Source organism: Myotis nattereri (assembly GCF_964212035.1).
Source record: "Myotis nattereri genome assembly, chromosome: X".
In the NCBI taxonomy this organism is placed as follows: domain Eukaryota; kingdom Metazoa; phylum Chordata; class Mammalia; order Chiroptera; family Vespertilionidae; genus Myotis; species Myotis nattereri.
In genome coordinates this window covers 140,803,438-140,943,531 of record NC_138078.1, presented here as the reverse complement: position 1 = coordinate 140,943,531, position 140,094 = coordinate 140,803,438, and the positions used below count along the sequence as shown (strand labels likewise).

At 53.5% G+C, this 140,094-nt stretch overlaps 5 protein-coding genes across 5 annotated transcripts; 3 read left to right on the top strand and 2 right to left on the bottom strand.

Moving 5' to 3' along the window:
- Window positions 1–2,022: 2,022 nt before the first annotated feature.
- On the bottom strand, window positions 2,023–7,251 carry BGN (biglycan). The gene is made up of 7 exons (XM_081115130.1): window positions 7,005–7,251; window positions 6,613–6,725; window positions 5,605–5,818; window positions 4,991–5,101; window positions 4,730–4,823; window positions 4,507–4,645; window positions 2,023–3,265 (listed from the first exon to the last, which is right to left on the bottom strand). The coding sequence occupies exons 1-7, from the start codon at window positions 7,240–7,242 to the stop codon at window positions 3,068–3,070; spliced, it is 1,107 nt and encodes a 368-aa protein (XP_080971256.1). The 5' UTR covers window positions 7,243–7,251; the 3' UTR covers window positions 2,023–3,067.
- A 37,263-nt stretch (window positions 7,252–44,514) lies between these two features.
- HAUS7 (HAUS augmin like complex subunit 7) lies at window positions 44,515–68,164 on the top strand. Its single transcript, XM_081080903.1, has 10 exons — window positions 44,515–44,769; window positions 46,053–46,168; window positions 50,764–50,831; window positions 53,574–53,635; window positions 58,527–58,618; window positions 59,031–59,168; window positions 59,258–59,342; window positions 59,846–60,058; window positions 61,146–61,257; window positions 67,864–68,164. Exons 1-10 carry the CDS (start codon window positions 44,602–44,604, stop codon window positions 67,959–67,961), a joined length of 1,152 nt encoding a protein of 383 aa, XP_080937029.1. The 5' UTR covers window positions 44,515–44,601; the 3' UTR covers window positions 67,962–68,164.
- A 2,122-nt stretch (window positions 68,165–70,286) lies between these two features.
- TREX2 (three prime repair exonuclease 2) lies at window positions 70,287–71,726 on the top strand. Its single transcript, XM_081081869.1, has one exon. It carries the CDS (start codon window positions 70,729–70,731, stop codon window positions 71,437–71,439), a length of 711 nt encoding a protein of 236 aa, XP_080937995.1. The 5' UTR covers window positions 70,287–70,728; the 3' UTR covers window positions 71,440–71,726.
- Window positions 71,727–88,893: 17,167 nt separating this feature from the next.
- On the bottom strand, window positions 88,894–99,764 carry ZFP92 (ZFP92 zinc finger protein; the record flags this gene model as incomplete). Its single annotated transcript, XM_081081741.1, has 5 exons — window positions 99,586–99,764; window positions 92,228–92,278; window positions 91,874–92,000; window positions 90,498–90,599; window positions 88,894–90,167 (listed from the first exon to the last, which is right to left on the bottom strand). Exons 2-5 carry the CDS (start codon window positions 92,258–92,260, stop codon window positions 88,894–88,896), a joined length of 1,536 nt encoding a protein of 511 aa, XP_080937867.1. The 5' UTR covers window positions 92,261–92,278; window positions 99,586–99,764.
- A 7,585-nt stretch (window positions 99,765–107,349) lies between these two features.
- LOC308511905 (paraneoplastic antigen Ma6F-like) lies at window positions 107,350–113,524 on the top strand (the record flags this gene model as incomplete). The annotated part of the gene is made up of 2 exons (XM_081081740.1): window positions 107,350–110,834; window positions 111,531–113,524. The coding sequence occupies exons 1-2, from the start codon at window positions 110,333–110,335 to the stop codon at window positions 113,522–113,524; spliced, it is 2,496 nt and encodes an 831-aa protein (XP_080937866.1). The 5' UTR covers window positions 107,350–110,332.
- Between the last annotated feature and the right edge of the window lie 26,570 nt (window positions 113,525–140,094).

The following is a 140,094-nucleotide window of genomic DNA, read 5'->3' as shown; positions in this document are numbered from 1 at the left end:
AACCTACATGGCAGCTGTTGGCCAGCCAGGGTAGTAAACTCGATGTTGCCATGGGTGTTGTTTTTTTTTTTTTGGTTTTTTTTAAGTCCAATCAGTTTCAACATTTGCATTCATATTCCCCTTGTTCTTCCTATTATTATTCATCATCTGATAGTTTGCAACACACTTGATATCAGAGCGAGGCTAAGTAATTCGTCTTTGACCAATTGCTGTGGGTGGGGAGCTCTCCCTTCTAACCAGGACCTACAAGCCCTTTGGGGCGGGCCCTATCCATCTCCCTGGGACTCTGCCACAGGGCCCAAGCATTCTCCTGGGTGCCTCACAGGCTCTGGTCTGGGCACAATGCGGGTCCTGCCTGCAGGGCACTGTTCCCTATGGGGAGGGGTGACCCACCAAGCCTACAGGCCCCTTCCCTGGGGTCCAGCCACAGGGGTCTCCTCTGCACCTAATAGCCTTATCACTCTTGTCTCACTAGCTTGTTGTGGCACCTGCGTCCCCAGTGAGAGGGAGGCAGAGAGGAAAGAAATTGCAGGAAGGCTGGGAGAGAGGGAGGGAGGGGGGGAGAGAGGGAGGGAGGGTGAGAAGACAGAGACCCACAGGGGGGAGGGGCTGTGTTGGACCCGCATAACAGGTCAGGCGCCAAGACCAGCACACAGAGAAAGGGCCTGAGGGCTCGAGGTTTCTGGCTCCACCAGGCCCCGGTGCCCGACTGCCCCTCCTCCCAGCCAGCGAGGGGACTTGACCGAGGCCCTGACTCCTGGCCCCTGGCCAGTGCCCTTGCCCTGAGCCTGCCCAGCTCAGCAGAGATTGCTGGGCTGTGGAGCACATGGCCCAGAATAGTGCTATGATGCCGACGGGTGACATTCTATCGCTGGGCCGCCACTGTGAGGAGTGCCTCCCATCCCCAAAAGGAGAAACCTGGGAACACCGGGTGTCCCGGTGCCAGGCCAGGTGGAAGGGCAGGTGGCGGTGTGTGGGAGGCGGGGTGCTGAGTCTCCGGGCTCCTCTCCTGGGCTGCCACTCCCAGTGGGCCCTGCCTGCTCTATTTTCGTGAGTGGCCTGTGGCTGCCCGGGGAAGCCCCAGGGCTCCACCACTAGAGACAGAGCCCCCTCATGTAGCACGAAGACAGAGCAGCCAGGATCTAGCCCACTGCCACCTCAGCCCTCTGGGCAGGCCGAGAGGGCATTGCTCTGGGGACTGTCCCCCCACCCGTGTCCAGTGGGCAGGATTTCCCGGCTGCGCTCTGGATCTTCTCTTGGGACTGGTGCCAGCACACTGCAGCCTGGGCGTGGCTCAGCTGGCACGCACTGTGCCTTATGGGGTGGAGGTTGTGCTGGGAACCCGGGCCAGGCCAGCACAGGTGGGCACACGTAAAACACAGCGTGCCGCCCTGCCCCGGAGTGAGCCTCCTGGTGCTGACACAGGAACCCATCAAGAGGGACAATCAGGCACCAGGCCGGTGTGGCTCAGTGGTTGAGCGTCGACCTATGAAACAGGAGGTCACAGTTCGATTCCCGGTCGGGGCACATGTCTGGGTGGCGGGCTCGATCCCCAGTGTGGGGTGTGCAGGAGGCAGCCGATCAGTGATTCTCTCCCATCAATGATGTTTCTATCTCTCTCTCCCTCTTCCTTCCTCTCTCTAAAATCAATAAAAATATATTTTTTTAAAAAGAGGGGCAATCAGGGGGCCCCTAGGACTTACTGGCTCCCCTGAAAGGGGTCTAGCCTGGTGCCCTGCAGCCTGAACTCTGAAAGGGCACCGGGGTGGGCTGCTCCAGGAGCCCAGTCTAAGGACAGCTGGGGCAGCAGAAGTGCCTAGAAGGGAGGGGAAGGGGCCAGGCCGTGGCCTCCCACCTCGTCACCAGGGCCTGTTGTACAGCCTCACACCTGGAGGTGCCCAGGACCTTCAGAGAAAGCAGCAAGATAAAGCCCCAGGCTTGGAGGGGGCACAGAGAGGCAGAGCCCAGCAGCTGGCCAGAGGCGGCCCCCAGTGTCACCCCGAGAACAATGACACACAGAGCCATATTGCACAGTGTTTCTTTAATTGAAAGACAGCATCCGACCTCAGAAGCAGCCCTTCCTCAAGCTGGGTGTGATTGCTCGAAACCCCACACCTAGGGCCGGGAGCGAGGTGGGGGTTGGGGGTGGGGAGACCTAGCCATCATGGAGGACGGGGGGGGGGGGGGGGGCGGGGATGAAAAGCGTGCTTGGGACTCCAGTGGGATGCTGGGCCCCTCCCGGGGGCCTGACTTCCAGGGTCTGGCTGAGCCCAGTGCTTCCCCCCGTGACTAGAGCGTGGGCGGGCACAGCACCTCCATCTGCCGCCTGCAGACCCAGGCTTAGGGGAGAGACCTGGGCAGGGCAGACTGGTGTGTGTGGGGGGGTGTAGCTGCACCCCACCCACTGGCTTGCCTGGGTAGGGACTGGGCAGAGGCCTATTGTGACAGAGACCAGATCTAGCCCAAGGATGTAAGAGAGGAGAGGGAGACTGAGAGAGAGAAAGAGAGAGAGGGAGAGAGAGGACTGGTCTAAGAGTCAGTAGAGCAAGGAGGCTCCGATGGATGGGCCATGAACTTGCATAAAGGTGGGAGCCCATTTGAGGCCAAGGGTGGCAGACCAGGCCAATGAGGGCTGGAAGCTGCAAGTTCATGTGAAGGAGGAATGTGCCCCAGGCAGGTGCGGTGGGCTCAGAGGGGTCTGCTCATCCCCTTCTGTCCCCCAGACCCAGGGACTGGTTTCCCTGGATTGGAGCTTCAGACAATTTGGTTTTAGGGTGAAATGGAAGAAAATTTGGTGGGAGCCCCTCTGAATGGCTATGATGGGGGGAGGGGCAGCTCTGAAGCCAAGGGGACATGTGATGGGGTCTGGGCCTCGTGCCCCGCCTGCATGCTTGGGAACCAGGGTGAAGGTGTCAGGGGGCAGCGAGTGGGGGGTTGGGGATCGGAGTGGGGCTGGACTGGGTGCAGCTGGGCACTGGCTTGGCTCCCTCGCTCTGCCTCCCCCTTCAGGACATTCGCTGTGCTCCCCAGAGACCCAGCTCAGGCCACCGCAAGGCTGCTGCTGCCTCTACTTCTTGTAGTTGCCAAACTGGATGGCCAAGCGGTCGGTGACACAGCGGAAGGTGGCTGGCTGCACCTCCCAGTAGGGCACAGGGTTGTTGAAGAGGCTGATGCCGTTGTAGTAGGCTCGCTTGACCCCAAAGCCCATGGGGCAGAAGTCGTTGACGCCCACCTTGGTGATGTTGTTGCTGTGCAGGTAGACCACCTGGGGCAGAGGGGCGTGGCCTAGGTTCAGCGCCAGTGGCCCCAGCGCCCCAACCACCTTTCCCGAATCTGGCCACCTGGGCATCACATCATTGCATTGCATCCAGCGGGAGGAGCAAACCAAGGCTGGAGTATGGTGGTCAGACATGTGTGTGACCAGGGGCTGGGATGAGGGGTTCAGGTGGGTTCATGGTGGGTGGGAGGTGAGGGGCACATGGAGGTGGGGGCAGGGGATGGGGGGTGTCCATGCAAGAAAGATGGCACGTTGGGATCCCAGAGGGTCCCTGGCCTTCCCTCTGAGTTCAATGAACTCCCTCCCGGCCTGCCCCTCTCAGCCTCTCATTCCAGGGACTCCGGGGCATGACAGGAGAAAGAACCTTCAGGGTAATTTCCTTTTCCTTCCGGTCCTCAGGGGCACTTGCCCTCTATCAGCCTTCCCCAACCCCCTGAAGCCCCTCCCTAGGGGAGGGCTGAGCATACAGGAGTGTGGGTGGTAAGACGTCCAATGACCAGAGGAGGCGCTCATGTGCAACAAGCACCCCCTAGAAGCGGAGAGGAACTGGCCACTAGAGGGCGCGCTCAGTCCAGCACTCCCTGCACAGCTGCTGCTGCAGCTGGGCTGCTGTGAGCACTCAGGGCTCTGGCTGGACAACCATGGGAATGGGGCTGAGGAAAAGAATCGAGCAGCTAGGGGCTCAAGCAGGACTGGGCAAGACCAAGCTCACCCGTGTGACTGGAAACCAAGCCAGGGGAGGGAACCCCAGGCAAGGCCCTGCACCACCACCCCATCAGCCCACTTCCTGCCCTGGGCTATCCCTGTCTTGGCACGTATTTGTTCATCCCCAGGCCCTTCCTGTTCCCCGACCTCCCAGGCCCTGCCGTCTTGGGAGACCTTCAGCTCCAGTATCTACCAGGCCACCTCCTGCTTATCTGTCACAACCTCTCTCCAGCTCATCCCACCCCCCTTGCTGCCCTGCCGTCCTCCCCCTCTTCCTCAGCACAGACTCGTGACTGCTCCTTTCCAGATGAGGAGGCAGAGGCGGAAGGAGAAGGAGTAAGTGGCCAGACCATGCAGCTGCCACTTGTACAGCAAGTCCCTGTTCCACTCTGTACTTGGGGCCTGAATCAGGAGGGGCAGGGGGGCCAAGGAACTGGCCTGGGGACATGGGCTGATTCCTCCCCCAGTCTTAGAGGACTTGGTACTGGGTTCCCCCTCCTCCCCCCTCTCCCCCCAGCTCTCACCTGGAGTAGCTTGAGATCCGGAAGGCCAGCAGGCACCTTGGACAGCTTGTTATTGTCCAAGTGCAGCTCCCTCAGGGTGGGCAAAAAGCTCAGGCTTCCGTTCTCAATCATGCGGATCTGGTTGTGGCCCAGGCCCAGCCTGCAAACGGAAGGAGGAGATGTACTGAGAAGCCAGAGGAAAAGAGGGCTGAGGGGTGAGCCACCCGCCTGGGCCCCAGCCCACCTGTACAGCTTGGAGTAGCGGAGCAGATCCTCCAGCTCAATAGCCTGGATTTGGTTGTGGTCCAGGTGGAGTTCATTCAGGGTCTCGGGGAGGTCTGCCGGGACAATGAATGAGATGAATGCAGGAGGGTGTGGTTGCTGCTGTGTGTGTGTGAAGTGGGGGAGGCCTGCTGAAGCCCTCCCTATAAGGAGACCAGGTGGGTCTAGAAGGCTCTAGATCCCCAGCTCTGCCCAGCATGGGAAGAAAGGGCTGTCTTCCTACCTTTGGGGATGCCGGTGAGCTTGGCCTCGGAGATGCGCAGGTAGTTGAGCTTCAGGCCATCGAAGGCTCCAGGTTCAAAGCCGCTGTTTTCCAGGGGGTTCCCGCCCATCTCTAAGAGAGAGGCCCCCTCAGCCCCAGAGCCAGAGCGGACGGAGCTCAAGCTGCAGCCCGTACACCCCGGGGCCTGCTGGCCTCCTGGCTTGGGGTTGGCCTGATGAACCCTGCCAATTGCCTGCTCCCCTATCTCCCCCTGAAAGCAGCCACTGATTTATGGGGCAAATTACAAAGTCCTGGCTGTTCAAGATCACTAGCCCCCAAGGGCACTGGCCCTGCATCCGGCTCAGGAGGCAGGAGGAGCAGGAGAAAAGGGGGAGCCCATGGCAGGCTCCGGTTGGCTGTCTAGTGGCATTGGCCCTTTCTCTTGCCTCTCTCTACAGTCCCCTGTCCCCTGGTTTCTCTTCACCTTGCTTTGGCCGCTCTGGGGCATGTCCCTAGACAAGGCCCCAGAACATTCTGTGAGACCCATTCTGATTGGAAGAGGTCCTGGTCCCTGTCCCTGACCGTTCCTGACAGCCACCGGGACGGGGACTGTCCTGGGCCAGGGCCACACTCACCAATGCAGTTCATGTTGCGCAGCCCGCTGAACACGCCCTTGGGCACCTTGCGGATTCGGTTGTCATGGATGCGGAGCTCCACCAGGGAGCTGGGCAGGTTGGGAGGGATCTCCACCAGGTGGTTCTTGGAGATGTAGAGCTTCTGCAGCTTCCGCAGGGGACTGAAGGCCTTCTCGTGTATCTTAGAGATTTTGTTGTTCACCAGGACGAGAGCCTGAAGGTGGCAGGGGGCGGGGCGGGGAAAGTGGGCATTGGAGGTGAAGGCCCAGCTCCCCGGCCCACCCAGCCCTCTCCTCTCTCTCCCTCCGCTGCCACCTGGAGGCAGAGGCGGAGAGAGCAGGAGTAAGTGGCCCTTACTTCACAGGTGTCTGAGGCCCAGCTGGGTGGGCAGAGCGCAGAGCCCGGAGCCAGGCGATGCCACTACTGCCTAGCATGGCCCAACGCTCCTATGAGCCTCAGTTTCCCCACTTGTACCCTGGATACAATGAAATATGTTCTTGCGAAAAATCAATAAAGTTTCCAGCCAAAAAGACGATTAAGCTGAGTGATCCCATTATGCCCTGTGGTTGCTGACACCCATGCATGTGACCCTGACCCCGGGCACTCCCTTCACGCCCATCTCCAGACTCCTCTCAGGACCCCATAGGTCCCAGGTCCCTCTTGCACTCCACAAGTACGAGAACACACACCCATCTGGAGCCACTCCTAGTTGAAGACCACCCACCTCCCCAAGACCCTTCGAAAGGGCAGGGTGGACCCGGCCGGCTTGGCTCAGTGGTTGAGCATCGACCTATGAACCAGGAGATCATGGTTTGATTCCTGGTCAGGGCACATGCCTGGGTTGTGGGCTCGATCCCCAGTGTGGGGCGTGCAGGAGGCAGCCGATCAGTGCCTCTCTCTCATCATTGATGTTTGTTTTTTCCCTCTCTCTCTCTCTCTCCCTCTCCCTTTCTCTCTCTGAGATCAATAAAAATATATGTTTTTTAAAAAAGGGCTGGGCAGGCTTACATAGAGGTGCGGCATGCCTTTGAAATCGTCCCTCCGAAGCTCGTTGATTTCGTTGTTCTGCAGGTCCAGCAGTGTGGTGTCGGGCGAGATCTCCTTGGGCACAGTGATCAGATCTGGGGACCAGCACCGCTGTCACCCATGTGAGCCCAGGCCACGTCCCCAAGAGGCTCAGAGCACGGGGACACTCACACACACAGACACACACCCAGGGGCCCCGCCACCGCCACCCACCCACACTGAAATCAGGATCCCAGGGCCTGCCTGGGGTCACCCATCTGCGCTCCCATCCTCCCACGCCCATCCCACAGGACAGATGTGTGTCCCTTTGCTAGGGGCACTCGGGCTGTGCCCGCGCCTCCACACACCCCTCCCGCCACAGCCCTGAGACTGACCTAGGTCGGAGCACTGAACCACCCGCAGGTGGCAGTGGCAGCCGAAAGGACACATGTTGCTGAAGTTGGGCGTGAGGGAGTCTATGTCCGGGTCGCCCGAGGTGTCGGTACCCGAAGCCTCCTCATCATTCATCATGGGCAGCCCGTCGTCCAGGGTGAAGTCCCAGAAGCCCTTTTGCTCGAAGGGCAGGGCCTGGCTCAGGGCCAGCAGGGACGTGAGGAGCCAGAGGGGCCACATGATGGACGTGCCTGCAGGCCAGGGCAAGGAGGGGCCGTCAGGAGGGCCCAGCCGGCACCACACCCATCCTCTCGGCCCTTTCCCCAGCCAGGGGCTGGGGTTCTCTGTGTGTTGGCACTGTGTTCCCCATCCACCACTGGGGCCTGAGTGGCAGAGAGAACGGCTGTGGGCAGCCAGGAGGCACTTGGCAGAATTGGGGCACCTCCTTCCGCTCCCCTCTGCTCCCAGGCAAGACCTGGTTTTAGTGGGAATTGCAGTGTCTTCCCAGTTAGGGAGTCTGTGGCCCTCCCCCCGACCCCCCAACACACACCACTGAGTCAGCGAGCAGCTGCCTGGGGGGTCAGTGAGGCGAGTGGAGGAGGCGGAGAGAGAAACCCAATCATTTGCCCCCCACACGCTTTGAAGATACCACTGTGGCCCCGGGCCAATCCCACAAGCTCAAGGCAATGTGGGCGCAGTCGGGGTTGAGTTAAGGGATTATGAGTTGCTTCCTTTCCTGCCTGAGCCCCCCACCTTGCAGCGCACCCACATCTTTTTTACGGAAGTCAAGAGGCCAAGGCACCAGGCTGGGCACGCTGCGCCAAGACCTGGGCTCATTCCAGAGGCAGGAGGAGAAAGAGAGGGGCATTCCCTAGGGCACAGCCCCCCATCCGCTTCCCCACTGTCCCCCGGGGTCTCGGCTGCCTCGCCTGGCCCACAAGCCTTCCCCTGGCTGGGCTCACAGAGCCCTGGGGCTCTCACATCCTTCCATCTGCCCAGGGTCCAGGCCCCTGAAGCCACCTCCCTTCCCCCGCCCCCGGGGGAGAAGACTGCCAGCAGGGTGGTGAGCAGGGTCAGGCTTGTCTGGAGGCCCCCAGGCTGGGCAGCGAGGTGGGGTGGGGGTGCTTCCCTGCCTGAGCCTGCCTCTGGCACCCACATGGGCCTGCCTCCTTCCTGCTCTGCCCAAAGGCTCTGTACAGGCAGGAGCCAGGGCCCGTGCCTCTCCCATCTCCCCCCCCGCCCCCCCAAGGACTTCCCGGAAAAGTCCCAGCCTCATTTTCCCTATCTGTTCAACAGGAATAAGAGTGCCCTCCCCCCTGCTTGCCTCACAGGTTCCGGGTGGGGGGCCGGGGGTGGAAGGCTGCCCTGGGTGCATCTGTGGGCAAAGAGCCAAGCGACGGCCTGCGCCTCCTGCAGACCCAAACTGGCCCCACCCAGGGAGGCCCTCACTTGGTGCCCATCTTGGCCAGGAGAGGGGCTATTTGGAGGATCAGTGGGGCTGGGGAGCCCCCTGAGCCTGGATGCTGGCTGCGGAAGTGGAAGGGAGGCCTGGGGGTGGAGGGCACTGCCCGCTCTAGGCCAGCATCTTCGGAGCAGCTTGGACCTGCCTACCGCTCTCCTGGGCAGGCCCATTGGACTGGGGTTGGGTTGGCTACCAGTTGGTACCTGGGACCAGCTCCAGGCCTGGGCACACAGCTGTGACCCTCAGATTCTCAACCATCCCTGTCTTGCTGTCCCCTCCAGTACTCCTGCAGCCCCAGGTCACATGGCTCGCCTTGGTTCCCATGGTCCCTGAGGATACAGCTACGGAGGGATGGCAGGAGGAGCCCAGGCCATGGTTCTGTTGACTAAGCCGCAGAGCCAGCCTCAGAGGGCCCCAGCCAGACACCTACCACCCTCCTGAGTGCATGGCCCCCGGTGGCAGGCTCAGAGAAGCTGCCTGCCTACCCCAGGTCACACAGCAAAGTGAGGGTCCCACACACTGGGGCAGCATCCAGCCTCCCTGGCTTCCACTAGGTTCTGCCAGCCCCAGGGGACTCAGGGGATGCAGGACTCAGGGGACCCCCAGAAGTCCTTGGCTCGGGGTAGGGAGAAGGCCTGGGGCTTGCCTACCTGGACAGCGGGTCCCTCCTTCTTCCCCCGAGTTTGCAACTCTCAGGACAGAGTGGCGTGGGTCTAGGCCTCCCGTGCCTGTTACTACTGCTCAGGGCCCTTGCCCAGGTGCCACTGGCTGCCCGGGGCTGGGAGGAGGAGGAGCAGTGGGAGAGAACAGGAAGGGGAGGACGAAGGCAGGAGAGAAGATGGAAGGGGAGAGAGGGAGGAGACTGCTCCCCCCTTTGTCTGGCACCCCTGCCAAAGCTGCTCCCTCACAGCAAGGATGAGTCAGGGCTGGAATGCCCAGCAAGAGCCTTGGAATTCTCTGGGATCCACAGCCCACCTGGATAGGTGGGGGTGGGGGTGGGGGTGGGGTGGGGTGGGGTGGGGGTCTGGGTGGGGAGAGGTGGGTGCAGATAGACGCCGTGCAGCCTGGAGCTGGAGACAGCTGGGACCTCCACAGGGCACATCTGCCCTGGTGTCTGGCCCCTCCACGGGGACAGAGGATGGATGGGTACTGGGAAGGCCAACCAAGGGGTCACACGGGACCTGCCCTGCAGGCCGGGGGCTCTGGAGGAGCTGAGCCAGCTCAAAGCCCCCCTGCCTGACGTCACTGCATCTTCGGGCCAGCCCGGCTCCAGCGCAGACACACTCCGAGGGGAAGGGAGGCTGAGGGCTTGGAGGCCCTACATCAGGGCCCCGTGACAGAGGCAGAGGACAAGGTTTGGCTGGTTCTCCCCGGTTCCTGGCTGGGCCCAGGCAGTGGGCAGGCTGGCGGGTGGAGGCTGGGCGGGCTTCCCGGCACAGCCCTCATTTCCCCTCGAGGGACTGGCACAGGACTCCGCCAGAACTATGCAGAGGGGAGGGGGCCGGCTGGACAGCAAGCCTGCAGGGGGCGGCCAGAGACCCCCACAGAGTCAGAAGGAGCCAGGAAGGGGCCTCCGGGGGTGCCCAGGGGGAAGGCTTCCGTGTGTCCAGCGCAATGAGTACCTCCATTTTATGGGAGAGAAAGCTGAGGCCTAGAAAGGGGAACAGATTCCAACACCCCCCCAACCCGCACCCCGAGTCACTCAGCATGAGACCGAGACTCCAGCTCGGGTGACTCCAGGCCCTGAGCTTCCAGGCCTCAGCCTCGCCTCTCAGCACCGCGTGAAGGACGGGGGGTCTCTGGATGGCTGGCTTGGCCCAGCGTGGGCAGTGCAGAGCCTGGGGGCGGAATTCCCGGCGAGGCTGGTGATGATCGGGGTGATGGGGTGGGGAATTGCGGGGAGGTAGATGGGCCCAGCTGCCCCAGTTTAAGTGTGCCCCTGCCTCCTACCCATCACCTCACACTGCCTCCCCCCCTTTCAGGAACACACACACACACACACACACACACACACACACGTAGGAGGCAGGAAGGCCAAAGCCCAGGAAGTGGGAGCCCCCCATGGACAGATAGTGTGAGAATCACAGCAAGTCCCCCCAATGCCACCTCCGCACACCACCTGGGCCTTTGGGCCTCAGTTTCCCTTCATCGGCCTTCCCAGGCATGTCCCCAGGACTTCAGGGAGGGCCTCCAGCCCCATCAAAGCAGGCTCTGAGCTCTCTGGACCCCACCTCCTCAGAGCAAAGGAAAGAAGTGGTAATGGCCATGAGGCCTCAGGCCTGGCGCCCACAGGTGTGAGCGAGGGAGGAGGCCGGGCTTCCTGGAGCGCGCGCCTCCGACCCCATAGGGCCCTTCTTGTCTGGCCTTCTGGACGTCGGAACAGTCCTCCGAGCAGGATTGCTCCAGGTCGCAGCCAAACAAGACACATTGGCAGCCTCTGAGAACATGGACGGGCCGTGCCAGGCATTCAGGCCAGGCCAAGGGCGGCGGGAGCAGGACTTGAGGTCTGGCATGCCCTGGGAGCTCGCCGGCCGAGGTGTGGGCCACAGTTGCCAAGTCCTAGACGCTGGGCACTAGCCCTAGGCCCCAACCCGACGTGTCTGGCCCCACTGAGCCACCCGACCGGAATTCTGACACACGTGCCACCTTCCACTCAGCCCTGTCAGGTCCCTGGGACTGCATGGGTGAGGTGTGGTGAGAGAGAGGGAGATTGGGGGGAAGGGTGGTGATTCAGGGTGCCCATCCTCCCTTACTCAATCCTGTTCACCAACCCCCCTGGGCCCAGCTTCAACCAGCAGGCAAGAGGAAGGGTTGCTACCCAGGCTGACCCTGGGGTGCTCACTATGGCCCCCGGACTCCCAACAGCTCTAATTTGCACTTGGGGTCAGACAGAGAGCGGGCACATGTGCCACCCATGGGTCTGCTGAAGCCCACATGTGTATGCTGTGGGGATGACTGCATAAAGGGCCGGTGGCTGGAGTGGGGAGGGGCTGGTCCCTGAGCCCCACCCTGTCTGCGTCTGTACCCCAGCCACCCTGAACCCACCGTCATTGTCTCAGCGTGCCCTCAGGTGACAAGGGGAGCAGATGCCCAAGTGTGGCTCACCAGGTCAGCTCCTTCCTATTGTGGCCCTGGTGCTGCTGGGTGACTGGACAGAGCTGGGTCTTCAAGGACAAACTCCACCTGGACATGGTGTCAGAGGCTGCAGGAAGCCAGCCATTGGCTGCAAAGGGCTGCCACCGGGAAGGGGTGAGGCAGCTGGTGCTGGCCAAACCAGACTCCCCTCCCCTCATGTCAAGGAGAGCCATCCCCCACCTACCCCCACCCTTCCAGGAGGGAAGCAAGAGGGTCAACCTGCGGGCTTTCTGCCACGCTAGGAGTCAGGTCACAGATGGCCTACATCAGCCGGGGGTCCTGAGTTCCCTGGTCCTTCTATACCTAAGCTGTGTGCCCTTCCTCCTCCTCCCACTGATGAAGAAATCCTAAGCTCCTCATCATGTTCTAGAATCTTTGAGGAGCCCAGCCAGTGTGGCTCAGTGGTTGAACATCGGCCTATGAACCAGGAGGTCATGGTTCGATTCCCCATCAGGGCACATGCCTAAGTTTTGGATTCCATCCCCAGTGTGGGGCGTGCAGGAGGCAGCCGATCAATGATTCTCTCTCATCATTCATGTAACTCTCTCTCCCTCTCCTTTCCTCTCTGAAGTCAATAAAAATATATTTAAAAAGTAGAATCTTTGAGGAAGAGGGAGGATGCTATCACCACCTCCCAGGGCGGGGCAGGAAACTCAAATGATTTCCCAATGACCATAGAAGGAAGCCCTGCTTTTTACTACTTGCTGAATGGGTAAGATGAGGCTCAGAGTTTGCCCAAGGCCACCCAGCGAGGAAATGGTGGAGCTAGGACTTTGCTGTCTGTCTGTCTACCACCCATGTGTCTTGCCCCACCCTCTGCCATCAGTTGCAGACTTTGCTGCAGGCTCCAAAGCCGCAAGATCCCACGCTCTCTGGGCTGCGTAGGGGCTGGGCCAGCCCCTGGGGTCCCTGGAGAAGACTCATTGGCAGCTCCCTTGCCCCAGCTGGGACATGAGGTAGTTGGAAAGCACAGCCCCGCGCCCCCTTGCTTGCATCAGAAATCCTTTAGAAACATAGCACCTCTTTCTGGCTGCCACCATCAATAGCTCCCCACTGCCCGAGGGGCCTACCCCCTTCGTTGATGGATCAGGTGGCACTGCTTTGGCCCAAGTATATGCACAAGGCCAGCTCTGCTTCAGTCTGCAAGGAAGTTGCCTGCAAAAGCCATCACCCTGGCAGGCCAGGGAAGTTCCCCTGAGCATTTTAGGTCCCAGCAGGCGCCAGACCCCCCAGGCGATGCTTTCTGCCTGCCTACCAGAGCCTGGGTCCCTGCCTGCCTCATTTCCTCCTTAAGCCAGGCCAGGGCAAGAGAGCTTGGCCTGGCTCCCAGGCCAGGAGAGCTGCCAGGCACCCTGGAGGGAGGCCTGTAGCCCCTTCCCTTCCTGGGCCCAGGGTTCCCCACAGCCCTTCCCTGCACAGGGTCCCAGCTCTCTCCCAGGGACTCCGGCTGTGACGGGACCCAGCCCTTGGCAGCCAGGACCTGTTCACCTTCAGCCACGCACAGGGTTCCCTGTTTCAGGTCTCTTTGTAGCTGGGCGGCCTCTAAGGCCCAGGGGACCATAATGAAGGTTGAGCTGGGACTCAGACTTCTGAGAGGATCAAAGTCACACTCTCCTCTGCCTCGGGACTTCCCTTGTCTCCAAGGTCAGAGCTGCCAGAGCCAGCCTCTGCCCTCTGCCCCTGTCCTTCAAGCCCTGCTTCTATTCCCCCAATACCCAATCCTGTGGCCACATGGGCCTCTGACTGCTGTGTCCCCGTGGGCCATCTGACCTTCCAGAGGCAGCTGGTAGGGGAGAAGCCGGGGTGAGGTCACAGTCACACAGAGTCTGGGACCTCCCCCAGCGCCCTGCCCCCTAAACCTAAGAGATGTGTCACCACAGGGAGGGGGCAGATGGGAGTCATCTGAGTCCCCGAACCTTCGCTGGTGCTACTGGTGCTGCTCTGTAGGCCGTGCGGGAGCTGAGCAGCATCTGAAAAAGCTGAGGCTGCTGGGCTCTGGGCAAGAAGGTGCCCTCCACGGCCACTCCAGGAGCTACCCCTACCCAGAGCAGAGAGGGTGGGGAAGAGGCTCATGTGGGGCTGGGGTGGCTTCCAGTAGCCTGGAGTCGCAGTGGGGGTGAAGGATGCCCTGGGACACTTCGGCTGTGTGTTCCTATATGGAAGGTTGGAGCTGGTCTGGAAGGCTGGAGAAGGACCTGGCAATGGGGCTGGGGCTGGGACAGGCCTGAGCAGACCCCGTCCCATCCCCCCAGCACAGCCCCCTCTGCTCACCTCCCACTGGCTTCCCCTAAGACCGGATGTACAGAAAGGGTTCTGTGGGTGGCCCAGGGTGGGAGCCGAAGAGGACAGGAGGGAGGGGAGGGAGGGGCAGAGCTGGCAGGGCCCGGATCTGCTTGCCTTCAAGGGGAGCAGACGCTCATTCCCACTCCATGGCTCACAGCAGGGCTCTCTGGAGAGCCACTGTCACCTCCTAGCCCCTCAATTTGAGGCAAGTCTTGGGCTAGTGTGGCTCACCCCCAGCAGCAGGGCAGACAGGCGTGGGGTGGAGCAGCTCCAAACAGGGCCCAAGCTCTCCGGCTCTGGGTACCTAACCAAGGGGAGCAAGATAAAGTCTTGGTGGGCCTGGGAAGACCTTGTTAACAATCAGGATGGACAAGGATGGTGAGGGGCCCCGGATCTGCCACCTGCAAGACAGCAGCCCAGTGCCCAGTGGGTGGGGCTTCAGAGGCCAGGGTGTGGGTGGGAGGAGGCAGCCCTCTCAGAAGGCCCTGCTTGCAGACCCTCGCTTTCGGGCTCATGACAACTCCCTCCTCTGGGGACTTGACGCTGGCACTGGAAGAGACACTCTGTGGCCTTCAGTGACTGCAGAATCTTCCTGAAGGAGACTCTTGTCTTACAAAGGCCCCCTTTCCACGCCCCTCCAATGGGCCAGGGCCATGGTGGGAAGAAATTTGGGTTGATGGTCGCAAGTCACCACACACACAGATCAGAGGGTCGCCTCCCCCCCCCCGCCCCAACTCTCTGGGCCCTTAAAATGGACTGACTCAGAACTGCCACCGGATCCACTGGCAAAGGGGTGGGGCCTCAGACTCCCCATCTACTACACGGGGACCCCGGCCTCTTCTCCAGGGCAGGCAGAGCACAAAAGCAGCGGGACGTTCATATCCACTGGAACCTGGGTCCTTGGGGCTTGAAGGTGGCCCAGTGGGTAGCTGGACCGGGCGGCTGGCTTGCCATCGGAGCCCTCTCTGCTCCCGGCTCCCAGCCTGGCCCTTACAGTTTGGAGGCAGCTCTGCACCTTCCTTTCAATGCACCACACAGCCCAGTCCTCAGAGGTTCCCCCAGGAGGCCCACGGTAGCTAGCCATGGGCAAGCGCCACACGAAGGTGCCTCTGCCCTTGCAGGTCTCCCAGGTGCAGATGGCAGGAGCACTCGCGTGCACGTCTGTAGTCTCGTGCACGCGTTCTCACTCTGCATGAACGCGCTCCTGGACACAGACCCCCAGGAACCTTCTTCTCTGGCGCTGAGGGAGGCCCGAGCATCTCTAGCCTGTCCCGGCCCCAGGCAGGCCCTAAGAGCGGTGAGCTGGCAGGCCAGGGCGGGGTGAGGGCACAGAGGCAGGAGCCTCCTGAGGACAGATGGCATTGACCGCAGCCGCAACCTGAGCGGCTCTTCTGAAGATTGTTCCTGAACAATCTCTCTGGCTTAAGTGAGGTCTGCCCCACCCGATGCCACCCACTGCTCCGCCCTGGAGGATCATGGACTTTCTGCACTCAGCAGCCCTCAGTAACCAGTGCCCAGGCCCCACACCAGCCCATGACGCAGGGAGGGGGGGAGGTGGCCAGGGCACTCAGGGGCACACCCAGAGAGCTCTGTTCTACCTTCCTCCTCTCCTGGGTCTCTTGACAGGCCCTCTACGTGCCAGCCATCTTGGCAGCTTGCGGGACAGGGGCCAGTGATCTTGCTACCCCCACCCGATTGTCTCACAGTATGACCACAGGCTATTGTCATCAATAGTCAAGTGATTCTGACAAGTCCCTGGGTCAATACAGCCACAGTTTGTCAGTCAGAAGCCCTGGGTCCTGACCTCAGCTCTGCCCTTGAACCGTGAGCAGGTTCCTGCCCCTCTCTGGGCCTCAGTAGCCCCCTCTGTACAATGGATGGGATGGGGGTGGGACCCGCAGGAGCCATTCCTCTCCTCCCAAAGGGCCCTAGAGGCAACCTGCCAGCTACACTTTGCTCAGACCAGGGGCTCTCTCTCTTCATTTGAAAGATGCCCCCTCGCCCCACACCAGTGGCTGGGTTGCCTTTTGGGGACAGGGCTGCTTGCTGGTCAGGGAACCCTTGAAGTCCACCCATCCCTAAAGGCCTGGGATGATGAGATGATAGGGTCCCAGCTTGGAAGTGGGTCTGCAGTCAAACATTTACCCAGTGTCCCCCTAACCTTAAGGGCCCCAAGCCAGGCCTGGCCCAGGGTAACATGGCCTAGTTGCCAGAGTTTCTCTCTGCCTCAGCCCAGTTCTGAGTCTCAATCCAACGGTGCTCTGGGGAGATGGGGTTGAGCCCCACCTAGGCAGCCCCACCCCGGGCCCTGGAGGCCAGGGCTTGGTGGACCCACACCTCTCCCAGGAGGAGGTAGAGGCAGGGCATTCGCCTGTGGGTAAGTGAGGAACATCTGGGCAGGGTGCCTGGGGAGTGCCTGGAGAACCAAGTCTCTGAGTTCCTGCCAAGGCCTGGGCCCGGGCAGTGGGGACTGCTCCCTGGCCCAGGCTCCCGCGGAGGCCCTCGGGCCTCCGACCTGGGCCAGGAGAAACTCTGAGCAAGTAGGTTTGCCTGCTGAGCAGGAGGAGCAGAGCACAGAGAGAGGCTGGTGGGAGTGCAGGGTGCACCCGGGGTCTTGCGGCAAAGGGAGAGGGCCACTGGCCCACTGGCAGAGCTGGGGTGCCAGCCATCCAGCCATGCCTTGGTGATGCTCTGGGGCCGCAGCCAAAGATAACAACCCCGAGGGGGAGGCAGAGAGGGCAGGCACGGAGCTGAGCTGAGTGAGATCAGAGGGGAGAGGGAAGGGGGTGGAGAAGGTGCCTGGAAGAGGGAGGGGAGTGAGGGGAGTAGAGGCAGAACTGGGACAAGGACCAAGGGTGCCACAGGGCGGCGACGAAGGGGCACAGACTGAGAGCCTGCAGCAGTGCCCTGGGAACCCGCAGGCATCCTGGGAACCCACAGGAGAGGGTGGTAAGGGGGCAGGAGGGACAGGGATAGGGACGTGGAGGGGCGGCATAGGGGCAGCAAGGTCAGGGTCTGGGACTTCTTGAGAATGGTGAGGGAGCAACAGAGCCAGGGATGGGACATCCAGGGCAGCTGAAGTCCAGCGTGGGGTGTGGGGACAGTGAGTGGCTGGCGTGGGGGCCCTACCTGAGGAGGGGAAGCGCTGGGTGCAGGCTGGCTGGTTGGCAGGCTTGAGTGTCCAGCAGTCCGTGTGTCTGTCTGTTGGGCCGTCCAGAGCAGCTGCTCACTCCTGGGCAGTTCGTGGAGAGAGGGAGACAGAGGCGGTGGGAGGGAGGCTAAAGGCTGGGCGGGCGGGCCAACCGGGGAGGGGGCGGGGAGGGAGGAAAGGAGGGAGGGGGCTGGAGGGAAGGAGAGAGGGAGGGAGGAAGGGAAGGAGGGGGGCAGGCTTCCAGGCCCCCCTGGCAGCTTCAAAGGGAGCAATTTTCTTGTAGACGGCTGGGCTAGCTGCACCCACTCCCGGCTCCCTGCTCACATCCCCTCCTCCAGCACCCCCTCTCCCTGCCCCAGGGAACGGAGCGAAAGGACACACGGTCTCACTCACACAAGGACCCTGGGCGTCTCTGGGCAGGCCCAGCCTCAGAGAGTCAAACTTTCCACTGCCCAGATGGGGACACTGAGGCCCAGAAAGGGGTGGGAAATGGCTTTCTGGACCTGGGCCGGGCAGAGGAAAGCGAGAGGGCAGAAAGGAAAGAGAGATGAGGGGGAGGGAGGCAGCCTCTGGCTGCTGGTCCAGCGAGTGGCCCTGGGATTCTGTTCTGAGCCCGCCTAGAATCTGGGGCAGCCTGGGCCTGAACAAGGGGGTGCTTCTCTGAGATCCGGGAGGCAGCTGTGTGGGTTTCGGGAAGGGCTTGATCTAGGCTCCTGGGAACTCTGGACACCCCCATCCCCACCCCCACACATTCCAGCCTCTTTTTTTCCCCTAAAAAAGAGGAACTTGTCTTATCTGTGTGACCTCCGAATGGGACTGAGCTGGGGGCGGCCGGGGCCCGCCCAGACTTGGGGGATCCTCCCTAGCTTGCCTGTCCCGTAGCTCAGAGATGCTGAGTGGGAAAGCTGATTCAGAGAGAAGGAACCTAGCGAGTCATTCTTTTGCTCAATCTGTGCAGGTCCCCTAGGATGTGATAACCGCTCTGTGGGTGGGCACTTCCTTCGGGGCTCGAGCTCTGTGCCGGCCACTCACTAACTGCCTGGCCAGCCAAGCTTCCCAGGAAGAGGCTGTCGCCAGCCACTACACCCAGGCCATGACTGGAAGCGTGGCCACTTCCTGAGGACCCAGCGAGCCCAGCTCAACCTGCGGCTAGGGCAGGGGTGGGCAAACTTTTTGACTCAAGGGCCACAATGGGTTCTTAAACTGGACCGGAGGGCCGGAACAAAAGCATGGATGGAGTGTTTGTGTGAACTCATATAAATTCAAAGTAAACATCATTACATAAAAGGGTACGGTCTTTTTTTATTTTAGTTTTATTCATTTCAAACGGGCCGGATCCAGCCCGCGGGCCGTAGTTTGCCCACGGCTGGGCTAGAGTCCAGGCCTTCCTGTCCACTGGGGTCCCATTCCTCCCCTGGCCCGTGTACCCATCATGCAGCGGGGCCAGGCCAGAGCCAGCCTCTTTCATGGGCTGACACTGCAGGAGGGAGACTCTTGCAGGAGCAGCTTCCGAGAGACAAAGGTGAGAGTTGAGAGGGAGTAAGAAACCAAGGTAGGCCCAGCCGGCATGGCTCAGTGGTTAAGCACCGACCCATGAACCAGGAGGTCACTGTTTGATTCCTGGTCAGGGCACAAGCCTGGGTTGTGGGCTCGATCCCTAGTGTGGGGCATGCAGGAGACAGCCGATCAATGATCCTCTCTCATCATTAATGCTTCTATTTCTCTCTCCCCCTCCCTTCCTCTCTGAAACCAATAAAATAAAATCAAAATAATAAATAAATAAACCGAGGTAGGCAGTGATGCTGAGATCTGCACAGGAGACTAGGGGGCTGAGAGAGGAAGACGCTAAGGCAGGTGACACAAGACAGGACAGAATTCCGCAGAAACTGAAAGAGAATAGTGTATAGAGAGGAAAAGCTCAGCAGGTAGAGGCTGAGGGGAGGCCGAAGAGAAATGGGTCCAATGGATGGAAAACAGGGATGAGGTCTGAGGGTCCTGCCAGCTGTCATTCAGTTATTCAGTGCTCAGCCCAGGGCTGGCATGCAAGTGGGGTCTAGAAGGTTCTGCCTGGAAGAATGGCTGGGCCCAGGGGCTCTCCCCCCACCCTTTTAATATATAAATTTATTGATTTCAGAGAGGAAGGGAGAGGGAGAGATAGAAACATCAATGATGAGAGAGAATCATTGATTGGGTGCCTCCTGCACACCCCCCACTGGGGATTGAGCCTGCAACCCGGGCAGGTGATATGGACCAAGCAGGGTCCGGGTCAGGAGCTCTGGCTCCTTCTTCTTTTGGGGGGCAATGCCGACGCAAAAGGTTCGAACCAGGAGACTAGAAAGAACTCATGTCTTTCCAGACAAGGGGAGTCAGTTTGTCTGCTTGTTTGCTTGTGGTTTTTACTGTTTATTGGAGACATATTCCAACATCTCTGGCAGTAGAAAGACTAATATTGCAAGGCCCATGCAGCATCCCCAGTCATGGCCTTTCGGAGGAGAAAGAGGGTCCAAAACACACAGAGAACATTGTGCTCCATGAAAGTAGCCTGTCGCGAAAGACCACCGATTGTATGATTCCCCTCGAAACGTTCAGAATGGGCGCACATATAGGGACAGAAAGTAGATGAATGGTCTCTTAGGGCCTGGGGAATGCGGGATGGAGGGGTGACGGCTAAAGGCATGAGTTTTCTTTTTGAGATGATAAAGATGTTCTAAAATGGACTGTGGTGACATTGTACACTCCGTGACTATACTAAAAACTCTTGATTTGTACATTTAAAATAGGTGAACTATATGGTATGTCAATTACATCTCCATAAAGCTGTTTAAGCCAAGCTGGCGTGGCTCAGTGGTTGAGCATCGACCTCTGAATCAGAAGGTCATGGTTCAATTCCCGGTCAGGGCACATGCCCGGGTTGCGGGCTCGATCCCCAGTGGGAGGCATGCAGGAGGCAGCCGATCAATGACTCTCTCTCATCATTGATATTTCTCTCTCTCTCTCCCTCTCCCTTCCTCTCTGAAATCAATAAAAATATATTTGAAAAAATAGAGCTGTGTAAGAAATGAAAGAAACCCATGTAAGGCATGCCCATTGCCCAAGGAGTCTCATCTGGCCTTGTGCCCCCAGCCACCCTCTGCTGCACCCTGCCCTGCTCTGGAGGCTGGGACGCCAGGGCTGCGCACAGCACCAGAGGAATAGTGAAGAGGGACTTGTTGGTGGCAGAAGGAAGCGCACACAGCAAGGTGCAGAGGGTGTGGGGAGCAGGGGGGAGAATGTCACTGAAATTAGGTGGCCAGACCTAGTGGTGGGCCAGCCTCCATCTCCCCTGCACAGCCTGGCATCTTCCTGGAGGGAGTGTGGGGGTGGCACCCTGCAAGGGGCACAGATGCACCTTGGAGATCTTCCCCGTAGTTGGGGGGTGCATCCAGGGCAAGGTTTCTGTACATACGGTTCCTGTGCCTGGAAGGCTCTCGTGTCTGTGGTTTGCAGTCTGCAATAAGCCGTGACTGCACACCCGGCCCCAGGCCCACTGAGTCACTGGGCCTGGCCCTCTAATTTGGGGGCCACTCCCAGACCAGCCAGGCAGCACCTAAGTCCTGGGCTCCCCTCCCCCTCTCCCTCCTCCTCTCTGGGCCTCAGCTCTCCCTGCAACAAAGGAACAACTTGGACCCTAGCTGATGCCCACTGGGAACAGCATGTCCTTGCCGGCTGGTGGAAGGCCAGAGGACAGGGCTGGGAGGAGGCAGCAGGAGGCAGGGGAGGGCAGGCCTGGGGGGCGCAAGGCAGGAAGGAAGAGAAGGCATTTCCTGAGGCCCCAGGCTCTGGAGGAGGCCGGGGCACAGCTGTCTGAGCTTCAGAAGAATGAGAGGCGGACAGCGCTGGCCTGGTCCTGGTGGGCGCCTGAGAAGGGGTTGGGATGGAGGGGAGGCAGAACCCATCCCCCATCAGGATGAGCCTGAAGGCGACCAGGATCCTCTCCCAGCATGCCCTGCACTTCTGGGACACCACCAAACAGGCCCCTTAAAGCCAAACCCTGGACACTTCCCCCAAAGGGCTTCAGAGGCCCGAGTGATCCTGCTGGAACCGGCTTGCCACTCAGCCCAGACTCCCCTCCCCTCTCCCACTGCAGGCGCCTTCATAGAAGGCCCTGCTGCCAGAAGGAGTCAAGAACTTGACCTGAGAAGGAGCTGAGTGGCTGGTCAGGCTTCTCGGGAAAACCCCCAGGCCATACTGCTCGCTGCCTGCTCTCACATGGCCCTTGTGGGGTCACTGCTACCCCAACCCACTTCCTAGTACCAGTCTGGGGCCCCAGAATGCAGGGCAGGTGCGTCAATATAAGGAGGTGGTAGGAGGGGGCAAAGGGCAGGGGGCACAGCTGGGCAATCCAAGGCCATTGCCACCCTATAGGCCTGTGTGTGGAGAAGGGCCTGGGGTCAGATGCAGCCTGTCCCCCAATAGCTGGCTTAAAGCTGTTCGTGCCCTGGCTTCAAAGCTAGGGGAGGCCCAGGAGAGAAGCAGGGCACCTGGAGGGCCGGTTTCAAGCTGTTGGTCCCCTGTAGGAGCAAAAACCGGCCCTTGGTTCTAGTGTCTGCAGGGCAGAGGCTGGGAGGCTGGGAGGTTGCCCAGCGGGCGGGGCTCCCAGGGGCTCAAAGGGGGACCTCTGAAGAGGTGGCAGCAGTGAGAGTTCCCCCTGAAATCCAGCCCACCCAGCTGCTGGTCCCATGAGCCTCTGGGGCCTGGACAGAGCTGCCAGCGTGGAGCTCCAGGGGCTCTCTGCCAGCCCCCTTCTGGGGCCTTCCTGGCCTCCTGGCCCTGCTAGGTCCGGCTGGCTCCCTGCTCACTCCTGCCTCTGCAGATCGTTCCCCCTGTCTGTTCTTTCTGGTTCCCCACTGCTTTCTCGGGTCTCCCCTCTGCCTCTTTGTCTCATCCTTGGGCACCGAGTCCATCAGCCTTGACTTCCATGGAGAGTGCACGTGCTGCTGGACTAGAAGCAACATGGTGACTGAGTGTGGTGAGTGATCAGAAGGAAATAGCACAGGTTTAGGTGATGGCATGGGAAGGGGGCACATGGAGGGCTTCTAGGAGGAGGTGGCTCTCCTGCCTCTCAGCCCCTCCCTGGAGTGTCCACATAGGACTCTGGCAAAGCCAGCCCAGCACAAGGAGTCTTGCCCAAGGGAGTCCCCTTACACTCCAGCCTCCAGGACAAATCCCCAAGCAGGAACACATCACACACACATCAAGGTCACTTCTTGAGCAAGTGTCCTTGCCCTGAACTCCACTGAGATCTCTGAGAGAGCCCTGAAGGCTCCCAGGCACTGCAGCCCCTGAACTCAAGCCTGTGTCCTCGAGTTCATGGCCTTATGTGGGCCTCACTCACAGCTGGCGGGCTTCATCCACCCCCAATCTCTGCATTCTCAGGGACCAGGCAGGGGAGAGGGAGGGCCAGGCCCATAGTCACCAGGGAGGCAGGCTCCCACCTCAGGGTCCCTGGAGGCCAGAGTTGGGACATCCAGGAGCCCCAAATGCATAACTTGTGCTCAGGGGACCCTCTGGGTGAAGGGGACTAGGACCATTCCCTGAGAGGCTCATGCTAACATGCTCAAGGGGGAGCCGAGTGGTTGTGGAGCGGCCGAGCCTCCACGATCTGGAAGCTTCCCAGTGCCGATGGCCGAGGTGTGGCCGGTGAAAGCTGGCACTCTCTATGCCAGAGCTTTTTTTGACCTTCTCTGAGGACATAATCACACAGTGGCTCTCCGCCCAGGGCTGCCAGGGCTGTAATTTCAGGGCCCGAAGGGGGCTCTGTGCAGGCTGGCCTACGACTAGCTATCTTTAGAGAGGCACGGTCTGGGTGTGGCCAGACGAGGGATGGTGGACAGGGACTATGCCACGGGGAGGCATCCATCTGTTCACCGCCTTAGAAACCTGTGAGACACAGATGCCATGAGGCACCCCGGGGCCCCCATGGTCTTCCCCTGGGGCAGGCCAGCCCCTAGGAGCTGTGCTCGGATCTGCGAGCTGCCTGCAGGGGTTGGGGGCTCAGGTGAGGGCAGTGGGTGAGGGTGGGTGCAGGGGAGGGGGGCCTTGCAGCTAGTGTCTCCTGTCCTGGCCCTGGGTGGCCGCCAGGGTGGGGGAGGCGTGGCACAGAGCATATGACCTTAGATGTATCCTTTGCCTCCCTCTGCTCCGTATGCTCCTTCCTGGGCCTGTGTCTCTGGATTTGGGAGCTGGAACCAAGCTTGCCACGAAGCGGGGTGTGAGGCAGCAGGAAGGCACGGAACCAAATGTGCAGGGGGCTAGGCAGGGAGACCTGCGAAGGTAGACCCTCAAGTCGGGGCACTGGGGACAGAGAGGAATAGGCAGGTTGGAGAATTTGGAGGTCGATGGGCAGGGCTCTTGGTCTGTGGTTGGGGGTAGGGGTTCAGACATGCAAGGTTTTTCTTGTGGTTGTTAATCTTCACCCGAGGATATTGTTCCATTGATTTTTAGAGAGAGTGGGGGGGGAAAGACATAGAGAGAGAAACATCTATATGAGAGAGACACATTGATTGGTTGCCTCCTGCATGTGTCCTGACCAGGGCCAGGGATCGCGTCTGCAACTGAGGTACATGCCCTTGACCGGATTTGAACCTGGGACCCTTCAGTCCGCGGGCCAATGCTCTGTCCACTGAGCCAAACCAGCCAGGGCAAGATGTGTAAGTTTCCATCAAGGTCCCTGAGAGGAGACATCAGTCCGGCACCAAAGAGTGCAACACTTCTTCCTGTCCTCATTGTCGCCCCTCACATTTGTTACATTCTGTTCCCCTCCCAGTCCCCGCTGCCCCACCCCCACCCCCTCCTACCCTTGTCTCAGTCCAGGGGCCGCCCATGAGTGCCTCCCTACTTGCCATGCCACCTGACTCCAGTCACTCCTACTCTGTAGTCACCATCACAGTTACCAGTGTCCCCCCGGAGCCCCACCAATGGAGCCAGCACCTGCCCTGAACGGGGACACAGTACCCAGCCCCGTGCAGGCATGCGTGAGCAGAGGATGGGGGTTGGCGCATGGGTGGAGAGGAGGCGGGCACCAGGTGACAGGCAGGCTCGGTCCTGCCACCAGATGTCCACAGCACTGCACTCCTTCATCCTCCTGGCTGGATGGCTGACTATCCCCTCTCACCGGGGGCACATCGTGCTGCTACTGCCACTGCCACCTCCCTGCCCCCAGCTACTGGCACCCCTAGTCCTGAGCTCCTGGCCCTCTGGGGGAACTGTCAGGGCTGGAGAGAGAGCCCTCACCCCAGTCATGTCCCCTTTGCTGGGCAGCCCCACCTACTGATGACAGGGGGATAGAAAGACCCGGTCCCCTTGCCCCAACTCAGGACCAGCTCAGCGTCGGAGCACAGGAGGGGCATGGCTGGGCTGTATCATTGGCTGCAGGCCAGCTTTTCCCTGGGCCACTCCTGCTCCTGTCCTCCCCTTCCGAGGTGGTAGCCCAAGAGCCTCCAAGTAAATTCCCTGTAGGCTAATCCTCCCCTCAGCAGTTGGTTTCCCGGGAGGCTCTGCTATCCCGGCTGCCTTGGTCCCGGCTCCCTTTAGGAGGGCCACCCAAGGATTCGCTTCTGGGCCTGGGTTCAGCCCACCTGCCAGCAGCCCCAAGAGTTTAGCAGCTTCCTGTCTGGGAGTGGAATTAACCTGGCTACTACCTGTGGGCGGCCTGTTCCTCCATGCCCTACCCTACTCTGCCTTTACCCCTACATGGCAGCCATGTTACCCTGCCCTTCTCCTCCTGGTCCTTGGACCTCATCTGCTCAGGGGAGGAAGGAGCGGTGGGGAAGTGGGGGGTTCACCCAGTCCCAAGTTCCTGTGCTCCTAGGGCCTGACCTCTGTGTCTGTGGGGGAAGGAGGCAGCTGGGGGGTAGCTGGAACAGGAGGGGTGGAGAGAAGGGGTCATGAGAGCTGGGAAAGTAGCAGCCTTCCCCATCAGGGCCAGCGCCTCAAGGGCTGCTGACCTCTGACCCAGCCCAAACAGGAAGTGCCATATCTGTGGGCCTAGGCCGGGTTGGAGAAGGAATGCAGGGATGAATCCAAAGCAAACACTCCACCAGCTTCCCAGGCCTTGCCCCGCCTCCTGCCAGAGTCTGGCCTTTTCTCTGTTGAGAACTGGGGGAGGGGGAGGGAGCGGGTGGGGGTGGGTGGCTACAGAATGGGACCGATGTCAGGCTCACAGTTCCCAGGCCCAGACTACAGCGAGAGGCGGTGGCAAGGCAAGGTCTCTGCACTGGGGACTTGGTGTCCTTCCTGCTTCACGCCCCCCACAGCCGGCAGCGCTGAAGGCTGGGGCCGGTCCTGCTCCTACTGCATCCTTGATGCCTATCACTTGCCTGCCTCCTCCTTTCCCCTCCGTCCTTCTCAGCACCAGGCATGGTGGCATCATGAGCTGTCAAGGCTGACCCAGTGACCCCACCCTAGTCCTGGTGGCTCCCCTCGCACGGGCAGGGCAACTGTTCCAGTGACCTCATGGGGCTTCACAGATCCCGTGTCCCCACCCAGCACAGCTGGCCAGTCCTGTCCTAAGGGCTCAGCAGGGCTCACCACCACAGCTGGCCCGCATCTGCGTCTGCCTCCCCCACCAGACAGACAAGTCAGCAACTTTGGCCAGGGGACAGTGGCTGCTGGATCCCCAGGGCCAGGCCTGGCCTCCCAGAGACCAAGAGCTCCTTTCCCAAGAGTTGTTGAGCCCATGCCACTCCCCACCCTTCCCTGGCACCAGGTCGCACTGGGAACATCTGGATCCCACAGCCTTGGATGCCTGAGCCTGCCCTTGAGGGCTGTGGGGGCTGGGGGAGCCGGGGACCCACAGGCTAGCTTGGGGAATGGGTGTGTGCCTGGGATGGGGGAACCAGGAGGAGGGCCCCGGGACCTTGAACCAGGGAAGAGGGAGAAGCAAGGTGTCCCTGGCCTGGGTGCAGTGGTGGATGTGGGTGGCTCCAGGACAAAGGGTGGGCACCATGGGCTTCCACATCAGCCAGTTCTGCCAGCTAAGCCTATCTCTTCCTCTCTCCCAGCCCCCTCTGCCCCCTGACAGGGATGCTTCGTGGATGACAGGCACTGATGCTGCTCTGAGCAACAGAGTCCAGCCTGGCCCCCAGATGGCTTGGGGACTTCAGGACCCTGGCCAGGGCAGATGAGTGAGGGTGAGGAGGCTCTTTGGAGAAGCTTCCGGAATCAGTCACTCTCAACCCCCTGCTGATGAAGCAATGTCCAGGATGTGGGCTCTGGGGACTCCACACACAGTGGACATCCAGCACACGCACATGGCTTTGATCCAAGAGGGAGGGTGGGTGGGAGGAGGCTGGTGGAGGCCATGGGCTTGAATAAGATGCGTTTATTACATTCAAGTCCGAACCAGCAATGTACCCCATCAGGCTGGTTACTAAGTGAAGGGGCCTCAGCAGTCCATGGGAAGAATCAGGGTGTTCAAGATCTTTCTTGAAGTGGTGCAAAGATCAAGTGGACCTGGGCCTGAGCCCCCTTCACCAGCCCCAAAGGAGAGGGGGGAGGGCATGGAAGCCCAGTAGGGGGGCCTAGGAGCTTTCCCCCTCCCCCTGCTGGGGCTGGAGGACCACACTGTGGTAGGCCCGGATGCAGGAAAAAGCGGTGGGGGGGATGCGGCGCCTATCGATGAAGTTGTTCTCCAGGCGCGTGGAGATGAGGTTGGAGTCCTGGGCCGCTCGAGTGTCACAGATGGAATTCAGGGGCACGTGTCTGTGGAGTGGGGGTGGCAGGGCCGGGCAGAGGAGAGAAGATCCCAGGAAGGGGAGGCAGGCATCACACAAGAGTAGAGGAAGAGAGGGCCCCACAGTGAGGGGGGCAATGAGACCACTGTGCAGGGACAAGACCCCAGGACAGAGGGGCAGGCAGGTGGCTCAGCCCTTGCTGCTCTGGACTGGAGCTGTCCTACCTGCTTCTTGCCCACCCCCTGCCCGGATTCTGCTGGATGCTGCCCTCCACCTGGGCACAGCCTCCCATCACACCAGCCGAGATGGGTGGATGGGGGTGTGTAAAGGATTCCCCCACAGCCCCACCCTCAGCCTCTGAGGCCACAGGGCCCACAGGCCAGCCCTCCCCGGCCCACCTTGTAGGCAGGGCCTGATGGCTCAGCCCTGGCCGGAGCAGGGAGGGGGGAAACAGCAGGACAGGTGCAGGTGGCAGCCCTACCTGATCTTGTTGTGGCTCAGACGCAGCACCTGCAGCCCCTTGAGGCCCAGCAGGCCTCGCGGGATGGCCTGTAGCTGGTTGTGATCCAGGAGCAGTTCCGCCAGGGAGGTGCGCAGGCCCCAGAAGGACACGTCGTGGATGCCGTCGGCGCGCAGGCTGTTGTAGGACAGGTGCAGGAACTCCAGGCCCGGCTTCATGTGTGCAAACACGTAGCCAGGGATGCGCTCAATGTGGTTGTGGTGCAGCAGCAGGCGCCGGAGGCCCCGCGGCAGGAAGGAGGGGACATGCACGAGTCGGTTGTGGGACAGGTCGAGGGTCTCCAGCTTGCTGTGGGGCGCAGGGGTTCCAGGTGAGCTGATGGCGTCCAGCCACAAACACCGGAACAGCTGGAACCCAGATCACGGTCCCTGGGTCACACCCAAGAGGAGAGTGGGATTTGCCCTGACAGAAGACACAGTCAGCCCAGCTGGTGTAGCTCAGTGGTTGAGTGTTGACCTATGAACCAGGAGGTCACGGTTCGATTCCTAGTCTGCGCACGTGCCTGGGTTGTGGGCTCGGTCCTCAGTGTGGGGTGTGCAGGAGGCAGCCAATCAATGATTCTCTCTCATCAATAAGATGAGTTTATTACATTCCCTCTCTCTCTCTTCCTCTCTGAAACCAATACACACACACACACACACACTCAGAGTTACACTGGACAAAAAAATACAAGTGGAGGGACCTGCTATCTGGCGAAAGAGCTGGGGGCAGTTGAATTGTCACCTGCCTTTCCCACTTAGGCCTGTCCCTGCTTTGCCCTTTCTTGGCCCCACGGCCTCCTCCTTCCATCCCTACTCTCTTGTCCTCTTCCTGCCTCAACCAGGCTAAGCAGAAGAGAGACGGGGGGGGGGGGGGAGAGAAAATCAATCTCTCAGAGGGTCAAGGCCAGGGGACCCTAAGGGATCAGGGAGGCAGGCGGTGAAGCTCAGGCCTCTGTGAGCCCAGGTTGCTCCATGGGAGGTGAGAGCAAGGGCTGGTCAGGGAGGTGAAGCTTTTAGAGGCCCAGGGCAGAGAAAGTGGCTTCTCTCTCAGTGACATCCCCCAGCCCCTGTAGGTGGGGTCAGCCCTTTGGCCTTGGGGCCCATGCTGTCCTCAGTCCACAGGGCTGGGGGCTCAGGTACCTCCGGAGCCTGCGGAGCCAGCAGCCCCCTCCCCTTCCACGATCCAGGGAAAAACTGGGCGGTGCCAGCTGGGGCTTGACTGGTTGACTGGCTGCCAGCCTCCCCCCCTTCCACCCCCGCCTCAGGCCCCCGTGGCGTGGCGGGAGTGGAACAGCGGCTGGGCGGCTCCTCCCCAGGCTGCTGTCTGCTTTCCTTTGCCCCCTTGGCAAGAACAGGAGAGGAAAAAAGAATAATTAAACCCAAACATTCTGGTAACTTTTTCCTGGAACTCGAGGATGCAGGGCGGGAGGCTCTGATCCTGCAATAGTAGGTAGGACAATCTGTCGACCCCTGTCTCTCCACCCCCACCCTACTCCCTCAGTGCTGGTGCTAGCACCCAAGGATTGGACCTCACCAGCCCTCCTGCTGATCCCGGGACCATGTCCTGACTCCTGAAGCAGTGCCTTTAAGGACCGGATCCCCTCCTGGACCCCTCCTGCCAGCACCCCCACCCTGATGTCCAAACCAGATCAGGGGACTCATCCTGGAGCCTTCCTATACTGGGATGAATAGTGGCCCCCAAAACACATGTCTACCCAGAACCTATAAATGTGACATTATTTGGCAAAAGGCCTTTATACATGTAATGAAGTCAAGGATCTTGAGATGCCATCATCCTGGATTACCCTGGTGGACAGGGTAAGTAAAATGACAGATAAGACACAGAAGAGAGACACAGAGAAGAAGCTACATGAAGACAGAAGCAGAGACTGGAGTGATGTGGCCACGAGCCAAGAACACCTGGACCCACCAGAAACTGCAAGAGGCAGAAAGGATCCTCCCCTAGAGCTTCAGAGGGATCATGGCCCTGCAGACACCTTGATTTTGGGTCCCTGGCCTCCAGAACCATAAGAGAGTCAATCTCTGTTGCTGTAAGTTGCCCAGTTTGTGGTAGTTTGTTACAGCCACCCCAGAACACTCATACATTTCTCTTTCCTGTGCTCCATCATCTCTTCCATGACTCTTCTTCCCTCTGTTGCCTCTTCGCTAAACCCAACGCCAGGCCAGCTCTTACCACCCGCACTGCCCCTTCATCCAAGCCCATAGCACCTCTTGGGTGAGCTTCCTGGGTGCCTGTAGGGCAAGCCCAGGCATGGGAGAGGGAAGGGGTTTTTGTGGCCTTGGGGATTCTGCCAGGTGGGAGGCACAGGAAAATCGTGGAGGAGCAGGTGGTGGCTGAGGGCCTAGGCCACCCTGAGCCTTGGGTGGAGAGACGGGTGACTCATGAGACTCACCTGAGACCAGGCCCAAGCAACAGGGCCACCCCAGGCTTCTCTGCCTTCCCACCTGACTCTCTGGGTTTATTTGAGCACATCTTTCCTCTCTGGCCTCCAGGTACCCATGGGGGTGAAGCTTGGGCAGTGCCAGGGCGGTGGTGGCACTCACGGGAGATCGATCCAAGCTCGGGGCGCCAGCCGGTCCTCCTGGAGCCGGTTGTTGCTGAGCACCAGCACACTGAGGCTGCAGCTACGGTTCAGCGTGCGCTCTGTCACCTCCTCGATGACGTTGGCACCCAGGTGCAGCTCCTAGAGCCAAGGCTCGGGGTGAGGGGCTTGCTCCCTGGGGGCCTGGCCCTGCTCCCTGCCCCCTCCCGGCCCCATCCGTGGTACTCGGATGCCACAGTCTCTGGTCCTCTCAGGGCCATAGTCACTTGTGCAAAGGATCCCAGCGACATCTGCCAGTGATGCCATGACTCCTCAGGGTCCCACAAGACACAGCCACAGAGAGTACCACCAAGCACAAGGGACCATGTGGCCCAGAGTGGGCAAGGACCTGGCTCAGGGACAGCCAGTGGGTCCAGGAAAGTCCTTGAGGCCCAACTCTGGGCTCTTGGAAGGTGGGGTCAGGGTGAGGGGAGGCCTTTGGCGCTGAGGCCTTGTGGGTTTATCATCAAAATTCCCCCCATGGGCCCTAGCTAGTTTGGCTCTATGGATAGAGCATTGGCCTGTGGACTGAAGGGTCCCAGGATTGATTCCAGTCAAGGGCACATGCCCGGGTTGCGGGCTCGATCTCCGTTAGGGGGTGTGCAGGAGGCAGCCGATCAATGATTCTCTCTCATCACTGATGTTTCTATCTCTCTCTCTCCCGCTCCCTTCCTCTCTGAAATCAATAAAAATATATTTTAAATTAAAAAAAATACCCACATGGGCAGCCCTACTAGTCAGAGGAGATGCTCTGGTCATTTGGCCACAATGCTGCCTGTCCCAGATTCGGGGCCACATCTCACCTGCAGGGAGGCTGGAAGGCCGGTTGGGATGGTCCGCAGCCGGTTCCGGTCCAGCCTCAGGTACAGCAAGCTGCCCAAGGGCCGGAAAGCCAGGGGGGAGATGTTCCCATCATGCAGCTGGTTCCCTTCCACCTCCAGCGTTAGCAGCTTGCTGAGCCCTGCAGGGTGGGCGGGCAGAGCCTGAGCCAACCATGGAGCCACTGGGAGCTGCCTGCTGCTGCTCCCTCCTCTGCCCTCCAGTCAGGCTGCCCTGGGCAGACCCTCCCCTCGCCCTCCCACAGCTTTCCAAGGTTTCCATGGCTGCCCAGGCGTCAGCCCTTTGTTCCCTGCCCCTGGGGCTGCCCGCACCCCGGAAGCTGCTGTGCTGCAGGCCCTGCAGGTGGTTGTCATTGAGCTTGAGCTCCTGCAGGGAGGCGGGCAGGGCCGGCACTGTGGACAGCCGGTTTCCATCCAGGTTCAGCCGCTTTAGCCGCGTCAGATTCTGCAAGTGGGTGGGGGAGAAGAAGGGGCTGGGGGCCGGTGTTCTCTGTGGGCCAGGTCTAAGCCTGCTGGGTGTGGTTTTGGGCTTAGCCCACCCAGGGGCACCCCTAATGGGTTGCATCACGGCTTCCTAGTTCCTACTTAGATCAGGCCTCTCTGGGTTTCCAGAATCCCCCTTAGTTTCTCCCAGGGGTGCTGTTCCCTCATGGAGCCCACAAATTTGTGCTGCTCTCCACACTCCCAGCTATGGACTGTGTCACCCCACATCATCCAAGCCCACCGTGCTGGGCACTCCGTGCTTCCTCTGGGCCTTGTCCCCCAGGCAGGGGTGGGAGAGGAGCCATGGATGCCTGGGGCCATTTGGGGCTGCCCAGGCCCCTGGGAGAGCAGGCGGCGGGGCTGCTGCGCACCTTAAAGGCACCAGGGTGCAGGCCTCGGGCATCTAGCTTGTTCTTGCTCAGGTCCAGCCACTCCAGGTTGGGCAGTCCCAGGAACGTATGGGCCGGGATCTTGGCAATTTCATTCTCTGTGTACACACACGGGGCAGCCATGTTCCATGTGTCCTTGTCCCCCTCCCGTCTGCCACTCCGTACCTCCCCCGACTCTGGCAGAGGCAGCCAAGACGCACTCAAAGGAGCTGGCTCCTCTGCTGTCCCAGGTCAGAGCATCTTCTCGCTCCCGACCAGGACCCATGGGAAAGAGCTATTTCCGGGCACAGCGGGGTGGTGGCTACACTGGCTGAGGACCCACTAGCAGAGTAGCCTGGAAGTGTGGCTGCCTCACCCATGCTGCAGGGGTGAGTGTGGGGAAGAAGACCACTCACCTGCCAGGTAGAGCGTGGTCAGGCCAGGGTCAGTCAGGGCAGGGATGTGTTTCATCTTGGCATTGCCACAGGCGATGGCCGCCTGGGCCAGGAGGCATGAGGCTGGCAGGGAGGGCATGGCCTGCTCCATGGTGCCTGGGTCCGCAGGCCCATGCCCATGCCCTCGCCTGCTTCCAGGCCTTCTCTGCCCACGGCCTGTGGTCTCTGAGATGCTGCTGCCCCCGCAGCCTCGACTGCAGTCCTTCTTTTGTCGCCAGCCCCTTGGGCCATGGTGGTGGGAAGACCCTGGAGAACAAGACGCAGCCCCAGCCCAGTCACATAGCAACAGGGGCCCACTGAGGGTCAGGGCCTTGCCCGGGGCCCTTAGATTTGCCAGCAGCTGCCAGCTGGGCTGGAACACCGGGCCACTGGGCCTCTTTCCCTGGGCACCAAGGGTGAAGGCCCAAATTGGGGCTGAGGGTGGGAAGGAGCCCTGCCTTAGAGAGATCCCCTCTGGCCCCACATGCGAGGGTCTAGGCTTGGGCACATTGAGAATGGGGTGGGGTCTCAGTGGCTGGTGACACTGGTGTGATTGGTAGAGGTTGGACCAAGTCAAGGCCTCTTCAGACTCACACACAGCCTATTACCCCCACAGTTCCACCTGGGGGCTGCCTGTCCTGGCCAGTCCTCACCTTTGAGGTGCCTCCCGGGCTTCAGGCCCCTTCTCCTAGCCTCCCAGCCTCCTGCCTTCCAGTCCCGGCCTCTCAGCAGCCACTGTGCCCTCTTGCACTCGAGGGGGGAGGGAAGGGGGTCTTGCTGATCCTCGAGGGCCTGAGTTTGGCCACCTGAGGCCCTGCTGCCTCAGCCCCCACTGCAGCTATGGCCTGGGGCAGGGCCTACTCTTGCTCCCAGGCTACTTGGGGTGACTCCTCTGGGCCAGCCCTGGCCTGGCAGGGGCCTTCCAGCTGGGTCTGGGTGCCTGGGTGGGGGCTCCATGGGCACCCTCTCAGAGGTGGGCCATACCTGTGCCCAGTACAGCTGCCCGTCCTCAGGCCTGTCCCAGCCACCATTCTTGGGAATGGGTTGCCCCCTGCAGAAGGAGCCGGTTCAGGCTGGGGTAGCCAGGACCCCTGAGTGGCTGAGAGGCCACACCTTCCCCCTAGCTGGGGGTCAGCTACAGGCTGGAAGCCCTCCCTCTTTCTTTCTTATTTTTTTAAATCCTCACCTGAGGATATTTTTTCATTGATTGTTAGAGAGAGTGGAAGAGAGAGGGAAAGACAGAGAGAGAGAAACATCGATGTGTGGATTGGTTGCCTCCTGCATAAGCCCCAACCAGGGCCTAGGCCAGGGAGAAGCCTGCAACCGGGGTACATGCCCTTGACCGGAATTGAACCCGGACCCTTCTGTCTGCAGGCCACCACTCTATCCACTGAGCCAACCCGGCTAGGGCGCCCTCCCTCTTTCTCTCTGTGCCCAGGCCTCACTTCTGCCTTTCCTCTCTCCAGGAGCTCCCATCCTTTTGTCACAGACCCCCAAGGCCATCAAGTGTCAGAGATTTCCTGGTTTCATGGCCCCAGCATAGGGGACTCCTAGCACCAGAGTCACCCTGCCTGCCTCTCAGAACTGAGGCAGCTCTTTACTGTTGCGGACCCTCCAGCTTGTCAGGACAAGGCATAGATAGGCCCCTGGGGTGGGCACAGGAGGGCTTCAGTGACCTTCGGCAAAGGGGTTGGGCCTGCTCCTATGCCTCTGGGGCCCTGTGGGTGCTGCCTGGGCAGGAGGGTGGGCATAGCCTCTGGAGTTCCGAAGGGGTCACTGCCACCTGTAAGCTTGTTTTCAGAAGTGGGAGCCCCAATGCCTGCTGGGAGGGGAGGTTGCTGGGGGCAAGGAAAGCCCAGAGGCCACTTAAAGGGGCCACCAGCAATGGCTAAGGAGGGACAATAGCCCCCAGGCCTCCCCTCCACTGCGTGGCGGCCCCGTTTAACCAGTACTGACCATAAGCCTCCCTGCAGGTCCACCCCTGGCCCTTCCTGCCCCACCCCCAGGCCTGGAGGTGGGCCGACAACCAGTGGCCACACCATAGCTGGTTTCCTGGGCCCCTTGTGCCACCCCAACCCAGCCCCGGGCCCCCCACTTCCAACCTCCCATGCTTCTCTCAGTCTCCCCAGCAGGCCCAGCGCAGCCAGCTCAGCTCCCCAACCAGCAAATCCAGATCCATTCTTCCAGCCCCACTACAGTGGCCCCTCCTGGGCAGGGGGCTCTTACCTACCCTGCTCCCACCCTGCGGGATGGGCATGGGACTTTCTAAGAATCTGCAGTCCACTCCATGCCCTCCGGGGATGGTTCCCTGAGGCCATGGGCCCCTCTAAGGCCCCCTCCTGCACCCCAGGTGGGCAGCTTTGGGTGACCAGCTTTTTTTTCCTCTGCCCCAGCCCTGCGGGGTTCCACTAGTGGGACAGGGCACTCCCCTCCTGCCAGCCTCCTCCTGCTGGTGCCACCTACTCACCATCGGGACGCCCAGGCATGATGGGCAGCAGCAGCTGCAGGGCGGGCAAACCCGTGGGGGTTGGTGGGGCCATGGGCTCTCTCAGGCTCGGCCTCTGCTTAGCCAGGGCCCCTCCAGGGCAGCACCCCACCCAGAGAGCCAGGACAGGGAGCAGCATGGTCTTCATGGCCACTGTGCACAGGCCACGCAGGGCGCCTGCATCGGCAGAGAGAATGAATAGCTGGGAGCGGTGGGAGCGGTGGCCCTGGCAGGAAGGGACACCTCGGATGGCACTGGACAGTCCCGCTCCCTGAGCTCCTGGCCCTGGCTGCAGTGCTCCGAGCTTCTCCCCACCCTGCCCTCCCCCAGGGAGCCCCCTCCAAACACACCTCCCCAGGACTTGCTCCCCGCTTTCCCCAGCATCCCTTGCTCCCACCTGAAGAGAAAGGCAGATTGATATTTTCTTGGGCCTCAGCGCTCTCGCTACTTTCCCGTAAGGCCCGCATTTATTCTCCACTGGCCCGAGCCCAGTGGCCCCCATGAATGAGGCTTCTGTTTCCACACACAGCGGGCCTGTGAGGCCCACCGCAGAGCAGGCCGCCCGCCCGAGGCTGCCAGGTCCTACCTCCGTGGCTGGGAAAGGAGAGGGGCCATGCCTCGGGTCCTTGGGAGAGGGGGCAGGTGCCAGACTACCTGGGCAATGGCGACTCTGGCACTTTGGGGAACCTGTGTGCCAATGCTGAGGACTCCCAATTCCAGGGGAAACAGACACATGGGCAGAGCCAAGGGGGCTAGCTGGACCCAGCCCTTGGGGCCACAGGGCGACCTGGGCATGGGCGCTGGGGTACACAGCTCAGCTCCTGGTCCTTCTACCAGCACCTTGCCTACCTCTGGGCAGTGCCCTTTTCTCCAGGCCTCTATGATCTCCTTCATAAAATGGAGGGGTCCCAGCCCATGTGGCTCAGTGGTTGAGCATCAACCTATGAACCAGGAGGTCACGGTTTAATTCCTGGTCAAGGGCACATGCCCAAGTTTCGGGCTTGATCCCCAGTAGGAGGCGTACAGGAGGCAGCCGATCCATGATTCTCTATCACTGATGTTTCTCTTTCTCCCTCTCCTTTCCCCTCTGAAATCAATGAAAAAATATATATTATTTAAAAGTTTTTTAAAAATAAAATGAAATGGAGGGAGTTCCATGTCCTGTGACCCCCTGGCTGTGCCCCCACCCCAGATTGGAGTGTGTGTCGACCAGGGGCTGCCATCTCTTCGGGGACCCCTGGCCTGGGCAGCCTGACAGTGGCCTGAGCAAGGCCATCTCACAGATATCCCCAGACTTCTTGGCCAAGAGCCCCAGGTCCCAGTGTAACCACTGTCATCAGGGGTTCCCGAGGTGCCCCCACACCCTCACATGCCCTGTGGCTTGGAGGGGCACCTGTAGGTCAGGATGGGACAAGGTGGAAAGGAGGCCAGTCCTGGGGGCAGGGACGCCAGGGTGGAGCAAGTGTCAAAGAAGAGAGTGTCTGACCAAGGCCCAGGGCCAGTCCTCAGAGGGCCCCAGCCCCAAGCCAACAGCATGCGGGGGGGGGGGGGTGGTGGGGGACAGCCAAGAGGCTGGGCTCACCACGAGGCTGGCTCCTCGGGCCCAGCGTTGAGGAAGCTTTTCCTACAACTCTGTCCAGTGTTGACTTATGTTTGGAAGCAATCTCAAAAAATGAGTTAATTGTGGGCAAGGCGGGGGTGCCGGAGAGGGTGGGGGAGGGGCGGAGGAGGAGCAGGGCTGGAAAGGGCTGTAGGGAAGGAGCTTCCCATCACCACCTGGGGTTCAAGGTCTCGGTCTGGGGCCACGTGGGAGTGCGTGAGACCCGGGAAGGGTTGGACAATGGTCAGGGCGGGGTGTCCCGTCAAGTGGGTCTTCGGTGGGCCCCTCAGCCTCTGTCCACTTGGGTCCAGGTAGCAGTGTGATGGACAGCATGCAGGGTGCAGCAGGGACACCCTGTCCCCGTCTCATGGTCACAGCCTGAGTCTGGGACCATGCCACACGCAGCCTAGAGACAGGGACTGTCTGGGGAGTGAGCACGAGCAAGCACCTTGGGAGCCAAGGATGAAGCCGCCATGTGCCTGTGTGCCTGTGGGTGACACAGGATGACGGGGCTGGCAGTCTGCTGAAGCTGGGGGAGGGGAGCCCTTAGGCACGGGAGGCTTGGGTGTGACTGGGAGACTCATGGAGATTTGCGAGATTTGCAAATTTTACGCAGAGATCCTGGAAGACTGAGCCACTCCCCCCCCCCCGACCCCCCCACTTCCCCCACTTCCCGCCACCTTCAGGACAGAGAAGGAACGAAGAGGGAGCCTGGCTCACTCAAGTCAGATGCCAGAGGCCAGGCCTCCTGCCTTCCCCTGAGGTGGGCCCTAGGAGACAACTGTGGTGGGAGTCCTGACCCTCCCCCTGCCTGGGGATGGATTCTGGAATTCTGCCCCCCAACCCATTTCCCCTGTTCGCTGCTCCCCAGGCGCTGACTAAACATCCTGTCATCTGGTTCCCATTAGCTGGGCTGGGGGTGGGGGAAGTCTGCTCCCAGGTTCTTTGGCACAGTGGCCCGGGGAAGGGAGGGACCCTTGCTCCTACCCACCTAGGCAGGAAGGGATGAGGCCTGGCCGCTCACTGCCCCAGCTCCCGGGGGATTCCTGTCCTAGATGCCCTTCCCCCGCGGGGGGGACCAGGGGCCACCTCCTTTGCCCAGTCTCAGGGTGCCTGGCCATTGTGGGGACCTTGAAGAGCCAGCTTGTGGGGGGTCTCGGCAGAACCAGAGGGGCCTTCATGTGCCTGCCCCTCTTGCACACATAGCTCACTTGTGGACTTGGGCTGAGGCAGGCAGGGCCCCTGGCCAGCACTCCCGGAGCCGGTGTCTGGAGCACAGGGTGGGAGAGTGTCGACATTTTCCAGGAACCAGCAATGCAGCCCAGGGTTGCTGGAAAGAGTTTTGGGCTCCCAGCCGTCCCTGGGCGGACAGGCCATTTAATGTCAGGAGCAAGCCTCCCCGCTCAGGGCCTCAGTCTCGTCATCTCAATGTGGTGGACATGGGCTCCTTAGAAAGTTCTAGAATCCGAGAGCTGGAAGGGGCCTAGGGAAACGGCATTAGCTGGTCAAGATCCCTTCTAGCTGCACAATCCCAGAGTTCTAAGGGCAAGGAAGAGACTCCAGCCCCCTTTTGCCCTGCCCTTCCCCTCCATGTGGCCCACTGTCCAAACATGCGTGCATACCCAGCACAAATTGGAGCTCAAATTGGCAGCTCAGAGGATGTCAAAGCAACATTCTTTGTCCCTCAAGGCTCCTTAGAACTTCACAGCTGAGCCCTCCCCACCCACCAAATGAGGACTGGAGAATGGATTGTTCACTCATCAAACATTCCTGAGCCTCTGCTGTGGGCCAGGCATTGTGTGCAGTGCACATGGCCAGCTGCCTGCACTCACAGAGCTGACAGTGTAGTGGAGAGCACAGGGACCCCATCAGAAGGAAAGGGGCTGGCCATGACGACTAGAGGGAGGGGCCTTTCTGACAGGGGATCATATGAGGACTGTGAGAAAGTGACATTTGGATGGAGATGTGAGTGAAAAAGAGATAGCCACACAAAAGGAACTCAAGCAAAGAGCCCCCCTCCCCTAAAAAAAGGAGGGATAGCCAGTGCAAAGGCCCTGGGGCAGTAAAGTTTGGGGCCCAATGTGAGAACCAGCAAGGGACCACCAGTGTGGTGGAGCATGCTGAGTTAGAGGTGAAGTTAGTGAGGGCAGGCCAATTTTGCCTTAGATCTTGAAGGAAACAGGCACCTACTCTGGACTTCTTCTTTTAAATCCTCACCCAAGGGTATTTTTTCCATTGATCTCTAGAAAGTGGAAGGGAGAGAGGAGGGGAGAGAGAGAGATGGAGAGAGAAACATCGATGTAAGAGAAACACATCAATTGGTTGCCTCCCACAAGTGCCCCTGCTGAAGAACCTGTAACTGTGGTACATGCCCTTGAATGGGAATTGAATGCATGACCCTTCTGTCCTCAGGCCAAAGCTCTAATCACTGAGCCAAACCGGCCAAGGTTCTACTGTGGATGTCTGAACAGAGGACTTACTAGTACATGATCTCATCCTATATAATCCTATATAATAAAAGGCTAATATGCAAATCAACCAAACAGCAAACTGCTGGTCGCTATGATGCGCACTAACCACCAGGGGCAGATGCTCAATGCTGGAGCTGCCCCTGGTGGTCAGTGCACTCCCACAGGGGTAGTGCCGCTCAACCAGAAACTGGGCTCAGGGCTGGCAAGCACAGCAGTGTGGGAGCCTCTCCTGCTTCTGTGGCAGTGCTAAGGATATCTGACTGATGGCTTAGACCTGCTCCTCCAAGAGCAGGGAGTGGGCCTAAGCCATCAGTCGGACATCCCCCGAGGGCTCCCCAACTGCGAGAGGGTGCAGACCAGGCTGAGGGACACCCTCCCCCCTCCCCAAGTGCATGACTGGCCCAGGGTGGAGGCCGCAGGTGGGGGAAGAGGGTAGAGTCAGAATTGCAGGCCCAGAGTCAAAAGCTGGGAGTCCAACTTGCCCCTATCAGGAGTGAGACTGGAGATTAAGACAGCCAAGCAGAGACATCTAGAAGGCAGTTCCATGTGTGAATCTGGAGTTCAGGGCTAAGGTCTGGGCTGCTTGTCCTGCCCTTCTATGATCTGTCATTTGACAAGTGCATCAAACCCCCTACTGGGTGCCAAGCCTTCTGCCAGGGCCCAGGCCAGAACGCTGGCTCTGCAGCCAGAGACCACCTTTGCGGTGAACCCCAGAGCATGGGAGCAGGCCTGTTCTCTCTCTCTCTCTCTCTCTCTCTCTCTCTCTCTCTCTCTCTCTCTCTCTCAACATTTTTTAATGTTTTTAATTGATTTTTTTTTTAGAGAGGGAGGAAGGAAAAGGGAGAGAGAGAGTTAGAAACATTGATCAGCCGGGGATGGAGCCTGCAACCCCAGCATGTGCCCTGACCTGGAATTGAACTGGCAACCTCTTGGTGCACGGGACGACGCCCAACTAACTGAGCCACCCGGCCAGGCCAGGCCTGTTCTTGAACCTTCCACATTGTGTCTGAGTAACATCCAGAGCAGTGTGTGCGCATGCTCATGTGCACTCAGATGCTGGGTCTACCCGTGGGGCGTATGTTCACACATCTATGGTATATAAATCAACGCACAGGGCCCTTTTCCCTCTTTAAGCTTTTAGAAGAGAAAAGCCAAACTTTCCATGTCCTCTTCCTGTTGCCAGAAATTTCTTCCCAAGAGAAAAACTCATTTTGTTTTAATGCCATTGAAACCTCAGAGGATCTGGTCCCAATTAAACAACTTTGCTTGTAGATGCTTTTGTGAGCACTAAATACATCAGCGATTCAGACTCATGTGTCGTGCCTCCTTGCCCAAGACCTGGTGTTCCTGAGTGAGGAGGAGGAGGAGGAGGAGGAGGGAGAGAGAGAGAGACAGAGAGAGACAGAGAGAGACAGAGAGAGGAGGAGGGAAGGGGTATGCAAAACCCCAAACGGGACAGTGAAGGAGTGAAGGCTGGGGATGGGGTGGCGGGTAGTAAGGTGCACTGGCGGTCATGATCACAGAGAGAGGGGCAGAGGCCTTCAGCTGCTGCAGAGTGGGTGTCCCTGGGGAGGGTGACAGTGGAAGGTGGAAGGAGGGGGCAGAGTGCAGTAAGGGTAGCTTTGGGACAAAAAAAGGTCCCAGGTGGGGGATATGGCTGGGTTGAAGGAATAGGGCCATGATTAGGATGGGGACACATGGGGAATCACTTCACATCTCCCTCCCTGTCTGAAACGCCATTTGGTCCCTGCCAATAACATGGGACCTGCTAGACCCCTGTGGAAGCTGCCCGTGCTCCTCCAGGTGGGCATGGAGGGCGCTCAGGCAGAAGACAGAGTCTGGGAAGAAACCAGGGCTCCTGCTGGCCTGGGGGCAAGGGAGCCAGAAGGCGAGGCCGAGCGCCCCCTCCCCCGCCCAGCCGGGCACGTTCATGTTCCAGTCCTGGCGCCCCGAATCTCCAGCTCCAGACGCATGTGACTCAGCCCTGCCGGCCTTGCCAAGCCGTCTAGACCCGAGTGTCTCCCCGCAGAGGGGGCCATCCCGCCTGCCATTTCCTCTCCCGCCGCCACTGCCACAGGGGTGGGGGGTGGGGGTGGGGGGAGAGGCTGAGGCCCCCACCCGCACACGTGCCATTTTCCAACTCCTCACTGAGCCCCAAACTCTCCCAGACTGCTGCAAACGGGAGGGAGAGGAACTCAAAAGCCCATGGGGACCAGGCCTGGGCATCCACCATATGTGGGGCCTGGAGCAAGGGGTGTGAAGACCCCGGCCCTGGCCTCTGCCCCTATTCGTGTGGGTTCCACCCCTGCCTCCACTGGGGCAAGGGCTCACTTGTGGGTACACTGGGCACACACAGCCTGGCTCTGTCCACACCCCTGCAAACGCCTCGTACCTCAAGTGAGATTCACCCTCAGAGGGGAGAGGCCCTAGGAATGGGCTGGGATCTGATGGGGAAGTGGAGGCGGGGCAGGGGCGGGGGGGGGGGGGGGGAGGGTTCTGGGCATGTGCAATGTGCTCTTGCAGGAGCTTGTGTCCTGGGAGTAGGTGGCATCCACTTGGCTTGGGGAGCCCCTCAGAGGCAGGAAGTGGTGGTAGGGCTCTAAAGCAGGAAGCCCCAGGCAGGGCCAGGTCTGACCGTGTGTGAGGGCAGCACTGCCTAGGTGTGCCTTGGGCAGGGAGCCACCTGCCCCTCTCAAGGGCTGGCTGTCCAGCTGCCCTGGCCTGGGATTGCCATGGTCCCCACCCTAGCACAGGGACCAGAAGTGACAGGAAGAGGAGGCCAAGGTCTCAGCGCGGCATCTCCATCCTCATGTGCCAGTGGACTCCCAATGTGGACATGAGCCTAGAATGAGAACATTCTAGAACTGGCAGTCATCAGTTAGCTCCTGTGTTGACAGTCTCATCCATTGAGGGCTAGGACCACTAGACTCCCCCAGGCCCGCACTCATGGTAAGCTCACATCTGTCAGGCCCAACGTGGCAGATCTGGAACCCTCCAGATTTATGCCATCCCAGTAGCTTAAAAAAGGGAGAGGGAGAAAGAGATAGAAACATCAATGATGAGAGAGAATCACTGACTGGCTGCCTCCTGCACGCTCCCCACTGGGGATCGAGCCCACAACCCAGGCATGTGCCCTTGACCTGAACCCGGGACCCTTCAGTCCACAGGCCAATGCTCTATCCACTGAGCCAAACCGGCTCGGGCGGCCCTCCTTTTCTTACTGGAGAATCTTAGAGGGGAGTAGACTGGAGGGCACCTCTGTTCTCCAAGGCTGCCCCCTTTCTGGGGCAGGAGTTGGTGGGCCCTGTGGGACAAGGCCTTCATCCCTGCTGGATGCAGCAGATGCCAACCTATCTCCTCTTCCTGGAGAGGTAAAACCCTTGAACTTCAGATTTCATTGGCGATATTTGTTAGGGGGCCTTTGATTAAGATTCACCTTGCACCCCAGGGTCTGCTGCTCAGGCAGCTGGAACAGTGGGGTTGAGACACTCTTGCCCCTCCCCCCCTTGCCCAATGCCCTGCACAGCTCCCACCGAGAGCCCTCTGCTCTGGGGCAGGGAGGCCATCGGGTGAAGCTGCCTGGCTGGCTGTACATTTCTGTACAGAGTGAGGTGCTTCGTGTGGCGGCTGCCTCGGCCTCCACTGCCTGCCAGCCTGTCCGTGGCTCAGTGGGGCCAGTGTCTGTCAACTGGTCGCATTTTCCAACCTGTTTTCCAAGCACTGACATATGGCTGAGGCCCTGCTGGGATCTATGGCCAAGTTTCCCCCACGATCAGGAGGTTGGCTCTTGCTGCATGCAGTGTCTGGGTCTGCCCCAGGCCCTATGGTCTCCTCTGAACACCCCCACACCTCTGCGCGCGCCCCCCCAAAGGGTTCTTTAGTCCCATTTTCAGCCCCTGACCTGCACAAGCCTCCCTCACAGAACCCAGGGACTCTGGGCAGGAATGACCCTTAGAGAGCTGTTCACTCCTTCACTGTAGCAACCTATCCCTCCACATCCTTACTTGCCCCCCATCCCCGACCCCGGGCTTGTACACCTAAGACAGGGAGCTCCCTCCCTTTTCAGGCAGCAAGCTAGTATTTAGACAGTGCCCTCTGGGAGAAGTACTTCCTTGTATTGAGCTTGAGTCCACATTTCCAGAAGTTTCTACCACTCGGCCCTTTCTTCCCCACAGCAGTCTCTGTTGCCATCCCAGCCTCCAGCTTTTCCAGTAGAGGGTGCCTGGGAGGCACCATGATTAGGGGGGGATGTGGGCAGGGAGGCTGGAGCCTGCTGCTGCGTGCTCAGCAGCATCTCCATGGGCTGAGGGCTGGCCAGCAGGTCCTCTATGTAGGCGGATGGACCCCATCGCCCCTTGAGATGTTCTTCTCTGCCCTCAAGGCCCTGCCAATCTCTCTGCGTCCCACCCTGTGCCGTAGACAGAGCTGCTGAGTTGGGAATGGGCTGCTTAGAGTACTGGCTCCATCGGGCTGGGTGGAGAAGGGGAATTTTCTTCCAGAATACACAGGGGCTGGTTTCTTCCTGATTCTCAGGAGCAGAGGATATGGGGAGGGTGGGGGAGGCTACCACACTGCCGTGGTTTCTCCCGCCAAATTCCCCAGTCCTAGGAAAGATCCACAGAAAAGAACCCACAAAAATTTGAACGTCTGAGCTGGGGCTGTGATTGCAATGAAATTTTTTAAAAAGGAAGAAAAACAAAAAGAGAAAAAGAGATTTAGAAAACAACCCAAAGTCCCTATAGCCCTCAGCGGCCAGAAGGGCCCAAGGCAGCAGCCACATGGGAGGTGGAGGGGAAGGGGGAGAGGGAGGGGTTCTTAAGGTGCTTTGCCTGTCATTGGGTCCCTGGGCCCCTGGGCCCCTGGGCCAGGGCTGGCTGTCCCTTCACTCAAGTTCAGAGGCTCCGAGGCTCTGAGGAGGCTCCAAGGCTCTGTGTCCTCAGAATAGATTAGAATTACAAACTGTTCAATAAGGCCTCAGGCCCTACCCCACAAGGCCAGGCCGGGGTCCTTTCCCGTTAGCTCAGATTCCTGCCCACCCCCTTCTCCCAGACAGAGCTGAGCCCTCTCCTGTCACTCAGCTGACTGCAGTTGCTACCTGCCAGGTCCCCAGGTCTCCCTGCCTCTAGACTTGTCCCCTGATCCCACCCTTCAGGAAATGGCAGGGGGAGGCACGGAGGAGGGATAGACCCTGGAGAGGACAGAGGAAGGCTGGTAGCCGCTGCCTGCCACTGGCTCCCCACTCCTTGGGCATTAGCCACCCTCCAGCTCCTTCCCACCTAATCTGATCAGCAGGTCTTGGGGATGTGGGCATTCACTGAGCTGGAGGCTTTAGAAGTATGGGAGATGACCAGCTGACAAATTTCATTCCAGATTTATTTTGAGAGATGCAAAGAAATGTCTGAGTGGACAAGGCAGAAAGGAGCCACAGAGCCTTCCATGAAGGCCAAAGACTGTCTAGGGGAGGAGGAGGGGGAAGTAGCAGGGCCCAGAATAATAACAATAAACTTTTATTCTTAAATAGTGCTTTTTATGTGCCAGGTACTGTATTAGGTATTTAACAACCCAATGAAGTAACTGCTCTCATTATTCCCATTAAGTGAGGGCAAGTGAGGTTAGGTAACCCGCCCCAAATCACACAGCTAGTGACTGTTGGGGTCGGATTCGAACTCAAGAAATTCCCCTTTAACTCCAGTTGTGTGGGAAACAGGAGATAGAGCATAGCCCTGGGAGACTGGACACAAGTCCCAGTTCCATTCAGTCCCCAAAGCTCCCCCTTCATCCTCCCAGGGAGAACCCGACCAAGGAGCGCCCTCTCCTGGAGGAGACTCTCCCGCATGCGTCACCGATCTGGTCGCCCACGCAAGTGACGCAAGCCAGGCTGGTGACTGAGAGCCCGCCCAGGCTCCGCCCACTGCCTCGCCCCGCCCCTCTCTGGCGCGTGAGAAACCCAATGGGAAGGCGCGGTGGAGGCCCCGCCCCGTCTCAGACTGGTGGGCGGCAGGACTGCGGCTACTGCGTGATTGGCAGCAACGCTGGCCTGTGAGCCCCGGGCGCCACGAAGAGCCTGAAACATGGCCGAGCTGGGTGCTGCTGCTGGTGCTGCCGCTGCTGGTGCTGACGCTGGCGCTGCTGCTGGCGGTGATGCTGCGGCTGGCGCTGGCGGAGGCTGCTACTGCCCGGAGAACCAGGCTGAGGACAGAGAGTCCAAGCTAGCCATGGAGGTGTTTGAGAAGCTGAAGGTGCTGCGGGCCCAGGGAACCACCCGGGGCGGCGGCGGGGGCCGGGCGGCGGGGTTGGCGGGCCTCCCGCGGAAGTCGGTGGCGCTGTGTGCACCGCCCCTGTCTCCCCGCTGCGCTCCCGCTATTGGGAACGCCTTGAGGGGTGTCCGTATCTGCTCCTTGGGCGGTCCCTGGCTTTCTTGCTGTCTCCATGGCCAGTGTCTGCTAGTTTTGGCCGGCGCCTTCTGGGCGCGCGAATCAAGTGCAAGGAGGGGGAGGGAACAGACCGTTAGTTTCGAGGGGCGGGGGGGGGGTGGGTCCTGGGGAGACAGGCGGGCAGGGTCCATGCCCCATGCCAATCTGCGTCACAGGCCAATCTGCGTCACAGGCCAATGGTGGTGGTAGTGAAGAAGCCCACTACTCAAGTTGGGTAGCTGTCCCTGGTTCCACTCTCCCGCCCCTCTCCTCCTTCCCTCCCCCCTCCCCCGCCCCCCTCCCCTCTCCTCCCGTTCTATTCTCTTTCCCTCTCCTCTGTCTCCCCTCCTCTATCCCCCTCACCTCCCCCTTCCCCTGTCCCCTCCACTTCCCCCTCCCCTCTTCTATCCCCCTCCCTTCCCCCTTCCCCTATCCTCCTCCCCTCCTCTGTCTCCCTCTCCTCTACTTCCCCCTCCCCTCTTCTTCCCCCTTCTCTCCCCCTCCCCTCCACTTCCCCTCCCCTCTTTTTCACTTTCCCCCTCCACTCTCCTTCTCTCTCTTCCCCTCCCTGACCCTCTCCCCTCCCCTTTTCCCCTCCCCTTTTCTCCTCCCCTTTTCCCTTTCCCTTGCCTCTCCTCCCCTCCCCTGTCCTCCTCCCCTCTGCTCCCCTCCCCTCCAGGAGAGGCCCTGTGGGCCCCATCTCCCTCCCTGTCCTTTTAGTCCCTTAGCCAGGAGCCTGCATTGACGCCTCAGAATCTTGCTAAAGCCCTTATTTGCTACTAGGTCAAATTGCTATGGGAGCCCAGAGAGGGGCGTATTTTAAGGAGGTGGGGTGGCAGACTGTCATAGCTGGGGATGAGAATGAGGGGAATTTACCCTTGGGCAAGATGGAGGGGAGGACGCTGCAGGGTGCACACGGTGGGGGTGGTGGACAGTGTGCCCACAGGCAGTTGGAAGTGCTAATAAGCCTGGTGTGTGCCCGGTGGCAGGTGGCAGTGAACATACGTGGAGGAGCAGCAAGGGCATGAGCATAGACCACAGATGTGCATTGCAGCCCTTCGTTGATTCTGGTTTTCTAAAGCTTCCTGGCTTTCCCCTTCCTTGCTTAGGACCTCCAATGCCCCTTCCTCAAGGGTCTTCACATCAAACAACCAGAGACTGTGAAGCAACTGCTGTGTACTCCCTCGAAGTACCGCATGGATATCCTGCAGTGGATGTATACACGGTAATGGAGCGGCTGCTTCCTCCCCCATTTCAGTGACACACGTGGTGCCACTCAACCCACCTGAGCCAGCTAGGGTTTGTTCTGTCCCTGGTTCCCTCTCCAGCCCCTCTCCTCCTCCCGTCCCCTCCCCCCTTACCCCAGGGGCTCTGTTCCCTACCCCAGATCACTGTGACAACAGCTGCTGAGGTAAGAAGTGCCAGCTATGGAGCCATGGTCAAATCTGGGGTGAAAAGGCCCCCCCACCATTGCTTTGGGGAGTCTCTTCACCACTTGGCTGAAGTACTCAGCTTGGCTTCTGAGCATTCTTTTTTTTTTTTCCTTTGACTACTGATTTCCGGACTGGAAGGAGCCTGAGAAATGATCTACTCAGTTTAATCGTTTTGTTTTCAGGCTGGGAACCTGAGGGTCAGGCTGGCGTTGTAACTGCCTCGGGTCTTATCACTCAGGAGTGACAAGCAAGCCAAGACCCCCTGTTTCCCAGTCCTTCAGGTCAAGGTGTGGCCTGGCGTATGTGCTTGGCACTGTGTAGGGCAGTGGTCGGCAAACTGCGGCTCGCGAGCCACACGCGGCTCTTTGGCCCCTTGAGTGTAGCTCTTCCACAAAATACCACGTGCGGGCGCGAATGTACAGTGCAATTGAAACTTCGTGGCCCACATGCAGAAGTCGGTATTTTGTGGAAGAGCCACACTCAAGGGGCCAAAGAGCCACATGTGGCTTGCAAGCCGCAGTTTGTCGACCACTGATGTAGGGGAAGCAAAGCCTGCCTTGATGGCAAGGGAAAGATCTAGAAAGTCCACAGAATGTCTGTTTCTTGGGAGCAGCAGCCCCTGAGCTGAGCATCTGTCTTAATGCTCCAGTGGGGAAGACAGGCCCTGTGCTTTTGGACATGAGCCCTAAGGATGCCCAGGCAGGGTTGGTACACGCGTCTTTCATGAGGCCAGGCCTGGGCCTGCGCCTCTTCAGCCTGGCCTGTCTGCCTTTGCAGCTGCAGAAGACACCTGGGCAGGAGCCTGGCAGTGGAGGATCGAGGGTCTGGCCTGCACCCAGCTGGTGCCTGCCGGGCCACCGGATGTCAGCAGGCCTGGCCCTGAGCTGGGTGTCCTAGGGACGGCCAGGAGGAAGGAGGAGGCATTTTCATGCTTAAGTCTCTCCTGCTGCCTTGCAGGCTCGTCCCTCAGGTTCACCACAGACCTTGGTATACCCACACTCATAACCTTTTGCTCTCGCTCACCTGTTCTCCCTCCTGGAAGTGCCCTTCAGGTCTCTGCATGTCACACATACTCTGACACAGCCTTCAAAAACCCAGGTCACACGTCCTATCTCCTTTTATTTATTTTTTATTTTTTAAATATATTTTTATTGATCTCAGAGAGGAAGGGAGAGGGAGAAAGAGATGGAAACATCAATGATGAGAGAGAATCATTGACTGGCTGCCTCCTGCATGCCCCCTATTGGGGATCTACTTCACAAACCAGGCATGTGCCCTTGACCGGAATTGAACTGGGGACCTTTCAGTCCACAGGCCAACACTCTATCCACTGAGCCCAACCGGCTATGGCTTATTTTTTATTATTTAAAAATTTTTTTTAAAAATGAATTTTAGGAGAAGTGAGAAAGAGAGATAGAAGCATCCACGTGAAAGAGAAACACATTGCTGCCTCCCGCACACGCCCCGACCAGGGGTCAAACCTGCAACTTTTTGGTGCATGGGACAACGCTCCAACCCACTGAACCAGGGCGCATCCTATCTCTTTTTTAAAGGTCTCGCTTGCGGTGGCTCAGTGGTTGAGCATCGACCTATGAGCCAGGAGTTCACGGTTCGATTCTGTGGTCAGGGCACATGCTCAGGTTGTGGGCTCAATTCCCAGTAGTGAGCATGCAGGCGGCAGCCGATCAATGAGTCTCTCTCGTCATGGATGTTTCTATCTCTCGCTCTTTCCCTTCCTCTCTGAAATCAATAAAAATATATTTTTTAAAAAAAGTCTCCAGTTTCCAGAGCAAAACATATTCTTTCTTCCCCTGGACACCCACAGCCTTGGAGCACACTCCTGCCAGAGCCCTCAGCCTGTTGCTTTTGTCTTGCCTGCTGTCCCATTTGGCTCTGCAAAGCACTGGGAGCTGCCGGGGCAGGTACCAGGCAGGGCTTCCCCACCAGCCCGGACTACAGCGGTGTTGTACTGACAAGGGCCCAGGGGCACATGCGCACTTGTGCCGTTCCAGGTGCCTCAGATTCGGATGGGTGCCCTCCAGGAGCTGGGGCTTTAGTGGCTGCAAAAGGCCAAGACACGAATCCCAGTATTGGGCACACCTCCATAGTCTGAGTGCCGCGGACACTGGCAGGGAGGAGATGGCATTGGACCTGGGGTGGAACAGGTGATGGTAGGTGCTCATTTCCACAGGAGCAGGGAGTTGTGTGGGACGGAGAGCCAGGTAGCAGCAGCCTGAATGGCAGCCCAGGGCAGCTCACGTGGAGCCTTGTAAGCCACATGAGGCCTTTGAATTTGGTGCTCTGTGCAGAAAGAGCGTGGGACCAGGGAAGTGCCATACTGAAATTGGCATTTTGGCAAGGTGACTCGGGTTCTGTGGCAGATGGATTTGGAGGGGAGACACCGGAGGCAGGGAGGCCAATATGGAAGGTGTAACAACAGCTGCAGGGAAAGATGGCAGGCTCCTGGCTCAGAACGGCAGATGGCTCACGTGCCAGCCATTGCCAGCCCTGGAGCAGCCAGCGCCTTGTCCAGGAACCTGGGAGGAGAGAGAGAACTGAGAATAGCCTGGACTAGTGCTGGGGTCTTGAGCTCCCTCCCAGGAGGGGGGAGGCCAAGGCTATGGCTTGGAGATCCTGGGGGAGGGAGCCCAGATCTGCCTGGCCAGAGGAAGCTGGGCACTGGGTCGCTGTGCTGGCCAGAGAGGCATGGGAGCAGTCCACAGCTGCATTCCTCAGATGCTTTTAATACTTTTTTGAACACAAGAAACTGAATCCTTTTAATGATCCCACGCTGGCAAAAGTGTTATAGTCCTTTCAAGAGCCTGAAAAGAGGATTGGACAGAGTTCACTTCCCCCCCAAGTTCATGTTCGCTTTCTTTGCACGTGGCTTTCCATTTCAGCCCTTGTTTAGGGCCGCCTTGTTCACCCCTCTCTTGGCAGAACCTGGGAGCTGCACCCAGCATTGGCTGGGGAGCTCAGCACGGCCGCTCTTGGTGGCCTAAATGCCAGTTGAGCTGGCCCTTGGTGCAGGAGGGGAGCAGAGCCACAGGGCCCCCTGGGTGGATGAGTTCGTGGAACATGAGTTTCCTTGGCTCGCAAAGAGCTGTACTTGCTTTCAAGGCTTTGAACGCTGTTCATTTCTTCCCTGCTCCCTGCTGCTCCAGGAAAATCGACTTTAATGAAAGCCCTTCCCGAGCAAGGTCACTTAGGCTTTTACGGACTTGTTCCTTAGCGTGTCGAAGTGCTTTGCTGCGGTTCAGCCTCCTGGCCCGCTGAGCACTCACCAGTGCTTGGTGCCTTGTGAGCGGGAACGTTGCCTGGCAAGCAGGCCCAGGGGCCAGCCTCCTAGCATTTCACAGGGTGGGCGCTTTCTCCTGCCCTTTCTGCCCCTGCCTTTTTTGGCAGAACAGAGATGGGGTGGGGCTGTGTTGCCTTAATGAGGTATGAAGACAGGTGCAGCTGAGCAGCTGAAGCTGCTGGGTCCAGCCCCCTCTCTACTACAGTCCCAGGGGTCCCAGGCCCCACTAGCTCCCAGGGCCCCAGCATGGTCAGGGCAGGTGTGGCCTGGGACAAGGCATTTGTAGGCATGGCCCCAGGGAAGGAGCAATGAGCCCGCCCATGGAATAGTCAGCGTGATGAGAAGGTGTGGTCTCTAGGTATCTTGACGCCTCTTGTCTTTATGTAGGGAGGTCCCACCATGGCAACCCGCTCCTGGGGCTCCCACCATGGCCTCCTCACAGAGGAGACACAGCGGGAGGCCTGAGCTGCGTGTCACTCGTGCTGCCTTCCAGGCACTGTGGCCCTTACTGCCTTTGGATGTGGTCTGTGTCTGGAAAGGGTTCTGTCCATCAGCTCAGCATCTTAAGGCAAGATGCTTATGCGTGGCCACTGTTTCATTTATCTGTGTGGTGTCATTGAGGCTGAGGCTCCGCCACACTAGGAGGGGCAGCTAGAATTGCTGTCTCACCACCCAGGAGGTGGGGCGTGTGAACCCAGAGCCCATAATACTAGGAGCCCCCAGATGGCTTAAAGTTGTGACCTGGAGTTAACCCCGCAAACCCTCACTGCTGATTAAAAAAAACAACAAAACACACTTTTTTTTTATTCATTTCAGAGAGGAAGGGAGAGGGAGAGATAGAAACATCAGTGATGAGAGAGAATCATCGGTTGGCTGCCTCCTGCATGCCCCTTCTGGGGATCGAGCCTGCAACCCATGATGTGCCCTGACTGAGATTGAACCACGATCTCTTGGTTCATGGGCCAATGCTCAACCACTGAGCCACACTGGCCGGACAGTAATTCACTTTTTAGAGTTTGTATAAGGAGGAGTCGTGAGGGTGCCTCTGCAGCTCACTCAGCCCTGACTGGTTTTGCTCTTTACCTGCAGGGCCTGTCCCTCCTCGGCACCGGTTCTCAACCCAACAAGTAGGACCCCAGAAGAAGCGAAGATCCAGGGTGAGTCTGTGTGAGGGGAGTTGGGAGTTGGGTGGTGGATTCTGGGCAATTCTGAGCGTGTGCATGGCCTCCTTAGTGAGGTATGAATTTCCCACTGGACTGGTGTTTTCTTCTGGATGGTTCACACCCTGTGGATGTTGCTAGAATCTTCTAGAATCAGGCTTCCTCCCCCACTGATGTAGCAAATGGGTGAGCTGTTCTCACAGGGGCATGAGAATAAGACCAAGAACCTGTCACCCTGCCAGTCCATCCCCTGAGGCACTGTGGACAGAGACAGCGGTTCCTGCCGATGCCACTGATGGTTACGTCCCTGTGTCACTGGTGTGCACGTGCACACTACACCTGGTATTCCTAGGGGCACACCGTCAGCTGGCCCCAGGGGCTTGTCTTGTAACCACTTCTTTTCAATCCTCTCTTGGCAGGAACTGTCCGTAACCCAGTAATGGGCATTATTAGATAAAGGGCAACCAATTGCGGTCCTCGGGGTGGTGGCTAACTCTTCATCTTCACAGTGATGTCTCCAAAAGTTGAAATTTCCACAGGCCTGCCTTTGGCCCAACCGCACCAGAATGGAGTAAACTGGACCCTGGAGTCCTGATCCATGTCCCAGCCGGCACTGCCAAATTAATTAGAGTGGGGCCTTGACTTACGAGTGTCCCGACTAACGAGTTTTTTGAGATACCAGTTCTCTCAGCCGATTTTTTGCATTGAGTTGATAGAGTAATTTGAGTTAACGAGCCCCTTAAAGAATTCAACTCGTAAGTCAAGGCCCCACTGTATCTGAGTGCAGTTGTCCCTGAGGCTCAGAAGAACAGGGCATTGTATCTCGGAGCCTGCAAGGCTGACCTGGGGGCTGGCCTCTCCCGCGCTGTGTCCGCTACTTCCCTGCTGACAGGACCATGTCCAAGCCCGGTGAGCCTGGCCATCAGACAGCACTTGCATTGTCTAACACGCATGCACGCACAGGTGCTAACCCCAGCCCACAGCCTTGACCTTGCCATTTCCGGTCTCAGTTTTCTCCTCTGTAAAGTGCCACGATAACCTCAGCCCTGCCCACCTAGTGGGAGTGTGCTGAGTGTCCAAGCAGGTGATAGACGTGAGTGCTTGTCAAAGAGTGTAAATGGCAATCACCAATCCATCGAACAAGTCGTTAGTGGAGCACCCGGCACTGTTTTAGGTGCTAGCAGTGCAGCAGGAAGTTATCCTGCTCTCACGGTGCTTAGGTGCTAGCGGGGAAAGACAGGTAATAAGCAAAGAAGGCAGCCAGATTCTCAGTATGTGGATGGTGAGAAGCACTACAAACAAAGGCAGGAGCAGGCGAAGTGGTGCCTGGGTGGCTTGGGAGAAGGGTTGTGCTGTTGAAATAAGAAGGCCAGGGAAGTCCTCTCTTTGGAACAGAGACTTGCAGGAAGGGAGGAAGGGAATCCAGTAAATGCCAAGGAGAATAGTGTTCAGGGCACTAGAACAGCAAGTGCAAAGGGCCTGAGGTAGGCTTGTGTGTGCCTGGCAGCTTTGAGGAACAGTGAAGGTGCCCGGGTGGCTGGTGTTGAGTGGAGAGCAAGGGGAGAGTGGTGGGGTGAGGTCAGAGGGGGATGGGGCCAGATCCAGCCAGGCCTTGTGGGCCACAGAAGGATGTTGGCTTTTACTCTGAGGAAAGCTGCAACCTGACTTTGGGTTTCACAGGGTCCCTCGGACCACTGGGCTGGGAATAGGAGGCCCAGGCAGAGGCAGGGAGACCGTTGGGAGGGTCTTACAGTGACCCAGGCTAGAAATGGGGGCAGGGGAGGGGGAGTGGGAGCAGGGTGCTGCCCAGATCCTGGATTTATAGTGAAGGGATGAGGGTCAGCCAGACTCCCTGAGGCTTGGATGTGGGCTAAGCAGGAGAGGGGCCAGGGAGGACACAAGGATTTGGGGTTAAGGGCAGAGCAGATGTGCTTGGGGGTATAACTGGCATTGGTACAGCGTTCCAGGATTACTAATACTTTCTCATAGATGCGCTGCTTGCTTCCTGCACCAAACCTTTCAAAGCAGATGCCAGAGTTCTGCCTGTTCTGTCACTGAGGCACGTGGGGTAGGAGATGGGCTTTGCCTGTGAGGGTAAGGACACTGCCACTGTGCTAGGTGGGGGGTGTGGAGTTGGCATTGGCCCGAGGCTTTTTGGCTCCAAGTCTTGGCCTTTCTCTGTATACCAGATGGTTCCTCAGAAAATACCCAGGGCACCCTGGACTCAGTTTCCCAACTTGTAAAATGAAACTAAGGCTCACTTCCTAGGGTTGGTGGCAAGAGGAATGGAGATGACATGCAAGGTGTGTAGGAAATTGACAAATGGGAGCAATGGTTCCTTTTGCTTTGGCCTGGCGAGGTCTCCGAAAAGGCAGCACACGGAGTGTTTGGAAGGTTCTCTGACCTCTGTCAGCTCCTCAGGCAGCTGTAGGTAGGTCCCTATATGGAAGACCATGGGATTTGACCCCTTATTTTTAGGTGAGGAAACTGATGCCCAGAGAGGGGCAGTGACTGGGTGCAGGTCACACAGCAAGAGGGCAGTCCTGGCACCTAGGTGTGTGGTCCACCTGCTTCCTTATCCACCTGGGTCTTTCAGGCCTTGTGGGCACTGGACCTGCTGACACTGGAGCAGGAACACCCTTCCCTGAGAACTACTGGGAACCCTGCACCCCTGGGTGCATGACGTCCTCTCCTATTTGGGTGGGTATCTGCAGTAATAGAATCCTTGTGTTCCAACAGTGATGTTGTCAGTGAGCCGTGAGCTGATGCTGACTGGGCCGGTTACCGGGGACATCCTGATGGTAAGAGAGGGCCCTCTCTGTCCCCACTCATCCCCACCCCTGCTCCCTAGCCCCCCAGGGCAGGAACCCATAGGATTCCTTGAGTAGAGCGTAGCCATTGCTGAGGAGGCCGAGGCTTCTGATGACCAAAGGGACAGAGTGCATCTTGTACTCGGTCGATGACTTTCTACACACCAGCTCTATGGTAAGTACTTAACATGTCAGTAATTGTCACGCCCACCCTTGGCAGCAGTACTTGTCTTAGGCCCATTTGACAAGAGAGGTGACAGTTCCCTCGAAGTCACCCAGTGACAAACCCAGGCCCATGACTCCTGAGCCCATGCATTTTTCCCCATGTGCTGCCTGACTGCAGGCTTCTCTACAGAGGCGGCTCTAATCCACCCTCCCACCCCCATCCGTCACTCCTGATTCAAAGAAAGAAACCCTGCCCTCTACTCTTAATATTTAAAAAAAAAAAATTGAAGTAATTATTTCCACATTTCGGCTACTATAAATAACGTTGCTATGAATGTTCCTGTATACGTTTTTGACGGAAGACATGTTTTCAGTTCTCTGGGGTATACAGCTAGGAGTGGTATATGGCAAGGAGTTGCTAGGTCATATAGTAACTTGACTTTTAACTTTTTAGGAACAGCCAAACCATTTTCCAAAGTGGCTGCACCATTTTTACATTCCCACCAGCAACGTGTGAGGTTCCAGTTTCTCCACATTCTCACCACACTTACTGTTGTCTTTTTGGTTCCGGCTATCCTGGTGGGTGCAAGGGCGATCTCATTGTGGTTTTAACTTGCATTTCCCTGATGACGAATGATGTTGAGCACCTTCATGTGCTTATTAGCTATTGATAGATTTTTTTTTTTGAGAAATGTCTTTGTTCAATTCTTTTGCCCACTTTTAATTGGATTATCTGGTTTTTTTATTGTTGAGTTATGAGAGAATCATTATTGAGAGAAAATCATTGATCGGCTGCCTCCTGCACGCCCCTCACTGGGCATGTGCCTTGACCCGGAATCCAACCATGACCTCATGGTTCACAGGTCTACGCTCAACCACTGAGCCACTCCAGTGGTTTTTATTTTTATTTTATTGATGTCCTTTATCAGGTTGAAGATGTTCCCTTCTATTCCTATATTGTGAAGTTTTTATCATGAAAGGGTGTTGAATTTTATAAATGCTTTTTCTGTATCTGACAATGGGGTTTTGTTCTTTATTTTATTCTTCCTTTGTTTGTAATGCTCCAAGTTTCCTTCTGGTATTGCTTCACTTCCATCTGAAGAACTGCCTTCAGCAATTTTTTTATTTTTTATTATTTTTTAAAAAATATATTTTTATTGATTTCAGAGAGATAGAAACATCAATGATCAGAGAGAATCATTGATTGGCTGCCTCCTGCACGCCCCACACTGGGGATCGAGCCCACAACCCAGGCATGTGCCCGGACCGGGAATCGAACTGTGACCTCCTGGTTCATAGGTTGACGTTCAACCACTGAGCCCCTCAGACCAGGCCCCTTCATTCTTGATAGATATTTTCACTAGGTACAGAATTTTGGGTTAGCAGTCTTTCTCTGCAGGACCTGTTGAGAAATCTGCAGTCATTTGAATCATTTCCCCCTGTGGGTCATGCATTGTTTTTCTCCTGCTACTTTAACATTGTTTTCTTTGTCATTAGTTTTTTTCATCGATTTGATTATGTGTTTGTGGGAAGATTTCTTTGTGTTTGTCCTGTTTGGATTTGCTCAGCTTCACAAATTTGCAAATTTGTGTCTTTTGCCATACATGGAAAGTTTTATCTGTTTTTTCTCTGTTGCTCATATTAGATAGTTTCTGTTTGTTTTGTTTTTTTAAATATATTTTTCTTGATTTCAGAGAGGAAGGGAGAGGGAGAGAGAAACATCAATGATGAAAGAGAATCATTGATCGGCTGCCCCCTACTGGGGATCGAACCCTTGACTGGAATTTCACTCGGGACCGTTCAGTCCGCAGGCCAGTGCTCTATGCACTGAGCCAAACCAGCTAGGGCGATAGTTTCTGTTAATGTTTTCAAGTTCACCGACTCTTTCCTTTGTCTCTCCATTTTGCTATTGAGTCCATCAGTGAGTTTTTAATTTCAGTTTTTCTATTTTTATGTTCTAAAGTTTCCATGCGTTTGTTTTTTTAAAATCTTGATTTCTTGGTGATACTTTCTATTTTGACTTTTGTTTCAAGAGTGTTCATGATGACCTATTCAGCATTTTTATGATGACTACTTTAAATTTGTCAGGTTACTCCAGCATCTGCGTCATCTTGTCATTGATGTCAATTGATTGTCTTTTCTCATTCAAGTAGAGATTTTTGTGGGTTTCTTCATGTGCCAAGTAATTTTAGATTGTGTCCTGGACATTTTGACTATTACTTTGACTCTGGGTCTTGCTAAATTTTATGGTGAATGTTTGTGTTTTAGAAGGCACTTAACCTGGTTAGTTTAATACGTTTTTTTATAGACTAGCGGTAGAATGCGGGTAACGTATAAATACGTTTATTTTTATACTTTTTTATTGCTCTAAAGGGATGCTAACATGCAGATATATGAATTCCAAAGGACAAAATTTGGGTCTCTAACACATACAATGGTGAATTATGTATGTACTTCCAGGTATAACGGTAATCAATCTATTCAACTGCAAAAATGGCCCGCGCCACCTGTTAGTGAGCGATAAAAACTACCCGCAAACAATGTGTTAAGCTTCCTGCTTCTCTGGCCTGTGGTCCCAGTGACAGCTCAGTTCCCACAGCCTTTGTGCCATTTGGGTCTGTCCTGCACGTGCGCCACCTGGTGGTTGGCCTGGGACCTGGGCGCTGGTTTCTCCCCTGGCTTAGTAATCAGTCTTCAGAATGCTCATCAAGATCAGATCCGCCCTGACTGGTTTGGCTCAATGGATAGAGCGTTGGGCCATGGACTGAAAGGTCCTGAGTTCGATTCCAGTCGAGGACATGCACCTTGGTTGCAGGCTTGATCCCCAGTAGGAGGCCTGCAGGGGGCAGCTGATCGATGTTTCTAACTCTCTATCCTTCTCCCCTCCTCCCTGTAAAAAATCAATAAAAATATATTTTTAAAAAAAAGATCAGATCCACCCTCACATGGCGCGGCGGGGGCGGGGGTGGGGGTGGGGGGTGAGATAGGGTGAGCCCAGGCATTCATAAACAGATTTCTGGGGACATTTTCCTGAGCTCTTCCCTCCCTGTCATCTCTTTGATACGATCTGGTTCCTGGGGGAAAGGGCTTTCTTTTTCCTTTTCCTTAGCCGAAAATCACTCACATCATGACTGCACCACAGCAGCAGGAGGACAGAGAGGAAGAAGGGGTAGCAGGATTTGGCCCCATAGCTCCACCAAATGGAGAGGAGGTTTCCCTGCCTCCAGAGTGTTGCCCCTGCTGTTTTCTGCCCTCAGCCACTTTGGTCGCTGCTGCCACCCCCACCATCCTATTGCCAGAGGTCTGAGATCTGAGAGAACAAAGAAGAGGGAGCGAGAAAAGGCCGGGGATTTCTCCTGCTCTCTCTGCACATTAGGGGTTCTCTTTTCTGGAAAACTCTGTCTGTACCACTGTGCTCTCTTCTGGGTTTGGGCTGGGCTGAGTGCAGGTTTGGGGAGAGCAGAGGAGAGAACACAGCCAGTCATCACCGTCTCAGTGGTAACCTTGGTTTCTGTGCCTCCCTATACTCTTTCTGGCGTTTACCTGTCTGCTGCTGCAGACACCTTCGTCCCACTCTGAGAGGTGGGCATTTCATGAGAGAGGAAGATGGCATGTGTTGATTTCAGAGAGGAAGGGAGAGGAAGAGAGAGAGAGAGAGAAACATCAGTGATGAGAGAGAATCATTGATGGGCTGCCTCCTTCACGCCCCACACTGGGGATTGAGCCCAAAACCCAAGCATATACCCTGACTGGGAATTGAACCATGACCTCCTGGTTCTTGGTTGACACTCAACCACTGAGCAACACTGCCAGGCAGTGCAAATGCTTTTTGGAGGGCTTTATAGTAAGCCACCAGTGAGTCTGGCTGAGTGAATCATTCTAGTGCAGTGGTTCTCAACCTTGGCTGCACATTACAATCACCTGGGAATCTTTTTAAAATCCTGATTTCTGGGCCTCATCCTCCGGAAATTCTGCTTCTTTGTTATGGGGTGGGGCCACAACGTTAGTAACGGGTGCGCATGTACAGTGCGATTGAAACTTTGTGGCCCATGCGCAGAAGTTGGTATTTTGTGCAAGAGCCACACTCAAGGGGCCAAAGAGCCACATGTGGCTCGCGAGCCGCAGTTTGCTGACCACTGGTCTAGTGCATTCCTCAGAATAGCAGGTGTGCAGGGCAGGGCAATGAGGAGCTTCAATGGAGCAGCAGGCCCAGCTTTCTTTTTGCCATCCTTGCTCACATGGCTCTCTGGAGCAGGCCAGGCCTCTCGCATTAAAAGTGGGTCCTGGGGATTGACTGCAAGCCTTCTCCTCTTTCTGGAAGGAGGGAGGCTTTATACTTCTGAAGCCTTTAGCTACTGGCTGGGCAGCTGCCTGCCGGGAATCCCAGCCACCTGTAGGGCAGGGAACTAGCTCAGCTGCTGCTTGGGGACCCTGGCTAGAAGGCTGACCATGTGCCGCCTGCCAGGGACAAGTCCTTGATCTGCCTGGGAGGAGGAGCAGGGTCGGTGCAGGCCACCTCCAGGGCCCCATCTTGTGCCATCAGCCTGGTTGTTCCTGGCTGGGGAGGGTGATCCGCTGAGAAGGACAGGCCTCCTACTGGAGATGTTTCCGGGTGGGGACCAGGCTTCTCTTTCCCACTAGCCGCAGCAGGGTGGGGTGTGCGGTGGGGGCTCCCAGCATGCCTTGTCAATGAGCGCATGCGGTGTTTCCTGCTCAGGGCCGGGGTGGCACCCTGGAGCAGCTGCGCCTCATAGAAGAGCTGTTGGATGCAGTCCGGAGCATGGCCACCGGATGCCTCATCATGTCCAGGTAGAGTCTCGGAACAGGCCCTCCACAGAATGGCCAGCAGGTGCCCTTGGTTCTCCATCTGGAGCTAGTGGCCAGGGGACCTGCTGGGCACCTGGGCCTGCCACCAGGCACATCTCTAGCTGGGGTTTCACTCCTTGCCCTGGTGGCCACAGGTGCATACTGGCCCAGGTCCCAGGCTGTCAGGGTGAAAGGGGTTGGGCCTGCTCGGGCTGTCCCTGCTGGTGGGCGGGGCTTTTGAAGGCATGGCGCTCAGCTCCGGTTACCAAAGAAGGAGGAGACCCCTTCTCTTGGCCTCTCGGCCAGCTCTTGCTTATCCTCTTGGGCTTTCCCCATGGGACCTCAAAAGGCTGCCAGCACAGTCCCCGGATGCTGTGCTCCGGCTAGTGACTGTGGCCCTGGGCTCTCTCTGCAGTGTGGAGAGACAGTTCAAGAAGACCAGGGAGGAGAACGAGAAGATACTGGGCAGCCTCTTCTCCAGCCCCCATCTGCGGAGTCTCCTGAGACCTGACTGTAAAGCACGTGTGAACACACATGTTTATGACAGCAAGAGGTATAAGCTCTGCATGGTTCTGTGATCTCAGACACTCTTCCTTCCATGTGTGGCCTGTGACAGAAGTGTCCCCCCTTCTCTTCCTGCAGGAAGGTGAATGATGACAAGACTGTGCTAGTGATGGTCAAGCAGCTGCAGGAGAGCGTGGACAAGCTGGAGGTCCTGCGGGCGGAGGTGAGTGTGCTGGCGCCTAGGGCCTAAGGCACCCTCTCTTTACCTTGAGCTTAGGTGTTAAGCTTGTGAGGCTTAAGTGAGGTAGCGTGTGCGTAGGTCCTGATGGGCTAGAATGCAGTGGTTGCTCAGCTCACGTGAAGGGGAGTGACAGACAAGCTCTGGGCAGGAGCTGGGAGGCTTCCTGTCAGATGCAAAGGGTTGGCCTCAGGTGGACTGCACTCCAGGCCCTGAGCTCCAGGCTTTCGTGTGCTGCCTCGTGAGCAACCCTCCCAGCAGTCCTTGGCTTGGCTTCCTTATTCTCCTGAGGAGGGCACTGATGCCCACACAGGCCGCAGTGGCAGGGCTGAGGTCAGAAGCCAGTCAACCTTGCTCAAAAGGAAGTTGTTCTTTTCCGCCACTGGTCTTTGGAAGCCTGGGGTGGCCCCTGCTGGGTGGAAGGGACCTGGTGCCCCATGAGCAGGCAAGGCAACCTCAAGGGACCCTCTCTCTCTGGCTTTGTGCAGCACAAGAAAGCGGTTGGTATAGGCAGCGCCGAAGCTGGCATTCTGGAGCAGAAGCTGCGCCTGGTCATCTCTGACTTCCACCAGCTCGTCCTGGCTTTCCTGCAAGTGTACGACAAAGAGCTAAGCGAGTGCTGCAACTTGGATTGCCCCTTCATCCACCCGCTCGGCCCCATCGTTGAAACTGTGTGCAGGACTCTGATTTCATGCCGCAAAGTAAGAATCACCCTCTCCTCTCCCACTGTAGGCCCCAGCCAGGGACCCTAGGGCTGGGACAGAGGGCTGGGTGGGGCTTGGCCCAGGCTCCCTGTGAGCAAGTGGCACAGCTGGGTTCTAGGCTCCGCCCTCAGCCTGGGACCTTCAGTGGGTTGGGGCAGGAGATTCTCTTGTTGCCGGGGAGGTTAATCTGATGGCTCCTCTAGGGCCTCACTACACTTCAGGGGGTGTTACCTGAGCCAAGACCCTGGGCCTGAAAGAGGTTGTGCACTGCCTGCACTGGGTGCTCGTTGCCTGTGACACTCTTACTCTTTCACTGGGATTTTTATTGTGAGCATCAGTACATATCTTTCTTCTTAGAAAGCATGATCTTAGTGGCTGCAGAGTATTTCGTTCCAATTTTTGTCCCTGTATTGGTCTCATTCTTGCCTTCACGATACACCCAAAAGTATCCTGGCCTGTTCTTGTGTGTCTGACCAAGAACTATGGCCTACAGCCACATGCTTCCTGTTTGTGCCCTTGACTCAGCTCAGAGAAACAGGAGAAAGTGGTCTCACGCTGCTGAGCCAACTATGTGAATATTTACTCATTAAGTTTTATATTTCAGAGCCCCAGAGCTGATCTAAATGCAGGCTTTGGTTATGATTATGAGCCCAGTTGCCATGCGTAGAAGTCTGACATTGGCTCAGGGCTTCTACGACATTTGTCTTGGTTATATAACAGAAAGGCTCCTGTCCTCTCCCATCAGAAAGGCCCTTTAAATTGGGGGCAACAGTTCCCCAACGTGGGATATATTCCCACTATGCCATTGGCTTTGTTTGGCTACCAGTGTGGGATGGGGCACCTGATAGTGTGGTGTCCCCGCTGGGCCAGGAAAAAGGAAGTTAGGTTGCAGAACTCTGATTGGTGAGCCTCCAGGTAGCTGGAAGTCCTGCTGTCACCCTTGGGTATCCTTGGGGATCAATGCCACATGCTTGAGGGCCTAGGGAGGAGCACACACTGAACGTGAACCTGGGTGGGAAGCAAGAGATGCCTTCTGTGGGTCAGACCACAGCACTTAATGCCCACACATTTCCCTCCCTCTCAGCTGTTGAAAGCAGTGTTGGACGTCACTGAAACTTCGGCAAATGCTGTTGAGACTGCGGAGAAGCAGCAGGAGGGTGGGCAGAGCTACGGTGCCAGCGTGGCGATGAGTCTGGGTACGTGGTCACCACTTTATGTAGCTGCAGTCACAGACAGGGCTATCCCAGTGCATCTTGGCTTAGCACCTGCCTCATGCCAGGGTTCCTTCTGTGCTCATCCAGTATTTGGGGAACATTTGGGGACTGGCCCCTTCTGCTTTTGACAGGTTATAAAATCAGAACATTAAATTGTAGAAATTTGGGGTGACCCAAACACATGCAGAGGTAAAATAAAAACAATGCAATATCCTGTCCCAGAAATAGACCAAAATATTTGGTCTATTTCTCTCTCTTCCTTTTTTTTAAATACATTTTTATTGATTTCAGAGAGGAAGGGAGAGAAAGATAGGAACATCAATGATGAGATAACCATTGATTGGCTGCCTCATGCATGTCCCCTCATTGGGGATCGAGCCCGCAACCTGGGCATGTGCCCTGACCAGCAATCGAACTGTGACCTCCTGTTTCATAGGCCAACACTCAACCACTAAACCATACCAGCTGGGCTCCTTCCATTCTTTTTCCTCTCATTTTTTTATTTCTTTGTATAAGTGAAGTGTGATAACAACACATGTACTTTTATATTATTACTAGAGGCCTGGTGCACAAAATTCATACACAGGTAGGGTCCCTAGGCCTGGCCAGCAATCAGGGCCGTTTGGGGCCTTGCTGCTGCCGGCTTCATTCCACGCCACCCCCTGGTGGTCAGTGTATGTCATAGTGAGCAGATCAAACTCCTGGTCTCCCATCAAACTCCCAAGGAGACACTTTGCAAGGGGACATTTCACATTTTAGCCTTTTATATATATAGATGTTCTTTCCCTTGGACCTCATTATAAGCATTTTCCCATGTTCTCAAAGTAGCATTTTTAATTATCAAACACTGTTCCATTCAGCCATTTGCTATAATTCGCTTACCATCTTCTGTTACTGAGCCTGTAGGTCACTTTCAGGTTTTGAGTGTAATTCTTAATGCTGTTGCAGGGTTTATAATAGTGTAAGATGAAAACAAGGGGAAGCTTTGCCATTGGGTAGCACTCAGGTAGATAATGGTCTACGTGGTGAAGTAGTGTTCGTTATTTCAAAGGTTGGTGATCACACCTTGAGAAAATGCATATTATAGAAAGCTGAAGGGTAAATGCGGAGTAAAAAGGAAATGCACTAGATGACCTCACCTTTCTAAAGGAAAACAGTTTAGCCCTAGCTTGTTTGGCTCAGTGGATAGAGCATCGGCCTGTGGACTGAAGGGTCCTGGGTTTGATTCCAGTCAAGGGCACATGCCCAGGTTGCAGGCTCGATCCCCAGTGTGGGGTGTGCAGGAGGCAGCTGAAATCAATAAAAATATTTAATAAAATAAAGGAAAACAATATAGAAGAACCCCTCGTAGGAAATGGGCCAGAACGTAAACATTGTTTTCTTCCTGTTGGAATCAGAGGTGGTTTAGTTTAATTTGTTTCTTTATCCTGCTTTGTAGTCTTCATGTATTCCCCCAATAAACACATATTACTTAGGTCCGTGGTCGGCAAACTGCGGCTCGCGAGCCACATGCGGCTCTTTGGCCCCTTGAGTATGGCTCTTCCTAAGCCTTAGGAATACCCTAATTAAGTTAATAACAGTGTACCTACCTATATAGTTTAAGTTTAAAAAATTTGGCTCTCAAAAGAAATTTCAATCGTTGTACTGTTGATATTTGGCTCTGTTGACTAATAAGTTTGCCGATCACTGACTTAGGTAGTTCCCCCATTGTCAATCTTTTAAAAAGGATGCAGCTGCCCAGATGGTGTGGCTCAGTGGTTGAGTGGCAACCTATGAACCAGGATGTCATGGTTTGATTCCCAGTCAGGACACATGCCCAGGTTGTGGGCTCGATCCCCAGCAGGGGGAATGCTGACGCAGTTGATCAATGATTCTCATCATTGATGTTTATCTCTCTCTCTCTCTCTCCCTTCCTCTCTGAAATCAATAAAAATATATTTAAAAAATAAAAATAAAAAGGATGCAGTGAACATGTTTATACATAGAGTGTAGGTCCCCACTTTCAATTATGTCCTTAGGATGGGGTTCTTGAGGTCATGGTGGAGGGGCTCCGTTCATCACCATTTGCAAGGCCAAGCGGTTTCCATCTTGCTGTATCATCAACAGCGCTGGATTTGATCCTTCTGACATTTCCACTGCTGGATAGGGGCAAAAATGTAGCTTAATTTAGTTTCAATTAAACATTTTTTTCTGAGTAAGTTTATCTTTTTATTTTGGAAATATACATTGAGAAGACTTTTTCTCTGGTAAGAAATAGAGCCTTAGGGAGGTGTCTCAACTCCTAGGGGTAGAAACATGAAATGGTTGGATATTTTCCCTGTGCAACTGCCCCTTTATTCCATTTCAAATGATTTTAAAGTGATTACTGTGTAACCATGACCCAGGTTGAGAGCTAGAACATGCCTAGCGGCCACGAAACCCCTCACATGCCTCTTCCTGCCTACAGCTAACCGCTGTCCGGACTTGGTGATGATTGTGTCTCTGTCACTCTTACGGAAGCCCTTGTACACTTCCTCCTCTTGTTTTCAAGATTCTCTTGGTCTTTGGCTTTTGACAGTTTGATTAGAATATGTCTCGGTGTGGATTGCTTTGAGTTTATCCCTTTTGGAGTGTTTTAAGCTTCCCGGATGTGTGGCTTCATGTTTTTTATTAACACCCGGCCGGACAGTTGACAGTTCTTTCTTCTCCTTCAAGTCCTCTTTGCTCTGAGCCTCAGGGTCAGCCAGACGTGATCACTTAGGGCCCTCTCAGGTCTTTCCTGGGCATCTGCACAGCCTCGAGCCTGCATACAGCTTTCAAGGTTCCCTTGTGGGCATCTCGTTCCCCCAGCCTCTCCTATCACGCTTTCTGCTTAGTCTATGGTTTGTCTCAACTCTTATCCACCACCTCAGGCAGCAGGTACTCAATCATGTGCCTATAGCCGTTTCCCCCCGAGTGTACCCCCAAGGAGAGGTTTTAGGATGCATAGCCTCTGGGCCCTCCCTTCGGAGGCTGTTTTTGCATGAACTCTCTAGCTAACCCTCTCCTCGGGCTTCTGGCCTTTCCCCTCTCTTGGCCTTGGCACAGACACTTGCCATATGTATACCGGGCACTCAGATACCTCTCTTCTTTTGGACTGAACTGCAACAGAATCCTCCATTTTAAAATATATCCTAACATTTATCCTAAGCACCACTATCACTATGACTCTCACCCCCAGTGTGTGTAATTGCTGTTAATAAATTACAGTCCACGCTGTCATTAATGTAATGGTGATCATTAGTCTTCTGCACTGCGTGCCATCTCAGCCGTGGTCACGGGGCTGGTGGCAAGTTTTACCTTTTACTTTTCTTTTTTAAATATATTTTTATTGATTTCAGAGAGGAAGGGAAAGGGAGGGAGAGAGATAGAAACATCAATGATGAGAGAGAATCATTGATCGGCTGCCTCCTGCATGCTCCCCACTGGGGATCAAGCCCACAACCCGGGCATGTGCCCTTGACTGGAATCAAACCTGGGACCCTTCAGTCCATAGTCTGATGCTCTATCCACTGAGCCAAACTGGCTAGGGCAAGTTTTACCTTTTAGATAGGCACCCTTTTTGTCTAAGATGTATGAACCCCACCCTCCCCCTTACCCTCCCCCTCTGTGCTTTGTTGGGTGGTGCTGCCTTACACGTAGAGGGCTTACTGCATGTCCAAGTTCAGTTCCTGATTTTGTTTGAAAGGAGTTCTTGGGCTATAGACACCTCAGAGGCATAGTCCATGCCAAGGGCCAGTCGGAATGGCCTGTGCATTTCCCCTGTTCCCACCTGAAAACTTGAGGGCACAGGTCTTCACGACCTCCTCAAGGCCTCCCACTATGGAAGGTCTGTGTGTCTGTGCTACTTCCTCTCCCAGTATAAGAAGCTGGGCCACCAGTCTGGGTGCCAGTAAGCGGATTATGTTGGTTGCTTGTCCCATTGTCATTCACCAGTCATCATCTCCATTGGGTGGACCTGAGGGCCCATTTGACTTCCCAGGCCTCCGGAGTCCCCAGTGCCATGAAAATGTCAATGCACTTTGAAAACAAAGCATCCTTGTCTGTGCTGGGGGTGAGGGTGGGAGTTGACAGCACCAGCACGGAGAGATCGAGATCGTAGCAGCTTTCTGGATGCTAGAAAGTGGATGGGAGCAATTTGATGGATGCAGGGGGTGGAGAAAACCACAGCATTGGGGGCGCGTGTGTACCTGGTGACCCACAGCCCTGGAGAGGGGGCATTGGCAAGTAGGCCGGAAGCAGAGGGCGAAAGTCAAGCAGGTCCTTACAGGTTGGTGCTCCCAGTGAAATGGACCCCGTTGAAATGAATGAATGGTAAACCCAGGCAGCAGCCCAGGTGAAGTCCACCTGTTTCTGGTCTCTGAGGGTCCATGGCATGGGCTGATCCCCGTCTGTTCCTGCTGCTCTGCCCCCACAGAGCTCCTTTGGTGGAGGGCAGACCTTGCAGGGAATGGAGACTCCACCAGAACACAGCAGGGCCAGCACCATGAAAGACAGAAGACCTGGAAAGCTGGGCTAATGGCTCTTTCAGAGAAATGAACTCGCATATTCAATACAGCAGGTCCTCGAACAATGTCCTTGTGGTAGAATATTGATGAGATGCTATTTTATCCCTTAGCCCAGTGGTCGGCAAACGGCGGCTCGCGAGCCACATGCAGCTCTTTGGCCCCTTGAGTGTGGCTCTTCCACAAAATACCGACTTCTGCGCATGGGCCACAAAGTTTCAATCGCACTGTACGTGCGCGCCCACACGTGGTGTTCTGTGGAAGAGCCACACTCAAGGGGCCAAAGAGCCGCATGTGGCTCGCGAGCCGCAGTTTGCCGACCACTAAGGCTTAGCCTATGGTAGAATTGCTTTCATTATATGTTATTTTACTAGAGTCCCAGAACTCACTGACATCATGAAGTGTGAAGCCTTATATCATGTCCAAATGAAAAGCAAGGTGCAGAAAAACAAGCAAACACTCCTACAAGTTAAAAAGGCTTGCCAGCGTGTTGAAAAGTCAATAGAGAGGTAGACAACAAAATGAGGCAACAGATATCTAAGAGTAGAAAGAAAACAGAGAAAGAAAATGAACATAGAGAAGTAATGCAGAGGCCTGATCCACGTGGCTAACAGGCTCTCCAGAGAACGAGAGGAAGGAACGTGGAGGGTGGAGGAGACAGTGGAGGGTGGAGGATACCAGTGAAGCAGCAGGTGCACAGAGCTGAGCGGGTGAGTGTCCAGTTTCCAAGCCTAGAACAGATGAAACCAAAGAGACATGTGCCCAGGCCCACCCAGCCTTCTGAAGTCCAGAGTAGCAGGGACGCAGGGCTGGGGCACAAAGCTTCCAGAGAGAGAGCCTGGGGCTTCCGGCCTGGGATCTGAGACCCAGCCAAGCTCAGCCAACACAGGGCCAGGTAGTGACTTGAGTCTGGGACAGAGTGGAGACTTGTTAACTGATTTATCAGCTAGGGTGGGGGCAGCCTGGGAGAGCAATGGACTGGAGCAGCGGTCGCTGACCTTTCGGACCTCATGGACCACCGGTTGGTGACCGCTGGGCTAGAGGGTCTAGGGCAGTGATGGCGAACCTCTGACACGCGTGTCAGAGGTGACACGCGAACTCATTTTTTTGGTTGATTTTTCTTTGTTAAATGGCATTTAAATAGATAAAATAAACATCAAAAATAGAAGTCTTTGTTTTACTATGGTTGCAAATATCAAAAAATTTCTATATGTGACACGGCACCAGAGTTAAGTGAGGGTTTTTCAAAATGCTGACACGCCGAGCTCAAAAGGTTCGCCATCACTGAAGAGGTTGGGAAAACCTAAGGATCCCATGAAGGCAGATGATACTCAAGGTGACTTAGGAAGAGCCCATCTGTAGAGCAATGTGATCGCAACAGGAAGAGTGCTATCGTGACCCCAGTGAGAGCCGAGAGCGTCAATGTCAAGTGGGGAGGGTGTTCGGGACCCATCTAGGGTGGGCCAAGCTTGGTCCCAGCTCTGCCAGGAGTCTGCCTGCTCTAGCTTCTCCCTGAGGCCAGTCACCTTGAGGCACACCCCATGATTCCTGAGCTTCAGAGTCACCCTTGGGATGGGCAGGACCAAATGCCAATGAACTACCTTGCCATGTGGATGGGCAAGGAGGCAGGGAAGCAAGTTGGTGGAGGAGAGAATAGGTGTGTGTTTAAGTTAAGGCACCACCGCAGGGAAACCCCCATACCCAGCGTGGGGGAGAGGAGTGAGCTCAATGCCCCCATTCCATGCCCAGTGGTCATCTGAAGTTGGTACCTTGAGAGGCAGATGCGTGTTGTGGCAGTGTCCCCCACCCCTGAAAGCAAAGCAGCAGGTCACCACTAAGGACCATGTCATTTGATTTGTGTCTGATTGAGTCACAACAACCTGTTCCGTCCCCCTTCCATCTGCTCTCCAGCACATGGTCCCTCCAGCCCCTTTAACAACGACTGGTTCAGTTGTTTCTGGTTCACTGTGGGAGCCAGCCCCATGGCCCTCCCCAGCGGTAAGCCCTTTGGTGGCCATGGGAAGCGCTAGACTCACTTTGTGGTTTGTATTTCTTTGCTCTGCAGCTGCCAAAATGGAAGAACTAATCCAGAAATATAAGCTCTTCAGTGTAAGTCTGAAAAAGAGACTCGAAGAAGGCTTCGATCTGGAAGTTGCACTCTGAAGAGCCAGGCAGCCGGGGTGGCCGAGCCATCGGCAGGGGAAGCAGTTATAACCCTCATGTTCTCCAGGCATAGCCTCCAAATGCATGGACCTTCAGCTCCTTGTGGGGGGTGGGGGGCGGGAAGGGGCAGAGGTTGGGGGGTGGGGCAATGTGAGCTGAAGAAAAAGGAAACCGTAGGTTAGAAGAAATTGCCTCTCGCCTGCTCTTTGCTTCTATGGCTCTGCGTGATGGCCCCCTTCCTTCTTTCCCTCTGCTGTGTGGCCCGTGGTGCCTGCTGCCCAGTCCTCCCTTCACATCCTGGTGGTTCCGGGGCCTGGGCCACACCTGCCATGTGCCACCTGCTGTCCTGGGGGGCCTGGGCCCTGCCCCACTCCTTCCTCGCCTGCATGGGCACGAGTAGCTCCTGTTGCTTCACTGTATCCCCTGACACACTTGGTGATGCCAAGTGCTGGAAGTCTCCACGTTGCCATGACATCTGACCGCCTATGACCATAGTCTGCCCCCTGCCCAGCTGCAGCCTCTCCTGTGATCAGTCTCAGGGTCCTCTGTGAGGGCTTCTCGCCATCCCTCACCCCCGTCCCTTGCACCCAGTACATCGGGGATCCAGCGGAACCGGCCCATGTTCCCTCTTCCCTCCTCCCCAAGGCGCCTGGTACCAGCCAGGGGAATTCTTGCTGGTGACCTGACTGGTTGTCCAGGAAGCTGTTCTCTGGGCTTTTCAGGGTGACCCAGTATCTTCCTGAGCAGTGTGCCTGTCAGAGCCACCTCCCTCCCTCCTAGCACAAGCACAGGCACAACTGGTGGGGCCCTGTCTCCGTCAGGCCTAAGGGGGGGGGCCTCCCTCTAAACACTCGCCACCAGCCTCACTGGCACTTCCTCTGCCCCGTTCCCTGCATCTGCACCTTTGCTTCCCCAAGTCTCCTGTGGGTGCTGCAAAGTGGAGGCTCCCAGGAGCTGGGCGCCAGGCCGCCTCTTGCTCAAGCTGCCTCCTCCCCGAACCCCGGTTGCCTGCCTGGGGCATCTCCTACACGGTTATAGTGGGAGGTGGGAGGACAAGCAGGCCCAAGGTCACTGCCTAGGTGAGCCAACAACTTTACAGGCCAACTGCTGGCACATCTTGCTCGAGAACGAGGTTCTTGGATGATGCCACCTGCTTCCTGGACCAGGGATGGCCTTGCCACCTCCGCCGCCTCCTATCTTAACTGTGCCCTTCACCCTTGGCTGAACCTGGTGGGCTAGGAAGGCCCTGGAGCCCAGGGGCTGAGGGGCTGGGCTTCACCCCTGCTCCCGTGGTCCTGAGGCTGTTGGTGCTGTTGGGACCGCCTGCTACTCTGCCCCTCACATCACTCCTTCCGAGGGGAAGGATTGGCTCAGCCAAAACCCACATGGCTCAAAGGGCCAGGCCTTGTGCCTCACCATAACCCGGAAGCCCCTGTTCCAGGCGCCTTAGATATTGTGAGTCATTGTACCCATGAGGCAGATACCAGTCCCTCTTCCTGGCCCCAAGGTGGTTGAGCTGCCCCAGTCACAGGCGTGCTACTAAGGCCCCATCCTTAGAGTGCACCCTTCCCCTTCATGGCCGAATAAGGTGTGTGCGGGTGCTTCTTTCCAACTCCAAGGTCACTGTCCTCACAAGAGGCAGCCTGGTCCTCTGTGACAAGGGGACTGTGCCCTGGATAGGGGGCTTTGTGCCTCTGTGAGAGGGGCCTCAGCGTGGGGCTGGGCATCGAACCCAGATAGGCCAGGCCCAGCTCCTGCGGCCTGGCCAGCTCAGACTTGCAGACACGGCTGGGCGGGAGGCTCGCGCTTCCTCCTTGTGCCTGTGACGACACGTCCTCAGCCCATGACGCATGGGCTGGTCGAGATTCTGCTTTGGGAGCCTGCTTCCCGATCTGTAAACACGGGCGGGCGTGTATCTGGTGGCTGTGAGCGAGTAAGAGGATGGCAAGCCGGCCACACAGGTCCTACGGCCTCAGGCCTCGTTGCCCAACAGGCGGCTGAGGGCGGGCCACGGCTGCTCATTAAAGGGCACTGATTAAAGGCCGCCTGGAGCAGCCTGTGTGCAGGAGACAGGTGCCCAGCAGCCCAGGAAGCCAGCCACAGCGTCCGCCCCAGGTAAGCCAGCGTGGCTGGGTTGGCGAGGACAGCCACTGAGAGCCCGGAGGCAGGTGGAGGCCAGGTTGGGGCCAGCGCCTGAGTGCCAGGGAGGCTGGGGATGACTGAGGCTTGCCCAGGTGCCTGCTTCCTGGCAGCTGACCCTAGGGGTGCACACCTGGGCTGCTATGCCTGAGGCTCCTGGCCATGGTGTCTCAGTGAAGATACCATCCTGGGCTGTGCCTCCCACATCGCTGATGACATGGACCTGAAGGCAGGAGGCAGAGGCCTCTGGTCACATCAGGCCTTTCTTTTGCTCTTTACTACTTGGTAGTGGGGATGGCCAGGGAAGGACTAGGGGCAAGAATGGAGGGGGTGATGAGCCCCTGGCAGGCCTCATCCTGGTCAGAAGTGACAGTCCCTGGTCCCTGGGTCCAAGCTCGGGAGGCCCCTTAGCAGGCTTCCTGAATGTGGGCCTTAGCAATTGCCCCTAAAGCCTCAAGTCGTACCGAGTGGAGTGTGGGTGGTACGAAGGAGACCCAGAGGGGCTGGGGCCTTGGCCACTGGGACATCTGCAGGTCGCTGGGCCCAGGCATCCCCATCTCTGGCCCTCAGGTTTTGTGCCTCTTGCTCTGGCAACTTTAGGTGTCACTGTCCCTGTGCGAACGTCACCATGTCTGAGGTTCCCCGGGCTGAGACCTTTGTCTTCCTGGACCTGGAAGCCACTGGGCTCCCCAATGTGGACCCCGAGATTGCTGAGATATCCCTGTTCGCCGTCCACCGCTCCTCTCTGGAGAACGCAGAGCGCGATGAGGCTGGCACCCCCGTGCTGCCCCGTGTCCTTGACAAGCTCACGCTGTGCATGTGCCCGGAGCGCCCCTTCACCTCCAAGGCCAGCGAGATCACGGGCCTGAGCAGCGAGGGCCTGGCTCAGTGCCGGAAGGCCGGCTTCGACGAGGCCGTCGTGCGGACGCTACAGGCCTTCCTCAGCCGCCAGGAGGGCCCCATCTGCCTCGTGGCTCACAACGGCTTTGATTACGACTTCCCCTTGCTGTGCACGGAGCTGCAGCGCCTAGGTGCCCACCTGCCGCAGGATACCACCTGCCTGGATACGCTGCCAGCACTGCGGGGCCTGGACCGTGCCCACAGCCATGGCACCCGGGCCCAGGGCTGCAAGGGCTACAGTCTGGGCAGCCTCTTTCGCCGCTACTTCCAGGCGGAGCCGAGCGCGGCCCACTCGGCCGAGGGAGATGTGCATACGCTGCTCATGGTCTTTTTGCACCGCGCGGCCGAGCTGCTCACCTGGGCTGACGAGCAGGCCCGCAGCTGGGCTCACATCCAGCCCATGTACACGCCGCCCGATAGCCCGAGCCTGGAGGACTGAGTGCCAGGGACCCCTTCACATCACCACCCAGGGGGGCAAGGTCCACTTCCTGCACCACAAGCAGCACCAGCATTGACCATCCAGCCCCACTGAGGTCTGGAGCAGGCACTGGACCACTACCTCTCTCCCTGGCCCCATCCTCAGCTGGGCATCTTCTTAGCTGGGCACTTGCCAGGCCTTCCCTGGGTGTTGGCCTACCCAGCCCCCAGCCTCACCCCCAGCCCGCTGGAGTTTGCCACTTCGGGCTCCCACCCTTCACCCTGCCTTACAATAAACATTACCAACTGTTCACCAGCTGAATTTCTGCTCACCTCCTCCCCGCCATGTCCTGCCCAGAGGGCCAGGCAGGGAGCCCAGTCAGGGTCCAGGGGGCAGCCTCACAGGTCTGGCCCCTTGTGGCCTCTCCCTGCAGGGAGCTCAGGGCTGGGGCTGGGGTGGGATGGGAAAGACGTGAGTGCTCACAGGCTGTGGGCCCCGAGCCACCGGCCTCCTCCTTGCATTGTCACCTCAGAGGCCCAAGAAATGAGTGAACAGGGACTTAGGGACATCTGCTGTGGCCCCAAGGAAGAAAGAGCTGCCGCCCCAGCCCCCAAGGAGCTCCGGCTTCTCTAGGAGGAGGAGGAGCGGGGGCGGAGCCCACCAGGGCAAAGCTCAGCTCCAGCATTTGCCAGCTCCTCCCTCTCCGGGAGCCCCTGCAGGATGGAATGATATGATAGGCTGGTAGACTAATGAAGTGCCTGGCAGGATGGGGTGCTGGGTAGGAAGGGAGGCACTCACCGCCACACGCAGGCACATACATGCAAAGGGCCCACTGGAGTGTACGGGGTGAGGGGGATAATGGAGGCTCTAGGCTGCGCCCAGAGGCAGTCTGGGCTGCAGAGCTGACCTGAGGCGTGTGGGGAGGGCAGCTGCTTCGGCTGGGCTTCTTGGGGAGCCAGCTAACCTGCTTCTGGGGGCCCCGCCTGTGTCACCAAACAATGGGGCAAGGCACGGAAGGGATATCCAAGAGACAGGGAGAACAGGTGAGCAGGAGTGGGGTGGCCACGCCCGAGAATGACTCGCATGAGCAGAGCCTTGAGTCTTGATCCAGCTGGGCCCGTTTGGGGAACCCTAAGTAGGTCAAAGTGACTAGAGCCACTACAATGTGCAAGTTGGCAGAAGGGTGAGGCCAAACCACGGGCAGTGGCCATGTCAAGTCATCCTCATTCACTGGGCCAGAGGGTCTGGACTGACCCTGAGGGCAATGGGGAGTCACAGAGGGTTGTAAGCAGAAGCGGGGCAGGATCTGGTTTTTGTTTTTAAAATACCTCTCAGACTGCTATGTGGAGAAGGAGAGCGAGCCTGGAGGGGGAGGACGGCTACTGAGGGAGAAAGAAGCAGCCTGGACGGTGTGGCTCAGTGGTTGAATGTCGACCTATGAACCAGAAGGTCATGGTTGGATCCCCCGGTCAGGTCATATGCCCAGGCTACAGGCTCAATCCCCAGTGTGAGGTGTGCAGGAGGCAGCCAGTCAATGATTCTCTCTCATCATTGATGTTCCTCTCTCCCTTCCCCTCTCCCTTCCTCTCTATAAAAAAATATTTTTTTAAAAAAGTGCCCTAGCTGGTTTGGCTCAGTGGATAGAGCGTTGGCTTGCAAAATGAAGGGTCCTAGGTTCGATTCCGGTCAAGGGCACATGCCCGGGTTGTGGGCTCAATCCCCAGTGTGGGGTGTGCAGGAGGCAGCCAATCCATGATTCTCTCTCATCATGGATGTTTCTATCTCTCCCTCTTCTTCCTCTCTGAAATCCATAAAAATATATTTTTAAAAATCTCAGACACTTCATAAAAAAAAAAAAAAGAAGTAAAGGGGTTGGGGCCTAGCCAAAGACAGAATGGAAGGGGTGGGAATGGTGTGAGATAAGGGAAAGACGGGCAGGGGCTAGTTTGGGAATGTGGCCCTTACACTGCGGAGCTCCCTGAGAAGGGCTAGTTGGCTCCCTGCCTCAGGAGAGCACCCACCTGGGAGGCACCACAAGGCCAGGCCGGGGTGGGGCCTCAGGTCAGTTGCCTGTACCAGGCAGGAGCTGAAAGAATTGGGGCACCACGAGGATCTAGGCAGCCAGGGCTCCTCAGATCTGCTGGTGCCCTAGCAGAGCTGAGTCCCCTTTATTTGGCTGGCCAGGCTCTGGGCCACTGACTCACGAAGTGGGTGATGCCAAGAGGGTCCCTTCACACTCAGCAGGTAAGCCAGGAGGGGCTGGACTCCAGGCCCTGGGGAGCAGGTCGACACCCCAATTCATGGCCACTGCCATCGTCCCAGAGTAGTGTCTGGTTCGGTGCCCTCTCATCTTTGGCAGGTCCGGGTGCCTTTCTCTTACCGCTCTGGGCTCTCCTGACCTCATGGTAGCCTGGCTGTGGGTGCCCTCTCCGAGCCCATGCTTGAACTGGCTTGTTGCCTTCTGTACTGTATGTATAGGCTGGGGCCTGCCTTACCGCTGCCTGGAAGCAGTGATATGCTGATGAATGGGTGCCAGCAGCTTTCCAGGAAAGTAAATGTAAACCATCTATCTATTATCTATCTACTAGTACCTATCTATCTATTATCTATCTATCTATCTATCTATCTATCTATCTATCTATCTATCATCTATCTATCTATCTCTCCTTCATATTTTTTAAAGGAATGTTTCATTTTATTTTTTATTTTTTTGTTAACCCTCACCCATGGATATTTTTCCATTGATTTTTAGAGAGAGTGGAACGGAGGGGGAGAGACAGAGAGAGAGAAACATTGACGTGAGAGAGACACATCGATTGGTTGCCTACCGCACGCACCCGGACCAGGGTTGAGATGGAGCCTGTAACCGAGGTACCTGTCCTTGACCGGAATCGAACCTGGGATCCTTCAGTCCATGGGCTGATGCTCTATCCACTGAGCCAGACTGGCTAGGGCAGTGGTTCTCAACCTTCTGGCCCTTTAAGTACAGTTCCTCATGTTGTGACCCAACCATAAAATTATTTTCGTTGCTGCTTCATAACTGTAATGTTGCTACTGTGATGAATCATAATGTAAATATCTGATATGCAGGATGGTCTTAGGCGACCCTTGTGAAAGGGTCGTTCAACCGCCAAAGAGGTCGCGACCCACAGGTTGAGAACCGTTGGACTAGGGCCTCTCCTTCATCTTTAATGTTTATTATAAATTTTACTGGTGTAAAGGATATGAGCACACAATTTACACATAATGAAATCTCCAATATATGTAAAATATACAATCACATACACAATACACTATAAATTTCATATGGCCAGTTGATTCTCACACAACCCCTTTGTTAACTTTTGCCAAACTCTTGTATCTGTACCCCACCCATGATTGCAACTGATGAATGAACGTGGTTCCCACTACAATGTTGGTTGATATTTTCATTTGTCTTAGTAAGATGAAAGTGAAACAACAAAGATGTATGTCAGAACTTCACACATTCGTTGGTGACATAAGTGACTCCTTTGCTGAATTGGATAACACTTTGTGATATTAGAAAATTTCTTTCTTTTCTTTTTCTTTTTCCTTTTTTTGCTATTCACAGTGGAATGACTACAGACTCAAGTGTACATAATCAACCAAACAATAATAGTTTACACTCTGGTTTGTAGTGTGTGCTGATTCCTATGGTGTAAATACTTCCACCAGGCCGATTTCAGGCTGCACATGATGTCAGTGAATGTGAAGTTGGGAAGAGATTTCCAGTAGCACACTGCAACATAGATTCCCACCAAACGAATACGATAGGTTACAGTAAAATGCGGTGAAATAAGACATGAGTTTTGATTATCTCCTTCACTTTTAATATAATTTAAATGGAAATTATAAAATTTAATTTTTTTTTTAAAATATATTTTATTGATTTTTTACAGAGAGGAAGGGAGAGAGATACAGAGTTAGAAACATCGATGAGAGAGAAACATCGATCAGCTGCCTCCTGCACATCTCCCACTGGGGATGTGCCCGCAACCCAGGCACATGCCCCCGACCGGAATCGAACCCGGGACCCCTCAGTCCGCAGGCTGACGCTCTATCCACTGAGCCAAACCGGTTTCGGCTAAAATTTAATTTTTAATAATGGTGGAGTTTAATTCTCAAAATCCCTGAATATTTAATATCTATTAGGATAGCCAAAATACAAAAGACTGACCATACAAACCGGTGGTGATGTGGGGGAACTGGAACTCTCAAACACTGCTGGGATGTAAGATGCTGCAATCACTTTGGAAAAGTTTGACTCTGTCTTAAAATGTTAAACATGCATCTACCATGACCCAAAGATTCCAGGGGTACTTATTTACCCAAGAGAAATGAATGAATGTGTCCATACAAGGACTTGTACACCACTGTTCCTGGAAGCTTTATGCATAGCTAGAGGCCCGGTGCACGAATTTGTGCATGGGTGGGGGGGAGGTCCCTCGGCCTGGCCAGCAAATGAGGCCTATGGGGGCGGGGGGCAGGCAGAGGGAGGGAGGGGCCATGGGAGATGGGAGGTTGGCTGGCCGGGTGGCGGAGAGGGGGGGTTAGGGGCCTCGGGAGGTTGGCAGTGGGAGTGCACTGACCACCAGGGGGAAGCTCCTGTGTTGAGCGTCTGCCCCCTGGTGGTCAGTGCACGTCATAGCAACTGGTCGACCGGTCGTTCCCATTGTTTGGTTGTAACGGTTGCTTAGGCTTTTATATATATAGATAGCCCCAGACCAGGAATGACCCAAATGTTCCTCAGTGGGTGAGCTGTGGGACAAACTGAGGCACACCCACACCAGGGACTCAGCTGAGCTCTGAGATACACAGCAGTTGGGGTGGGGGGCGGGGAGGGCCTGGGACTCATAGTCATTATTCTGGGTGACAGGTGCCAGACCCAAAGAACCAATTCTACTGATGCAGCTCACCCTGGTCAGCCACCTGTCTCTCGTCACAATGCATCACTGGCTGCTAAGCCACATCAGTGTCTACCAATGGGGAAGTGGCTGTGATCAGGAGAATACTTGGGGGATATCTGACCCAAGCCGATTGAAACCAGAATTATTCCTCAGAGGGCTGAGTGCCAAAGTAGCAGGGCCAGGAGCATCTCCAGGTCTTCCTTGTGCAGGAGGCAATGTGAGGAGGACCAAATCCAAACCAGGCCATGCAGGAACCTGGAGCAGAAGCTGGAGACATGGAATGGGCTGGCCCGCCTGCGTTCTTGTCTTGCAGAAATGACTGGGTGTTGGTGCTTGCAGTAACCAATGCCTGGCGCGAGTGTCTGAAGTTTCACATCAGAGACTTCCAACCCCTAAGAGCGGCTTGGGCCTGGGTTCATGCACACGTGCACCCAGCATTCACAAAAAACACTCACTCGCAACTCCCCACTTTCCCCACCACTCACACCATGTGTCCCCATTCACACACACACACACACACACACACACACACACGCTGCACGCTTGCTCCCCCTCCCCCCCATATTACATGCACTTAGTCACACACACTCACTTATGATTTTGCATAAATGGTATCTTGTTAGACTCTGCTTTATTTTATTTTTTAAAATATGCTTTTATTGATTTTTAGAGAGAGAGAGAGAGAGGAAGGGAGAGGGATAGTAGGATAGAAACCTCACTGAGAGAGAAATTTCATTGATCAGTTGCCTCCTGCACGCACCCCCATTGGGGATCCAGCCTGCAACCTGGGCAAGTGCCCTGACTGGGAGTCGAACCCATGACCTCTTGGTTTCTGAGTCACGCTCAACCACCAAGCCACATCAGCTGGGCTAGACTCTGCTTTTGAAAAAATGATGAGCACCTTTGTTATTGCAGAGTCTATAAAGTCCATTTCCTCGAGGCGTTCAAGTGCATTGCCATAATCCTTTCATTTCTTCACTATTTGCAGGGTTATCTCCTTTGCCATTTATATATTCCATTGGTCTTTTCCAAGAAAAACCCCAAGATTTTGATTTCTTCTTTTATTTTCTGCTTCACTAACTTGAGTCTTTATCTTTATTAATTCCATTTTTTTCTTTTGATTTACTTTTTATTCTTTTTTTTCTAATTTCCTAAGAGGAAGTCTAACCTCCTTTGCCATCTTTCATCTTGAATAACTAAAGCGCTCTAAGCCCTTGACTTTCCGGTGTTCCGCAGTCTTGCTAGTTAACATCCCTCTTTGCTTCATATCAGGGAAGATTTTTATTTTGTCTTTTTAATTTTTAAAAAAAATATTTTTATTGATTTCAGAGAGGAAGGGAGAGGGAGAGAGAGATAGAAATATCAATGATGAGAGAGAATGATTGATCGGCTGCCTCCTACATGCCCCTACTGGGGATCGAGGCTGCAACCCACCAGGCATGTGCCCTGACCACAGAATCGAACTGTGATCTCTTGGTTCATAGCTCCGATGTTCAACCACTGAGACAAGCCAGCCGGGCTTAATTTCACTTTTCATTTCCTCATCAACCTAATGCTTGTGTAGTACAGTTTATCTTAATTTCTGAGTCATTAAAACTTTGTGGTCATCTTTTATTATGTATTTCTAATTGTATTGGCTAATGATCTGAGCACGTATTGCTTAAGGTTGTTTGGGGCTGGATGACTTTTCTAGGGGGCACAATTTTATAACATTGTATTAAAATAGCCCATTATAATTGCATTTTATTGAGGTCTTCCTGCACGTCTAGGAGTTTTTCTCTATGCAGTTAGTTGCTGTGTGTTCATGTTTTTAGCTTCATGACTGGATCAGGTAGGGGTCTCCTGAAAAACAGAACCAGTAGGCTGATAGATAAGGAATAACCTCTCATGCTTGTGGGGGCTGGAAGTCCAAAATCTGCTAGGTGGGCCAGTGGGCTGGAGAATCAGGGAAGAGTTGTGTGTTTAAACATTTTTTTAAAATATATTTTTTAAACACTCATCCAAGAATATTTTTTCCATTGACTTATTTTTTTATATATTTTTTTATTGATTTCAGAGAGGAAGGGAGAGAGAATCATTGGTTGGCTGCCTCCTATATTCCCCACACTGGGGATAGAGTGCACAACCCAGCCATGTGCCCTGACCGGGAGCTGAACTGTGACCTCATGGTTCATAGGCCAACACTCTACCACTGAGCCACACCAGCTGGGCTTTCCATTGATTTTAGACAGAGTGGAAGGGAGGGAGTCGGGGGAGAGAGAAACATCAATGGGAGAGAGACACATCTATTGGTTGCCTCCCACATGTGCCCCGACGGGGCTGTGGATCGAACTTGCAACTGAGGTACGTGCCATTAACTGGGAATCGAAATCGTGACCCTTCGGATCCTCAGCCCGATGCTCCAACCACTGAGCTAAACCATCCAGGGCAAGATTTGCATGTTTGAATCCATAGGCCATCTGGAGGCAGAATTTCTTCCTCTTCCATGATCTGTCTTTTTCTCTCAAGGCCTTCAGTGAATTGGGCGCAGCCCACCCACATATGGAGGGTGATCTGCTTTACTCAAAGTTGACTGATTTCAATGTTAAACTCATTTATAAAATCCCTTCACAGCAACATCTAGGCTGATATTTGCCCCAAATCTGGGTACCCCAGTTGAGCTGAGCCAAGGTGATGCGGACAAAGAACCAGCACAATGACTATCACCTGGTCTTAGTTCTCTGAGACCAAGCATGTCAAACTCAAAGGCTAACACGGGCCAAATAAACAAGGTTGAAGCGTATGTGGCCGCAAAAAATAAAAGCTTCAATTTTCATAGAAATGTAGGTTATTTAGATAGAGACATGCTGAATACATAGGGCTGAAATAAGTGAGTCATCGTTAACATATAATAGTAGAACATTTTAATAAAAATTAATATTTTCCTTGAACGTTAACTTACCAGACACTGAATAACTGCATAAATTAATAAGCGTAACACAAATAAACCTATTTTTCTTGTTCTCCAAAAGCGAAATATTTCCAGTTGCGCACACCAAACAAGTCAGTCCAAGACTAATGACGTGGCCATCGGCTGCTAAAATATTCGCTGCTGGCATTAGTGGAGAGAAATGGTGCGCCTGCGCGTAAGACACATAAGGGAAATGAATGCAACAGGATTATAGTACTTAGTCATTAGCGAACGTTGTAGTTTGTTATTAATAATTATGTATAACAGGATATTGTAAAAATTAAGTTATGAAATTTTTATTAAAACCTTTCTTACATACCTTTACATTGGCTGGGCCGCACAAATATTCGTTGTGGGCTGCATGCAGCCCGTGGGCCGCGAGTTTGACATGCTTGCTCTAGAGACTTTATGTCATTGCTTAATATCTAGGAATCCTGTATCCTTGCCTCAGGCCTCAGATCCACAGCCTCCCACTGAGGCCCCTCCCCCTAGACCCTGCCCACCCAGAGTCCTCTCCACAAATGTGGAAAGGAAAGCAAACAGCTTCACTACTGAATAAGCATTCAACAGACCTGCCTCTATGCCCATGTCAGGCGGTCCGCCAAGGAGATCACAGAGCCGGAAGGAGCCCCCAGCCTTTTATCTAGCCAGGCAGATGCTTCTCAAGATACTCATCCCAGCTGGTTGCTTGGCAATCTGGGCGGCCATCTGGGCGTTCTCCCTGCTGCAGGTGGTGGAGCCAGGAGCGGAGCAGGGGTGCCCCCCTTGAGGTTTACATTTCAAAGAGATGCCTCTGGGCCTTTAAGAAAACCCTTCCTGCCTGGCCCGGCTGGCTGGCCGTGGCTCAGTGGTTGAGCATCAACCCAGGAACCAACAAACTGAGGTTCTATTCTCAGTCAGGGCACATGCCCTAGCTGATCAATGATTCTGTCATCATTGATGTTTCTATCTCTCTCTTCCTCTCCCTTCCTCTCTGAAATCAATAAAAATATATTTAAAAAAAATAAAAAAAAGGAAGACCCTTCCTGAGCTGTAAGGCTGGCAGGAGGCTTGTCGCTGTCGACTGCAAAGTTCCACAAGCCAGGCCAGTGGGCCCAGGGGGCTGAGCTGGGACAAAAGGCTGCCGATGTCCCCAGCCCTTGGGTCTGCATTGTACATGCCGTAGGGGACAGTGTCTGCTGAATGGAGGGCTCAGCTTCCTGAGTGAGGCCTCTCCAGTGTCCCAAGTGGATTGTGCTCTCTGCAGCAGGCTTCCCTGCATCTTCCCGCCTCTTCTCACTGCCACCACCCTGGACAAAACCAGTGCCCCCGTGGAGTGCTCTTGGCAAGTCTGCTGATAAGTGTTCCTGGGGTTGGCATCTTTAGAAAAGTCAATGCCATCACCGGAAGTGGTGAACAGACACCACCCACATGGGCTGTTCTATGGGATGAATGGAGGGTCTGGAGCCCTGAGAGGCAGGGACCGGACCAGGAAGAAAATTTGGGAAGGTCAGGGTGAGGTGTGAGCAGCCGGAGGGCCAGCCTTTCAGAATGATGGCGGGTCCCAGTGGTTGGGAAGGACCGGCCAAAGGGCCAGGCAGAAGGGCAGCGTGAGGAGGCAGGAATACACCGGGCAGAGCACAGGCTTTCTAGTCCAGCGGTTCTCAACCTGTGGGTCGTGACCCCTTTGGCGGTCGAACGACCCTTTCACAGGGGTTGCCCAAGACCATCCTGCATATCAGATATTTAATGACGATTCATCACAGTAGCAACATTAGTTATGAAGTAGCAACGAAAATAATTTTATGGTTGGGTCACAACATGAGGAACTGTATTTAAAGGGCCAGAAGGTTGAGAACCACTGTTCTAGTAGGTTCTCCTACTGACAGTTGTAAACCTCTTTGCTCTCTGACCCTGATTGCCAGGTACATCAGCTTGAAAACCTGGGAATCCTGCTCCTGGGGAAAGAGGAGGAAGAGCAAGAACCACGGACCGCCCCCCATATGTGTCTGCTCTGCCCAGGCCCCATGGGGGTGGCAAGGAGCATCTAGCAGTCGGGAGGGAGCCTCCACTCTTTTAAAAAATATATTTTTTATTGGTTTCAGAGAGGAAGGGAGAGAGAGAGATAGAGAGAGAGAGAAACATCAATGATGAAAGAGAATCATTCATCGGCTGCCTCCTGCACGCCCCACACTGGGGATCGAACCCCCAACCAGGGCATGTGCCCTGACTGGGAATAGAACTGTGACCTCCTGGTTCATATAGGTGGATGCTCAACCACTGAGCCACGCTGGCGTGTTGCCTCCACTCTTAGTGACATGCACGGACCTTGCCCAGGGAGAGCATGGGTTCTGGGCCCTGGCTCTCTACCCTCCTTGTTTGCCAACCCTGTGACCAGCACAGGTTACCTAACAGGCTGGCCTGAGTTTCCTCATCTGTAAAATGGAGTCGGTGTTGCCAGGAGGCCGGACCATACCTAGGGCCCAGCACCTAGCAGATAGGCAGAGAATGTCAGCTATGATGATGGCTGCTGTTGTTTTGAGCTCTGTACTAACCAGATGCTTGGCATGTACTCTTCTTGTTGTGGCCTCCAAGCCCTACATGGCTGCCTCTGCCCCACTACTCCCATCCCTCCTCCCAGCTCCCTGGGCTCCAGCCACGTGGCCTCAAACACTCCGAGCATGTTCCTGCCTCTACTGGGCTGAATGGGGCTCTCCCTAAAGCTCTGCGCATGTCCTAATCCCTGGACCCTGTGAACGTGACTTTCTTTAGAAAAAGGGTCTCTGCAGATAGAATCACATTAAAGATCTTGTGATGCAGTCTTTGGGGATTACCTGGGTGGCTCCCAAATCCACTAACTTTTCCTCTTCTAAGAGATAGATGAGGAAAAGACACAGAGACAGGGCAGAAGGCCACATGAAGACAGAGGTAGAGACTGGAGGAATGTGACCAAAAGCCATGGGTCCTCTGGAACCACCAGAAGCTGCTAATGCCCGGCCAGCGTGGCTCAGTGGTTGAGCTTCGACCTATGAATCAGAAGGTCATGGTTTGATTCCCGGTCAGGGCACATGCCTGGGTTGTGGGCTTGATGCCCAGTGTGGGGCGTGCAGGAAGCAGCCGATCAATGATTCTCTCTCATCATTGATGTTTCTATCTATCTCTCCCTCTCCCTTCCTCTCAGAAATCAATAAAAATATATTTTTAAAAAAATAATGAAGGACCCTCCCCTAGAGCCTCCGAAGGGAGCATGGCCCTGCCAACACCTTGATTTTGGACTTCCAGCCCCTAGAGCACTGAGAGACTAAGTATCTGTTGTTTTAAGACACCCCGTTTGTGGTGCTTGTTATGGCAGCCCCAGGAACTCAACACACTGCCTCAGGACCTTTGCACTGGCTGTATCCTCCTTCTGGACTGCTCTGTTCCAGACATGCACCCCAATCAGGTCTCTGCTCAATTGTCCCCACCTCTGAGAGAGACCCTCTCTGACCACTGCTTCACCCCGTCCACCACTCCCTTGTTGTATTTTTGCTCCCTGCACGTAGCACTCCTGTCCCTAGAAAGAAGGCTGGCTCAGCACTGGGCCCAGCTCCAGCCCAGGGCCGGCCCAGAGCTCTGCCCCAGTGGGGATTTGTTGACTGAAAACATGAAGGCTCTTTTCATCTTTATCACAAGGAAGAAAACCGGGGCGCCTGGCATCTGACCAAAGAAAGCACTACTGGCCCTGCTCCCAGGTCTCCCCAGCTCTCAGGAGAGTGATCAGCTGAGAACCTAGACGGGGGTCAAAGCTTTTGTAGTTCCCAAGGCAGGATTTCGCAGCATTTTTCTTTTGTGAAACCCTTAAAGCTACGATGATGCGATTTGATCTTTGGATGCACCAACATTTGCAAGGAATCATCCCCAAATGGGCCAAGTTGGGAAAATGGGAAAGCCAGTTGGATTCCCTCTAGTTTGGGGGGAGGGGAGGCAGAGTTGCCTGGAGTGGAAACAGCTGCGGTGCTGAGGTTCCCTGGACCAGGGCGAGGATCTGTGGCCTCTTAGTGGGGGGGGGGGGGGCTTTGGACATCTCCTTTCCATCTCTGAGCTCCAGTTTCCTCACTTGTAAACAGGGGTCAGGATAGTACCCACTTCCGGCCCTGAGAACATGCACATAAGTATGCAGAGTGCCTGCAGGTGGGGAAGGAGAGCGAATAAGGTTGACCTCCTTTCCTCTTGCTGGCATAGCGCTTCCCAGCCTCTGAGGTTTTAGGCAGAAAGAGCTGAGGTCCACGGGTAGGAAGCAAGGTGTCAGTATGGCTGGACTCCCTCGGGAGGCTCTAGGGGAGGATCATTCCTCACCTCCTCCAGCATCTGGTGGCCACAGACATTCCTTGGCTTGTGGCCGCATCCCTCCAACCTCTGCCTCCATCTCCACACAACCATTTCCTCCCTGTCCTCTCTTATAAGGATATCTCTTATAAGGATGAAGGGCCCAGCCTACTCCAGGATGACCTCATCTTAACTATTTACATCTGCAAAGATCCTATTTCCAAGATCTTGAGATGAGGTCACAAAGTATTGGGGGTTAGGACTTCAAAATATCTTTTTTTGGGGGGAGGCAGAGGTGCATAATTCAATCCATAATACCGTGCAATACCCATTCCAACCTTCTTCTCTGGGGATAAGACTCCAATTTTGTTCAGTGCCTCAGTGGGCTTAGCTTCAGTGACAGGTTATGACAGTCTTGTCCTCTGCGTTCCTAGCCTTTCTTACAGGTAAAGGTGGCCATCTGACCCAGTTCTGCCTGAGACTTAAGTGAAAGTCTGCTGGGCAAGCTTCTGGGATTCTGTTGCTTTCTTGATAAACGGGGACAGATACACTTGCCCTTGCCCCTTGCTTCTGTCCTTGGATGCATATGTGATGACTGGAGCTTTGGCAACCATTTTGTGATCAAGAGGCAAAACTAAGCTGGCTAGAGAGATGCCGGTGGTCTCTCTAACCAGTGCCAGCAAGCTACCTCCAGCTTTCTTATGTGAGAAAATTAAACATTATTTAATCCACCATAGTCAGGTTTTCTATTACTTGTGGCCACTTTCCTAATACTCTGTTTGTTGATTCCTCCATTCTATCCCCACAACCTGAGGAGATAACCAAGGTGTCTTCCACCCAAGTGTGCAAGCACTGCACAGCTATCCTTCTCCTGAACCTCGCTTTCCTTTTTCCTCCTTTGTCCTTCTCTCCTCACCCCTTCTCTGCCTACCCGGCTTGCTCTCCGTCTACCTCCTTTCACCTCGTTCCCACTAACTAGCCAGAATATGGAAGGAAAGTACATTATATATTATGTGAGGAATATTCTGGAAAAAATACAATTATTTTAATCGCTACTTCCTTATTTCAGTCTGATTTTATTTTTCTGTTAGAAATCTTTGCTGGAAAAAATTTTAAAAAATATTTTTATTGACGAGAGATATTTAAATTTTTGTTCCACATATTCATGCATTCATTGCTTGATTCTTGTATGTGCCCTGACTGGGGATTGGACCCTCAACCTTGGCATATTGGGACAATGCTTTGACCAACTGAGCTACTCTGCCAGGGCAAGACAAAAGATTTTTAAAATTTTTGGAACAGTGATACGTTTTCAGAACAATGAACAAGGGCATCATAGCAACAAATACATGCTCCTGATTGTGAATGGAGGCAAGACATAGGCCTCAGTTGCCCTCACATCCCAGTATGCAGTTAAATGTGCAGCATGTCTCTGGGGAACCAGGACGGCAGGGCAACCAAGGATGATCGAAGCAATAAGATCAAAATCAACAACTGCCGAAACCGGTTTGGCTCAGTGGATAGAGCGTCGGCCTGCGGACTGAAAGGTCCCAGGTTTGATTCCGGTCAAGGGCATGTACCTGGGTTGCGGGCACATCCCCAATGGGAGGTGTGCAGGAGGCAGCTGATCAATGTTTCTCTCTCATCGATGTTTCTAACTTTCTATCTCTCTCCCTTCCTCTCTGTGAAAAATCAATAAAATATATTAAAAAAAAACCAATAACTGACCCAGAAACTCCCCTCCCAGGCACATGTATACCCAAGAGAAGTGATAACATATGTCCACACAGACAATGGTACACAAATGTTCGTTCATAGTAGCTTTATTAGTCATGGCCAATACCCGGGAACAACACAAATACTGTGGTCCGTGCACACAATGGAATGATACTCAGCAATGAAAACGAAGGACTGACTGCTACAACAACCGGGATGCACTTCAAAATCATTATGCAGAGCAAAAGGGGCCAGACAAGAAAGAGTGCACACAGCAGGGTTCCATTTACATAGAACTGCAGAAAATACCAACTAATGAACAGTGACAGAAAGTAGGCCAGTGGTTGTGGGGTGGGGTGGGGGCAGGGAGGGACACAAAGCTAGCTTATCCAGTAGAATCAATGAGATGACCTTATCCTGGGGGGAGCCAACTCCTCTCTTCTCTTTTCTTCTCTTCTCTTCTCTTTTCTTTCTCCCTCCTTCCTTCCTCCCTCCCCCCTTTCTCTCTCTCTCTCCCTTCCTTCCTTCCTTCCTTCCTTCCTTCCTTCCTTCCTTCCTTCCTCCCTCCTTCCCTCCCTCCCTCCCTCCCTCCTTCCCTCCCTCCCTCCTTCCCTTCCTCCCTTCCTCCCCCCATCTCTGTCTCTCTCTCTCTCCCTCCCACCCTTCTGTCTTTCCTATTCTCATCCGAGGGTATTTTTCCCCATTGATTTTTAGAGGGATTGAAAGGGAGGGGGACAGACACAGAGAGAGAAACATCAATGTGAGAGATGCATTGACCCATTGCCTCCCACACCCCCCAGAATTGAACCCGTGACCCTTCCATCCGTGGGCGGATGCTCTATCCACAGAGCCAAACCGGCTAGGGTGCAGCTCTTCTTTATTAAAAGCTGGTTACTGACTGGCCTGTAAGAGCAAAACTGTTCACTTACAAAAGCATTCTTCCCGATTCCCACCACGTGAGAGCTGTTGCCCCAATCCCAGTCAGGCCATGGTTGAAGGAGACTGGAGCCCAAGCACAGGCCACTGTCCCCGGCACTGCGTGGGGACTGGGTTCTTGAATCCTAGCAAAGATTGCCTGCATCTCAGAAAAAAACACATTTCCCAATGATCTCTCCACGGACTCCAGACACTGTTCCTAATCCTTCTTTTTCTACTGGAAAACCCAAATGTTGCAGAAACTTTCAACTGCCTCTAGGCAATGCTGGGGCTGACTGTGGTCTAGAACCTGAGTTCAATGTGCTGAGGGGGTGATATTCATTCCACAAGCACTTACTGTTAGGTTTGATCGAGCAATTGAAATGATACCCCTCCCCCGGGAACTGGCTTTCCAGGTCATTTCACTAAGGACAGTCCCTTTGCTGAGACCACATTTCACTTGCGGTGACCACATCCCATTCTCTCCCCTCCGGGTATGCATAAAGAAGTCTCCACCCAGGAAAAAGCCCGCCAAAAGTCCTTTATAAGCCACTGACTCCTGTCACGGGGGCTGGAGCCATCCAGGCCCCACCACCTGGTGTGCGGATGATCAAATCAATTCGCGTTGTGCGTTCCTCCTTCAGCGATCTAACATTTACTAAGTGCCAAGCCCAGTGCTAGGGCACAAAGACGAATGTGACACGCAGAGCAGAGGCCAATCAAAGGACAAGGGGATATGGATGCAGCGAAGGAGGCTATGAGATAAGAGCAAGTTACAAGCACTTTCCAGAAGTCAAAGATGTGTAAAATCCTTTAAATAAATCTCTATAAAACATCTACACCTACACCTACATCTACATCTACATCTACACCTATTCCTATAATTCTCACTTTTGGAGTCGTCCTAGCGATTGCAGCTCCAAACAGCATGTTCAGAAGGAATCCTGGACTTCCAGGTCTTCCCACACTCTCCTGATGGGTCTTTGACCCTCCCCTGTCTTGCAGGGAACGTGCATGCTCCTTGGAGGCCCGGAGAGGGACTCCAGCATATCCACCACCTGCCCGCCCTCAGGCGCTCTGTGTGACAGACCAGAGCCCCTGAGAGTGAAGGGGGCTGGAACGAGGTGGCAAGCGAACCAGGAAACTGGGCGGAGAGCACCAAGGGGCATAACTCCTGGGCCCAGCTCCGGGGACAGCATAGGTGGCACAGGACAGAGCCTGCCAGCAGCTGCCTCCCTGGCCAGTGTGAGCTTTCTCCTTGAGAACCTCACCTGGCCTGCAGTAAAGTGCCATTTGCAGGGTCTGCCCTGTTTCCACAGGGCTGTGGGGGAGGAGGGAGAAGAGTAGCCAGGCTTGCCACCACACTGACCGTGTGCCAGGCCTCGGGGGGCGGGGCGGGGGGGAGGGTGAGACCCTTTCTCCTGTCTGAGTACTTCTCAGAGGGCTGGGGGTGGGGTGGGATTCTTATTTCAGGAGTGATTCCCTGACACTCTCATATGGCAGATATCTCAACCTTCAACTTACATTGTCCTGAACGCAAAAACATTCAAAGCAACCGAACCTCCAATATTTTCAGAAATGTCCTATAAAGACAGATCTAATGAGAGAACCACGGCTGGGTACCCTCTGTGCAAATTCCTAACCCGTCTGGCTTTCCTCCTGATGCATACAAACCACAAGGGGTGCGGCTTGGGTACGGGGAGTGGGGGCAGCTTTAGGCACTGAGGGTGGGAAGGAGGAACAGAGAAGCCAGGGTGGCCTTTGCTGGCGGGCTCTGGGCGGGGGGTAGGGGGCAGAAAAGCAGCAGATAGGGCAAACTTGGGGGCCTGGTGGGCAGGGAGGAGACCAAAGGTAGCCAGGCAGCCGGTGGCAAATGTTGCCATGCTGCCATGTCTTGCCTGGAGCCTGCTGCTTCGAGGGACCAGTGCAAAAAGGCTACTCTCTGGGGGAGGAGAAGCTGAGAGTCCCTGGGCCTCATCCTCTCCACAGGGCCCCGGCCCTTCACCCCCAAGAGCCCCCCCACCTCCCAAGCTCTGAGCTCTGAGAAGATGGGGCCTGGCGCTGCTCCTCTGAGAAGCAGCAGCTGGGGACAGCTGTGGAAGGCTGCAGTCTTCAGGCACAAAGACAAATGGCCTGGAAAAAGAACGGGTCAGCACCGGAGCAGGGTGTCCTGTGCCTTCCCACCGAGCCCAGGCTGACAATGCAGGCGTGAGCAGTGTGTGAGAGCATTTGTCTGAGTCCATTTGCAGACCATTTCTTGATGAATTTGGGGGGATGTCACAGTCGAGCCACAGCCTACTTACAGAGCTCACGAGTTTTAATGTCCTCAAGGGCCTTCCATCTATAAGCTCTTCAAGGATTAAAGTGCTTTTCGTGTCTTCTACCTGGAAACACTAACAAGTCTTGGGGTGCAGTGAATGACTCGATGAGAGAAAATAGACTACGCTACTGAATGAATTCAAGGTGCCTGCGCCCTGGGGGTGGGCCCCATCCACAGGTGTCCTCCTGCAGCATGAAGTCCCGATGGGTGTGCAAGGGCCCTTTCAGCAGCTCACATCCGCTCCACACACACGCACTCCTGTGCACACTCATGGCACCCTGTCATCAGCCCAGGGCTCAGGCTGCATCATCAATGACAGAATGGAGGGGAGCAGGACGCTCAGCCCTCCCGAGACAACCCTGTCACATGGCACTGTGGGTAGCCTTGCATTCAGAGTCTGTCCCCTGTTTCTCATCTTCAGGGTGGGGCTCTGCAGGGGCACTTTTGACGGCCAAGGAGACTGGCTCTTTTTCATTGTCGCTGTCCTCCGAAGTCTTCTTTCCATGGCGAGTTTTCTGCAACTTTCCCTCCAAGGCCTTGTCACATTTGCCACACTCGCCACATGTGCAAGGCTTCTCCTCGCTCTTGCTGCAGGCCTTCCGGCATTCGTGCGCCTGTCGGTGCTCCAGGAGGTCTAAGCTGCTCCGGAACACCTTCTTGCAGTCTTGACACTTGTGGGGCCTCTCTTCCCTGTGAACCGCCTGGTGCTTGAAGAGGTTGGATCGTCTGCCGAAGGTCTTCCCACAGTCGCTGCATTCGTAGGGCTTCTCACCACTGTGTACCCGACGATGCTGACTGAGGCCCGAGCGCCCCCGGAAGGCCTTTCCACACTCCTTGCACTGGAATGACTTCTCCCTGCTGTGGATGCGCTGGTGATGAATGAGCTGGGAGATGCCCTTGAAAGCTTTTGGACACTTGCTGCACTTGTAGGGCTTCTCGCCACTGTGGGTTCGCTGGTGCTCGATGAGGTTAGAGCTCCTGCTGAAGGACTTCCCGCACTCATTGCACTCATAGGGCCGCTCGCCGCTGTGGATGCGCTCATGCTCCAGGAGGGCGAAGCTGCGCCGGAAGAGTTTCCCACACTCTGAGCACTTGAAGGGCTTCTCGCCGCTGTGGATAATTTGGTGCTTGATGAGGTTGGAGCTGCGCGTAAAGGTCTTCCCGCACTCATTGCATTCGAAGGGCTTCTCGCCGCTGTGGATGCGCTGGTGCTCCAGGAGGGCGAAGCTGCGCCGAAAGAGTTTCCCACACTCTGAGCACTCGTAGGGCTTCTCGCCGCTGTGGATGATGCGGTGTTTGATGAGGTTGGAGCTCCGGCTGAAGGATTTCCCACACTGCTGACACAGGTACCGCTTCTCTGCGCCTTTGGAACTCTGTGGCCTTGACACTGAAACCTGCCTGACGCTGTGGTTGCTTCTCTGCACTGGCTCTCTTCCCGCCCCCGAGGAACTGCCTTGGCCTTTCTCCCTGTGATGGTCACCCCTGCTGGAACCTGTCTCTGGAGAACGAACATGTTTCTGTGTCTGCTCAGGTGTCTCCTCCAGCAGCCTGGCTCCCTGGCCCTTGCTGCCACCTGCGCATTCTTTTGGACAATGTTTCTTCTTGGAACTCAATGCCTTGCTCTTGATCCTTTCATCTGTAAAGACAGAGGGCACCAACCGGTGTTGCTCCCTCCCTGGATCTCTATTGAGAGTTTTTTCTTCACCCTCACCCTCATGCCAAGGCTGAGAAGAGATGAACCAAGAGATGGACTTGGGCAGAGAGACAGGAAAGTGAGAAGGGAGGAAATGGGGTGAGACAGCAGGAGGTGCTCCCTTCATCTGGTGCCTCCATAGTGGGGGAGTCCTTGGGGCATTTAAATCTGCCACAAAAGAGAGTTCCCCACCCAAAGTGACTGTGCCACCCTCCACTGGCCGCTGCTCTATGCGAATGCCTCAGGCAAGCTGGCCGACCACCTTTTACTCACCTGCCTGTGTTCCTACGGCAGCCCTTGTCCGGCTGTCTGTTACCCAGGGCCATTCCCCTCGCTCCAGCAGGGAGATCAGGTGAGGCTTGGAGGATGAAAATCCTGTGCACGGAAATGAAGTGAATCAGTGTCTTCAGGAACAGAGAACAAAGAACTCTCCAAAAAGTGCCACTGGAAGGGTCCAGAGAAAGGGCAGAGTCCCACTCACGAAGCAAGGGGCTCTAAGCCTACAGGGGCCAGGCAGGCACAGGGGATCTATAGTAGATGGCAATTTGGGTGACGAGGATAAAGATGTTATTACTTGGCCTCGTGGAGAGCAGCAGGCTTGTGGGGGCCTCTGTGTGTGTGGATACTCCGAGGCATAGCCAAAGGGCTAGAGCAGGGACCCACCGGGGTCAAGGCCTGAGGGAGTATCAGGAAGTGAACAGAGCCGAGGGGCTGCCTGCACCCCTTTTGCCCTTTGAATCACCATCAGACAGAGCAGATGTCTCAGTTCCTTATGCCAAACTCAGCTGAGGATTCCTGGACTCCCCTGGGAAGCCCAGATCTTCCTGGGAAGGGTCAGAAAGAACCCAGGGGAAGAAGCTAGTCTCCCTTGGTGCGGGCAAATCACAGAGGTGAAATCTGTTGACTCTAAAAGAAAAATTGGAGCAAGGGGGTACACTGCAGCCCCAAAGGCAGCGGGATGCAGCAGGGGAGTGTGCCCCAGCTCCCACCCCGGCATCTACATGCCTTGGCCTGGGCCTCCATGTCCTGGGCCCTCTGTGGCTTGATGCTGCTAAATTCTAACAAGAAACAAATGTGAAATGCAACCTTGGTAAAAGTGAATTAAGTCTCCAGTAGGGCATAGGGTAATTTGCACCATCTTTTGGGTAGAAGAAGTTTCGTTAACCTGAGTTTATATGCAAAATAAGTTTGATGAGGGAGGGCACACATTTACCCAAAACATTCACAGGTCCAAACCATTGAGCTAAAAACTGCCCTGTTGAGACAAAAGCTGGGCTGCAATGGATTATGGATCTGATGGGGAAATGCATTTATTTTTGGCCTTACAGTAACCAACCAGCAAAGAAACTCAAAAATAAACTGAGTTCAGCCCAGCTGGCATGGCTTAGTGTTTGAGCATCGACCCATGAACCAGGAGGTTATGGTTCGATTCTCTATCAGGGCACATGCCCAGGTTGCAGGCTCAATCCCCAGTGTGGGGTGTGCAGGAGGCAGCCAATCAATAATTCTCTCTCATCATTGATGTTTCTATCTCCCTCTTCCTCTCCCTTCCTTTCTGAAATCAATAAAAATATGTTAAAAAAAAGAAAGAAAGAAAGAAAGAGAGTTTAGAGACAAAGCAGGAGGCACTGGGTGTGTGGGGTCCTTACCCAGTGACACTAAATGGCGGTAGTTCTCCAGCATCACTTGCTTGTAGAGGATCCTTTGTTTGAGATCCAGAAGCTTCCATTCTGTCTTGCTGAAGTGCACGGACACGTCCTCAAAAGATACTGGCACCTAAAACAAGCCATTCCTGTGACTGCAGGGAAATTCACCCTCTTGGGGCCCAGGATGAGGTGGGAGCAACTAAAGATGGGATAAGGGCGGTATTGGGGAGCGCAGCAGCCGGGGGAGGCTCGGAGTTGCAACAGTTGTGAGGCTGGGACACAAGGAGGTGGCAGGTGGAGACCGTGAAGGGGAGATGCTGGGGCGAGGGGAAGCCCGCAGCTGGGAGACCCACTCACCTTGGCTCTGGTCGTTAGGAGAATGGCTGCCATGGCAGAGGCAGGGAGAAGCTAAGGGAAGTAGAAAGAGGTAGGAGTGAGAGGAGGCCCACCCTACTCCAGTACAGCCCATCCATTCCCAGCCACTGGGGACAAGATTTCAACATATCTTTTCAGGGGACTCGATTCAACCCATAACACTTAACCAAACTGAGCTTCTGTCCCCTCTCCTCACCTGCACAGTGGGCCACAGACACGGATTTACTCCCCCCTCTGGCCAGCAGCCCAAACTAGGCTTTCAAGGGAGTGTTTCTTTTTAAAAATATAATTTTAGTGATTTCAGAGAGGAGGGGAGTTATAGAAACATCAATGATGAGAAAGATTCACTGATGGGCTGCCTCCTGTATGTCCTCCACTGGGGATCAAGCCCCCAACCCGGGGGTGTGGCCTAACCGAGAATCGAACCCAGATCTCCTGGTTCATAGGTTGATGCTCAACCACTGAGCCATGCCGGCCGGGCTCTTCTTTCCTTTATTTTTCTCATTTCTTTCTTCTCTTGGCCCTTTTCTTATGTGGGCAGTACCCCTGACCCCAACTTTCCAGCAATCCCTAGAAGCTCTGCCGCCAACCCCCTTTCCCCTCAGGTCAGGGTTCTGACAAAAAAATCTCTAAACATACCGCCTCCACCTGCAAACAAACTTTCTCTCAAGGGGAAGAGAAAGACCAGGCTGGTGAGCTGCACAATGAAGGGACCCACGATTGCGGGGGGCGGGGAGGTGCTTTCTGAAGAAGTAACTTTTAGGCCAAAAGATGAAGGTTGGAGGAAGGAGAACAGCAAGCAGATCAAGGGTATGGCCCATATCCAGCCTTCAGATAGGCCTGAGTGCAGCGTTCATGGTGCTGAAAACTGGCTGGCAGTGATGGTGATGGGGGGAGTTTGCAGAACGTGAGGCCATGCTGGGGCCTCCCCCATCCTCCCCTCTCCCCCTCCTCCCCTCACCCCCAGGGGACAGGAAGGAGCCCGGGCTCACATTAAGGGCAGGAAGAGCGTGTCACTGACAAAGTGGACGGAATCAGATTTCTTTCTCCACATCAGTTCTCAAAGCCAGAAGAAGAAAGTTTGCTCTCAGGATGTTGTTTCCACCCAACTGGAGACTGAAAGGTGGAAGTCCTGGGCGGAGTAGCGGAGGAACAAGGCTGTGGGTGGTGGGCGGGTAGGCCTGAGCCTGGAGTGTTTCTTATGCTGTTGTGGGCGAGCACAGCGTGTATGTGCAACAAGAGAGAGGGCAAAGGTACAGGGTCCCCAGAGCATTGAAATTGGCCCAAAGTCCCTTATCACCTGTGGTACACTGTCAATCAACACTGGCCCGGAATAAATAAACTCATATGTCTTATGAAGAAGTTTCTATGAATCAGAGAGACAGAATCCCTTAAGGTCAAGTGGATGCTAAAAACCATTAGATGGCCCTAGCTGGTTTGGCTCAGTGGATAGAGCATTGTCCTGCGGACTGAAGGGTCCCGGGGTCAATTCCAGTCAAGGGCAAGTACCTCGGTTACAGGCTCCTCCCCGGCCCCCAGGCAGGAAGCAACCAATCAATGAGTCTCTCTCACATCGATGTTTCTCTCTGTCTCTCCCCGTCCCACTCTCTCTAAAAATCAATGAGAAAATATCCTCGGGTGAGGATTAAAATACATACATACATACATACATACATACCATTAGATCAGTGGTTCTCAACCTTCTGGCCCTTTAAATACAGTTCCTCATGTTGTGACCCCAACCATAAAATTATTTTCATTGCTACTTCATAACTGGAATTTTGCAACTGTTATGAATTGTAATGTAAATATCTGATATGCAGGATGGTCTTATCCGACCCCTGTGAAAGGGTCCTTCGACCTCCAAAGGGGTCGCGACCCACAGGTTGAGAACCGCTGCATTAGATGCAAGGCGAAGGAAGAACAGACATCCACGTGATGTCAAATGTCTGCTGGTCACGAGAGAGAAAGCTAATCTAACAATGGTGGGACAGAGGTGGGACATCCCTCCGGGGATGCTGTGGGGACTGCTCAGGTGGCCCAGGAGGGCTCTTGCCAAGTCTTGACCGGATTCTGATGCAGCCCTGGGACCCAACTTGCACTTCACAGAGCGTCTCAGGGACGGAGGGAGCCAGTTCAAGACACCACAAGAAAGCAAGCAGCCTGACCCAGAAGTGGGCTGTTCCCTGTTCTCCTCTGCAAATGAGTGTCCTGGGGAAGAGAGGAGGCTTAGAGAGGATGACTGTTCTAGATGAAAAGGGATTTAAGGGGCCAACATCCAAGTGCAATGGAGTCCTTTTTAAAAACATATTTTTATTGATTTCAGAGAGGAAGGGAGAGGGAGAGAGAGATAGAAACATCAATGATGAGAGAGAATCACTGAGGAGCTGCCTCCTGCATGCCCCACACTGGGGATGGAGCCAGCAACCAGATATGTGCTCTGACCGGGAATTTTTTTTTAAATATATTTTATTGATTTTTTACAGAGAGGAAGGGAGAGAGATAGAGAGTTAGAAACATCGATGAGAGAGAAACATCGATCAGCTGCCTCCTGCACATCTCCCACTGGGGATGTGCCCGCAACCCAGGTACATGCCCTTGACCGGAATCGAACCTGGGACCCTTTAGTCTGCAGGCCGACGCTCCATCCACTGAGCCAAACCGGTTTCGGCAACTCTGACCGGGAATTGAACCATGACCTCCTAGTTCAGTGGTCGGCAAACTGCGGCTCGAGAGCCACATGCGGCTCGAGAGCCACATGCGGCTCTTTGGCCCCTTGAGTGTGGCTCTTCCACAAAATACCACGTGTGGGCGCGCATGTGCAGTGCAATTGAAACTTCGTGGCCCATGCGCAGAAGTCGGTATTTTGTGGAAGAGCCACACTCAGGGGGCCAAAGAGCCACATGTGGCTCGCGAGCCGCAGTTTGCCGACCACTGTCCTAGTTCATAGGTCGACGCTCAACCACTGAGCCATGGGCAGAGTCTTTTATCAGGCATGAACAAAAGAGGAGTCAAAGGCACTGGGGAGCACGGAGGGCCTACTGTGGAGGGACTTTCAGAGGACAGTGGGGCCACTGCTGCCTGTGCATTGGATGGAAAATAGCGAGCCATTTAACAAAATGTGCTTGTCAAGCGATGCACATTAAGCCCTAGCCGGTTTGGCTTAGTGGACAGAGCGTCAGCCTGCAGACTAAAGGGTCCTGCGTTCGATTCCTTTCAAGGGCATGTACCTCGGTTGCAGGCTTCTCCCTGGCCCAGGCCCGGGTTGGGACTTGTGCAGGAGGCAACCAATCCATGTGTTTCTCTCACTGGGATGTTTCTCTCTGTCTTTCCCTCTCTTCCGCTCTCCCTAAAAAAATCAATGGAAAAATATCTTCAGGTGAGGCTTAACAAACAAAAAAAGAGATGCACATTGAAGCATTTTGGGAGAAAATGGCCTGTAAACTTACTTTAAAATGCTGGGAAGGGAATAGAATGGAAGGACAGGGAAGAGCAAACTAGCAAATAAGAGGAGCTGGAGGGTACTGCCTGGGCTTCATTACACTAGTCTCTCTACTTGTCGGTTTGCTCGATGGTGTTCAAAATTAAAAGGGAAAATAGTTTGATGGTTCCTCAATAAATAATCAGTTATCGCATGACCCAGCAATTCCACTCCTGGACATATACTCAAAAGAACTGCAAGCAGGTGTGCAAATAAAAGCCTGTACATGAATGTTCCTAGCAGCGTGATTCACCAGAGCGGCAACAGGTGGAAACAACCCAATATCCACCGTCTGACGAATGCTAACGGATGAAACAAATGTGGTCGTACCCACAACGGAATATTACTTGGCCATAAAGAGGAATGAGATGCCGATACATGCTACAGTGCGGGCGAACCTTGGAGACATTATGCTCAGTGACAAAAGCCAGACACACAATAGGCCACAGATGGTGTGATTCCATTTATATGATGTAATACAAAATTTCACAAGAGCTGTCTTGCCCTAGTTTGGAACTTATGACTGAAAACCCCCTTTTCTCTGCTCTTCATGGGCAGTTTGTTGAGCTCCCATCCCAGCTACCTCCCTCATCATGGGGCCCTCTCTCTGGGGCCACTAAACATGTCCTCACCCCCTTATTGGGCTCCCACACTCAGGGGTCAGTATGAGAAAACTAGGGACAGCCCCTATGCCCAGAGAGACCCCGTGGAAACTAGCATGCTACCCCGATGCACCCCCATGTGGCAGCCTCCTCTCCTTTGAGTTGTAAGAAAGAGTTCTGCCTTTCATCTCTCTAGGTGTCCCTGTCTTGTGACCTGCCATCAAAAAATAATCTTATCTTTAAAAATATGACATGGCCTTGGTAGGTGTGGCCCACTTGGGTGAGCAGCATCCTGTGCTCGGAAGGGTTGCCGGTTCGATTCCAGGTCAGGGCACATGCCCAGGTTCCAGGATCAATTCCCAGTCTGGGTGCATAGAGGAGGCAGCTGATTGATGTTTCTCTCTCTCTCTCTCTCTAAAAAAAAAATCAATAAAAAGATATTTTTAAAAAACTAACATATGACATGTGCAGAAAAGGAAAATCCAGAGAGTCAGAGAGCAGATTGGTGGGCATGAGGTGTGAGGGTGTGTGTGTGTGGCGGGGGGAGGAGCGGTGTGTGTGTGTGTGTGTGTGTGTGTGTGTGTGTGTGTGACTGCTTTGTGGGTATAGGGTTTTCTCCATGGGTGATGAAAATGTTCTGGAACAAGACAGCGGTGATGGTTGCACAACATTGTTAATGTACTTAATGCCGCTGAATTATTCGCTTTAGAATGGTCAATTTTGTTTTATGCAAATCTCATCTCAATAAAAAAGGGGGGTCAAGAGGTGTGGCTGTCGACTAATCATGCTGATGTCCACACGTCACATTTCATTCTGACACCCCGTCAGTCACTGGGGGGACATAACGAGCTATAAAGGTGTATGGTGGAGACTAGTGGGAACATCCGGGCTTTCCAGACCAGCAGCACATTATTTTGAAGAACAGCACTTGCTTCTTTTCTCTCTCCCACGGCTGTAACGCCAGGTCATGGTCCATCTTGGAAAACAGAAAAGTCTAAAGGAAGAGGCGATATCTACGGTCTCCCGCTCCAAGACATACTGGAGTCCAAGCCCCCAGTGGAGAAACAGCCATTGAGCTGTGACCACCTGAGAGAAACAGCATGACAGGCTCACCTGTAGATGGAGACCAACATTCAAGTTCAACACCACAAGGCGCACTGGGAGGTGCCAGCCACGATGAGTGGTCGCACGCAACAGTGTCTATGTTTGAGACCTAGACCCCCAAAGTCAGCACACTTCCAAATCCTGGAAGGAAAGACACGCCAAGCCCTTTCCTCACAGACTATAACTCCAAGTAACCCTCCAGGTGGGAATGGGATGACACTCCCTAGCACGTGCATAAAGAACAATCTAGAAGGAGCCTGTGGAGCTGGAGAGCAGCTTCTCCTAAGACCCTTTGACCTTGGGCCACCAGAATAGAGGAGAAACTGAAAGATGATTCTGGACCCCGGAGCTCAGCTTTCCTGAAACCTGGCACTGGGATGCAGGGGAGGGTCCATCGGACAGCAGTGCCCTGGGCCAGAAGCCAGGAAGGCCCTGCCAGCCTCCTCCTGGGCTGGTTTGCCCCCAAGAAGGGGGCAGACTCCCACCCCTTCACTGATCCTGGCAGAGGAAAAGCTGAGAACGAGGAGCCACCTGCCCACCCCGAGGGGGGAGGGGAGGAGTGCAGGGGGCGAAGTGAAGCTGGCTCCAAAGCCCAAAGCGGGAGGGGTGGCCAGTGGGCTTGGGCGCTGATGCCTTCGGAAGACCACGAGATGGGGCTATTTCCCCAGAAAAAGAAAACAGAAAACAAACCAACAACTGGAAAGACAGTCAGCAGTCCCACCACTCAGGCTGGATCAGGAACTGGGCGGGGGTGGGGGGAGGAGGGGTCATCCACAAGGGAGGACACCCGGGACACTGCACCCGGTCTTCTTCCATCCTGGTGGGACTTCCTCTGGGGTCTAGTGATTCAAGACCCAACAGCCTTCCCTTGGCCCCAGCAGCCTTCCCTGAAGCGCACATCACCTGCCACCCACCTGGTGGAAAATCTGGAAGACCCAGAGCCTGGGAAGGCCAGCCTCAGTCCAGAGCCCAGGTCTAGGCTGAAAGCTGCCATAGGTCAGCCCAGGGGCCTCCAGGCGGCCTGGCCCAGCAAAGCCCTCTGAGGAACAACCGTGCAACTGGTGTCTCCAGGCCCTGGCCTCAGGGGTACAGGCTGGGCTGGACATAAAGAGAGCCACCTCCTAGTGAGGTTCTGCCCTTCCCTGCTTAGCACCCTCCCTGAAGTGCCTGTCTCACTCAGAGTAAACCCATGGCCCTTCCTGACCTCTCTCCCTCCTCCTCCCACATCCTTGCTTCCCCCTGCTTCAGTCACAGTGGCCCCTGAACTCTTCTTCCTACTCACCAGGACACTCCTGCCTCAGGGCCTTTGCACTGGCTGTTCCCTCCGCCTGGTAGGCTCGCTCATTTCCTTTAAGTTTTTCAGAAATGTTGCCTTCTAACCACACTACTTAAACATGCAATCCCACACCTCCCCTCCCTTCCTCTGCTCTATTTTTTCCCTTGGCACTTCCCACCATTTAGCATACTTTATTATTCTTCATTTGAAACCATTACCTTCCATTGTCTGTGCCCTGCCACTAAAACTGGACCCACTGAGCAGGGAGGGAGTTAAAGCAAATTCGCTCCCAGATGTACCCCCAATGCCCGCAGCAACCTGGCCCACACGGGGAGCTCGGAGGGGATTTGTGAGAACTGGCCCTGCACAATTCCCCGCACAGTCCCCGCTGTTCAGTTCGGTCCCTCTCCTGCCCTTGAGGGCCTCTACCCTGCCCTGAGCTTCCTCTTCTTAAGCCTTCCGGGGGGGGGGGCTTCACCGCCATCCCCCCACACCACCGAAGGGCACAACCCCCAGCCCTGTGCCTGTGGACGCTTCGCCGGGTGCCCCAGGCAGGAGTGCTGCGACCAGGGTCGCTGTGCCAGCCTGCACGGTGCTCCCACATGAAGAGGCGAACAGTCCAAACTTACCAGGCGGCTGGGCGAGGGGATGTGCTCTTGCCGGCCCCCGGATCGGTGGCGAACCGCAGTCAGTGGACACACACTGGGAAACCCGGCTGCCTTTCTGGGGCGCCCAGGAAGGGGGTAGCCCCGAGGGCCGGCCGCCAGCTCTCAGAGCTCGCCGCCTCCCAGGGCGTCCCGACGGCCGCTGCTGCCGCTGCTGCAGCAGCAGCTCCCTCACCCCCTCGCCACTTGCGGAGACGGGGCCCCGCCCCTACCTGGCGCCCCAGCAGGACCAAAGCCGAGGCCGCCGCCTCCGAGAAGCCCTCCGGGGCAGCCCCCAGGAGGCGGCGGGGCTCCGGGAAGGTTTTGGGCCTCGTCCTCCGTCACTGCTCTGGAGGTGCGTTCTGCACTGCCGTCGTCCGTCTGTCTGTCCATCCAGCACCAACGTTCGGGCACGGAGCGGGTTGGGCGGGGGCGGTGGCGGCGTGGGAAAAGGGGGGGCATGGAGCATGCGCGGCGCGGCAGGAGGGCGGCCCGGCTAGCGCCCGCCCCGGCGCGCCCCGCCGGGGTTCTGTCTTGGCTCCCGGCGGACCCTGGAGCACTTCTGCTCAGAGTCCGGGTCCGGATGCTTCTACGGCTCTGGTCTCAGTGTTCGATCCACCACACCCCCCCAAGGGGACAGGAGGGGCAACATGGGCTTTACGTCCATCCAGTTATCAACCCCTCCATCTGGGATCTACCGACCCTTCCCCCCCCCCCCCCCCCGCCCTTGTAGGGAAGCTAGCAGCAGAGAGACCAAACCACTTGAGCCAGGAGGGCAGAGATGAGAAAGTGAGGGGCAGCGAGAGGGTTTGGGGGAGGGCCGTGTGCAGGCAGGTGGAGGGGAGAGAGGATGAGAGCAGGGAGTGAAGAGCTGCTGGATTCAACTTCTTTCCCTCAGGTCCCCCATGTGACCCGCAAGCCTTCAAGCTGGTCTGCAGAGTAGGCATTTGGGTGCCTATTTACCCACGTGGCAGAACCAGGACTGAAATCCAGGACTGACTGGGGACACGTGCTGTCTTGGCAATGATGAGTTTCTGAAAAGTTGGGAATCTGAAAAAGGCTGTCAGAGAAAAGCAACCAGGAAAACCAGGCACCCTGCATGGTCCGCCCCTCCCCCAGCCCCAGGCCACTGGGAACTGAGCAGGAGCTGGGCTCCTCTCTGCTTCTCATTACAAAACAAGGAGAACCTGGGCCTCAGGGAGAAGCCCTCAGCAGCCCCCTCACTTAGGGGGAGACCCGAGACACCCACTTAGAGTGCTTCTAGCTGTGGGGAGCAGGGCTCGGGGCATTTCCCTGGAGCAGAGGCAGGGAGACCACTTGTGGCCCTTGTCTGTGGACCCTGCTGCCCAGTCTTGTCCTCTCACTGGGGCGGGGGGTGTGGGGGCGCTGGCTGGGCAGGCGTGAGCCTGGGCTCTCAAAATGTAGTGGGGAGAATGGTGGCCCCTCAAAAGATATGTGTGCACCCTAACTTCCAAAACCTGTGAATGTGACCTTTTCCAGAAAAAGGGTCTTTGTGATGAAGTTAAGAATCTTGAGATGAAGTCATGCTGGGATATCCAGGTGGGCCCTAAATACAATGACAAATGTCTTAAAAAGAGACAGAAGAGCCTGGCAGGTGTGGCTCAGTGGTTGAGCGCTGACCTATGAACCAGGAGGTCATGGTTCCATTCTCAATCAGGGCACATGCCTGGGTTGCGGGCTTGATCCCCAGTGGGGGGCATGCAGGAGGCAACCCATCAATGATTCTCATCATTGATGTTTCTCTCTCTCCCTCTCCTTTCCTCTCTGAAATCAGTAAGAATATATTTTAAAAAATAGAAGAGACAAAAGAAAGACATAGACACGGAAGAAAGCCATGTGAGACCTCTTCTAGAGCCATTGGAGGTAGCGCAGCTCTGCTGACACCTTAATTTTGGGTTTCTGGCTTCCAGAGCCGTGAGGAAATAAATTCCTGTTGTTTTAAGCTATCTGGTTTTTGGTAATTTATTGCAGCAGTCCGAGAAAACTCATACAAGAAGGAATGGGCTGAGCTCAGATCCCTTGCAAGCTAATTTCTAGAAAGGGGCTGGGCCTTTGCACCCACATCAGCTGGTAGTAATTGGATGTGTGCTGGGAGCGACCTTGGGTGAGGCAGCTCCTTTGGCCTTGGGCAATTCCTAGACAGCATTGGCATCCAAGCTTTACCAAAGGAGGGGAGTGAGAGCAGGCCGGGAGGGGGGCTCCGGGAGTGTACTCCACATCCACTGCAGTGGGAGTGACCTTGTGCTCTGAATATGTAGTTGTAATAGGGCTATAAAAATAAAGGCGGGGAGACAGTGCACAATTGTCTTAACCGTTTGGGAGTTACCCTATGGCTGGTGGGAACATTACTACTACAGTCAGCCAAAGTGATAGACTAATGAAGAAATACTGATAAACCCACAATTGGATAGGGAAAGAAATTTCCCTACTGGATTGTTTTCAATATTTTGTTAAAAAAAAAGAATTTCAAACACATGCCCAGCCAGCCTAGACAGAGTAATATAACGAAAGTCTGTGGACACACCAGTCAGCTGCTATCCACACAGGGCCATCTCTCCCCGTCTACCTCCCTTAATTGTGGCCAGAGGCTCAGGACCTTCTTTGAGAGAATTGGCCTCATCGCTGCAGGCAGGAACGGCTCCCTGAGGGCAGCGAGCCCAGATTCAGCCACTCTGCAGCAGGTACGCTGGACCCTAGTGGAGAAGGGGCCTGGATTAGGGGTCTGGGGAAAGGAAGCCCCTTGCTCAGGAGGGAAGCATCTGAGCCAAGTCCTTTTTTGGATCCTCTTAGTCCATTCTGTTAACGTTGGTGTTTCTTAATAGTATGAATGTTAGAGGCTTCATACTACTTAGTAAAACATACATCAATCGAAATGATCCATTCTGAGAAACTGAGAGGAAAAAAGATTTAAGAAAAACCAACAGAACAGAACGTCGGTGAGTTGTGGGACAATATAAAAAGGTCTGACACGTGTATTGGGGATCCCAGGAGAAAAAAACAACACTAATAATCTTGCTGACATAAATAAATATTACATATCTACCACTCTAGTCTACATACTTAAATCCAAGAGTCACCACTGGTAAACAATGTCTGTCCGGAGAATGATTAGCTTGTGATCACACCGCATCTCCAGCGGTAACTGACTCTGTTGTCGATGGTGTGATTTTCTGCAATTTTAACTGGTGCGGGCTTATGTTCGAGCCTGCGCTAAGCCGGGCCCTAGCTGTGTGCATTTGGTTGATCTCGATGACTGGTGAATGCAGGCATCTACTAGACCTATTCAATATAAACTTAAAATTACAGTAATACATGTAGGAAACTTTTTTGTGATATTAAACTTTTCATAAATACTTAATTTTCATTACACAAACGTGTCTGCATAAGTAAAAACAGATAAACTAATCTGTCAAATTTTTAACTGCATTCAGAAAACCTACTTTATTATATAATGAACTTTCAGCTTTAATGGACACCCCTTCACCTGAATTAATCCATTATATGGAGGTTTTACTGTATTTTGTTATAGCTGCCTATATGGACTAAGACAATAAAAGGATAAACCTAATTTAACCATATAAAAATTACACTCTGTTAATGGGTCATGAACTCCAATTAAAAGGTACAGATTGTCAGCATGAGGAAAAGGGCAAATATTTTGCTGTCTACAAGAGATGCAATTTAAAAATAAAGACTCAGATGAGTTGATAGTAAGAGGATCCAAAATTATATACCATGAAAAAAGTAAGCATAAGACCGTGGAAATGGCTACATTAATACTAAGCAAAACAAATTTAAAGAAAAAGACTATTAAAGTAATGGGGGGGGGCGGGGGGAGGCTGAAGGCAGGATTCCCAGTTGGGAATCCACTATAAAAGGTAATAATGACATATGTATTAATCAGGAACACATCGAGTTTATAAATGTATTTGTGCTTTATAACAATAAGCTTAAAATATATAAAACAAAAGTTGGAGACAACTAGACAAGAAGTCCGTAAAAATATGTCTTATGACATTTTCAACCACAGTAGAAAACAAACTATGAAGAAAAATTTCCCCGTTTGCCACAACGGGCTCTCCATTTGCAAGTTTACTCCGCCAGCTTCTCCATCTTGTTCGTACGTAGGCCATTTTGTCCATGGAGGGCCAATGGGTGTACTTGTTTTTAGAATTTCAAGACTTGGTATATCAGGCTTCATTCTCCCCCTTCCCCGCCCCCTGCCCCCCGCCGATATGTTACTGTTACATATCTGTAACATATTGCCCCCTCACGTGCTTTCTCGGATCCAATCAGTTGCCCTGAATCCAGACACCTAGAACTTTCTGGGAAGCTCTCGAGATCTTAAGAGGGGAGAACTTCGGAGACGCCGCCCCTTGGCTCCTGGCTGCCCAGGAGAGGTGAGCTCTCCAGCTCCTGAGTCGTCCACAGAGAGTAAGGCCCCCCCCGGGGCAGGGAGTTGGCGGGGGACTCTTGAGCTGAAACTGGGGGTGGGCCCCTGGATAAGGGGGTCAGAAAGGAGGGCTAACACGTCGGGGTACATAGGAGCAGGAACCAGGAGCGGCCCGAGGGGGGCTGACGGCAGGATTCCCAGTAGGGGGTCCACAGGGTTGCTGCCGCCGCTGGCCGCGAGGCGGGTAGATGGCGGCGCTCTGGCCGCGAGGCGGGTAGATGGCGGCGCTCTGGCGTTGGGAGGCGGTGAGTGGTGTTAATGGCTAAGCGGACCGAGCGGTTGGAGGAGGGGTTGTGGAAGGAAGGCCTCCCGAGAGCTGGGGTAGGGGGCAATGACTGTGTTTTGAGGACTACGGAGTGGAGCGGCGAGGGGCCGGCGTTGGGGCCTCTACGGAAGAAGAAGGCCTGCTGGCTGCGGATGGGTGGGTGTGGGGCAGGCAGGCTGGCTCCCGGTGCCCCGACGTGAGGGGAAGATTAAAGCTTACTGTGGGGGTGAAGAGAGGCCTAGTGGCCAAGGTGGGGCAATCAGGGGGCCTCTCGCGAGGGGGGGGGCTTCCGCGCTGCCTGTGAGAGGGGCGGAAGGGAGAACACGGGCCGCCAGACTAGGAGGGCTGCTCCTGCCCCCGGTGTAGAGAGCAGCCATGGGCGGGCTTCCAGCTCCAACGCATCTGACCGGTGGGGGGTGGGGTGGGGGGAGGGGGCGCGCGCTCCAGGCTTCAGCGCTGCGAGGCGGGGGGCGGGGAGGGAGGGGCTCGCTGGTGAAGGGAGGCTAGATGGGATCGCTTAGAGTCCTAGCAGATGTAGGTGCGGATGTCGTGAACTCAGATGGCGCACTGCTTCTGGGACCACAGGAGAGGAGGACTGGCTGCCGGTGTGGAAAACACGGGAGGGGACGGGGACCAATGTGAGGGCTGGGGCGGGGAGGGCTCCCGGTTGTGAGGAGACCAGAGAGGAAGGCTAACGTCTAAGAAACTGGGGGCGCTTTGCTAAAGGCGAGCGCCATCACTGGGCTCGGGGCAGGGCACAGCGCGGGAGGGCGCTTCGCAGGGCGGCAGACGGTGGCGCCCCCTGCGTCCAGGGAGGAATTGGGCTGCAAAATAGAGCCACTGGCTGAGGGTGGGAGAGGAGCCGCCTGGCTGGTGGGGAGCAGGTGATCTGGTGGAGACGGTTGGATATTGAAAATGGACTTGGCAGTGGGGGTGGGGTGGGAGGAGGGGAGCGGTTCGGTGTGGATCGCTACAGTTGGAATCTAAAAGACCACGAGGGGATTGCAGTGTCGACAGGGGCTAGGCCTTGGCTTCCACCAAAAATGTAGATTCTTTACAAAGGTGCTTTGTACATTCACCCACATACACCATACACCCGGCCATAAAAGTCTCCATAAATTTTAAAAGATTGAACTTTTACTTAATAAATTCTCTTATTTTATTTGAAATTAATTTAATTTGAAATAATTTTGAATTTTATTTGAAATTTATAATGATAACATATCTCTAAATATTTGGAAACGCGTGGGTCAAAGAAAATCAAAATGGAACTTAGAAAATATTTTATGCCCACTCTAGCTGGTTTGGCTCAGTGGACAGAGCGTGTGCCTGCGGACTGAGGGGTTCCGGGTTCGATTCCAGTCAAGGACTGTGGCCAGCGCATGTGCAGGTGACAACCAATCGATGTGTTTCTCTCACAACTATATTTCTCTCTGTCTTTCCCTCTCTCTTCCACTCTCTAAAAATCAATGGAAAATGTCCTTGGGTGAGGATTAAAAAAAGAGAAAAAGAAACCCTTTATGGGTTTCATGCCCAGGCAGAGAATAACCAAATAACTTATATGCATATATGATAATCCATGGACACACACAATACTACGGTGAAAGCCTGGGGTGGGGCAGGAACCAGGTAGAGGGGGGCAATGGAGGAAAATGGGGGATATCTGTAATATCATCAACAATGAAGAGAAATTTTAAAAATGATGAATGCAACAGGTCAGAAACAGAAGGGAGAACAAAAATATGAGACAAATAGAAAACAAATAGTACGATGGTAAATTAAAACCAATCAATAACTGCATTAAATGTAAAAGGGTTAAACAGTCCAGTTAAAAGACAGATTAATAGACTTAATAAAACCCCAATAAGAAAAAGATTATTTCATGCATCTCTGATAATTAGTGACATTGAGCATTTTTTCATATGTCAATTGGCCATCTGTATGTCCACTTTGGAGACATGTCTATTTAGATCCTTTGCCCATTTTTTTTCAGTGTGAGTTTTTAAACATTTTTTTATTGCCCTAGCCGGCTTGGCTCAGTGGGTAGAGCGTGGGCCTGCGGATTGAAGGGTCCCAGGTTCGATTCCAGTCAAGGGCACATGCCTGGGTTGCGGGCTCAATCCCCAGTGGGGGTGTGCAGGAGGCAGCCGATCAATGATTCTCTCTCATCATTGATATTTCTATCTCTCTCTCCTTCTCCCTTCCTCTCTGAAACCAATAAAGAAATATATTTTAAAAAAATGAAAAAATTTTATTAAGTTATTACATGTGTGTCCTTATCTCCACATTACCCCCCGTCCCTCCCCACTCATGCCCCTACCCCCCTGTTGTCTGTGTCCATTGGTTAGGCTTATGTGCATGCATATAAGTCCTTTGGTTGATCTCTCCCCCTTACCCCCACCCTCCCCTACCTTCCCTCTGAGGTTTGAGCATCTGATCGATGCTTCTCTGTCTCTGGATCTGTTTTTGTTCATCAGTTTATGTTGTTCATTATATTCCATAAATGAGTGAGATCATGTGATATTTATCTTTGTCCAACTGGCTTATTTCACTTAGCATAATGCTCTCCAGTTCCATCCATGCTGTTGCAAATGCTAAGAACTCCTTAATTTTTACTTCAGTGTAGTATCCATTGTGTATATGTACCACAGTTCTTTAATCCACTCATCTGCTGATGGACACTTAGGCTGTTTCCAAATCTTTCCTATGGTGAATTGTGCTGCTATGAACATAGGGGTGCATATATCCTTTCTGATTGGTGTTTCTAGTTTCTTGGGATATATTCCTAGAAGTGGGATCACAGGGTCAAATGGGAGTTCCATTTTTAGTTTTTTGAGGTAGCTCCATACTGTTCTCCACAGTGGCTACACCAGTCTGCATTCCCAGCAGCAGTGCACGAGTGTTCCTTTTTCTCCGAATCCTCACCAGCACTTATCGTTTGTTGATTTGTTGATGATAGCCAATCTGACAGGTGTGAGATGGTACCTCATTGTTGTTTTGATTTGAATCTCTCAGATGATTAGTGACTTTGAGCATGTTTTCATATGTCTCTTGGCTTTCTGAATGTCCTGTTTTGAAAGGTGTCTATTTAGGTCCTTTGCCCATTTTTTGATTGGAGTGTTTATCTTCCTTTTGTTAAGTTGTATGAGTTCCCTATAAATTTTGGAGATTAGGCCCTTATCAGATATGACATTGGCAAATATGTTTTCCCACGCAGTGGGTTTTCTCGTTGTTTTGTTGATGGTTTCTTTTGCTGTGCAGAAGCTTTTTATTTTGATGTAGTCCCATTTGTTCATTTTCTCTTTAGTTTCAAGTGCCCTAGGAGCTGTATCAGTGCAGAAATTGCTTTGGCATATGTCTGAGATTTTGTTGCCTTTGGATTCTTCTAGAATTTTTATGGTTTCCTGTTGTACATTTAAGTCCTTTATCCATTTTGAGTTTATTTTTGTGTATGGTGTAACTTGGTGGTCTAGTTTCATTTTCTTGCATATATCCGTCCAATTTTCCCAACACCATTTATTGAAGAGACTATCTTGGCTCCTTTGTCAAATATTAATTGAGCATATTGGTTCAGGCCGATTTCTGGGCTCTCTATTCTATTCCATTGATCTATATGCCTATTCTTGTGCCAGTACCAGGCAGTTTTGAGAACAGTGGCTTTGTAATACATCTTGATATCTGGTATTGAGATCCCACCTACTTTGTTCTTTCTCAGGATTGCTGCAGCTATTCGGGGTCTTTTTTTATTCCAGATGAATTTTTGGAGAGTTCGTTCTAGATCTCTGAAGTATGCCATTGGTATTTTAATGGAAAGTGCCTTGAATTTATAGATTGCTTTGGGTAGTATGGACATTTTAATGATGTTGATTCTACCAATCCATGAACACGGTATGTTGTTCCATCTGTTTTTGTCTTCCTCTATCTCTTTTTTCAACGTCCTGTAGTTTTCTGAGTAGAGGTCTTTTACCTCTTTAGTTAAGTTTATTCCTAGGTAGCTTAATTTTTTTGGTGCAATGGTGAATGGGATTGTTTTTATAATCTCTATTTCTGAAACTTCACTATTGGTGTATAGAAGTGCCTCAGATTTCTTGGGGTTAATTTTGTATCCTGCTACATTGCCAAATTCATGTATTAAGTCTAGTAGCTTTTTGATGGAGTCTCTAGGGTTTTGTATGTATAATATCATGTCGTCTGCAAATAAGGACAGTTTTACTTCCTCTTTTCCAATTTGGATGCCTTTTATTTCTTCTTCTTGCCTAATTGCGATGGCTAATACTTCCAGTACTATGTTGAACAGGAGCGGTGAGAGTGGGCATCCCTGTCTTGTTCCTGTTCTTAGGGGAAATGGTGTTAGTTTTTGTCCATTGAGTATGATGCTGGCTGTGGGACTGTCATATATGGCTTTTATTATGTTGAGGTATGATCCTTCTACTCCCGCCTTGCTGAGAGTTTTTATCAAAAATGGCTGTTGGATTTTGTCAAATGCTTTTTCTGCATCAATTGATATGACCATGGGGTTTTTTTCTTCAAATTGTTTATGTGATGTATCACGTTTATTGATTTTCGGATATTGTACCATCCATGCATCCCTGGGATAAATCCTACTTGGTCGTGGTGTATGATCTTTCTGATGTACTGCTGGATCCGATTTACTAGGATTTTGTTGAGGATTTTGGCATCTATGTTCATGAGGGATATTGGCCTGTAATTCTCTTTCATTGTGTTGTCTTTATCTGGTTTTGGTATTAGGGTGATGCTGGCTTCATAGAATGAGCTTGGAAGTGTTCCTTCCTCTTGGATTTTTTGTAGTAGTCTGAGGAGGATAGGTTTTAGTTCTTCCTTGAATGTTTGGTAAAACTCCCCTGTGAAGCCATCTGGCCCTGGGCTTTTGTTTATGGAAGCTTTTTGATGACTGCTTCAATTTCTTCCATAGTTATCAGCCTATTGAGATTTTTAGTATCTTCCTGATTGAGTTTTGGAAGGTTGTATTTTTCTAGGAATATGTCCATTTCTTCCAAGTTGTTTAGTTTGTTAGAATAGAGTTGTCCGTAGTAATTTTTAACAATCCTTTGTATTTCTGTGGGGTCTGTTGTTATTTCACTTCCTTCATTTCTGATTTTGTTTATTTGGGTCCTCTCTCTTTGCTTCTTGGTGAGCTCCTTTGCCCATTTTTTAATTGGATTGTTTGTCTTCCTGGTGTTGAGTTGTATGAGTTCATTATATATTTTGGAAATTAACCACTTATCAGATATATCATTGGTGAATATGTTGTCCATAAGTGGATTCCCTTTTCATTTGGTTGATGGCTTCTTTTGCTGTGCAGAAGCTTTTTAGTTTGATGTAGTCCCATTTGTTTTTTTTTTTCCTTTGTTTCTCTTGCCCTAGGAGATGTATTGGTGAAAAAAACTGCTATGTGAGGTGTCTGAGGTTTTGCTGCCTATGTTTTCTAGGATTTTTGTGATTTTATCCATTTTGAATATTCTTGTGTATGGTGTAAGTTGGTGGTCTAACTTCAGGTTTTTTTTGTCTGTGCCTGTCCAATTTTCCCAGCACCATTTATTGAAGAGACTATCTTTATTCCATTGTACTTTTTTGCTTCCTTTGTCAAATATTAACTGTCCATATTGATATGGGTTGATTTCTGGGGCCTCTGTTCTGCTCCATTGATCTATATACTTGTTCTTGTGCCAGTACCAGGCTATTTTGATTATAATGGTTTTGTAGTATAGTTTAATATCCAGTATTGTGATCCTTCCAACTTTGTTCTTCTTTCTCATTGTTGCTGAGGCTATTCGGGTTTTGGAATATTTGTTCTAGATCTGTGAAATATGCTGTTGGTATTTTAATAAGGACTGTGTTGAATCTATAAATTGCTTTGGGTAGTGTGCACAGTTTAATGATGCTAATTCTTCCAACCCATGAGCTGCAGGTATGGAAACTGCTAGTATATGCTTTCGCTTGTTTGTGTCTCCTGTCCTTTAGCTGAGATCCGCATCCTCTGACATTCATCTCCAGCTCGCTCTGCGAATAGCCTCTGAGCTCCACTACAGTCAGCCAGTCCACCCCACCGCTCAATTTCATTTCTGGGATACGGCGAGGATTGTATCTTGTAAGTTTATTTATTTTTTTAAAAGTTTCCTAAAATCAAACAAATAGAACAGGGAGAGGAGGTGCTCCAGGCCTCTGCTGGGTGGGGCATGGGGCTCTGGTTGGGCAGTGGGGTGGGCTGTGTAGCACGAACATGATTCTCTCCCCTTTGACCCAGGACAAGGACCACACTGCCACAGCCTGCACACTTTTCATCATTCACTTTCCCCCACCCTTCAGGTCCTCAATGCTGGCAATGGCACTAACCATCCTGCGGGACTGGTGCGGCTTGATGGCCATAAACGCACAGCGCTCCCTGCTCATCCTGGGCATCCCAGATGACTGTGAGGAAGAGGAATTCCAAGAGACTGTGCAGGATGCACTGAGGCCCCTGGGCGAGTACCGAGTGCTGGGCACGATCTTCAGAAGGGAGATCCAATCCAGGGTCGCCTTGGTTGAGTTTCCTGAGTATTTAAACCGAAGTTTGATCCCCCAACAAATACCAGGCAGGGAGGGACCCTGGACTGTGATCTTCCTGCCGCAGGTTCCTGATGGTGACTCACAGGATAGACCAGATTTCCCTGAACAGCCCCAGGGGGAAGCAGTGGCTGGCAGGGCAGATGAGGCAAGAGCTGCAGGTGTGGAAGCTGCTGCAGGTGAGGATAGAGCTGCAGGTGAGGAGGGAGCTGCAGGCGAGGCTATAGCTTCAGGTGAGATTATGGCTGCACGTGTGGATGTAGCTGTAGGTGAGGATGTAGCTATAGGTGAGGATATCCCTGCAGGTGAGGATATAGCTTCAGGTGAGATTATGGCTGCACGTGTGGATGTAGCTGTAGGTGAGGATGTAGCTATAGGTGAGGATATCCCTGCAGGTGAGGATATAGCTTCAGGTGAGATTATGGCTGCACGTGTGGATGTAGCTGTAGGTGAGGATGTAGCTATAGGTGAGGATATCCCTGCAGGTGAGGATATAGCTTCAGGTGAGATTATGGCTGCACGTGTGGATGTAGCTGTAGGTGAGGATGTAGCTATAGGTGAGGATATCCCTGCAGGTGAGGATATAGCTTCAGGTGAGATTATGGCTGCATGTGTGGATGTAGCTGTAGGTGAGGATGTAGCTATAGGTGAGGATATCCCTGCAGGTGAGGATATAGCTTCAGGTGAGATTATGGCTGCACGTGTGGATGTAGCTGTAGGTGAGGATATACCTGCAGGTGAGGATATAGCTTCAGGTGAGATTATGGCTGCACGTGTGGATGTAGCTGTAGGTGAGGATGTAGCTATAGGTGAGGATATCCCTGCAGGTGAGGATATAGCTTCAGGTGAGATTATGGCTGCACGTGTGGATGTAGCTGTAGGTGTGGATGTAGCTGTAGGTGTGGATGTAGCTGTAGGTGAGGATATACCTGCAGGTGAGGATGTAGCTGTAGGTGTGGATGTAGCTGCAGGTGAGGATGTAGCTGCAGGTGACTCAGATGAGGAGGGAGCTTCAGGTGACACAGGAATCGCAGGCATGGCAGGATCTGTGAGTTTGGCAGGAGCCTCAGGTGAGGCAGGGTCTCCAGGTGAGGAAGCTGTGGGTATGGCAGGAGCCCCAGGACAGGCAGGAGCCTGGAACCAGCAATGGAGGCAGGCTCTGCAGCCTCTGCTGGAAAATATGGCCTATCAGGAACTGAGATCCTTTTCTGGCCTGGACGAGCCAAGCCACCAGCAGGAGTCCTTTGAGAGATGGCTGGACCACGCCAACGAAATGCTGTACCTGTGGCGCCACATATCGGAAAGGGAACGGCGGCGGCGGCTGGTGGAGAGCCTGCATGGGCCCGCTCTGGATCTGGTGACTGGCATCCTGAATGAAAATGCTGACATCACAGCGCAGGACTGCCTGGCTACGTTGATTCAGGTGTTTGGGAACAAGGACAACCGAGCAACCGCGCGGCTGAGGTTCATGACTTGTGCCCAGCGGCCCCAGGAATCTCTCTTTGCCTATGTGATGCGCCTGGAAGGCCTGCTGCAGGCGGCCATGGAGAAGGGGGCCATCCAACCCTCCAGCGCAGACCAGATGCGTGCCAGGCAGGTGCTGATGCGGGCTCGCCCCAATGAGATTCTCTGGAACAAGCTGAGAAGGATGCGCCTGGAGAGGAGACCACCTGGCTTCCTGGGGATGCTCCGGCTCATTCGGGAGTCAGAGGCATGGGAGGCCACTCCCACTACGAGCCAGCAGCAGTTTCCAGTGGAAGAAGGGCCCTGGATGGACATTGAAGATTTGGCTGCTGCCCAGGCTGCTCTAGCCTGTGAAGATGCCCAGGCCGCTCTGTTTTTTGAAGATGTTGGCCTGGCCTCTGCAGCCTATGAAGATGATGCTCAGGCCACCCCACCCTGTGAAAATGCCGCTCAAGCTGCCATTTCCGAGGAAAACGCAGTGGCCGTTGAGGCGGGCCCTTCCACTGCCCATCCTGATGAGGCTGGCCCTTCCACTGCCCATCCTGATGAGGCTGGCCTTTCCACTGCCCATCCTGATGAGGCTGGCCCTTCCACTGCCCATCCTGATGAGGCTGGCCCTTCCACTGCCCATCCTGATGAGGAGGGCCCTGCCACTGCCGATCCTGATCAGGCGGGTCCTGCCACTGCCGATCCTGATAAGGCGGGTCCTGCCACTGCCGATCCTGATCAGGCGGGTCCTGCCACTGCCGATCCTGATGAGGCGGGTCCTGCCACTGCCGATCCTGATGAGGCGGGTCCTGCCACTGCCGATCCTGATGAGGCGGGTCCTGCCACTGCCGATCCTGATGAGGCGGGTCCTGCCACTGCCGATCCTGATCAGGCGGGTCCTGCCACTGCCGATCCTGATGAGGCGGGCCCTGCCACTGCCGATCCTGATGAGGCGGGCCCTGCCACTGCCGATCCTGATGAGGCGGGTCCTGCCACTGCCGATCCTGATGAGGAGGGCCCTGCCACTGCCGATCCTGATGAGGCGGGTCCTGCCACTGCCGATCCTGATGAGGCGGGCCCTGCCACTGCCGATCCTGATGAGGCTGCTCCTGAAACCGGTGGTGCCACCGGGGCAGACCCTGCCCCCGAGGATACCACCAAGGCCTCCCCTGCCATTCAGGGAGATGAGAGTGCTCTGGCTCCTGCAGGTCTAGGTCAGGCAGGGCCCTCACCTGCCCACATGGGCATTGCTTTCAGGGTGGGCTCAGGAAGTCCTGGCAGTGACCCAGAGGAACTGTCCCAGGAAGAAGATGAGGAGGCTGACGAGCCCCACGAGGAGGAGCGCATTCTCTTCCAGGAGGAGTCAGAAACTGACGACGGGTTTGGGGACATGAGTTCCCCCGAGCCCTCCAAGTAAGCTTGGAAGGGCCAGTGGCCTGTTCCCCGGGGCACCAGAGCCCTGGAGGCAGGGGAAGGCCACCTCACCCCACATGGGGAGCAGGGCCCAGGGGAGGGTCTGCCCTGCCCCCTGGCCCCCCACTACTCCCAAAGGGCCCTGACCACCACCATCAGCTCTTCCAAGACACCAAGATGACCGTTTTTGATACCAATGGGACGTCCAGCCCCAAACCCTGCCCACTTGGGCACCCCTGGGCAGCCAGTCCCAGTCCAAGTGAGGGGCACCTGAATATGTCTGCCACCTGCATTGGACTGGGAAACGTTAGGGGCCATTTCAAGGGTGCCAGTCTCTGGGACCCCCATCCTCCATCCTCTGGGCAGCCCTCATCCTATTTCTCTGTAGGCCCTATAGTGACCCCCTCTCCCCTGCACACACAGGCCTTGGTGCCTGTGCAGAACCTCCAGGTGTGTGTGAACCCAGATGGGTGTCCTGCCCCCCCCCCCCGGGGCAGCCACCTCTCAGCCCCGGCACGTGCTGTGAGCCCCACTGCCAGCAAAGGCTCTGCCAGCTCTCGTCCAGTGTCATGAGCTCAGCCTCAGCTTTCTCAGTGTAGATTTAGGCCAACCGCTGCTTGTGCTTGTGGAGATGTGTGTGTTCTTCTCTGAGCAGTTTTCTCCCTCCCCACCGCGAACATCACCCACCTTGGAGACCCTGTGCCCAGGCCCAGGAGAGGGCGGGAAGGACCGGCGAAGGTGTGGCCGGTGCTTACCCAGTGACCCCTGGAAGAAGCGGACCAGGGACAGAAGGCGGCTGCTGGAGGTTTCATGGACACTGTGTACTGATGTCACCCTGTTCTTTGTGACTCAGTTTCCTCAGCATGGTGGAGTGTCCCTTGCTGTGTTTTGCAGTGTCCTGTGTCTGTCCTGTGCAGGCCATAGGGCAGAGCTAGGCCCCAGCATGTCGTCCAGAGGGGAGGGAACCCTGCAGTGAGTGGACATCACCAGCGTCCATTATCCTGCAAAGACCAATTGTGGGCCCTCAGGGAGGGAGACTGGTGTGAGGGCTGTGGTGTGGAGGAAGTTGAGGCACCTCATCCGGGACCCCATTAGAAGGTGGGTTAAGACCTCTGGGCTCTAGTGGCCAGTTAGAAGTTCCCCTCTGTTGTCATTCCCTTTGTTCAATGGTTTCAACAAATATTTCTTTTTCAATAAATGTTACTGAATGTTTCAGCTGAGTTTTGCTGTGGTCAGTTGAGGGAAGGGTCTGCTGGGGGTGGGCTTCGGGAGCAGGGAAGGATTCCTGCTTAGCACCCTTGGGAAACCTCCAGGGAGAGGGTAGGGTGGGTACTTAGACTGTCAACCTAGGACAGCGGTTCTCAACCTGTGGGTCTCCAACCTGTGGGTCGCAACCCCTTTGGGGGTTGAATGACCCTTTCACAGGGGTAGCCTAAAGACCATCAGAAAACACACATATAATTACATATTGTTTTTGTGATTAATCACTATGCTTTAATTATGTTTAATTTGTAACAATGAAAATACATCCTGCATATCAGATATTTACATGACGATTCATAACAGTAGCAACATTACAGTTATGAAGTAGCAACGGAAATAATTTTATGGTTGGGGGTCACCACAACATGAGGAACTGTATTAAAGGGTCGCGGCATCAGGAAGGTTGAGAACCACTGGCCTAGGACATGATGAGGGGTTTTGTTCCATTTACTAGGTGAATTATAAAGTTTTGGGTTTCCATTCATTCTTGTCTTGGGATGGTCCTGCCCCTTGGTCTTTTGAAAATGGGTCAGGGAGGGAAGGAGCCACTGGCCTCCAGTGCCTGGGATTCAGGACTGCGAAGTGTGTGTGATGTGTGAGGTAGGGCCATGAAACAAAGAACTCATTCCCCATAGCATGCTTGCTGAGAAGCCAGTATTAGACTGCTAAGACTTTTGTAAACACCCCAAGTGCATTTTAATTTGAACTGTCCTAATGTGAAGATATCCCCATGGAATAACAATGATGGCACTTACCGAGCAACTCAGAATCTCTAGACACCTTTGCGGTTTCTGGGAGAGTGGGCACTACCTTATCCATAGCACCTCCACCTGCAAACCACTTGCTCCACCTGGCTGGTGTGGCTCAGTGGTTGAGCGTCGGCCTATGAAGCAGGAGGTCACGGTTTGATTCCCGGTCAGGGCACATGCACATGCAGGTTGTGGGTTTGATCCCCAGTGGAGGGTGTGCAGGAGGCAGCTGATCAATGATTCTCTCTCATCATTGATGTTTCTCTCCCTTCCTCTCGGAAATCAATAAAAAAAAAATGTTTTTAAAAGAATTGCTCCCAAGGACAGAAAAAGACTAGGTTAGTGAGCTGCATAGTGGAAGGACCCCGGGAGAGGCTGCCCTCTGAAGGGGCAACATTGAGGGGTAGGGAGGTCAGGGTTTATGTTAAAGGCAGTGGGAAGCTGCTGAACCATTTAGGTGGACCCAGTGGACACTGCTCCTTCCTTCTGGCTCCAGAAGTTGCCACTTTATGAGGCTGAGCCCCACCTCCCATGAGAGGAACCGAAAAGGCCGGGTCTGTGTTCTCCCAGCTTTTCTTGCAGCTAGGGCATGGGCACATGACCAGGTACGTCAATCAAATGCACGCGCCGCCCACTGGATCTGGGCCCAGAGGTGGGAAGAGGCAGGCCCTCCCAGGTTCCACTTGGATGGTGAGTGGCAGCAGGGGCAGTGAGGCTTGTTACCTGAGGAACAGTGATAGCCACGGTTCTCCTGGCAGCGCCCGAGTCCCACATTGGTGATGCAAAGCACAGTGTCTGTGTGTGTGCCAGTCAGGGGAGGGAGCCTGCCCAGCACTTTGCCATGATGCAGACCCTGTTCCTCTAAGCCTGGCTCTCCAGCCTCCCCGAACACCCATGAGCCAACCGCCATCCTTCAGCTAATTTCCCTTAGAGCTTTCAGCAGCCACAGTGAGATATGATGGCTAAAGACCTGGGTGGTACAAGAGCGTCCCAATGACACCCGCCAAAAGAGCACCCCCATCCACAGGAGGGTGGCTGGGATTCGGGAATACCATGCCTAGTGCCTGCAGGGCAGGTCTGAGGGAAAGCAGGTCCCGGGAATGTAAGGTATGGGGCCCTGGTCAGGGGCAGGAAGGGGTGGGGGACAGGGTCAGGGTGGGTAGGCCTTTGCCTCTTTTCTCTTGGAACTGGGTTGGAGGGGGAGCTAATCTTGTGGAGAGAGGGGAGCCCCCTCTCTGGGATGAGCAGCAGGGGACACGCTCTGCCTGAGAAGCCCTCCCAGGCACAGGTAAAGTTGGTCCCTTCCTGTAGACTCCTGTGGGCTGGATGCTCCTGGTCAAGGGGAGGGAGGAGCCTGTGAGAGGGCAGGGGAGGCCCTGGGATTGTGGGAGGGGAGGAGGCCTCAGGACAAAGCTTCAGTGTGTGTAGCTTATGCATAAGTGTGTGTGGCTTCTGTGTGTGTGTGTGTGTGTGTGTGTGTGTGGCTTATGTGTATGTGTGAGTGTGTGTATGTGAGAGAGAGAAAGTTGGGCAAGGTGGTTTCTCTCTCAGTCTGCATCTCCTCTGACCGCGGCCTGAGATTCCCAGTGGTTTCCTTCTTCCCCATGAATTGAGGAAGACAGTATACCCTGACACTGACCAGCTCAGGGGGCCGAGCAGACTGGTTGCTGGGGGAGCCCCTGTCCCAATTTTTTGCCCTGTCCCTATTCCCCAAAGCTTATGTCCCAGTTGGGATGGTCAGGGACGTTCCACAGACCTTGCCTTTTACATTTCCTTCTCATTCTTCCTCTTGTGTCCTCTTTCCTGCTTGCAATCCAAGTGCACATCACTCTAGGCCAGCGGTTCTCAACCTGTGGGTCGCGACCCCTTTGGCGGTCGAACGACCCTTTCACAGGGTCGCCTAAGACCATCCTGCATATCAGATATTTAATGACGATTCATCACAGTAGCAATATTACAGTGATGAAGTAGCAATGAAAATAATTTTATGGTTGGGTCACAACATGAGGAACTGTATTTAAAGGGCCAGAAGGTTGAGAACCACTGCTCTAGGCCCTTCCTGTCCCTGCCTGTAGCCCAGGGCAGCTGGCAGAGTCCAGAGGAGTGGGGAACCCCTCCACCTCACTTGCCACGTCTTTTCCAGCCCGTGGGACCAGATTCACGGCTGGCACAGGGTATGGTGGTTGGGTAGGTGCATGGCCCTCCCTGAAGCCTAGTGCAGATTCTGCTGGCGCCTCATCCCTGCCCCATGCTCATTCCCATCCCAGACCAGCTCCCACCTGCAGAGAGGGAGACAGTATTCACCAAATGGCCATTGGGATCCTGCTACCTAGTGGCCCCTGGAAAATGAAAGACATAAACTGATGAGCAAAAAGGGATCAGACAGCTGAAACCGGTTTGGCTCAGTGGATGGAGCGTCGGCCTGCGGACTCAAGGGTCCCGGGTTTGATTCTGGTCAAGGGCATGTACCTGGGTTGCGGGCACATCCCCAGTGGGAGATGTGCAGGAGGCAGCTGATCGGTGTTTCTCTCTCATCGATGTTTCTAACTCTCTATCTCTCTCCCTTCCTCTCTGTAAAAAATCAATAAAATATATTTTTTTTAAAAAAGGGATCAGACAGAGACAGAGAAGCATTGAACAGACCATTAAACCTCAGAGGGAAGGCAGGGGATGGAGGAGGGGGTAAGAGATCAACCAAAGGACTTGTATGCATGCATATAAGCATAACCAATGGACACAGACACTAGGGGGGTGAGGGCATGTGCTGGGGGGGGGTGGCCAGGGAGAGGTCAATGGGGGGAAAAGGAGATTTATGTAATACTATATGTAAGACTTTAAACAATAAAGAATTTTAAAAAAAGAAAAAGAAAGACAGGCCTGTTGGCTGTTGGGGTTGGCAACACGGTGCCTGCCCCTTAGGAGGCACTTGGGATTTGGCCTTCAACACTTCCCCGACAAGGACTTTCAGAGTCTTAATTCTGAGAACACATTCCTTTCCAATGGCCACACTGGACTTCGGAGGACAAGTCCCCTGGAGCAGGCTCCAGACACTCTCTCAGCTGCCAGGTCCCCAGGGAGCCAATGCCTTCTGGGTGAGCGGGGATTCGGGCCCACGTGGCCTTGAGAGAGAGCTTGGTGAACCTGTGCCCCAGTGGCCACCTCGCGGGCCCCAGGGCCCAGACCTTCTGAAGGTTTAGGGCTAGAGGGCAGCACAAATCCACTCATGCGATGGACAACTTCCATAATCATTGTGTAAGTTGCCTCTTTTTCCAACTGGAGCATTCCAGACTCCTGGGACCCCAGCAGACTCTGCTAAGGGGGCTGCATCAGGAACTCGTGTTCAGCTACTGCCAACGCTGTTGCAGGGGCAGTGATTCCTGACTGTGCTCTCCAAGCTGCCAGCTGGGAAGCTCCCCCTCAGCCTTGCCCGCCAGTGCCCAACCCTGACCACCAGTGCCCACAGGGCTGTGGGGGACTTGGGGAGCCAAGGGTACATGTGCACCTCTGAAGTGTAAGATAAATGTCCCCAGATGCACATAGAGGGGTAGTGGGGCAGGGTGGAGGAAGCAGAGAGGCCTCCCCAGATGAGGGACGGCACGTGTCAAGTGTATTGTGTCTGCTGGGCTAAGCTGAAACTACTTGTCCCAGAATTCCCTACCCTTTATGGTTCCAGGCTAAGGTTGATCACAGGGAAAATTTGCATGAAATTTGGAAGGGAGAAATGAAGCAGGGGTTTTTATAAAATTATTAATTTTTTTAAAAAAATTTTAAATTGATTTCAGAGAGGAAGAGAGAGATAGGAATATCAATGATGAGAATTATTGATAGGCTGCCTCCTGCAACCACCCCCCCCCCCCACCACCACTATTGAGCCCACAACCCGGGTATGTGCCCTGACCAGGAATCGAACCATGACCTCCTGGTTCGTAGGTCGATGCTCAATCATTGAGCCACTTCCTTCTGTTGTCTCCAAGTTCTGGGCCTGCTCAAGTACAGCTCCAAGAGGATGGACTCCCATGTCCTGCAGGCCACCGCATCATCCAGATTTGAGGTGGTAGGACACACATGTGGCTCCCAGTTTGTCCTTACTCATTGCTCCACTTCTCTGTGGTCTCTGCGTCCCTTGCACCAGCCCTGCTGACTACAGGCCCAGAAGCAGCAATTCCCCTGATGGACTGAGGGTGTCATCCCCATGGTGCATCGTCTATATCACTCAGGGAGTGGGTTCTGCTTTCGAAGGAACCATAACTGGCAGGCACACCATGATCTGCGCCTGTCTTCCTCCCCACAGAGCAGCTCTCAGCTCAGATGGGCTCAGCTTTCCCAGCCTAGCCCTTATCTGGGGTGGCCTCCCAAGCTGGGGCCCCTTTCCAGTCCCAAGCTCCCCAGTGACTGGCTTTGCTCAGGAGCAGGTGGAACTGGGGTACTCTGTGCTCTTGCCTAAATCTTAGCTGCCTGAGAAAGATACCGACTTTGAGAAATTCCTTCCAGGCCTTGGGCTCTTTTCCTCTCCAGTTATACAGAGAAACGATGGGCTGGCCTGGTTTCAAACACAGCTTCAAAGAGAAAAACAGCATTGGAAACAGCTAGAACCCCAAACCACAAATTAGGACGCTCTCCAGTCAAATACCGCCCTGTTTGCACTGGGTTGGGGGGCCAGCTGGGCCAGCGATGCTTTCTCAGAACTGAAGCATGGAATCAGACCACCCCAAAGTCAAGGGCCACAGTCTGGAAAGCCAGAGAAAAATACAAAACAAATATCTGGTTCGATTAATGAAATGTAAGGACACAGGCCATGGGAGTGTTGAAATGTTATAGGGGAGGCCGGTCAGATAGCGTGGAAGTGGGAGACTTAGTGGACATGTTGGCAAAATTAAGTGCATTTACAACCCAATGTGGGTCCCACATACAAATTGGCAACAGTTACAAAAATGATACGATAGGGAGAAAACAGAGGGAAACAGCAGATGAAAAGCACATTGCTAGGGGAATTACACAGAAATACAGGAAGGCAATAGACCAGAAAAAAAAACCCCCACACAAAAAACAACCAAAACCTCTCCACAGACACAAGGAAATTCCAGAAAACACGATTTCTCAAAAGAAAAGAGAATTTAAAGAAGAGATGTAGAGTTTAAAGAAGAGATTATCCTATCTAATAAGGAGGGAATATGCTAATTGATTGCCCTGTCCTCAAAGATGGCAGTCAGTGCCCACAGCCAATAAGGAGGGAATATGCTAATTTAATGCCACACCCTCAAAGATGGTGGCACCCACAGCCACAAAATGGTGGCACCCAATCCCCTCAGTCCCACTGCAAGCCTGCCTCTGGAGTCCCCCAGTCCCCTCAGCCCCCCAGCCGCCCAGGGCCGGCCCAAGGTGCAGGTAACCAGGGCTAGCCGAGGCAGTGGCAGCAGCAGAGGTGTGATGGGGCATCACCTTCCCCTGGTCGCCGGCTCACCTCCCACACCTGAGGGCTTCTGGACTGTGAGAGGGGGCAAGCTGGGCTGAGGGACCCCCCTCCAGTGCATGAATTTTCATGCACCGGGCCTCTAGTTTTTTAATAATCAGTGGTCAGCCCGTGGACTGAAGGATCCTGGGTTCAATTCCCATCAAGCGCACATACCTCGGTTGCAGGCTCAATCTTGACCCCAGCCAGGGCGCATGCAGGAGGCAACTAATCAATGTGACTCTCTCACATCATTGTTTCTCTCTATCTTTCCCCCTCCCTTCCACTCTCTCTAAAAATCAATGGGGGGAAAATATCCTCAGGTGAGGATTAACAAAAAATAAAATAAAATAAAAACCAGAAGGAAATGAATGGAAGGCAGCAGAACTCAGAAAAGAATTGGGAGGGAAAAATAAACATTACTGAGATGACAGTGTTGTTTGTCGTTTCATTCGTTAACTTTTGTGGACCTTTTAGGAACTAATACTTCTTGTGAAGAAACATTTACTACAAATTCAACAATTTTTAAAGGTTTCTTCCAGTTTCTTTTTCTTCATCAGAATCAAATAAAATGAGTGTAATGCTCCAGATTAAACACAATCCTATATAATAAAAGCCTAAAATGCAAATTGCCTGACCAGGAGTTCAACCGCTTGCTATGACATGCGCTGACCATCAGGAGGCAGCGTGGAACATGAAGGGTGTTGGCGACGAGGTGCTGGCAGTGGGCAGCAATGGAGGTGCTGCTGGCCCCAATAGGCCCTGACAAGAGCGGGACCACAATGGGATGGTGGAGCAGATGAGCAGGCGGCACCAGGCCAAGGCAAGTGCAACCGGAGGCCCTGAGTGCCCCGTCGATCACTCCACAAATAACGACCTGGGGAGGCAGCCGGGGAGGGGGGCGCTGCCCAGCTCCCAGGTGCTGTGGGGCTGTGAGGCTGGGGACATGAGCTGGGGCCCAATTCCCACAGGCCACCCTGAGGGACCCTACCCATGCACAAATTCGTGCACCGGGTCTCTAGTGTATATATAACAATCCAATTTTTTTCTGAAGTATAATGCACATACCATAAAATTCACCCTTTTAAGGTACAATTCAGTGTGTTTGGTATATTCACTGAGTTGTACAACTATTATCACTATCTACTCCTGGGACATTTTCATTTATTTACTTATTTATTTATCCTTATCCTGGGATATTTTTTCCATTGATTTTTTTTAAGAGAGAATGGAAGAGAGGGAGGAGGATGGGGGAGAGAGAGAAACATCGATATGAGAGAGACACATTGACTGGTTGCCTCCTATTCACACCCAACCAGGGGATGGAGCCTGGAACTGAGGTACATGATCTTGACCGGGAATTGAACCTGCAACCCTTTGGTCTGCAGGCCGACTCCTTAACCACTGACAAAAACCGGCCAGGGCTCCTGGGACATTTTTATTGCTCCAAAAGAAGACCCCATGCCCATGTGTAGTCACTCCCCATCCTTCCTCCCCCAGTCCCTGGCAACCACTGATCTATTTCTGTCTCAGAATTTGCCCATTCTGCACGTTTCATATGAATAGACTCATACACTATGTGGCCTTTAGAGTCTGGCTTTTTTTTCATGAGTATACGGGATGATCCCATTTTGGAGAAATAGTTTCATCTCACCTACCCATTCCTGCCTCTGTCTATACTTCTATCTTCTCCCACCTAGGTCTGGGGCAATGTTGACTGTTGACAATGGTGGTTTCTGGGTTCTCTCTCTCTCTCTCTCTCTCTCTCTCTCTCTCTCTCTCTCTCTCTCTCTCCCAGTTATTTATTTGAGAAGTATTTCCCTTACCCCTCCCATGCATAGCTGTTAATAGAGTGAGGACGGGGCCTGGGCAGGAGTGAGCGGCAGGGAGAATGGAGAGGGGGGGTGGTGGGTGGCTGGACTCAGGTGCACTGAGGCATTGAAATAATGAGAGTTCCTGACAGACTGGCAAGGAGTGCGAGCTTGTGGTTGAGGAAGAGAGGGAGTCAAGGATGATGTGCAGGTTTGCAGCCTGGGCAACTAGATGGGGTTGCTGATCAGGAGGTGTGCCTATCTGGGGCTGGGAGACGTGCTCTGAATGTGGGCTGTTCTCAGGTTGTGAGAGGGAAGGGCCCTGATCCATGAGGACCATGAAGCTATTGGACAGGAAGTCAATGCAAGCTCGGGCCTCACTTGGTGTGCCCTGTTGGACACTGCCTCCCCCCCACTGTGGCATCTGGGGCCACAGGCTTGTAGGACCCCTCGTGGCTGATGCCTTTCTAGGTCAAGGCTGCTTTCATGCTGGTCTGGGAAGCCTGATTGGAGGGTACGCACGATGTATGTGGCAAAGAAGTACCCCAACGAGCTGCTCTCATGTCAATCTGCGCTTAGTGGGTGTGTGAGAGAGGGGAAGTGCTGGGGGGACCTTTTCATAGATGGAGCCAGGCACCCTCTTTGAGAAACCACCATTTCCCAAAGCCTGTGGACCCTCCCCTAGTGCCCCCCCCCCCGCCCCCGCAGCACTGAAACTGCATTGAGTGAAAGGTACCGGGCAGGAGGCCAGAGTGTTGTCCCCTCCACCACAGCCTCCTGGTCAGAGATGGGAGAGGGCCTTGCAAGCCCCCTCCGCTTCCAGACAACAGCTGCAGAAGCTTGTCTGGGCTTGAAACTCCCCACATTAGCACAGGGGTGCTAGCGCTCTCCCCCTTTCTATCTGTCTCTGTCTCCCTCGCCCCTGCCCCCATGTCACACACATAAACTTGAGCCAAAGCTGAGAGGCCCCTGAGGAAAGCTGAGACCCTGCTGGGTACAAGGTAAGCCTGTGCGGCTTCCAAGCAAAGCCAAGAATGATCCAGCCCTGCCTGTTCTCAGAACTGTGCTGTTTCCTAGACAACGAGTTTTGTGTAATCATGGTCAAGGCAACGTACATTTCTGCTCAGAATCAAGGTCACAGTATAATACCAATTCACCACGGCAACAGCAAACTACTCCTCTGACATGGGAGATGAGATTTGCAAGAAAAAGCACATGCCGAGGGCTCGTGCCCAGCTCACCTTTCTGTTTTGTTGGGTTTTTAAAAAAATATTTTTATTGATTTCAGAGAGGAAGGGAGAAGGAGAGATAGATAGAAACATCAATGATGAGAGAGGACCGCCTCCTGCACGCCCCACACTGGGGATCGAGCCCCCAGCCCAGGCATGTGCCCTTACGGGGGAATTGAACTGTGACCTCCTGGTTCATAGGTCCATGCTCAACCACTGAGTCACACCAGGTGGTTCCAACCAGTCCTTAAAAGGCACTGAGTCCCCTGTAAGATCAGCATAAGTAATTTGCAAGACAGAGACAGCCAGGCAGATGTTGCCCCAGGTAAATCAACGTGTTACTCAGGAGCCATCTGCCTGACCTGGCTTCAGGGGTTTAATTTCAGTCTGCAAATCCATCTGAGTCATCTTGCCTTTTGTAAACAGGCCCTGAACTAATCCAAATCAAGCTAAGGATTTGATGAACTCCATCGACAGCTCACTCTGGGACAAAGGCCGGCGCCATTCCTTTCTCGGGTCTCAGACCAATGACCTCTGATGAACAGTGGTTCTAGAACAAAACCCTGTAGCTTAAAATTTGAACGTGTTCTGTCCTGACCAGGTTGCTCAGTGGTTAGAGAGTCCGCCCTGAGACCAAAGGGTTGTGGATTCGATTCCTGACCAGATTCGTCCCGTCCCCTGACTTGAAGGAGGCAACCAATCGATGTGTATGTCTCTCTCTCTTTTCCTCTCCTCTCCCTCCCTTCCCCTCTCTCTAAAAAAAAAAAATCAATGAAAAAAATATCCTAGGGTACGAATTAAAAAAAAAATTGATCATGTTCCTAATTCCTTGGCCCAAGGCCAATTGTCAGTCACCTCCTCTCTGGCACCTAAAATCAGTGCCCCCTCTGTTTTGATAAGTGTGGGCCTGGGGCTATTTTGCAGTCTGTGGGTCTGAGCACCATGTGGGTTTATGCCCTTCTGTGAACACCTGGAATGGTCTCTGGATTTGCCCCACTCCCCACCCTAGTGAGGAGGCCTCACTGTTGGCCCCAGTGGGAAAGGAAAGAGAAGACAGGCAGGAGGAAGGGCAAGAGGCTGCCCCAGAGAGGTCCCGAGCATGAATATGGCCACGTGAGGGAATGGCTCAGGCACTGGTGTTGGTGTGTGTATGTTGTACGTTAGGCAGGCTGGTGGCACAGGGAGTGGACTTTGCACATTCTTTTTTTTTTTTTAACCACACTTTTATTATTATTATTATTATTATAAATATATTTTATTGATTTTTTACAGAGAGGAAAGGAGAGGGATAGACAGAAACATCGATGAGAGAGAAGCATCGATCAGCTGCCTCCTGCACACCCCCCAACTGGGGATGTGCCCGCAACCAAGGTACATGCCCTTGACCAGAATTGAACCTGGGACCCTTCAGTCCGCAGGCCGATGTTCCATCCACTGAGCCAAACTGGTTAGGGCTATTCTTATTATTTTAATGATCACATACTTTTATTGTACCACAATTGATGTTCTGTTATTGTTACATATTTTATTTATTTCTAGTTTTCAAAATTTTAAATATTGTTGAGATGAATATGAAATATATTTTAATTATATTATTGCATATATTCATATTATTACTTTTATCTTTTTTCTTTATTGATTAAGGTATTACATATGTGTCCTTATCTCCCCATTGTCCCCCCACCCCCCACTCATGCCCTCACCCCCTGGTGTCCGTGTCCATTGGTTATGCTTATATGCATGCATACAAGTCCTTTGGCTGATATCTCCCCCTTACCCCCACCCTCTCACATTCTTGTCTTTGTCATTGAGATCAGAACTCAGGATGGCAATTCCATGTCACTTCTGGTGTCTGTCCCAAGGTGGCTCCATGCATTTGAACTTGGGTAATGGAGTCCCGAAGCAGGGACATTTCTTTTTAACGACTTCTAGGACAAAAGGAAAGATGATTTTTAACATCAGGTCCAGGATGGTTCCCCTCATCCATTTCAGCCAATGAGAACGCTCAGGTGACCATGTCGGGTTAGTGAGCCCTCAAAAATCCATGCCCAGCCCAGCAAGTGTGGCTCAGTGGTTGAGCTTTGACTTATGAACCAGGAGGTCACGTTCGATTCCCAGTCAGGGCACATGCCCAGGTTGCAGGCTCAGTCCCTAGTGTGGGGCGTGCAGGAGGCAGCTGATCAATGATTCTTTCTCATCATTGATGTTTCTATCTCTCTTTGATATCAATAAAAATATATATTAAAAAATGCATGCCCAGGACATGACAATTCACAAGTGTCAAGGTAGGCCTCCCTCTGGCCCTGATTCAAGTCAGGATGTACGGTTGGAGGGAGCTGTTTCAATGGTGCCTAAAGCATGACAGGTCCCTTGAAAGTACAGTACCTGATGAAGTAATATGTGGAGGGTGGCAGGGCCCCTATGCTGCAAAGCCCAGGAAAGAGGGGCTGTGGGAGGAGCTCTGGGCTCCTGAGGCTCTGGGTCCTACCTGAGGCCTTGAAAGCCAGTTTCAAGTCCCCCTCCTAGGGGAGGGCAGGTGATAGAGTCTCTGAGGAACTCACGGGGGCAGAAAAGTAGTGAGAAGTGGGACTGCCTTCTATGTGTGTCCCTGAGTGTCCCAGGTGGAAAGAAGGGGGCACAGAGAAACTAGCTGACATATTTTTGTAACTGGACAATCAATGGGTCCGGTCAGCCTGTCACTACTTGAGCCAATTCGGCAGAGACAGGGTTGGATCATACATGAGCGTTTATTCCAATCCTGCCGGCAGTATGGGTGAGCAGCAGGTCACCCACAAAAATCTGCTCTGCAGCCCCCCATCAGCCAGCTGCTTATATTGGGTAGAAGAATGAAGATTACCTGGGGAGCTAACCGGTTTGGCTCAGTGGATGGAGCATCGGCCTGCGGACTGAAAGGACCCAGGTTTGATTCCGGTCAAAGGCATGTACCTGGGTTGCGGGCACATCCCCAGTAGGAGGTGTGCAGGAGGCAGCTGATCAATGTTTCTAACTCTCTATCCCTCTCCCTTACTCTCTGTAAAAAATCAATAAAATATATTAAAAAAAAAAGATTACCTGGGGAATTAGGCAAAAGGGCAAATGGGCAATTTACAGGTAATGTGGGCTGGGGATTTCCACAGGCCTGCGGGTATGCAAAGGGCTGGCGGCTCTGGTTTCTGCTACAAGGTGGTTGATCTTTCCATGATAATAGGCAGCTCCCAGATGGAGAGGATGGGCCGCATTTCCAGGTGAGCTCCCAGGTCCTGTGTGCAACTCCCAGCCAGGTTAGAATGTGCCTTCTTTAATCAGAACAAAACCATCACGGTTAACAGAGCATGAATAATATTTCTTATACTTATAGCTGGTCCCCAATATTCTATTTCTGCCCCTAACATTTTGTCAAAAGAATCAAATAGCCCAACATGCCAGCACCACCACTGGCTACCCTGGCTTCTCCCAGCTTTGAGGTCCCTGACTTTGAGACTTTCAGACTGAGAGCCACTCCTGCCACAGGCACCCTCTCCAGGGTTACAGCCTGCCACTCCAAGGGCCACCTTTGTCTCATCCACTGGCTTGAGAGCCTCCCAGAGCCTGGCTGACCCCCTTTCCACTTAAAGGCACCATTTCCAGAACCCCTGCCTTGGTGGCTTCTATTTTCTTGTTTTGTTTTGTTAATCTTCACCTGAGGATATTTTTTCCATTGATTTTTTTTTTAGAGAGAGAGTGGAAGGGAGAGGGAGAGACAGAGAGACACATCCATTGGTTGCCTCTTGCATGCGCCCCAACCGGGGCTGGGGATCGAGCCTGCAACCGAGGTATGTGCCCTTGACCAGGAATCAAATCCAGGATCCTTTAGACCATGGGCCGACGTTCTATCTACTGAGCCAAACTGGCTAGGGCAGTGGCTTCTATTTCAGAGCCCCAAGGCCTCACAGTGGAGAACTGGCCCTTGATCAGCGATTGCAGCTCCAAGAACGGGGGCTGGAGGGGCAGCCAGTGTGACAAGATCTGTCCTCGATCGGCAGCTAGGCTGATGGCAACATGTGTTCTAACTTAAGAGAGTTCCGTGACTTAGGCCAGGGTCGCTCAAGAAGGGCTGGGGGCCACCTCCACAGCCACGTGATCAAGTGGTTAAAGCCATCCTGCCAGGAAATGCTCTCAATTCCACTGCTTTGGTTACCAACTTTCCGAAACTTACATTCCATTCAGACCTCATGGTTCAAAGAAATGCCAAAAGCACTTTGTTAGCAGATGCTGTGCTGGGCACTTTCCCACAGCTCACCTCATTTCATCTTCATAACCCCTCCCTTCGCTTATTCTGCCCACGGGTGTTGAGGCCCAGCCTAGAGCAGGCTGGGTCCTGGGCCCCAGGATGGAGAAGATTCCGCCCACAAGTTAAAAAAACAATGAATTGGGAAAAGTGCTCCGAAGTGAACAATCAGGATTGAGATTCACAGGCGTGGGCTCAGGGAAAGGGCTCTGAGTAGGTGACCTTGACTGTGAAACTTGAAGGATGAGCAGCGGGGGCAGGAGAATGTTCCACAGAAGTGGGACGCACGTGTCCCAAAGCCTCGTGTGGCACCCATGCCCGAAACTGCTGAACCCATTAGGGAACTGAGGCTCACAGTGGTGAATGGTATGGCTAAGATGGTGCCACAGGAGAGTGGCCCTGCTGTGTTGAATTTTGTGACCAGAGTCATGCTCTGCTCAGCGCGCTCCTGTCACCAGCATCATTACTTCACGACCTCACTTCTGTCCAGGTGAGAGATGCCCGTTTCCCTTTCTTGACCACGGACTCTGCGAAGGCAGGGAACCGGTGGTTGCCCAAGGCACCTCCAGCTCCTAGACCTCTGCCTGCACAAAATAGTTATCGTTCAAGAACACGGACATTCATGGAACTCCCACTCTGGCTGGGCTAGGGGTCCGGGCCACAGACATGGAGCTCAGATTGGTGAGAGAAAGGGAAGGTTTTCCACCTGGGGCCCTGTGAGAAAAGGGGTTAGAAATAAATCAACACCTGTACCTGATGAGAATTCTTATTAAGCAAAGCCTAGAGCCCGGCCGGCGCGGCTCAGTGGTTGAGCATCAACCTATGAACCAGGAGGTTATAGTTCGATTCTGGTTCAGGGCACATTCCCGGATTGCGAGCTTGATCCTCACTGGGAGGCATGCAGGAGGCAGCCGTTCAGCGATTCTCTCTCATTATTGATGTTTCTATCTCTCTCCCCCTCTCCTTTCCTCTCTGAAATCAATAAAAATATATTTTAAAAGATAAAACAAAGACTAGAAGACAACTTCTGTAACCTAACGGAGATTAGCTACCAAAAGCCCTCTAGCTGCCGTAGGAATCGAGGCAGGACCCATTCCCTCTGCCTGCTAACACCGCCACTGCTGGCCTTTCATTGGAAGGACCAGCCAATGCAAAAAGAAAAAGAAATGAGCAGATGGCGATTACAAAAAGGAGACCGAATGACCAGCACTTGAGGATTATTGGATTATGGATTGTATATTACAAAAAAGAGAATTATTAAAATTAATAAAAAGTGCACCAAGGTCAGTAGCCAGATAAATGACCCCCCCAAAATGTATACACACTGTAACAGCTGATAGCTCAATTTTGAAAATGACATGTATTTTAATAAACACTGCCTTTATAATTATTCAATTTGAAAATGAAATGTATTTTAATAAACACTGCCTTTATAATTATTCAAAGTGTCAGCATACATTTTTTTTGGGACATCCTGTATAAATCACTAGTATCCATATCAATCACCAAATAGAAAATGAGTTGGAGACAAAGGAGATATAATTTATCAGAACAATGACAATGAAGAGGTGTCTGGGAGTAAAACTAACAAAATGTACAACACCTTATGGAGATAATTATCATATTTAAGTGAAGGATATGAAGATGGTACACTCTGAAAGGACAAAAATCATTTCTAGAGGACTTACAGATGTAAATGTGAAAACAAAATTCAAATACCATGAAAATTAAATATAAGACAAATGACCTTGTAGTAGGAAATTTTCTGAAACTTTCTTAAATAAGGCAAAAAAGCATAAAGACATAGGTATATTTCACTATATCAAAATTTAAAAATATGGAGTATTATGCAGCCTTGAAAAAGATCGAGGAACTTCTCTGTGAACCGATGTAGAAAGATTTACAGAAGTTATTGTTAAGTAGGAAAAGCAAAGTGCAAAGAGAATATACAGTGTGGTGCTTTTGAGTAATGAAGAAGGGAAAATAAGAAAATAGATGCACATGTGCTAAGCATTACAAAAAGAAACAGCAGAAGGATAACCCAGAAACAAAGAAGCTGCCTACCTCCAAGGGGTGGGACATGGAGCAGAAGGGGATCAGGAGGGAGCTGTATGTCTCTGAGTATTCCTTTCTGATTAGTTTCAACTTTTGTGATCAATGTTCTTCATATTCAGAAAATAACATCAATTAAGAATGGGAATGGGAAAACCTAAAACTGAAAGCAAATGAACCTAACTGTATATCAACTAAGTACCTTAACCACACTGAGGGGGAAATAAAACACCACAGAACTCATAAACACTTTAAAATTATTATTATTTTAATACTAGGGGCACAGTGCATGAATTTGTGCACCTTGAAAGGAACTGTGGGCTGAGAGGCTTCGGTGGGCACAGGGGCAGGTCTTGGCCCATCCTCCATGCCCCCACCTGGCCCCTTCCGCCTCAGCTCCTGGTCTCCTGTCTGCTGGCAGCCCTGCTCCTGCCACTGCCGCTCCCACATGCTGACAGCACTGGCCCTGCTCGCACCCACTAACGGCATGGAGTGATTAGGGCCGGTACCAGCAGTGGGTGTGAGTGAGAATGGCGCCGGCAGTGGCTGTGAGCAGCGGCTCCAGCTGGTAGCAGGTACAAGAGGTGCCTGCCAGCCCGATTGCCCCTCAGGAGCAGGGGGAGGTGGAGAAGCCCTGAGGGGCGATCGGGGCCGGTGCCAGCAGCAGGTGAGAGTGCCAGGTCGGACCGAAGCGCGTGGGAGCAAAGAATTTTCAGTAACCACCAGAGGCTCACGCCGATGACAATCGGTGCCCTACCTTGGTCTGGTGCCCCCGCAAACCTGCTCCACCATCCTACCGCAGCCAATGCCTGCCATGTTCCGTGCTCTGCCACCTGTTGCTGACACCTGCCATGTTCTGAGAGTGCCCCCCAGTGGTCAGCGCATGTCATAGCGACCGGTTGTTTGGTTGTTCCTCTGTTCAGTCTATTTGCATATTAGGGTTTTATATATAGAGATATTTTTATGGATTTCAGAGAGGAAGAGAGAGAGAAACGCCAATGATGAGAAAGAATCATGGATCGGCTGCCTCCTACATGCCCCACACTGGGGATCATGCCCACAACCCAGGCATGTGCCCTGACCAGGAATTGAACTGTGATCTCCTGGTCCATAGGTTGACACTCAACCACTGAGCCACGCTGCCTGGGCTGAAAAAAATATTTTTAAGCTTCAGTCTTGGGAAAGGTTACTGGGGCAAGGGGGCTACCAAGAAATACCAAGCTCTTAAGTTTGTTTTGGGGAGTGGGAAGTGGGAAGCAATTTTGAAACGATCTTTGATGATCTATAGGACTGGGCAAATGAGAAAGGTGTTGTTGGGAGGCAAGGTCCTCACTGTGGAGGAGGGGAGGCTCAAATATGGGATGGAGGAGACAAAAAAAAGGCCTGTGGGGTGGAGGTAGAATAAAGGTATAGATGTGTATGTAGGCATATGTGCACATGGATATGTGTATGTGTGTAAATATGTATGCGTGTATACACACCTGTACATGCATATATTTCTCAGCTTCTTCCACTGGAAAATCCCAGTAGCAACAAGTGCACCCAGATCTTCGTCCATAATATCATTCCTCACTAAAAGAAACCAGGGCTTCCTGGAGAAATGGCTGATCTCAGAACTGGGCAGGAAGTAAGGAATGATGGTGCCATGTCCAAAGGACCCGGGAGCTAGCCCGGATGAGCTTACACTGGCTAAATCGGGACAATTTGAGCACCAAATAGGTAAGGACAGTAGTGAATTATAAACCAATAAAAAAAACAGAAACCTGTGAATCCAAACCAATAATAGAGATAAATAATCGGGGGAGAAGAGAAGACTTGCTTCCAGCAGCAAAGATAGGATGAGAATGATAACGTAAATGGGGCAAAATGTTAATAATAGTTTAATCTGGTTCAGGTGTATAGAGATGGTGTTTGTACTATTCTTGTTCCTTTTCTGTAAGTTTGAAATTATTTCCAAATGAAAACGATAAAACATTTCATTTACACCAGCATCTAAGATTATAAAATACTTTGACATGGCAAGGGTGATGGGCTGTCACTCCCATACATTTTAGGTACGTGTCTCTAAAAGACAGACTCTTTATTAACGTTACTACAATGCCATTGTCACACTAAAAATTAACAATAATTCTTTAGCATCAACAAATATCCAGTCAGTGTTCAAATTCTCCATTGTCACATTTTTTCTTTTTCTTTTTTTTTATATTTTATTGATTTTTTACAGAGAGGAAGGGAGAGAGATAGAGAGTTAGAAACATCGATGAGAGAGAAACATCGATCAGCCGCCTCCTGCACATCTCCCACTGGGGATGTGCCCGCAACCCAGGTACATGCCCTTGACCGGAATCGAACCTAGGACCTTTCAGTCCGCAGGCCGACGCTCTATCCACTGAGCCAAACCGGTTTCGGCCACATTTTTTTCTTTATAGTTTGTTTGAATTAGGCACCGATTGAGGTCCATCGTAGAACGATATGTTACAAAGTGTCTTTTCATCTTCAGGTTCTCCCCCTCCCTGCGCCCCCCTTGCAATTTATTTGTTGAGCACACTGTGTTGTTTGTACTAAAGCTCCCGCAGTCTGGATGTTGATGATTGCATCCCTGTGGGGTAGTTTTAATAAGCTCCTCTGAACTTCATATTTCCTGTAAATTGGTAGCTGGATCTGAAGGGCTAATGAGATTTGGATTTGAAAAAAAAAATTTTTTTTAGCACAAAACTAATTCATATGTGGAGTTGGAAGACTAACACACCTCTCTCGGTTCTTGGCAGATCAAGCAGACAAAACACCAGGGAAGATACAGGTCTGAACCACTGGCAGCTGATCTAATGGGTGCGTGTAGCTGCAGACTGCGCATTCTTTGGGGCACACATGAAATCTTTAGAAAAAATGACCACATATTGGTCCTAGCTGGTTTGGCTCAGTGGATAGAATGTTGGTCTGCTGACTGTAGGGTCCTGGGTTCTATTCCCAGTCAGGGCACAGGCCCGGGTTGGGGTCTCGATCCCCAGTAGGGAGGGCGCTGCAGGAGGCAGCCAATCAATGATTCTTTCTCATCATTGATGTTTCTATCTCTCTCACCCTTCCTCTCTGAAATCAATACATAAATATTTTTAAAGAAATGACCACAGCCCTAGCTGGTTTGGCTCAGTGGATAGAGCGTCAGCCTGTGGATCGAAGGGTCTTGGGTTCGATTCGGGTCAAGGGCACATACCTCGGTTGCAGGCTCCTCCCCAGCGTAGGTCCTGGTCAGGGGGTTTTGCAGGAAGCAACCAATCGATGTGTTTCTCTCACATCGATATTTCTGTCTTTCCCTCTCTCTTCTACTTTCTCTAAAAATCAATGGAAAAATATCCTCCGGTGAGGATTCAAAAAAATAAAATAAAAATAAGATCATATACTGGAACCTAAAATAAGTCTTAACAGGTTTCAAGGGATCGGAATTATTCAGAGCATGTTCTCTGACCACAGTGTAATTAAGCTGGAAACCCACGAGAAAGGATAAAAAAAGAACGAAGCAGCAGCAGCCCTTGGCATCTGCAAGCTGGCCTGGCGCTCACAGCTAGGCCATGTTGTTCTCTTCCTGGACATAAACATTCTCACAGAACACCAACCTCAAACAAGGTTACTTTGAGACCAAGATCAAATGAAACAAAGCAAGGCCACTTCGTGACTTTTTTTAAAAAAGCACAGATAAAACCAAGGGCAATGTGTAACCTGCAAATACCAAACATCTTTCTCTTGCTTGGCTAATATGGGGACCCGCTGCTGCTTTGCCAGCCACAGCTTTAGCCTGGCAGCAGACTGCCCTCTCTATAGAGCACATAGATTGAGACCCTCAATCAGAGAATTGCCCTTGCTTTCTGACAGCATCTACAGCAAACCCTCACTTCCTTGGACTCTCCCCAAGATCACCCAACCGCAGTCCAAATGTTACAATAGGTTCTTTCTAATACGCTCTTTCTGAGATGCTCCTTTGCTTCCCATGTATTAGGGCCAATTTGTTCACCTACAGATGTGTTCCTGGGGGCCGTTGGCAGGAGGGTATTAACACTCGCTTATAACAAAAAGATAACTAGAGAAATCTCTACATATTTAGAAATGATGAAATACACATTTAAATAACCCATGGTTCAAAGACAATAATATGATGGAAATTGGGAAATGTTTTATTGAACGATTAAAAAAATACTACGCATCTGAATCAGTCAGTAGCCTGACAGGAAACAGATGGTGCATGCAAACTAAGTAATTTGAGGAGAGTTAAATAAAGCCATTGGGGCAGCTTTGTAGTATGTCAGCTTGGCTAGCCTGAACTACACTTCCAGAATTCTCTTTCTTATAGGTTTCACATAGGGTGGGCCACCTGAGAGATTCTGAGGGGAGATTTGGAGAAGAGAAAAACACATACAATAAAAAATGTTCTTGTGACTAGAAAAAAAGAACAAAATAACAAGCAAAAGACAAATGACACAATAGAAAACTAGGCCAAAGCCTTGAACAGACAAATGGTCCACAAACATATGAAAGCACTCAACTTCATGAGATACCATTACACGCCCACCAGATTGGCAGAAACCAAAAAGTCTGATGAGTCTAAGAGTTGGCAAGGCGGTGGAGCAATGGAAAAACTTTAATACACTGCTGATGGGGTGTGTTAGAAAACAGGTTGACATTCTGTAGGAAAATTGAAGGCATACTTCCCCTGTGGCCCAGGATTCCACTGCCAAGTATACAAACTATGGGGAAACAAGTTTGAATGGTTGCAATGGGTTCAACAGGGGCTCCTCAAATAATATGTGCATATCCTGACCCCAAGACCCTGTGAATGTGGCCTTATTTGGAAAAGGGGATCTTTGCAGATGTGATTAAGAATCTTGAGATGACATCATCCTGGGTTAGCTGGGTGGGCCCTAAAATCAATGACAAGTGTCTGTATAAGAGACCAGCAGAGGGAGATTTGAGACGGACAGAAGAGGAGAAGGCCATGTGATCAGAGAGGCAGACATTGAAGTGATGTGGCCACAAGCTACCAGAAACTGGAAGAAGCAAGGTAAGATTCTCCCCTAGAATCTTCAAAGCAAGTGTGGCCATGCTGACACCTTGAACTTGAACTTCTGGCCTTCAGAACTGGGAGACAAATTTCTGTTGTAAGCCTTCAAGTTTGTGGTATTTCGTTACGGCAGCCACAGGATACTCATACAATGCTTCACTGCAGCATTTGGGTGCTGAAAAACCAGATCCAGCAGGGATACAATAGATAAATGCTCTGTGGTAACGTTATACAGTGGAATACCTACCAAAATAAAAAGGAATAAATGATATATGCTACAGCTTGGATGGATTTTAAAGACACAGTATAGAGTGAAAAAACCAAAACACAGAAGAATGCATAAATTATACTTCAATCTATATACAGTTTAAAAATAGGCAAAATTAAATCATATTATTTACGGATGGATGGATGTTTAGGTGGCAAAACTCTGATGAAAAGCAAGAAAATGATTTCAATAGAAATTAGGGAGGCATGGAGGGACCAGGAGAGCAATATGCTAAGTGAAATAAGCCAGTCAGAGAAAGACAAGTATCACATAATCTCACTCATATGTAGAATCCAATGAACAAAATAAACTGATGTCCAGAGACATAGAAGTAAGAACCAGGCTGATGAATCTCAGAGGGAAGGCAGGCTTGGGAGGGTGAGTAGGGAGAGATTAACTAGGGAACTTATATGCATACTAGAGACCTGATGCACAAAATTTGTGCACTGGAGGGGTGGGGTCCCTCAGCCCAGCCTGCACCCTCTCAAAGTCCGGGAGCCCTCAGGGGATGTCTGACTGCTGCAGAGGCGAGAGAGGCTTCCGCCACAGCCACTGTGCTTGCCAGTCATGAGCCTGGCTTCTGGCTGAGCAGCACTCTCTCTGTGGGAGTGCACTGACCACCGGGGGCAGCTTCTGCATTGAGCGACTGCTCTCTGGTGGTCAGTGTGCATTAGAGTGACCAGTAATTCCACTGTTTGGTCAATTTGCATATTACCCTTTTATTATATAGGATAGACATAACCCATGGACATAGACCATAGTGTGGTGAAGGCCTGGGAGGGCGGGTGCAGGTGAGGGGGTCAATGGGGGAAAAAAGGGGCACATATTTAATACTTTCAACAATAAAATAAATTTAAAAAATTAGGGAGGGAGAAGGTGGTGATTGTGGGGAGCCATGCTGGGGCCAGAGGGCAGAGCTCTAGTTCTTGATCTGGAAGTGGTTTCAAGAATATGTTCACTTTATATAAAGTGCAGAAAATGCCTGTAAAACATATAATTTATGCCCTTCTCTGCATCTGTGCTGCATGTTACAATTTGCAAGGTTAAAACATTAGAAAGCAGAATTAAAATGGTGGCTATTTGTAGATGATATGCCTGAATATCTGGAAAATCCAAAAGCATCTACCTCTAAAAATGTCATAAAGAGTAAGTTGGCTGGGTGCAAAATCACTTAAACAAACAAGTTAGAAGACATCATAAAAGACTCCATTGAACAAAAAAGATAAAATATCTAGAAATAAACTTTATAAGAAATATGCAAGACCTGTGTAAAGAAACTTTAAAATGTTCCTCGGGGACATAAAAAAGGCCTGAATGGCCTGGCTGGCATGGCTCAGTGGTTGAACATCAACCTATGAACCAGGAGATCATGGTTTGATTCCTGGTCAGGGCACATGCCTGGGTTGTGGGTTCAGTCCCCAGTGGGAGGCAGCTGATCAATGATTCTCTCTCATCACTGATGTTTCTATCTTTCTCTCCCTCTCCCTTCCTCTCTGAAATCAATAAAAATATATTAAAAAACAATCTCTCCCAGGCATGTCTCATTATGTGAAGGGAGCAAATTTCAGAATAAACATATGATGAGAAACTCTCTGGGTTACGTGTACATATGTGCATGTAATTATGCAGAAAATGTTTATACATTTTTAAAAATAATACAACACAGGATAATAATCTTACTCGGTGCTTTGGAATGTGGACCTGGCATTTGTGGCATTATGTAAAAGCACTTTAAGAATGAAATAGTATTCAGTTGTTTGATTCCATTTAGGTTGTGAGTGTTTTCAGAAAAAAAGTCCTACGGGGAAATCTCATTTTGCAAGAATGAAATAAAACAGAACCTCCAGGAGGAAAATCTCCAAAGTTGTACACAATTGTGTCTTTTATTTTTTGTTAATCCTCACCTGAGGCTATTTTTCCACTGATTTTTAGAGAGAATGGAAGGGAGGGGGAGGAACAGAGAAAGAAACATCAATGTGAGAGAGGCACATGATTGGTTGCCTCCCGCACATGCCCCCACCAGGGCCTAGTGCCAGGATGGAGCCTGCAACTGAGGTACTAGTTAAGTGCCTTCGACCAGAATCAAACCTGGGACTCTTCAATCTGTGCACCAATACTCTATCCACTGAGCCAAGCTGGCTAGGGCGCAATTGTGTCTTTTAGAAATCATTTCTGATCCTGAAATAATAATGTGAACATATGAAGAAAAGAGTCAAGTTTTAGAGAAAAGTGAGGTTCTCAAAACACATTTTGATCTCACCTAAACTAACCTCAAACCAGACTTTACCAACACTGCAGGAAAACAGTTGCTGAGAAATGTAAAGGAAATCCTCACAGGGACTGCTATAGTCCCCAGTTGTTTTCAGTAACTAAACACAAAGGGGTTTTGCGATCTGACCGAACTGTGAATCCAGGGTACAAAGTTCCTTCCGGAAAACAAGCGACTGAAACCTTTCTTCTGAAATACAGTGGGCTTCCCGAAGAGCGTCAGGCGTCGTCACACAGCGCGTGTGAAGTGGGCAAATGCGCAGCACAGGAGCCCAGGGAGTCAGCTGCAGGCCGAGACCACGGGTCCTGCCTCAGAAGGCCAACCCCGAGCCGGAGGGTGACAGTGGAAAAAAAATTATAATAACAGGTACATTTGTTGAAACATTTCAGACTTATTGAATCTCAAATTCATTTCCTGGTAGTGGGATTTGTGATTTTGCCTTGAGCACCTCACATTGGCCAAATGTGTCTTCCATGCTCTTCATTGCCATTCAATAGCTGGCTTGGTGCTGTGAAGCTTCTTGAAGTTCAGGGTCAACAGCCCCCACCCATTAGGCCCCTCCCATTCAGCCGCCCAGTGTATAGGCAGCCCTTGGCCTTGAGGGGCCTTCTGAGTCAAGGCTGAGGCTGCACCCCATCCTCCAGGTACCTGCCCCCTCCAACCAGGAGATCCCACCACTGCCACCAAAGTGGCTTTCCTGGAACACACAGAGGCCTGAAAGGACTTGAGTCTGGATTTCCTGCTCTCTGCCGTGCCTGGCACCCTCCCTCCTGCCCTTGGCTCCACCCAGTTTCCTGGACCCTCCACCTTCCTGAGGGTCTTGGGTCTCCCCTCTTCCTGGTGAAGCCTCTGTGCCTCTCTATCTGTGAAGGGGACCAGCAGGGCCCAGGTTGAGAGGGGCTGTGGGCAGAGGAGGAGCCATGAAGGGTGGGGAGTGGGGGTGGCCCTGCCCCCCAGCACCCAGGCCCCGTCTGGCAGCTGGCATCAGCCTCTTGCTCCCCCCGCCCTCACACCTGGACATGCTACAGAATCTTCTGGGTGCACCAGTTCCCCAGCTCCACATAGTTGCCCGTCAGCTCCTGGTTTGCTTCCACCAGGTTGAGCAGCATCATGGGCACCGCCATGGACTCCTAGGCTGGGGCCCTTGGGAGCCAGGGCCGGCCCAGTCCCGATGGGTCTTTCCGCACCCAGTGGACGATCTGATCCATCATCTCCACAGCTTCGCTTTGGGTGGGGGGAGGGGAGGGGAGGCCCAGGCTGAGGCTGCATCCCATCCAGCCCGCCCACTCACAGGACACCTTTCTCCACCCAGGGCCCACTCCGGGCCTGGCCCCAGGTTGGGTGTGGGGGGCCAGGGTGGATCTGCCCCACCCTGACTCAGAGGCTCCCAGTCTGGGGGTAAAGGCCACTCCCAGGCAGTGAGGTTGGGTCTGAAAGCACGAGGCGCCCCAGGAGGAGGGAGAGGCCCCCTCCCAGCCAGGGCAGAGCATGGAGGTCCTTGAAATGTAAAATTAGCAGGACCTGAGCATGGAGGGAGGGGGATTAGTTTGCTAGTATTGTGTTTGGCTCTGTAGTTTTTAAAATTGAAGTGTAACCGGCACCCACTAAAGTGCACAAATCCTAGGAGTCCAACTTGGTGAGAATGTAGGTGCCACTTGTGGTGACATTTTCGCTATGTCTGCCTTGCTCTGGCATTCTGTGCTTGAGGGCAGGGATTATGTCATTTGCTTTTGGAGCTTGGCATACAGCAGGTACTCAATAAATGTTTATGAAGCTTAGAATACAGCAGGTACTCGCGAAATGCTTATGAAGCCTGGCATACAGCAGGTACTCGATAAATGCTTGTTGCATGAAGGTCAGGAAATGGGTAAGGGTGAGGGACACAGGATATTTGTGACCCAACTTGTCTGAAAAAAGTGAGGGGGGCATGTTTTTAAATTATATATTTAAATATATTTTAATTAAAGGAATAATAGGTGCTCAGTGGAGACAAAATTCAAAGAGCTCACAAATGTATAAGTCTTTAGTGCCCGAATCCAGAAGAAAACCGAGTACCCTCACCTCTGTTAATGGTGAGCAGGGCATCCTTGTCCACATGTTTCTCTTCTTTCCCTCATCACCAGTGTGATGGTGTTAGGCCAAAATCGTATTTTTTAAAAAAAATTTT

Excerpts from the sequence above, each read along its gene's own strand:
- HAUS7 (XM_081080903.1), top strand. The coding sequence starts at position 44,602 with ATGGCCGAGCTGGGTGCTGCTGCTGGTGCTGCCGCTGCTGGTGCTGAC. Across the intron at positions 46,169-50,763 it reads CTGCAGTGGATGTATACACG|GGCCTGTCCCTCCTCGGCAC; the intron begins GTAATGGAGCGG and ends CTTTACCTGCAG. Across the intron at positions 58,619-59,030 it reads GGATGCCTCATCATGTCCAG|TGTGGAGAGACAGTTCAAGA; the intron begins GTAGAGTCTCGG and ends CTCTCTCTGCAG.
- TREX2 (XM_081081869.1), top strand. The coding sequence starts at position 70,729 with ATGTCTGAGGTTCCCCGGGCTGAGACCTTTGTCTTCCTGGACCTGGAA.
- BGN (XM_081115130.1), bottom strand. The coding sequence starts at position 7,242 with ATGTGGCCCCTCTGGCTCCTCACGTCCCTGCTGGCCCTGAGCCAGGCC. Across the intron at positions 5,819-6,612 it reads AAGGCATGCCGCACCTCTAT|GCTCTCGTCCTGGTGAACAA; the intron begins GTAAGCCTGCCC and ends TGCCACCTTCAG. Across the intron at positions 3,266-4,506 it reads CGGATCTCAAGCTACTCCAG|GTGGTCTACCTGCACAGCAA; the intron begins GTGAGAGCTGGG and ends CCTCTGCCCCAG.